This window comes from Sebastes umbrosus, chromosome 11 (assembly GCF_015220745.1).
Source record: "Sebastes umbrosus isolate fSebUmb1 chromosome 11, fSebUmb1.pri, whole genome shotgun sequence".
NCBI classification, from domain to species: domain Eukaryota; kingdom Metazoa; phylum Chordata; class Actinopteri; order Perciformes; family Sebastidae; genus Sebastes; species Sebastes umbrosus.
In genome coordinates this window covers 10,497,673-10,641,851 of record NC_051279.1, presented here as the reverse complement: position 1 = coordinate 10,641,851, position 144,179 = coordinate 10,497,673, and the positions used below count along the sequence as shown (strand labels likewise).

The 144,179-nt window shown below is 39.9% G+C and overlaps 5 protein-coding genes across 20 annotated transcripts; 1 reads left to right on the top strand and 4 right to left on the bottom strand.

Annotated features, from left to right (window-relative positions):
- Positions 1–11,757: 11,757 nt before the first annotated feature.
- Positions 11,758–60,425, bottom strand: map7d1a (MAP7 domain containing 1a). Of its 5 annotated transcripts, none has more exons than XM_037785632.1 (19): positions 60,008–60,425; positions 42,344–42,550; positions 37,423–37,491; positions 36,526–36,546; positions 31,945–32,108; positions 31,533–31,644; positions 28,221–28,325; positions 26,799–26,921; positions 26,555–26,700; positions 26,001–26,131; positions 24,260–24,498; positions 22,258–22,540; positions 21,300–21,480; positions 20,203–20,307; positions 18,702–18,752; positions 18,557–18,611; positions 16,767–16,848; positions 16,159–16,394; positions 11,758–12,746 (listed from the first exon to the last, which is right to left on the bottom strand). In XM_037785632.1, exons 1-19 carry the CDS (start codon positions 60,075–60,077, stop codon positions 12,736–12,738), a joined length of 2,391 nt encoding a protein of 796 aa, XP_037641560.1. In that variant the 5' UTR covers positions 60,078–60,425; the 3' UTR covers positions 11,758–12,735. The 5 variants fall into 5 exon arrangements, with proteins under 5 accessions (XP_037641560.1, XP_037641559.1, XP_037641561.1 ...); XM_037785631.1 differs by having other exon boundaries at positions 16,159–16,397; positions 60,008–60,424; XM_037785633.1 differs by lacking the exon at positions 36,526–36,546 and having other exon boundaries at positions 16,159–16,397.
- A 13,399-nt stretch (positions 60,426–73,824) lies between these two features.
- Positions 73,825–117,355, bottom strand: si:ch211-1i11.3 (mitogen-activated protein kinase kinase kinase 5). 4 transcript variants are annotated; one of them, XM_037785622.1, is made up of 30 exons: positions 117,350–117,355; positions 106,104–106,113; positions 97,104–97,449; positions 96,873–97,012; positions 94,205–94,392; positions 93,886–94,054; positions 92,341–92,447; positions 91,967–92,137; positions 91,744–91,856; positions 90,416–90,575; positions 90,123–90,273; positions 89,791–89,895; positions 89,357–89,406; positions 88,707–88,802; positions 87,268–87,352; positions 86,773–86,906; positions 85,468–85,595; positions 83,834–83,970; positions 83,599–83,704; positions 83,282–83,439; positions 81,978–82,179; positions 81,515–81,683; positions 80,294–80,459; positions 78,258–78,443; positions 77,328–77,433; positions 76,979–77,225; positions 76,626–76,738; positions 74,718–74,815; positions 74,537–74,613; positions 73,825–74,345 (listed from the first exon to the last, which is right to left on the bottom strand). In XM_037785622.1, exons 3-30 carry the CDS (start codon positions 97,435–97,437, stop codon positions 74,249–74,251), a joined length of 3,993 nt encoding a protein of 1,330 aa, XP_037641550.1. In that variant the 5' UTR covers positions 97,438–97,449; positions 106,104–106,113; positions 117,350–117,355; the 3' UTR covers positions 73,825–74,248. The 4 variants fall into 4 exon arrangements, with proteins under 4 accessions (XP_037641550.1, XP_037641549.1, XP_037641552.1 ...); XM_037785621.1 differs by lacking the exons at positions 106,104–106,113; positions 117,350–117,355 and having other exon boundaries at positions 97,104–97,601; XM_037785624.1 differs by lacking the exons at positions 96,873–97,012; positions 97,104–97,449; positions 106,104–106,113; positions 117,350–117,355 and adding an exon at positions 96,105–96,216.
- snip1 (Smad nuclear interacting protein) lies at positions 100,751–107,054 on the bottom strand. 7 transcript variants are annotated; one of them, XM_037785653.1, is made up of 9 exons: positions 106,907–107,054; positions 106,636–106,797; positions 106,374–106,427; positions 105,352–105,405; positions 104,284–104,337; positions 103,999–104,052; positions 103,462–103,603; positions 101,811–102,352; positions 100,751–101,675 (listed from the first exon to the last, which is right to left on the bottom strand). In XM_037785653.1, exons 2-9 carry the CDS (start codon positions 106,794–106,796, stop codon positions 101,417–101,419), a joined length of 1,320 nt encoding a protein of 439 aa, XP_037641581.1. In that variant the 5' UTR covers position 106,797; positions 106,907–107,054; the 3' UTR covers positions 100,751–101,416. The 7 variants fall into 7 exon arrangements, with proteins under 7 accessions (XP_037641581.1, XP_037641580.1, XP_037641585.1 ...); XM_037785652.1 differs by having other exon boundaries at positions 106,636–106,961; XM_037785657.1 differs by lacking the exons at positions 106,636–106,797; positions 106,907–107,054 and adding an exon at positions 104,577–104,832.
- Positions 107,408–113,663, top strand: dnali1 (dynein, axonemal, light intermediate chain 1). 2 transcript variants are annotated; one of them, XM_037785673.1, is made up of 6 exons: positions 109,596–109,802; positions 111,869–112,005; positions 112,199–112,368; positions 112,803–112,981; positions 113,246–113,410; positions 113,530–113,663. In XM_037785673.1, exons 1-6 carry the CDS (start codon positions 109,722–109,724, stop codon positions 113,563–113,565), a joined length of 768 nt encoding a protein of 255 aa, XP_037641601.1. In that variant the 5' UTR covers positions 109,596–109,721; the 3' UTR covers positions 113,566–113,663. The 2 variants fall into 2 exon arrangements, with proteins under 2 accessions (XP_037641603.1, XP_037641601.1); XM_037785675.1 differs by lacking the exons at positions 109,596–109,802; positions 111,869–112,005 and adding an exon at positions 107,408–107,601.
- Positions 113,663–127,640, bottom strand: gnl2 (guanine nucleotide binding protein-like 2 (nucleolar)). Of its 2 annotated transcripts, none has more exons than XM_037785636.1 (16): positions 127,413–127,640; positions 126,634–126,718; positions 126,432–126,526; positions 124,921–125,060; positions 123,081–123,265; positions 122,901–122,967; positions 122,259–122,417; positions 122,029–122,142; positions 120,707–120,835; positions 119,174–119,278; positions 118,644–118,802; positions 117,378–117,485; positions 116,725–117,266; positions 116,393–116,475; positions 116,014–116,093; positions 113,663–114,158 (listed from the first exon to the last, which is right to left on the bottom strand). In XM_037785636.1, exons 1-16 carry the CDS (start codon positions 127,474–127,476, stop codon positions 114,015–114,017), a joined length of 2,259 nt encoding a protein of 752 aa, XP_037641564.1. In that variant the 5' UTR covers positions 127,477–127,640; the 3' UTR covers positions 113,663–114,014. The 2 variants fall into 2 exon arrangements, with proteins under 2 accessions (XP_037641564.1, XP_037641565.1); XM_037785637.1 differs by having other exon boundaries at positions 116,725–117,257; positions 127,413–127,476.
- Positions 127,641–144,179: the final 16,539 nt, after the last annotated feature.

Below are 144,179 nucleotides of genomic sequence, written 5' to 3'. Positions count from 1 at the left end.
GTCGTGTTTACGAGTTGTGACGTGTTTGTTGACGTTGTCAGAAATAGCGGAGGCCATGGAAGTTAATTTTTTGGCACTTAATAAGTTAATATATTGTAATTTCAGTCGTATGTTGTTTTTCTTTGTGATTTCATAATATGTCTGAGGTAAACGTTGATATTCCCGAAGGCCTCTGTTTTTGGCATTATGCCTTTGCATTTCCTGCATTATGTTACCCACTTGCTAGCTTGCTAAATTGTTCGTCTCTGTGGCTTCTAGACACCAGCAGTAACGTCAATATTGCCGTTGCTTAGCAGCGGTGTCTCCCACTGTACAGAAGTGAAGCCAAAATATACCGGATACGGGAGCTGCCGTCTTGAGATTTTGACTTGATTTGGAGCCAGTTTCCTTTTTATAGCACCAAATAACTAATTAAAATAAAACTATAAGAAAAAGGAAAACTTGAACATACGTCGGCGTGATAAAAACTACCTAAAATGACAGAAATCATCTTTGGGAAAAATTTATTTGACATGTACTTTGACTTTTTAGTTTGTCCCATCCGCTAACATGACCTATACTGCAGCCAGCCACCAGGGGGCCATTCGAGATGTTTTAGCTTCACTTTTGTGGAGCTGTCATGTCGTCCAGCCCTTTTCTCCTGGTCCATGCAATTACTACTAAGAACTCTGCCAGCATTCGGCTATTCTTTATTGTTAAATTAAACAGCATATGCAACTTGGCAGGGTGTAAATAACCGAATGGCTGCTTTGTTACTATTCTCACCTGGGTGCAAATAGACACTCCAAAATTCTATTTGTCCAATATTTTGGTTTATGGTCAAATACCTGCAAAAACAATGACACTCCCATCAGCCTCAGCCACTGTACTTTGTTGCTAATTAGCAACTGTTAACAGGCTAATCTAACTTGTCTCACAGAGTTGCTAGCATGACTGTAGACCCCTGTTTTTAAATATCTAGTCTTGTGGTCTAAGTGAAGAGTATATGCAACTGAGATAGTGAATAAAGGGAGAACATCAATGCCTACAGTATATGTCCAAGTATGTCACTCTGAACAGCACCATGTGGTTGTGATTTCCAATATGTCTGGGACCTGGAGCCAGGGTTTTGATATTACTATTGTTTCTCAAAGGTGTTCCTAGGTCAGGCTTCAAACAGCGTAACTTATCCGGATGTCCTCCTTTATTTCCATTCCTAAAGACATACTGTGAGGGGCCTTGTCGAGGGAGGGCAGACAGTGTAAGGGGAATGTATATCACATCTGTTTTAAATTACTATTCAACTGAGGTCCTACTTGAAATGATTACATGGGTTTACTTCTGAAAAATATAATCATACGATTAGTCAAGCATTAGTGTTCACCAAAGGGGAAATTCAAGATGAATAGAGAAAGTAAAACATAAATAATACGGGGTATACAAAATTAAATAAAAATAGAAGTACAAATATAAACTACAGAAGAGAAATTAAAGACAAAATTGCAAGGCAAAAGTGACAGTGGTGTGATGTGATTAGTAGCAGCTAAGTCAGCAATTAGTATATGTAAACAGACTAATATATGATATGATTAAGTAATGATAGTGTTTGTCTGTATTTACATAGAAATATAATACAGTATATGATGTAAAAAAAAAAACAGTATACCACATAATATATATAATATAGTAGACTATAATATACTGTAGTATGGACTATAAGATAATAAGATAAATGTTTAAAAAGCCATTTCCTGATTTGTCCTTCTGAGAGAACCTCATGGCAGACTCCTCCAGAAACCATCAATCATCAGGACAGAAACAGATTTGCTGTAAAAGGCTCAGCCACGTCACACCCAGCATCACCAAATCAAAGACCAAGCCAGTTGATACTGCTGGCCAGCTTGCTTCCTCTCGCATGTGAGAAGGAAAGAGCAAGAAACTGAAAAAAGGGACGAGCACAACGATGCCCAAAAGGGGACTTTCCACTGTTCAGAGTGAGAACCAGCTGTGCCTGACGTCCCCTCTGGGAAAACGGAGAGAAAATGTTCAGTAAATCAGGACTAGTGATTGGTTTCTTCACAGATCAGTGGAATAAAGAGTATGTATTTGGCTATAGCGCAGTAACACACATGATTAGAAGATCATTTAGTGTTTGTTAAAGCGCTGCATATTAGCTGGATCAAACTTGTCATATTACCATTCAATGGCTGCAGTTGAATTATAACCATAGGTACATACACTAGTTTTTTTGTATTAGTCTCACAGCAACACAGCTGTAACCTATTTCCTGCGTTTTGCAGACAGCTTAGTTTGAAGAATGAAGGAAAATGTCAATACCCTTCTTCATTCCCCTAAGGTCCGTATTCCCAGTGAAGTTTATAAATCTCAGAAGTGACAGTTACCTTAAGAGCAAAAGAACAATGAATTACAATGATTACTTACATTGAACTTTACTGTTATTATTTTTTTAGTACTTTACTGTATGTACTTTGATTTGTGTTTCTTATGTACTGGTTGACCTTCTATTACATGTATTTGAGATTTTGTGTGAATTAGGGCTGTCAACGTTAACACGTTAACACAAAATTGTTTTAACGCCACTCATTTCTCTAACACATTAACGCAATACATTTTTCGGAGGTTGTGGCAGGCTCAGTTTTAAAACTAGAGTGAAGATACAGGTATCATATGAAACTAGAATGGCCAACCCTTAATGTCTGATCTCAAGATATGTGAATGAAAATGGGTTCTATGGTTACCCACGAGTCTCCCCTTTACAGACATGACCACTTTATGATAATCACATGCAGTTTTGGGGAAAGTCATAGTCAAGTCAGCAAACTGACACACTGACAGCTGTTGTTGCCTGTTGGGTTTGAGTTTGCCATCTTATGATTTGAGCATATTCGTTATGCTAAATGCAGTACCTGTGAGGGTTTCTGGACAATATTTGTCATTGTTTTGTGTTGTTAATTGATTTCCAATAAATATATAAAAAATAAATATATACATACATTTGCTTAAAGCAAGCATATTTGCCCACTCCCATGTTGATAAGAGTATTAAATAATTGACAAATCTCCCTTTAAGTTACATTTTGAACAGATAAAAAATGTCCAATTAATTTGCGATTAATCATGGACAATCATGCAATTAATCACGATTAATTTAATCGATTAATAGCCCTAGTGTGAATATAACAACTCATTTTAAATCATGGACTATAATAATATTGACCAAGCAAAATATTTACAGAAAACATCCCAAAACACATAATTTGTCAATTTTTATAGTTTATCTGATAATATCTTAAACAATGTTTTTAGGAAAATAGCATGCGCGTATTTCTGGAAAGGTACTATAATTTGAAGAAGTTGTAGTACTCATAATGAAAATAACACATCTGTGCAAGTTCACTCACATGTCTATTCACACTTTCTACAGAAGGCCATCACTATTTTTGTATCACTGTGAGAACAAACTATGGAAACTAACTGATGAAAAGCAAACAGTCACACCATGTTAACACATCAAAGACGAAGACAAATGCATGGAAAGAATTTGGTTGCAGTGGTTCATTAACCAGTGCTTTATTTGAGAGCATTCAATGGTCATATGCAGGTGTGTTTCTTTTTCTCATCTGGTGTTTTATGGCAGTTTATGTAAATTTCTTTGAATTCTCAGTCTCTTTTTTCACTAACGCTCCCATCACTTTGTCTAAGTGAGGCTGATCTCTGACCCAGTGTGGTGTGAAACAGAAACGTATCACTGTTTTTTTTTTTAACCTTTCCTTCCACTCCCCGAATGTTTTCACTCTGACAGCGTTGACAACTCAGGGCCAGTGTCGCCGGGCGGACGGTAGTTTCAGCCCCCCTTTTCTCTGCTCTCCAGGGTCCGGGGCGGCTGCTCTCATGTGCCATGCAAACACACTCACTTGCTACCTCTTTCTCACACACACACACACACACACACACACACACATACACTCACACATACACTCCCACACTTAAAAAACACATTCAGTATGTGCGCATACACATAAATCCACATGCAAATAGAATTGTGGGAATGCAAACACAAACTCACACACATTCTCTCTCTCTTTATTTGTCTCTCTCTCTCTCACACACACACACACAACCACACAGATAGACATCCAGACACCTGCATACAACACCTTGTTAACGCCTTGACAGTAAATGAATGCATTCTTAAAATGACAATCTCTTCCATGTGATTTTGTGTCCTAGCGAGATAAAACAAAGAACAACACGTTTTAGTGCCTTAGCAACATTAACTAAATTGGCCGAAGGGTTGAGTCATTATTTTCGAACAATATTTCATGTTCTTGTTATGCGGTCGTAACTTTTGTAGAGCAGAAAATGTGAGAAAACACGGTCTAATTCCAAAGCTACTTTAAATCTGAGGAAGTTTCCCAGCATTAAATCAGACAGACAAAAATTCCCAATGGAAAAAAAAAAAAATGAGTCAGTGCGGCTTCATCTGATCACTCCTGTGGTTGTGATGTTCCACAGTGTCACAGCAACCAAGATACAACATATTAGTGGAGTGAAGATATACTTCAGAGACACTAGACACTACAGGTGGTGCCAGTCCCAACAGTGAGCGAAATCCTCTATAGGAGTTGTACTTTACTGAGCCAATACTAACACAAACCAACACCAGAGAGGATCCTCTTTCTACTGTACACATATTTGGCTCCTTCTGTTACTCCTAATGAGCCTCCCCCGTTTAAGAGCTTCCCTCCAAATGTAACAAAAAGAAAACGGAGCGATCCAAAAGGCCCTTCCCATAGCTGGTGGCGAGTGTGCCAATGGGGATTAATTCTCAGTTATCCCATGAACTGAAAATAACCAAGCTTGCAAGCTGGCAAAATAGAAGCCGCTTGTCCTCTGTGTGCTGATTGGCGGTGATGCTGTAAAACTGTCAGCTCCAAGATGAAGAGACAATATTTGAAATCGAAACTGAGTCGTGGTCTAAATGTGAAACCTCTGGGGTGTAGTATGTTATTCGTCTTTTTAGCGATGTACGGCAATGTTGGTCGGTTTGGTCCACACTGAAATATCCCAAAGACTATTCGATGGATTGCCCTGACATTTTGTACAGACATTTATGGTACCCAGAGAGGATGTAGCCTACTGACGCTGGAGATCCCCTGATTTTTCCTTTAGCGAAACCATGAAGTTGACATTTTTGTTTTTTTAGTGAAATGCTTTTGGATGGATCGCCATGGAATTTTGTGCAGAAGATGAAGCTTATTTACAATGAACTCCTTGATGTTTTCTTTTGGCTATCTCTTTTGCCATCAGCAGATTATGTTTTTTAATTATCCAGTGAAATATACAAACATGTTCATTCTCCTTCAGGACGAATTCTAACTTTGTTGATCCTCTATCACTATCCTCAACTCAAAATTCCAATTTGGCCAATACTTTGGTTTATGACTAAATACCTTCAAAACGAAGCTACTGCCTGCCTGCCAGGTGTATGTTTAATCATCACTCCCCAATATCTCATGTAATCATATCTGCAGGGAGTGATGAGGTTGGAATCTAGATGCCAAACTCTAACTATGTTCTGCTGTTGCAATAAACATCCATCAGCCTCAACTATAGACTACTGTGTGTTTGGTGCTGATTAGCAAATATTAGTATGCTAAGATTAAGGTGACCAGACATCCCGGCAAAACATTGTGAATCACTTTTTTTTGCTCTGCTTATAACTCCCTCAGGACCGGCCGTTCCTGTCAGTCTTTCACCCATTGTCTCAATCCTGGCCAAAATGTTGTCTGCAGCTCCACATCTTAATTATAATAGCCTACAGGTAATTGTGTGGCGGAGGCGAGCAACATGATCTGATAGAGATTGTTCGGGTCCGAAACTAAAGTTGAAAAGTAATTCCCGTAGTTCCAGACAACAATACGTTTCTTCTGAGGGAGGAAAAATCTCTACAGGATTCCCAAACTGTCATTGCGTCATGAGGGGGAGAGCCCTGTGATTTTGCCATACTTCAGTGTGCACTCAAAATAGTAAGTGTAAGTACAGAAGTACGCGGATTGGAACACACTCAACGTCTTTTCTTTCAAAGTGTGTTTCTATGTGTATAGCCTATCACATGTTTTGGCACCTGATCTGCAAAGAAACCTCATCAATTTCTGGTCATTCTCAACTTTTTCATATTTCTATACCATTTCTTTGTAAAGAGCTGGTGTCTTGCTTTCTTTTTCATTCATATCATATCCATAACACAAGGTGAGTTTGATGACAGGAGGTAGGCAATTAGCATAGACTAGTACATCAATCTTTTTAGTTTATGTCATAGTTACTCAAAATGCGGCCTGCGCGCCAGTGGAGGGCCTCAGAAACATTCTTTATATGTCACTGATATAGAGTGAGGAACCCACAGTTTGCTGTTTAGCAGATTTTTTATGTCAATAATTTTATCTTTTTTTTTCTTCTGGTTTTATTTTCCATCTTAAAGTGGCAGTAGGCAGTATATTTTTGGCATCATTGGGCAAAAATTCCTTTCAGCTTTGTAATTCAAGTGTTCTTAGAGATGACTTGACTTCTGCTCCTTCTCATGGATCTGTTTTCAGGCTTTAAAAAAATCTATGACGGGAGACTTTGACCAATCACAGGTCACTCAGAGAGAGAGCGTTCCTATTGGCTGTGCTCCGGTCATGTGACCGGTAGTTTGGCTTTTTTTTCCGACATAACATACTAAGACTTTTTTTCGACATACTATTCTGACTTTTTTCGACATACTATACTAAGACTTTTTTTCATGAAATATTTCGACATACTATACTCTGACTTTTTTCATGAAATATTTCAACATACTATACTATGACTTTTTTTTTCAACATACTATAGTGTCTTTTTTTTTCGAAATGCTATACTATGACTTTTTTTCGACATACTATACTATGACTTTTTTTCATGAAATGTTTTCGACATACAATACTATGACTTTTTCATGAATTTTTCGAAATTCTATACTATGACTTTTTTTCATAAATATTTTAACATAGAATACTGACTTTTTTCATGAAATTTTTCAACATACCATTCTATGACTTTTTTTGACATACTATACTATGACTTTTTTTCATAAAATTTTTTGACATACTATTCTGACTTTTTTTTCCACATACTATACTATGACTTTTTTTCGACATACTATACTATGACTTTTTTTCGACATACTATACTATGACATTTTTTTCACATACTTGTTGTGTTCATCAACTATGAAAAACAGTTTGCTAGTTTGTAAAAAGTAAATTGCAAAGTACACAAACTTCCAGCCAATTTTATTCATTTTCTTTCATGAAATTTTTTCGACATTATTTACTATGACTTTTTTCATGAAATATTTCGACATACTATACTATGACTTTCTTTTCATGAAAATTTTCGACATACCATACTATGACTTTTTTTTCATGATATTAGACATACTATATTATACATTTTTTTCATGAATTTTTCGACATACCATACTATGATTTTTTTTCGACATAATATACTACGATTTAAAAAAATAATTTGACACTATACGATGACTTTTTTTTCTCGACATATTATACTATAAGTGTATTCGTCCAACTATACTATATATAAAAAAGTCATAGTATAGTATGTGGAAAAATTTCATGAAATAAAAGTCATAGTATAGCATGTCGAAAAAAAATCATAGTATGGTATGTCGAAAAATTTAGAGAAAAAGTCATATTATAATATGTCGATAAATGTCATGAAAAAGTCAGTATAATATGTCGAAAAAAAGTCATAGTATAGTATGTTGAAAAATTTCATGAAAAAAGTCATTGTATAGTATGTCGAAAAATTTCATGAAAAAAAGTCATAGTATTTTATGTCAAAAAATTTCATGAAAAAAAAGTCATAGTACAGTATGTCAAATAATTTAATGAAAAAAGTCATAGTATAGTATTTCATAAAAATAAAAAAAAAATAAAAAGTCATAAAAAGGTCATAGTATAGTATGTCGAAAAAAGTTGTAAAAAGTCATAGAATAGTATGTTGAAAAATTTCATAATATAATGTCAAAAAACATCATTAAGAAGTCATAGTATGGTGTGTCTTAAAAATTTGTAAAAAAAAAAAAGTCATACTATAGCATGTCGAAAAAAACTCATAAAAAGGTCAATATTTTATTCCATTATATTGTAACAATCCACAGTCCATTTCAATACTTCACCAACTTACATTTGATTCGCTACTTGGCTCACTTGCGTCAAAAGTCGCCACCGTATCTTTAACTTGTCGTGGTGCAGATCCAACATCTGTCAATAACACACTTTTTCAAGCCTACATTTTGCCATAGCTGTTAACAAGAGTATCTCAATGCCAATCAACCGTTAAACAGATGCACCAATAAAGTAAACTTGTTCAATAAATCTGTTCCCACTTTCTCTGAGCATGCTTTTATTCACAAGTACCCAAATGAAACGCATTGCATGCCTTCAGCTCTCAATAATGTGAAAGCAGAGTGCACAGCTAAGGTCAGATTTGTTAAATACTTGAGGTTTGGTGGAACATCAAACACTCAGGAAAGACTGAGAGACTGACGCTCTCTGTGCAAACTCTGAGGACAACTCTGTGATATCAAAGCCCTGTCTGACGGGGGTTGCTCTTAAATCTTGCCATCGCCCGTCGGAGTTGCTGAGGGGTTGCCCTGCTCCGACAGCTCAGAGGGGGGATCAAGGAACAGACTTTGCTGTTGGTACCGGCCGTTCTGTGGCCCTGTACTGCCATTTGAGAGCAGCTGAAGAGAGCCTGTTGCTGAGCAGATAAAGACAGGTCAATGTGACACGGGGAGGGGGGCGTGAGAGTAAACACTGAACAGAGGTTGGGGGCCTGGGCTTTGATGGTTGGGATGTATACATAACTGTAGCAGTGGTGGTCTTATCTGGAGTGGGACCCAGTGCTCAAAATGGAGGCGGAGCGGACACACTTGCCATTCTGAAACATTTGCAAGATTCCTCACAGTCCTCAAGTGCAGAGATTTACGTCTGAAACAACAGCGAGCTTGTGTCTAAAAGTAGGCTGGCTGCATACTCGTTACATTACATTAGGTTTGACAACAGGCCCGTTAACCCTAACCCTCACTCACACATGACAGGATGTGGTTGGTTCTTCTTTTTTTATATATGACCCTTAACAAGAAGTTATTCATCCTCACCCAGTGAAGAGGAGAGTAAGAATAGAGTCATGGATAGTGACACCTCCAATGCGCCCATCAGCACACTCCCAGGCTGAGGAGATAATACACCCATCAATCAAATTGTCGTGAACACAGGAGGAGGAGGAGGCCCCCCCTACTCCAGACTCCAGGCTACTCTAGAACTATCCGACTCACCGCCACTAACTTTAACTGGCAGAAAGCACCTTTATTCATTGACCAGTAGTGGCTTTTGCGTCACCCTTCCCATCCATAAGTTTAACTCCTAAAATCTTTTTTTTTTTCAAACCTAATTCTGTGTGAATTTCTTCAGAGACTTGGCACTACTCAGCGTGTAACTGTGCACCGCCTCGCTGACACTTCCCTAAAAATAGTTCCCACTAATCCTCGGGTCCCCTCTGAGAAGTACACATTACCAGGGCTTGGCTAGCAGATGGAGTGCGTCCAGAACTACAGAGATTACAGATTATCATATATACTATATACTATATATTCAGTAGACATATAGATTGCCATGTGAGCAATTTATACAAGCTTGTATCAAACTTAGGAGTAGGCATGAATCCAGAGAGATGTTGCCTATCACCTCTATGATGATGCAGTGCTGCACCCTCTGCTGGGGTTGACGAATACAGCTTGTAACAGCATGTGGACAAGTGTAGTAGCAAAGTACTGAACCAAGTGAGATCATGTTGTCGAAAATTGCGCTTATGTGTCAGCGGGGGATTATATCTTTCTCAAGAAAGCTTGGCAGTTGCCGATTCAAACTGTGAGCTATATGAAGTGACATTTTTGTAAAGCTTTTGGTCATAATGGTGCCCTATTATTTCACATCAGGAGGGGGGAATCATTCAAAGAAGTGAGGAAGTCATAACTGCAAACTGTTTTGCCAGCATTTGGATGATTGAGGGATAATTTGTAGGAATAATCACACTGTACAAATAACATTTTTCCCAATGAAAACCACTTTCATCATGTTAATAGCTTTAAAAAAATACAGTTCTCACTTACTTTAAATCTTCCTCACATAGGTGTTAGGTGTCCTCAATGATGAATCTGATGATAAAGCCTTTTTTGTTGTTTTCCGTCTTCGGGTTTATGTTTCATTTTGATAAAAAACATTTCTAAAAGGTGGTCGGTTAAAATAGAGTTTGTATGCTTTGCCCAGAGCTTTCCATTGCACGGTGACCAAATCTAATGTAGCCCACTGGGAGTTCAGAGGCCGTCTGTGCATCACCAGTTAACAAACCGTAGTTCCTCGTCCCGCTGGGCTCCACTTCAGATACATTTCATGGCTATAAGTCATTTAAATCGCATAACTTCTACATGGCATGTCTCAGTGTTTGATAGAAGGGGACATAAATCTTGTTGGTTATGCACTTCAGCTGCTTAGGAGGCCTGAAACAGTGTGCCAGGCCTCCTGCTGAGCCACCAGTATATAGTGAGAGCGGACAGCAGTTGGGGTGGCATGTACCCCCTGTGGGGATTTTGTAAAAGGAGACCCACACGGATATGGACAGCTAAGCCAACTCACATGCCTTGTACATCAACTGTCCAAGGCCCTCTGGTACCATCTCAAAATGTGTTTTCCTGTGGTTAACGTGTACTACATCCTTTTAGGACTCTCAGTGGGAGCGGGTATTTCCCCTCTGAAAGTCCCAATATTATTGAGCCTCAGGAATAAACATTCCCACACTTTTAAATTAATGACAAATGATCAATTCCTATGCCTGTTTTCGATGAATGAATCTGAGAATGTTTAACAATGAGATTCAACATTGAATTCAGAACATCTGTATTTTTTTTTTTTTCTTCCAACAAATAATCCCTGAATTCATCAAATGCATTTTATAATCAACACAAATAGAGCAAGAGACTTCAGATTGGACAGCTTGTCTTTAATAAAGACTTAAGATGCTCCCACTGACCTTGTAACGCACATCAAATTAATAATAGCATATACACGAGCACCAGCATTTCAGATACAGATGAGTCCGTGGAATCTCGATGCAAATGAGAGAAAACATTGCCGTGCTTGCACATGAGCACACATCTTTAACTGTTTTATAGCAGAGTAAATCCCTGTTAGTAGGGATTTGACCTTAAATGACTTCAGAGGCCTGTACTACGAAGCAAGATTTGGGGGTAAGCGAGGTAACTTCAAACTTCAGTCACTTCTTACCGGGGTAGATCACCATGGCAACTTATGCTGAACACCTAACCTGCTAAGAGATCAACTTGTGTGAAAGCACCGCCTACTGACCAATCAAAGCTTGGAGCGCAGATTGTATGATAATCTATTAAATCATAATCCAGACTAAAAACAACACAGTTTAAACTGACAAATGCAGATTTTAATTATGTTTTTATATATTTTTTTTTTTTTACTTGCTCTCAAGTCCATTTCACACCGCCGGAGTCGGGGACGCAGCTGAAAGAAGGCTGAAATAGTCATACACATCAGCAATTTTTTTCTTTTGCCAGCTGTCCTTCCTGCATTTGGCAGCTTCAATTGTGTTACTTTTAGTCTGGATTATGTGTTTAACTTCTTTGTAGTAGTCTAATATTATAGTTTGCTCTGCTGACAGTAGACTTGTCCATGTTTGTGATCGGTCACATGCTGCATACAACGCCCCTTTCATGTGAACACGCTCATAGCCAGATTGAGAAACCCTGGGGTTACTTGCCAAGTTGATTACCACCGTCGTAGGACCGCTTAGCGGGATCGCAGTTGATAGGGTTAGTTAAGCCAGATAATGAGAAGATACCCTGGGTATGTCGCTTCGTAGTACAGGCCTCTGGTTTCTTAATCGTGAAGGTTGCACACTCAGTTTTTACATCCAGTTCTGCGTACAATCAATCATAGCGGAGGTTTGCACAGATAGTATGTATACACACAGGAAGAAGCTGTTGCATCCAGATTTCTCAATTTAACTTTACAAAAAACTGTTACAGGTAGCTTTATACAGACCAGGAGTATAATACCTGGGTTTCACTTAGACGTAGAGGGTCTACTCAGAGCAGAGCAGCATAAAATGACTCCCTTTCATACAACTTTAATCCACAGACCTCCTTCGTCCGTCACACAAAGTTAATTTACATTATTCACAAAAATGTACCCAGTCTTTTATATTTCTCTTTCAGTTAAATAACTAAAGAACAAAGAAAAACAAACACTTCAGCTTATCGTAATAATTACTCAGCTGTACTGTAATGTACAAAGGATGATACTGTCGAGTTTTAAGGTGCATGGGAATCGGTGCCACAAAGATCTTTTTACAAATGTTAACACTGACGCACCTTTGTTGCATGCAGCAACACCTTTCATCCTTTTTTTTTTTGTCTTTTGCATCCTGTTGCTTGGGTCGACATCTTCTGTGGCCCCGCTTCATCTTCGGAGAGAAAAGCATGTTTGCTTTCAGGGGCTTAGAAAAAGGTTGGCACAGGTCACAGGGCTCCCCATGCGAGCGTTGGCAGGGCTGGGGAAAGGTCAGTGGCCTAAGGCGACGAGCACTTCAACACTGGAACTTGTCACAGGACCTCTGTGTGGGAAGCAAAGGGTTAAAGGTCAGCAGCCGTTGAGGATTAATCAAACACTTGCTAACAGACAAAACAGAGTCACCCTCTTTGATAGGAGCAATGACACGGTCTGTAAACCTTTGACCTGGTGTGAATACTAAATGCAAAAGGATGTCGAACATGTTGCAGAAGGCATGAAGCCATTAACATTTACTGTCTTGTTTACACAATATAATGGAAATGGACAGGCCTCTAGTGAAAGTCATTTTATAGTCAAATACAGCCAAGATGTGAAATAAGTCAATTGAATGTAACACTAATTTATTTGACTGACAACACCACACGTGAGGCCAAGAAGGGCCAGACTCTCAACAAGTATGAACATTCAAATAAACCCTGGAAGTGTGTGTCAAAAATAAATTGACAACCTTGAAACTACATTCAATCAGTCTCGCATATCAATAAACCCTCATCATAGTATATTATGTTGAAAAATGTCATAATATAGTATGTTGAAAAAAGTCATGAAAAGGTCATGGTATAGTATGTCGAAAAAAAATCATAACAAACTCAAACTATAGTCTGTCAAGAAAAAAATCAAAGTATGATATGTCGAAAAATGTTTTAAAAAGTCTTGATGATTAATGACACGGTCTGTAAACCTCTGACCTGGTGTCAATACTAAATGCAAAAGGGGATGTCGAACATGTTGCAGAAGGCATGAACCCCATTAACATTTACTGTCTCGTTTACATAACGTAATGGAAATGGAAAGGCATTTGATAGTCAAATACAGCCAACATGTGAAATAAGTTTTGTAATTGACGTAACACTGTATTATTTAACTGACAACACCACATGTGAGGCCAGGGAAAAGGCCATACGCCCAACAAGTATGAACAATTCAAATAAACCCTGGAAGTATGCCTCGAAATAAATTGACGACCGTGAAACTACATTCAAATCGGTCTCGGAAATGAATGAACCCTCATCGTGGCGCTCATCATAAATGTCTCGCCAGGTCAAAGGCGTCTCGAGTATCCAGATTTACAAGAGTGAAAATGAGAAGAGAGAATGTTCACTCTGGTTATGAGTTATAGGAAAGACGGGGTAGTAAGATGAAGGAACATTGAAATGTGATTTCAGGAAAGACGTTACAGAGCTATTGAAGGTAGTTGTCCCCTGTTTGCTACGTAGTATTTATGATTGCTGGCTTGTCTTCAGACTAACAGGTGAAGGTTAAGATCCAGCAAGAAGGAGAGAGTATGGTGCTGCTGACGTTGCCGCTGAGAGGGGGGTTGAGTGAGGAGTGATATGCTGCTTAATTGCTTCGGGGTCCTGTTTCTGACCCATAGCAGTGAAGCACTTGTGGATAGGGTCTCCTCATCACCTCGACTATTCTAGGAATTCCTCACTGAGTGCAGGCCAGAGTCAGTGGTGCTGCTGAATAAAAGCTGTCATCAGTATAAAGCTACCCCGTTTCTCTTCACCCTTCCCTACACTATTTCCTCCATATCTCATCTCCACTCCTATGCGAGTGTAAATGGAGTCTCCGTGCCACACCATGCTCTCCTCGGGGGGTACTCACTCTCACTGGGGAGACGACTTGCACGTTAGATGAAGTACAAGTTCGGGTTCGTTGTCGCTTCGTGCCAAGGACAACAGCACTACTTCTGGTGCCTTGTGCCGCAGTCTTTATCGGGTAATGTGAACTCGGCCAAGTGTAAAATCGGCTCAGTGCAAATAAGAACACAAGCTTCTTGCAAATGAACCACGGCTCTGCCAGCTGCTACTTTTTATTAGGGGCAGGCGAGAAAACAAATGGGATGAGTATTGGCTTTCTTGGCTTAACCAGATCCTTCAACTCAAAATATGGCTGTTTGGATATTAATATTTAGGATACTGTCTGTAATCGGGTCTTTGCGGGAAACATGTTTTTGTGAATTTCCCCCTCTGTAGATCAATAAAGCCTTATCTCGTGTTTTCTCTAACCTTGGACTATAGCCAAAATTGTCCCTTTATAGGCTGTACAAACCTTGAAAAAGGCATTCCTTTATTTCCTTTGACATTACTGACAGCACTTTTTTCACAGATCAGTAAGAAGCTAATGTTCCTCTTGTTCAGGGTGTTTTTGATATGACGTGCCATTTTAAAAATGTCTTGTTAATCAGTGTGCCATATCAACATTAAGGTTAACATTAAGTTTAATTATGTCAACAAAATTTAAATCTCAAACGGATCTGTAATTTTAATTGGCATATAAAAATAAAAAAAAAAGTCATGGTATACTATGCCATAGAAAATGTCATTTTAAAAAGGTTAAAGGATTGTATGCCTTAGAAACGGTCATAAAAGTTATAGTATGTAGTAGTTTTATTTCATAAAAAATGTCAAAAAAGTCATACAAATGTTGTACGCCAAAAACATTGTTGTAAATAAAGTCATACTATAATATGCCATAATAAATGCCATAAAAATGTCATACAAACGGCAAGTCATAGTATAGTATGTCATTAAAAAAAAAATGTCATGGTATACTAAGCCTTAAAAAAGTCATTAAAAATGTCATAGTATAGTACAAAATAAAAATGGAATATAAAAGACAGCATAGTATATCATAGGAAATGTCAGTATGGCATGTCACAAAAATGTCAAAAAAAAAGTCATAGTATAGTATGACAAAAAAAGTCATAAAAGAGGCATAGTATTGTAGGTCATAAATGTCATTGGAAATGTCAAGAAAAATCAAAGTATATAGTACGCCATAAAAAAAGTCATAAAAAACATCCAGTGTTCCAGTGTTTAGGAGAAGAGAGAGGACAGGAGAGGGGGAAAAACGAGGAGGAGAGGGCTCTGTCGTATCTCTTTACAAACTACCGTTATTTAATTTTCCACTAGAGACGCGTCATAAACCAGCTCAATTCAACCATCTGTGAGTAAAGCGTTTAAACAAGAAACTTTGCGCTTATCTAAAAATGTCAGCAAAACGATAAACGAAATGAGGTAGATGTCAACAATGAAGCAAGCCATGCCGATCACAGATTCAGTATTATCATTCGCCGAAGGGAAAACAGTCCTGCAACTTCACTTGAGTGTCGCAAAGTAACGTTGCAGACGGCAAACTAGGGCGAATATTCGAAGCTCGGAGGTGGCTCAAGCTGCAGCGTGCACGAGACCGCCGTAACCGGAGGAGTGCTTTAAACTCTGACTTTTTTGCCTGCTTGTTAACTAGTAGTGGCGTAGCAGACCGTAGTTGATCTGTATGGATAAATAGATAATAGAGAGAGAATTATGACCTGTTTAACTTCCTAACACTAGCTCTAAGCAGCTTATGATACCTGCCTTTATATTTACATTAGCTTACTTTAGGTCTAAAGTCTTTGACATCATGTTTGGTTTGTATTGTGGCCTCTCTTGTGTGTTGTAATTCTGTACCTGCAACATGCTGAGGCTTCATGGGGCCTGCCTTTTTCATGAATGACTCCTCGCTGTCAAAGGTGAGGATGGGCTCAGTGGCCATGCTGGTCTCGGAGTTATCCCGTGCTCCGTTGGTGGTGTTGCCGTGATTCGTGAGATGGATGATATCTCCAAAGTGGGCAGTGTCTCCTTTAGTGGATAGACCGTTTTCGTGTCTCGTAGGCTGGACCCCATTGACCACTTGGACTGAGGGGCTGCTGGAGAGGGGAGATTACAAAGCAGAATATGGTTTTAGTTATGATGGGTCAGAGTGACTCATGCAACAAATGAGTCATTCCACCGCCGTCCAATTACAGAAGTCTTTTAAAATCTACCCCAAGAAGCGTTGTCAAATACAAAGAGTAAACATTTCAATAAACCAAATCTCTCCCAGTATTATAGTTGTTTACTGTGGGCCTGAATCGTGTGGCTCCTTGTGTTTTCCGCTGAAGTTTATAACAATGCAAACGTCCTGCAGACTTTCCACTTTTTTCTGGCACACAAGTTTTATACGGTTCACGGTGGTCTTTCATCAACATGAGCAAAAAGAAACTTTAAAATCCACAAAAAAGGAGCGATAGATTTACCTTTCTTTGACGTTGGTCTGTCCATTTTCTGTCTTGTTATTGGGCAGGTTGACCTCTGGCTTTGGCTGATATTCAGCAGATGCTAGAGGAAACAAAGCGAAACAGACATTTATCCAGTGTAAACAATGCACACCAACATCCAACCCTACCACGCATGATCAACCACAGGGTGACAAACACCATTAATAATCATCCTGTGTCGGATTAACTTTAAAAGGCAGGAAAGGCAGGACAAATTATCCTAGGGCATCCTTCCTGTGTAGCCCAGATCCCCCCTGACTCAGCTTTGCTGAGGACATGACTGTGGTCGAGACAGATTTCCTCACTCCTGACTAGAATAGAGGCATGCCTGCCAGGCCTCCGACCACATCAGTGGTTGGGCTAATGTTTTCCTGCATTGGGGAACTCTGCCACAAACAGACCAGACCGCATTGATCCCCTTCATCTTACTCATCTACTGTGCGTGACGTGGAAGTTTAGACGAGGACGGTGTGCAAGAATTTATATTCAAGCTATATGCTTCTTAATATAGTTGTGTTAAGAACAGAATTTCTCCATTTCAGGTGTATTGAAGTGGGGTTGTATGAGGTATTTATCCATAGTAGGTGTATTACTTACAGTAGATTAAGGTCGGCGTGCCCCCAGCCTCGAGAAACAGACGGGAGCACAGGGGCAAAGCAATGTACTGATGTGGATTGGGACGGCAGAAACACATATTTTAGCCACCTAAAAGAAAGCCTCACCTAAAAAAATGTATATCCGTTGAAATGAACGCTATATTTAGAATATTTTCCGATGGCGAACTGAATTTGAAACTAAAACGTATCTATACTGTTTTTGTCATCTGAGCCTGCTGGCTTTGGGGAGCATAGATAGGTTTAATTTTAAGTTCAGTTCCCTGTCGTAAACAAGAAGGAAAGGACTGTCTGACAGCGAGATAAAGTGGTGAAAATATTATGAAAATAGCGTACACTTAAACGGATATCGATTCTTTTAGGTGGCTAATATACGTTTTTCTGCCGCCCCCCGTACACAACACTGTATTGCTTCGCTCCAGTGTCTGTACTCCAGTCTGTTTCTCCAGGCTGTGGGGCGTGCCAACCGCCAGCTACTGTAGTTATAAACCTGCTATGGATAAGTACCTCATACAACCCCACTTCAAAACACCCAAACTATCCCTTTAAGTAAATGTCTAAAAAACTGCTGCAGGCTTTTGTCATGAGCCCACTCTTCCTCTCTAACTCCCACAACTTGGACAAAAAAGCAAGCACACATGGGTCCTATTGTACACAGAAGAAGAACCCAAACTGCAGCTGTGCAGGATATGAGGCAGAGATATAATCTAATAACCCTTTTATACAAAATGCCCCGATGTGAGGATGACTCACGTGGGAAATGAGCACAATAAAATACCTGGGACTGTTTATTCTACCATATGGAAGAGGTAAAAGAAGCAGTGGGGAGACGGTGCAGTTAAGGGTCATCAAATATCTGCCTTAAGGTGGGATTAGTAAAAGGAGTTCACCTACAATGTCATGAGTCAGACACCGGCTAAAATCTACTTTGTACTTGATGTGAATTTGCTAATTAAAGCATTGAGTTCCCCTTCTAAGTGGATTCTGGCCACAAAGCACCCACTTTGTTTAAATCCCATCACAGATAACACATTAATGGGAGATCAGTTAGACTAAACGATTACTGCAGATTAAAGGCTTGTAGTGGGTAATGATTTTTCCTCCATTACTTGAGGATGTTTTGTTAAAGGCAAGCTGGTTGATGTTGCTGCTTACCTTTGCTGCTCTCTGCCTCTTTGTCATTTGTGAGAGTGGAGGCCTTTGTCTCTTTCTGTGAAGATGGGAGATAATTTCAGTCATTTGTTTTGGAAAGTCACATGTTGGCTTGATGTTTTGGTAAAAAACTGAACAGTTAATGTACCTTGTCGCCTCCATCTGTCTTGCGTGTCCTCTTCATGATCTCGTCCAGACGCTGAGAGAGGAAAGATGCCACACAGGACAAAATGTCAATAACAGAACCTATTTAGTGTTTGTTTGTAGATTGTCTGTGCATTTTGTGTTGGGGGAACACCAAGGGATCAGGGCAGATGTGCTTATAAAGATTTCAGGTTGTTCAAAATTGGGTTAGGTTTAGCGGGCTAGACTGAGCCCACACACCTTGTCAGACTGAAACGGAGGTTTTTCATTTCGCTGTTCCCCGCTGAAAATGGTTTTCCTGTCTCTTAGGCCATTATGGTTAAAGTGAATGTTAAACTGAGGCTCTTATGTCTCCAGGTGGAAGGCTGTGTCAATAATGATGAAGCAGCACTTGTGTATTCAGCTGGAACAAAAGCGTAGGATGGTCGAACAGTGAACAGTGAACAGTATGATAGAGGAAAAGTCTATACGGTGCTAAAAATTCAAATCACTCTGTGTGGCTGATTTGTATGCACAGACGGCAGAAGTTTGATGCAAGATGCGACCTTCGTCTGAGGACACAGCTAGCCTGGGACGGCACGATCATAACTGCAGCTGCCACTCATAAAAATGAAGCATTTTTAAGATCTAAGATTACTCATGGACAGCTCACATACTCCGTGGCATCTAGTTTGGCTGCAGAACTTCTGCTTCGGGACTAAAGATTCTTCTTTGTCTAATAAGTTGCTGTGTTGCCCCTCGGGATACTTAAAGCCACCTGTGCTTGCTCATCACAGTCGTCTCTTTGTTGAGGCGATAACAAGAGTAGGCCGGTCAGTTTTGGTAGAAGTTAGTCAGTAACGGTGTTTTGCACAGTGTGACTAAGCTGTGAGTCTTTGGGGCAGAGGACATGCTGTTCTTGCGGGCTAATTCCAGCATGCAGCCAGGCTGAGCCAGACCTGGCACGCCTCGATAAGAGCCTTTCTCACATGGAGAGAAGATGAAGGAGAGGGGAAGAAAGGCTTAGCTAGCATACAGACGAGTGGGTGGTATACTTGAGTAGATGGCCATGGTCACAGAACACACCCACGTGTGCAAAGTTCTGCATAAATCCACACACAGAAGACTGGCACGGGGAGGCCTCCATTGTTATTAGTGTTTATATATAGCTTCATGCTCGACACACAGTCTAAGCCCTATTAAATCGTGGCATGCAGACAACCAATCCAGGATAAGCCAAAAACATCATTCATCTTGGTTTGAGGGACTCAACTTTCATGCCTGATTTTGTCATGTCAGAAGGCCGACCACAGAGTGAACATACCCCAGAATATGATACCTCCACTGAGGGAGATCTCTCAAGATTAAAATCAGTTTTTTAAGGCAGTTTTTCCACAAAAATCTAGCCAAGGAAAAAGACTGAGGATTTAAATGTCTAATATTATTATTTTAAAAAATGTGCATTTCCGTTTTGAAATGGGTGACTTTAAAACATGTCTGATGGGAGGACAGCTGCATTGCCCTACCCTTTTCCTCTCCAGCCTCTCCTGCTCCTCCTTCTGGAAGTGTTTCTCCCTCTCCAGACGCTGCTTCTCCGCCTCCTCCCGGGCTTTAGCCTCAGCCTCTTCTTTCTGAAACACACACAGGCGAGAATCCAACCACAATTTTAATGCCGGCAGAAGAGGAGGAAAAAAACTCAGCCAAAATAGCATGCCTTTTACTTAAGGGCGTGGTTGCTGACTGCAATTATTGTTTACAACCACAAAAGGGATATTTTCCTCTACCTTTGAGCCAAAAAGATCTATTTTCAACATTTACAGCCTCATGGGAATCATTCAAAGTGAAATACAATACTCGAACCTATATAATAATTATATTGGATCACGTTTAACCACAAATACCACTTCTGTAAAAGACCACAAGGGGGTGGCAGAGCTTGAGCAGTGGATAACCTACCATATAGAGAGAGATAAGACCTTGCCAGAGCTGATCATGTTACAGGTCCACAGGATAAACAAATACTGTAATGAATAGCAACATTTCCTGTTTCATTGAAAATCTGTTTCTACTAATCAAGCATCATTATTATTCTCCTCTGCTTCTCCCTGGCAACATTCACAAACACAGAGAGTCAATATTGTGTAATGGCTATTTGACAAATTGAAAAGTAAAAAGGGGCTCATTCATTGTAGCTGCCGGCTCACCAGTTTAGATTAATATTTGCCTTTTAGGGACAACAACATCCCACTGACGTAGAGAATACTGGACTACGCTTCTGAACCAACCGGTAATCAAAAAGGTCAGTGCGAGGTGAGCAGCGGAGCTGAGACAGTAAACAAGTGACATTGAAAAACACCACAACCTTTGTTTGCCAAAGATAGGAAAGCGTATAGGTTTGTGGTGTGATGGGCAAAGTGCCTGGGAATGAGGTGAGGAGTGCATGCATGTGTGTCTTGACCTTTACTTGAAAGGCAGGAATAACTGTCGCAGTGGTGTTTAATGGTCCTCGTCACTTGCAAATCCCTTTCACCCTTACCTGACTAACCAGACGTATCCACTGCAACCTCACTAGCAACTTCCATTCCAGCTTTCTCTTCATGCTTGGCAATGACAGTCAATATACCTGTTTTTGTAGGCGCAGGTTCTCCTCCTGCTCGGCTACAGCTCTCTCCTGAGCCTCCTTCTCGTCCAGCAGGCGCTGGGCTTCGTCCCTCTTCCGCTGCTCCTCGGCCATGGCGCGGGCCTCCTCCTCCCTGAGTCGGCTCTCCTCTGCCTCCCTCACTATTCGCTCCTCTCTCAGGACCCTAAAGGAGTTGGGGCATAAGGCTGAGGGGTAAGTATTTTCCACAAAAATCACGTGCCAAACACTTTGATTGCGGTAAACAATTTAAAATGTAAATTATCCTGTTTCCTCTTTAGTTTACACCATCTCTGCTGAGTTGACATTGAAGCACAAGCAACGGCAAACCAAACTATTTAAGGAGATGGAAACAATTGGAAGTATGAGTGCCAACAAGAGGCCACATCAATTCCCAAGCTGTAAATAGTGACTGGCTGTGGTTACGATCAGCCAACAGGCTATCAAATTCTTATTGCTTCCACACATCGCGGCCAGTGTTGAGTGAGGTCTCATTAAGACATACGTGTGCTGTGATAGCGCATGGAGCCTTCCTGTTTAGTTCTACTGATGTCTTTTGTTACATGGGGAAATAGCTTTTTTATTCCATAACAATAACTCGTCACTTTTGAAAAAGTTATAATATACTTCAGCATTAGTTCAAATGCCATATGTGTGTGGGTGATATTGCAAATGTGCATTTTAGTAATGGTTCCCTCTAGTCCCCTATATGACCTTGTGTACAATTCTTGAGATGGCTGACTAACGGGTAGTTAAAAGCCCAAACCCATAAGTGGGAACACAGCTTGGGAATTACTGTAATTCAGCATGGACACGGACGTGTTTAAAAATCCGTTTTTCTCATGCACTGTGAAAGAACTTGACAGATCCTTAACTATGCAAGGTCAACACTGTGTCAACCATCTCTGGTTGTGTTTTGAAGCATATTAAAAACCCCTCTGACCTCTCCTTCTCCTCCTGTTCGCGGCGCTCTTGCTCGTCCCTCTCCCTCTGCTCTCGGGCCTGCCGGCGGTTCTCTGCCAGGATGCGAGCTGCCTCCTCTTGGCTGTTGGTGCCCGCCATGGGCTTGGCTGATGGAGAGGGTGTAGGCGATGATGCAGGGCCAGAAGGAGCTGAATGGACAGGTTCAGGCGAGCGGGAGGCTGTGGTGGTTGGAACTGGCGTTCTCGACGCATGGGGTGAGGCAGCGGCTGAGGCTACTACGATGGCAGGAACCACAGGGGAACCTTAAACAGGGAAAACGAGTGTTACAGAAGAGACAATAACACACAGATCTTGTGCTGTGTAACTTAACAAAAATCTTTTAATGCGATTATTTATGCTTCCCTATAAGTAATGATTTTTAAAGTGGTGCCTATCGATCATTATTAATAACGTTCAAACGCAGCATTTTCTCTTCACATGCACTGTGAGATATTGTCCCCAGCAACTGGAAATTGCAAACAGCCGTAGCTTCAGCCTAAGAACTTGGTAATTACATAATAAAGGCTGATTAGTGCAGCCTCTTAGTGCTGTGTGAGAAGACAGACCACTGAGCTGTGTGTGGCTCACTCAGTATGTTCTCTTTGTTTTCATGGCTAATTAGGCCTGATGGTAATCTTTGCCTATTGCTTCCTGAAAGAAATACAGACTGAGGCTTGTTCACTTTTTCCATTAGATTCATTATTCTGGCCAGTAACAGAAAGAAACCAAGCCAGACAGCGAAGAACTCTTTGGGTTTAACAAAAAAAAAAGAAATAAAATACAGCATGACTCAGCCATGGAGGGAAGCTACCCCAAAATCCAGATATACTGGATCATACGGCCGTGCAAATGGGACAGTTGATCACAAACATCTGTCACTTAAAGGGATAGTTTGGGTGTTTTGAAGCGGGGTGTTATGAGATACTTGTCCAATTGTCCAGTCGGCACGCCTCCAACTTGAGAAGCAGAAAGCAGTTACTGCACAGGAGCACAGCAATGTTCTGCTGTGGACGGGGCAAAACATATTTTAGACACCTAAAAGAAAGGCTCACCTTAAAAAAAAAAATCAATGTCATTTTAAGTGTACGCTATATTTAGAATATTTTCATAGCTTTACCTTGCCGACAGGCAGCCCTTTCCGATGGGCAACTGAAGCCATTGTATCCATCTATGTGTCGCCAAAGCCACCAGACTTCATTGAAAAAACTTGTAATTTTACCGCGCAGGGGTGCCGCTGCCTCGATCGGTTAGTTTGTTTGTGCTATTGCGTGACTTTGGTGAATCTGGAACAATTCAGTCACACAATAACACAAACAAACGAACCGATCGAGGCATTGGTAGACCAGCAACTCCAGTGTTCTGTGATGTAAAATTCATGTTTTCTTTTTTCAATGGAGTCTGGTTGCTTTGGCGAGAGCATAGATAACGGCTTCAGTTCCCTGTTGGAAACATAGACTATATAGCTGTCTCACAGTAAAGTAAATGCTCGTAAATATTCTAAATATAGTGTACACTTAAGCTGATATGGATTTCTTTAGGTGGCTGAAATGCGTTTTGCTGCTCCCGCCCACCGCAGTAGAGCTGTTGAAAGCTTCGGCACAAAGCTAATAACTGAATATTGAATTAAGATTTTTTTTGTCAAACTACTATTCCCAAGGTCAAACATGAATTTTCCAGCTAATGCTCTAGAAGAAATATCTAAATCTAATTTAATGTTATCACTGTTGCTAGGGAAAAGGCTGATCATGAAAAAAGTTAGGAACAAATTTAACTTAATTTTTTGTGTTTCACTTCCCTAAGTATCTGAACCATCTGAGAAGGGGCCTTTTTTAACACATGGAACTATCATACAGGAAATAAATTCAGTCAAAACGCAGATTTAGATCCTGAGTATGAACAACAAGTCTTGACTGATGGTCGTTGAGCTTTTCAATCCAGTCCAGTCAAAAATAATCACCATCAAAACTTTTTTTTGTACTCACTCTTCCTCTGTTCGGGGGTGGCGGGCCTGCGAGGCTCCTTCACTCTTTCGAGAGAGATGGGGGAGGAGGTGCGGTGGTCTATCCTGGCGGGGGTCCTGGCTCTTTTGGGCCGAGCTTTAGGAGTCGACGGGCTTCCACGTGTGGATGGAGGCTTGGGGGAGGCAGCAGGGCTGGGGGACGCAGTTCTGCCCTTAGGCGTGGCTGGGGATGACGGCCGTTGTCTTGATAAAGGACTGGGACTGTAAGAAAGGAAAATACAGGGGTCAAATATAAGACTGATGGGAAATTTGTCTTTTAGACCTGGGCTGAAATGTTTGTTTATAACCCAGACACATGTCCTAAAGAAACCTGACTTCAGCAAACAGACAAAGCACTCAAACATTGCTTCATCGCCCTTAAAGTGCATTATCGGTCAGCATCCCAGCTATACACAGGCAACACAACACTTGGAGGGAAAACATCCATTATGCTGAAGAAGATGTTTTTTTCCCTCTAGGCCTCTGGCACCGACGACACTGACAGCTCTGCCGAGCCCTTTGTTGTCTTTTTGTTTAGTCAAAAGAACTTTTTTCTCCTATTCCATCCCTTCTGTCATGGATGTCATTTATTTCAGTGGCCTGGGGATACGGGAGGAAATGACCTCTCGTCCTGGGATCTTTCATGTCTGGGCTCAAACAGTGCATGAAATATTCAGTCATTATGATGCAGACGTAAACACGGTCTCTCTGGCTAACCCAGCTGTTGACCACAAACAAGCTGTGGGTCAAGGGGACATAAGGTTAATCTTGTTTACAATACGGCTTTAATGACCATGTCTGTATAAATATCAAAGCAGCAGATTGTCATACGTCTGATTATTCAAACTGTTGTTATGGTATGTAAAGTAATTTAATATTTTTTTGAAGTGGAGATGGTAGCTTAAAAATGTATACTTTATATGGTACACCTTTCAGCTGGAGCTTTCACAATGTTTCACACTTACCTCACATATATCCACTGTGTAATAAATGTACTTAATTTTGAAATGTCTATATTCATTTAATTGTTTTTATTTATTTATTAAATTATTAATTTGAACTCTTTATATTGAGAACTTAGAGTTGCATTTGATGTATGACTTGTGCTATATAAATACAGTTTGTTTGATTGATTGATTGATTGATTGATGTTCAACCTAGACCTCTTTGATTTAAGACAGCAACTAACGATTATTTTCATGCTGGATTAATTTGAAATTAAGCAATATGTACTGTATATAAAATGTCAGAAATATGAAAAATGCTATTATAATATTACTTTTTTACACTTTGTACTCTAAACGATAAACTGCTGCATTGACAAAAATAATTGATTATGAAACTAAGTGCAAGTTGCAGGACAAATACATATTGAAAATATCAATCTATGCTTCTACTTAGTATTGAATAGGGTGGGAAATTGAGAGCAACATTAAATCAAAGGTGAGGGAGATGACTGCAGCTCATGTCAGGAGGAAGATGGCTAACTAATGGTAATGGATCATAGGCTTTGTTAAATGTGTGAACAGACTATTTATTATCATAATTAGAGGTGTGGTAGATGAAATCAGTAACCAGGTTGGTGGTAAATATGACACGTAAGGAAAAAGATAAAGCAATTTTTGTTTTCCCCAATTTTTTAATTATGAGTAAAATCTAAATTAAACATATTTTAAACTGAACTGAAGGTGAAAATTAAGATAGAAATAAACTGCATGTTTCACCTTGGATCAGGTCTGTGTCTCATGCTGGGTAGAGACTGTCTCTTCTTAAGCACCTTCTCTTTAGAGAGGGCACTTTTCTCCTTCTCGTTCTCCCGTTCCTTGTCTTTCTTTTCTTTCTTGTTTTTATCCATCTGTATGACAAAAAGATGAAAAAAAGGTTAACAAATTTCAATCTTTTCATGTGCCTTTCAAAAATAACATTCAATTATGATAAAAACAGAAAATAATACAAGATACGTTGTTGGTTGTTATACATTAAGTACAGGAAAAGAGGAAGTCTGTCGGGGACCATGTTTTGCTCTTTTGGCAATAGTTCCTCAATAACAACACAACAATCACACTAGGGGTATATGAAAATATCGATACACATGAGTATTGTGATTATGTTTTGTGATTCTGTATTGATTCTCCAAAACACTGCATTGATTTTTAAATAACCTCTAAAAATCTGACGGTCCGGCTGCTACTCACTTATTCCAGAAAACAGCTTACTTATTATAAGATTCTTGAAAGAGTCTTGCACCACAGGGCAAAAGCTAATCTGGCAGACTTACAGGTGTGGAGCTCCGCCTGTGTTGGCGCTGGGTGATGTCGGGTGTGCTGGACGTCACTCTCCAGCGGTCGGAGCAGCGGTGGTGGGGTTGGTGGGCGCACAAGGTGAGGGGACTGGCAGAGGCCGAACGGGGACAGAGAGGAGAGTCTGTGGAGAAAAGTGACGTATAATTTAAAGCTCGCCAACATTCATATTTAAAGCTTTTATTGTGAGACACATATTAAACTAATGTTTTTTCAACTTACGACCATCTTTGCCATTGGTGAGGACACTGGCAGCACTGCGGCTCCTAGCGAGGAAAGACAGCGTTGGCGTCATCAGCCGGTCGACTATACTGCTCTCCCATGGACTCAGTGCAAGGCTACGGGCTGCAAGTAGGAAAAACACATTGATAAATAAAAAAAAATTCTATTCACTTCAAAGATGTGTCTTGAATTGATTAACCTTCAGTTGAACCAGAACTTTGCTGCGAGTATCACCCCCAAACAGATGTCAAACCTGAAGTTAAAAAGTCATAATAAAGTCTAAAATTTGTCACCAAAGGGAAATGAAAAGAAACGGTTATTCAGGTTATGGCTCATGTAGCAATATGTCTACAAGCCATAAAGACCTGATTAGATACACGACACCCCGATAAAGACACCTCAGCGCCACCCAAAGAGCTTATGAGAGAGAGAAAATGAGCTCCGTAAATCTGTCTACTATAACCCTGGGCTGTAGTGGTACCACCCAAGAGATAGAGGGTTATTTGAAATGCTCGTCTAGACAGTGAGTCAGTTATTTATAACCGCAGCCTTGAGCGTACAAGCAGAGAAGAAGAAGAGTCGAGACTCATTGGTATTTATTTGGGGGGATAAACTTCCTTCTCTGGCTTTCAAGGTGTAGGACGAGAAAGATGCTGCAGTGAGTGTTCACAGACTTGGTGTGTAATTTTGTTCGGGTAGAGAGGGGGAGCTACAAGAGGAATAGAGTAGTTACCTATCTATTTTTCCAGCAGCAGAGAGGAACAGTACCTGCTCCGGGGAGCTTTCAGAATACATTATCTCCTGAAAAAATGCTGACTCACTCTCTAACTTTACTTTTATTCCAAGCCCTGAAGTTTCTCCTTCTTTGCAGCAGTACACCGTGACCTGGTTAGCCCTATACAGAAGAGCTGCTCTCACCCAAATCATGAAGATTGAAAGACACAAAAGTGATTGAAAGAATAATTTGTAATTTACAAAATCACATCCACCTCCTCATCATCAAGCAATCAAGACAACATAAAAGACATCCCTTATCCAATATGTTATGAAAATGAGCACAAAAGGATCCATTTGACTGTGCAAACACATGAAATGACCATTACCACACAATGAACCAACCAAAAGGATAGTAAAAAGACAGCAAAACAAAAATATGATCACGGTACATAACCCATATTAAAATATGAGCATGCAGAACAAAAGCCCGTCCCAAATTCTTGAGAGTAAAAAAAAAAAAGTGGTGGAGAAATGGGTCAGCTGTCAACCATCAAGCACAAGAGAGGGACTGACATCAGAAAGGGGAAGAACTGAAATAATAGAGGACAATGATGGACGGGTTCGGAGGTGTTGGCGGTGGCAGGATGATGGACACAGTTAAACGGGTAGGAGGAGGAAGTGGGGGCATTCCAGATGTTGCCTTACTTCTGCCGGGGGAGTTCCAGAGCGTGGCGGAGGACTTGGACAGTCGCTTGTTTATAACAGAGTCCACGTGTTTGGGCAGGTTGACCGTTGACACAGAGCATCTGCCTAAGAAGCCAAGAGAGCGCCACACAGATGTTCACACAGGTCACATGGTTGAGAGGAAGAGGGGGAACTTCTGTGGCGTCATGCGTTACGCTCGAACGATGCCTCTACAAACATGCACCCACTCACTGGAAAGCCAACGGTACAGAACCGTACTTGTAATGAGAGCAACCCCCATTACAGCAAATTACTGTGTGCTGACTGTGAATATAACCACTTCCACTGTTTTACAGTACATACACGCACACAGGACACCATATAGTTTCACTTCAGCTAGACTTTAGGTTTGTAGTCAGGGCACAAAACTTATTGTTTCTGAATGTATCAAAGGCTCAGTTCACCCAAATCACAAAAACAATTATATTCTCACGTATTACAGTATTTAGATAATAAATTATAATTATACATTATAATATAGAACTTTTAACAATAACAAAGACAAATAAAAAAAATTGTCTCTGACATTTTTGCCAAAATATAAAGGTGTTAAATGCGAGGCTGGGAGCATATCTATTGCCTCCATACGGCTCTCGACATGTTAACAGCTGAGCATATATTTACATGGCAAATGCTGCTATATTAATGCTCTGATTAGCGTATAGAGCAGTGGTTGTCAACCAGGGGTCCGGGGACCCCCAAGGGTCCTTGAGGGAGTTCCAGGGGGTCCCCAGAAAAATGGGGGATAGTTTATTTTCACTATAGAAGTGAGTCCAATGTGAGTCATAAGAGTGACTATTCTGCTCACTTCCTCTACGGTTATCTCTTCAACTGTAGTTGACAACAATATAATTCTGGTCTTAATCATATCTAACAACCAAAATCTTTTCAGATGGAGGTCCCTGAAGAGAAATGTTATCAAAATGGGGGTCCGGGACCTAATGTGTATCAATTTAGGGGTCCTTGACACGAAAAAAGGTTGAGAACCACTGGTATAGAGTACCTTTAAATACATCTGAGGTGAATGTCATTTAGTTTTTGGCACTTCGAAAATAACCTTTAAAATGTTCATCAGCATCATTGTGTCCCTGTTACTCTGGATAATCCACACAACACACTATAAACAGTTTCCATTGGCATCATTTCTTTGCTGTCATTTTTAAAGCTCTGAGCACACCAGACTAAATTCCATTCAACTCCATTGAGGTAAGTGAGAAAATAACTTTTTTTTGTGATTTGAGTGAAATGACCCTTCACGGTTCTTCTCAAAATTACACATTAACATTAACAAAGATTTATACCTACTTCACAACAACACCAATTGCAAAAGGCATGTCACCTCACTAAGGAGGAACCTTTAAAGACCACATTTTTAAGCTACCAACACAAGCAATGAACAAGAAAAGACACCACAAAATAACCACGACAACCAAACAAGCGATGGAAAGAGGCTGCTGGTAAACATGAACTCATTTCACGGTTGATGACGTGCACTGGCACTTCAGAAAAGAGCAAAACATTGAATCCTTGAGACCATCCACGTGCATCTATCCCAATTCTATATCCCTTTAATACGCTGCAATCAAATGAACACTCTTTTCCCCAAATGTCATTGGACATGATTCAGAGAACGTTACGGTAAACAATGAGGCAGTATGCTCTTTTGACAGAAGCCAAGATGGGTACGTTGGAGCATTTCCGAAATAACATCCCAAACTCTCAGCTATTCCACTGCAGCCTGTTTAGGCTTGTTTACTTCCATCATCTGACAGGCGACAGGCTGGTGAGGGAGGCAGGAAGGCAGACATTGAGTAGCGTGTCAATAATTCCCCTGGCATATGGCAGAGGCGATTACATGACATAAGATAGAACTCGGGTCTCTTCAGATTTAGAGCTTCAACTCAGTACGGCACACAGAGACAGAAGCATCCATCAAGCTGCACTGTTAAAACATCATTTCTACAGTATTGCATAGCATCTGCAGTCACTGTATTATTAGACAACCTATTCAATTTGCTTCTGGTCGATAGAACCCTGCGTACAGCAACTGATGCAATAAAGCAGTCGAATACATTTTCACTTTGTGCGATCAATACAGTCTGGTCATGATGAGGGGCTAATGACCCTGAAGTAATGTTTAAGAGGCACCAGCGTGCTACCGTAGGACAGAGCTGTGGCCAACACATCAGAGGAAATGGTGTGTTAAGGTGGAGGAGTGTGACTGTTGCAGCAAAGGCACATCAGATTAAAATATAACAAAACCAAACCTCCGGCGCTATCCAAATCTGTTTGGGCAGCATTCCTGACTGTGCACCTGCCAACGCCAGCAGTGAGCATAAAACACTGAATAAGTAACTAAGCCATTTATTTTGCTGTTGGGATTTAAAAAAAATATATTTTGGTATAATTCAGCAATGCACTCATTTAAGGTTGCAATGCTTCAGATCTACCTATACGGTTCAGTTGTAAAACAAAAAGATCAGAACATTAATCAACAAATATTTTGACTATTGATTGATTGTTTAAGACATTTATCAAGCAAAAATGCCAAACAACAAATATTTGCTGGTGTCAGCTTCTCAAATGTGTGAATTTTTTACTTTTCTCAGCTTTATATGATTGTAGATTAAAGATCTGGGGATTTTGGTCTGTGGGTTGGACAGAACAAGCAATTTGAACACATCACCTTAAATGTTAACATTTTCATGTGGACAAATATTTAATTAAAAAAAAAAAAAATACAATATCAATTGCACCTTTAAGCTTTAGGAAATTGACATGAATAATTTTTCACTATTTTCCAACTTTATTTTTACATTTTATAGACTAAATTATTAATTAAAAAAGAAAAAGTTGTATCAATAATTCATTCTTAACAAATCTGTGACAGCACAGCTGACAGACAAGCCTAATTTCCCTTCAAAGAAAAAAGAAACTTCTGCAAGGACATTAGACAGCTGTAGCAGGTCAATCACTGGAAGAGACATTAGTGAAAAACTGAGCTGCATTACAGCAGATTGATGCTAAAATAATTTTCCTTTAATGGATTGAAGGAGGTTCATGGCACTGAAACTCAAGAGCCAACAATGATGAATAAACAGAATCAACAGACAGAATCTATAGCCGGTAAAAGTTGCACCAATTTCAACAGGATATCTTCCATCAACTGCCTCATGTTAGCTTTATGAGCGAGTTATTCTTCAATGATTACAGGTGAGCCCTTTGGTTAATATTTAATAAGGATGTGTATCCGGATTGGATCCGTGTACTCACCTTCTTTCTGGCTGGAGTTTTGGCTTAGCGCGCCAGCCCAGGACCATCTTTGCTGGCGGATTTCTGCCCACGTCTTCTTTGTTGACCTGTGGATGGCTGCCTCGTAGCGTTCCTGGAAAGGAACAGATATCAGTTATTGGATTGTCTAATGCATCAAAGGCAATATGCAGAAGTGGGTGGCGTCCTTCAGATGAAAAGCCTGGATTCAAGCACCCAGCCTGGCTTTAGGTGTCCTTAAACAAAATCCTAAATCTCCCCATCTGCAGCTGACCCTGTTGAGCTCTCAATCCAGTGAAGGAGGACATAAACATTTCACCTCTGGATATGTATAACTGCCACCACTACTATAACACCATCACATATTGAATGGATTATTACAGATAACACATTCAGTGTTCTTATCCAAACGTACTTTATTCTTCTCCAGTTTCTGTTTCTGCCTCTCCTCCAGGGCGGCTCGCCGTTTTTCCGCCTTGATCCGCTGTTGCTCGAGCTTCCTGCGGCGCTCCTCCAGCTGCTGCTCTCTCAGCTGCCGTGCCTTCTCCTCCTTCTCCAGCCACTGGGACTTTTTAGCAGCTAAGATGGAGCAGAAAACATGGTCAAGAGAGTAAAGACTTTACCAAATGAGCGCTGGACAAAGGAGCCCTCTCTTTCTTCCCTGTCTTTTCAGAATACTGTACGTATAGTACACGTTCTCTTTCAAAGGTCTTTATCAGTTTGGATTTAAAAGAGTAGTGTGATATGTTGAAAGCATCTTTTCATAGGTTGGGGGGTTTTCAAGAAACCATACAGTTCGAAGCTTTCAGAAAACATCCAAAACGTCGAGCCTCTCTGATGTTTACTTCACATCTAAAGCCGTCTTTGTATATATAAATATGTTGCCCTTCACCTCAATCCCACTTTGTGTTTGGAAAAATCAATTCAATTACTTGACTTTTCCACAGAATATTGCACAAAGCGGAGTTGGACAGATACAGTACTTCTGAAGTGACACTTTTATACCGCACTAATCGCATCAAGCCTCCACGTCAGCTTCAATAAACCGCACACTTTGATATGGAAATCGTCTTGTTGTCCCTGAGCCATTCAAAGAAGGCGTAAAGAAGCCTTTTGCAGCTGCCTCTCTGTGTACACAACTCACCATATTTCTTCAAACTACAAAGTAAAACCTCCATGAAGAATCAGCCTCTGCAAGGAGGCGAGGTTTAGTTCTCTAAAGCACTTGATGCAACAAAAGCAACTGGTTGTGGATTTTAGATTATGGTGACGGATCATTGCCGAGATGCTGGAGGCTAGAGGGGTTCAAATTTATGGAGGCACACAGTTCGGCTTTCATCTGAGAAGGGAACAAAGAGCCGAGTTATACCGAGGCACCGCTTGGTAGCACCTTGCGGCAAGGAAAATAGCTGCTGCAGTGCGTATATCAGCTCATTGCTGCCCGATGGCCTCGATTTGAGAGAAGCCACATCTTAACCTTCCAGTGATACAAATCTTTAGAGGTGGTGCTGCAAGTAAAGCGCAGTGGAAGCTGCTTCATAATTCACTCGTTGTGCTGTGATGAGAACAGAGGGAGGAGTAAACTGCTTCAAAAGCGCACAAATGCAATGATAAAGGCTTGCTGAGATAGATGGCTGTTGTCAACATCCATAACATTTCCTCCCTCCTCATCTAACTATAAAGCAAGGAATCTCAGTCTGCCTGTCTGTGTGTCCTTCGCATATCTCGAGAATCGCTCATCCGATCTACTTCATACTTGTCGCGTGTATTGCTTGGGACCCAAGGGTGTGCAGGGTCGAATTGGGTGCAATTTGGACCCGCGACACATAAACAAGAGAACAGCGCTCTGTGCAGCAGTGGGGGCGGGGCTTCAGATCTCTACAGATTGAGTCCAGCCTGTTGTCCGCAGCGAGCAGACTGTGGCACATTACCTGCAGTTCACTTTACAACCAAACCCTTCTTCGCTTCTCTGGAGTCAACACGAGCGGACCTCGAACTGGAAGCACAATCGAATCGGAGTGTATTTCACCGATGTGACCGTGAGTAAGCCGCGACCTGGGTGTGTTTTTCCCCCTTGAGTTAAGACTGTATTTCCCCAGTGTCAGACTTGATACTAACTTATAACACTAAATACTTTACCACCAGCAAAATACATCCACAAATTAAAACTATGCTGCTCTACTTTATAACGGCAGTGGTTATGTCAAAGCAAACGACTAATACGCCTATTTAGAAATTACCTACGCTAAATATATTTCACCGGTGTTTCAGACCGCGAGTAACCGAGACTTGGGTTTGTTTTTCAGAAGCGATCTTGCTTTACTTTTCACCCTTTCTCTAACTGGGAATGTTGTTATACGCAGTAGTGGAAGAAGTAACTATTAACTATTAATCGTAAAACCATTAATTCCGTAATTGTAAAACTATTAATACCGTAATAGTACAACTATAGAGTGCTACAGGAATGAGTCCTAAAACCGAAAATGAGTTAGCATTTTAGCACTTCCAGTTCCCTCGTCTTGAAGTCAGTGGGTTTTTAGTTTGATGCCTGAAATAAGGCCCGTGCCTAACACAAGCTTAAGAGATATTAACGATTGTTCTACAATATAAAATATGTCAGTAAATATCCCACTCATGAATTTTGAAGCTTTTATATGTCTTTAAAAAGGAGGTTGCTTACAAGTGGCTAAATGACACTACTAAACGTCACCCCGCCGACACGTCTGCCTTCACAGCCTCGTTGTGTATACTCGCGCTCATGCGACTGTGGTATAGTTCGTTTATAGCCTAACAATAGCTTTTTACTTCGATTACATTCACACTTCAAAAATCATAAAAGTGGTGTTCATTTGTGAAGATTATCTTGCTGAACAAAACGTGTAGGTATCATAAACGTTTGTTTGCTACAGAGCCCATTTTCTGCAAAAAAATCCAAAATCAAATGGAAAAAATCCCATTGGCTTTTTGTCGAGGGAACCCGTGTGTTTCTAACTTACGGGTTGGTCTACAAAAATATGTCATTCCTGTAGCACTATATTAATACCTCACAGTAAAAGTGCACTCAAATTTTTACTTCAAGTGACGAGTGAAAGATAGACATTATCAGCACAATGTACTTACATATACTTAACGTCTGTTCTGTACTAATATGATGAATTTGGCTCATTCAACAGAAGTGTTTGGTAATGGTTTTCCAGACTATAGGTGTTGATTGATGGAAGTAAAATAACTTGGAAATTGGCCGGGGGCTTAAGAGAGTTAGTCTGATTTCAGCTCGTGATTTACACAATTTTCAATTTTGTCAGAGTGCCATTCATCCTCAGTGATGTATGCATCTATACCAGGGCATTAAGTGATTAACAGATGTCCAATTCTAAATATCTTAAGATGACATTGCTTTAAAATGCATTCCTCAACTCTCTCCTGACAGTGATCAGTGCTGACAAGCAGCATCGGGACCTACTAGACCATTAAATAATCATGAGCAGAGTGCTGCTCTAACCGTGGTACATAAAGTATTTATACCATCCCACCAAAGACAGACAAGGCAGAAGAGTAGCTTCTGTGCAGTCGCAGCCAATTCCCTGATGCAAGCCCTTCAAAGCTTCACTTAAACATAACAAGGAACCAGTAAGATACAAGCTAGGATTTTCTAATTGTGCCCCTTTTACTACTAAACTAGTAACACTACTTGGTTGTGTGATTGATAAGCCAAGTCTTCCTGGCCAGGATCTCTTTCAAGCTGATATTGTAAACACAAGCTTTGGCAGGATCTCATCTTATATCTGATTGAGAGTATTAGATCAGGCCCGTACCATCTGGCACGCCCCGGTGATCGCCCAATTAGACTGATCCACGCGTGATCCAAGTGTGTCAAACGCATCTTACTGCTGTCGAGCACACAGTTGGATTAGACAACATGGCATTACTGAATGAGGAGTATGATAGTTTAAGAAATCAGTGTCATGTGAGGATACACAGTTGCAAAGTTGTGAAAATGCATCACCATTCAGCTATGTATCTAAACAAGAAATTTACATATTTTCCCATTTCAGACCATTTTGAAGTTTGTGATTTTGTGTTTCGAAATATAACGTTGCCTAGATGTAAATTTGCTGCCAAGATAAATCTGGCTGCAAGTGTGTCTCTAAAACCTTCAATTTCTTTAGTAAGATGGTAATCATAGTAGGTTTGCGGCATGCGGTTCAAACGTGTTATCTTTAAATACAAAATCCCAAGAGTTCTGTGGTGTCTGCAGCTGGAGCATGTGGATGAACAAAGTTCAAACTCGGGGCACGCTTCAGCTTCTTATATGTGAACTGACATTAAGACCACACAACCAATAACAACAATTGTTTACAGATAAATGATTGGTTAAGTGACCAGTCTATGCCTATATGATTTTTTGTGAAACACACATTGATTATGCTAACAGAGAGAAAAGGTTGGAATTAGTTGACTTTTCTATTATAAAGAAAAAATAAAACAACCATGATTTTACAACAAGGAACACCATGGGGATTAAAAGAATGAAACCACTCTAGAGCTGGGCAATATGACCAAAACTCAATATTATAACTCTTTTTATGTACAGTCTTTACCTTGATAATGATAAAACTGACAAAGTTTTCCTGTGTTCAGTAGGAAGAGAATAATTGAGGCCGTCTTCTTGTCGGTCTTGGATCATGGTGACATTAACTATAGACACGCCTCTGCCTCCACTCTTAAAGTGTTAGATTCAGTTTATCACTCACAACTTGCCATCAGACGTATATCACATCCTTATTAAATTGGTCCTATAGTCATTATTTGAGGTTATTCAGTGACTCTAATGTCTGTATATTCTTGTGTTTTTGGTTTATTGCCCAACTCTGGTTAAATCTACTGAACTTCTTTAAATTGAGACATCCAAACATGACAGAATGATCGAAATGGGTCACCATCACCACCACCACCACCACCACCATCACCACATACTCAAAGGTGAGTGGCTTACCTTGTAACATGCTGAGCTCTTCTGCAGGGGGAAAGGAGTGAGAGAGAAGACAGAGGCAACTGTCAGTCATGCAAAGCAGTGCATAACCAGCGTGTAGCCAGGTGACAAAGTAACAGCCTTGTGTTAAACAGAAAATAAGGACTTGGGGCAAAGAGATGCAATATCAGCTGACAAGAAAAAAGTACAGCCATGTCAATTGTAATGACGCCCAAAGGAAATTTTGCCCCAATTGATCAGACTACATCGATTCAAGTTGGGATAAAATGCAGGACGTCTGTGCTTTGCTGACTCAGTGCTGTGTTGCAAACAGATTTCAAATAACATTAAGTCATAAGAGATATTCATCACACAGCAAAAAGCTGCAAAACTGCCAAAATAATTAACCGTATTAACACATATGGATACAATCTCCTACATTTTTGTCAATGTGAGGAATATCTCTGTTTAATTCAAATTGTATTAACATATATTTTATAGTGCAAAGGTGAGCTAAAGCGCTAATGTGTCAAACAAACATACAAGAGCAAACATTTTGACACATCTTAATTCAGCATGCATGTAGAAAATGAAAGCTCGCTCGTCTTTTGGTAAAATGGTGGCTTGGCTTGTGCTGATTTCAGTCTCGTTGCCTGATCAGACAGGATTGTCAACTAAGCAGTCGACTGGGTGGAGTGGGCAGATTCAAAAGGTCTGGACACAGGAAATCACCTTCGTGCAGAAGCCCCAAACTACCCTTTCATCCTCTCTGTGCTACATGTGCATGCCATCTGCAGCCAGGAGTCATCCCAGTAGCAACCCAGCTGCAAATGTAAAACAACAACCTCTTTCGCCCCAACACTAGGGGGAGCTCTCTTCCTATGGAAAGGGATTATCCTCCCACCCCTTGTTTCCACTTACCAAGATATTTGGCCTTTTCCTCTCTCCGCTCCTTGGCAAGCTTCTGCCTCTCCCCTGACTTTATGCTGTCTGGGATGGGAATGGAGAAAGGAGAAAACAGGGAGAGGATGTGTTAATAATAGGTGTCATATTGCAAACTCATTATCAATTCCAATCCATTCAGCCCCATCACAATTCAGTCACACAGCATTTATTCAAAAACATTCAGAAATCTTGACATTGCTTTATGTTTCCTTGTAGATGATCAAAACTAACACAATATCATTTGATCTGCAACACAACCTGAGAGGAATTCAATATTTAATATGTGTTGGCATCTAACATCTAAGAGAGTGAGATTCATGACATACTTCCATATAAATGAGCAATTAAAAAGCGTAGTAGCTCAATTAGAGCTAGTTAGTCGAGCTCTCCTTAATTGGAATCATTCCTTGAGGAGGACTTGTGTTATGAAGAGAATATATAATTTAGTCAATTTCCACCGTGCTACACATCCACTATGAGCTGAAAAGAGCATGGTACGTCTTGATATTATTCAGTATTTCTAAAATTGTATTTTGTTAACAAAGCCGTTCAAGTTGAGGACAAAACAAGACATTTGAGAACACCATCTTGGGCTTTGGGAAACTCTGATTGACATTTTTCCCCATTTTCTGACATATTATAGACCAAACTAATCTCCTATACTAACTAATCGATTAATAGAGAAAATAATCAACAAATTAATCAACAATGAAAATAATCATTAGTTGCAGCCCTAGACTTGAGACATGGACTTGACCACTGTGAGACTTCAACCTCTTAAGACTTAAAACTTTTAAACAAAAACATTAAATTCTTGAATTTTTATCTTTTGAAATCCCAGAACAAAATAAAGTACAAGCTGTTAAAAGAACCCATTTCATTAAACTTTTGTTCGAGTAGATCGTTAAATGTTTGAGTGCATATAACACATGGCATTGGTCATATACAGTATAGGTCAATGCAGAGACTATTGCATTACACCACCAAGCCCTGTTAACCTCTGAATTAAAGCAACATGCCCTCTGTGGTGTAGTCATAATGTATGTGGTACCACAATTTGCTTGCAAGTTAGCAGTAATATCTTAAGTTCCAGTGCTCTGTAAATGTACTATTATTTGGACAATATTATGTTTTGTGCCATTGATCATCATAACAGTTGCCTTACCAACCTCCATCAACCCAAAACTGACCTGAGGCAACAATGATGCACCCACCCTCTGATAAACAGAAATATAGTCGTAAATGTTTTCTTCACTGCAGCAAAATCAAGGCTTTTCTTTTACATGTCACCACAAGGATATGCATGCCACAAGACAATGACAGGAAACTGTCAACGTCAACATTTCACCACTGATGCTCAACAAAGGGCCGAAGCTGATGCGTGCTATATTTTCTGGATCAAGAAAAAAAACACAAAGAGCAAATGTTTGGAGAAAAAGAATCGTCATGGAAGCCAATCTTCTCTGAATAAAAGCTGCAGCGTGTGGCAGCCTCACTAAATCTCCTATGTGGGTGTATGTGATATGGTATGACTACAGGGGGGGCACTTACATATATCTCTTCTCTCTCTGTGACATCTCTGATGTCTGCTCACACATAACATTCCTTCCAAATTCCCCAGAGGAACCACTTAGTGGAAAAATATGCCGAGGGGAACAGCAACACGCAAGCAAACACTGAACTCAACTGAGCCGTTTCAAGAATTCAAACTGAATCCTTTCATTATAGCTGGTTCTTCCTCCTGGGGAAAATACTGTCATTCCATTACTGTCAAACAATTAGATTTATCAATTAGTCGATGTGTAGAAAATTTCTCTTCAACTATTTTGATAATCAATTAATCGATAAAGTCATTTTTTAAGCAGAAAGGGCAACAATTCACTGGTTGCAGCTTTTCAAATGTGAATAGTTGCTCTAAACTGAACTATTTGGTTGGTTGAACAAAACAAGACATTTGAAGACGTCACCATGGGCTCTGGTACCTTGTGATGGACATGTTTAGCTTTTTGCTGATATGCTATAGACCAAATTAATCAATTAATTAAGAAAATAATGGATAGATCAATCGATAATGAATATAATCATCAGTTGCAGCCCTATTTACAACACAAATATGATTACAGCAAATGAATGCATGCCTTCTCATTACTGAGCAATAGCTTATTTCATCATACAAAATTGCAGCTGGACAAAATAATCCTGATGTTTTTTATGACAGTGTTTCCCTACATACTGCAGCCCACAAAAATAAATGAGCTTGAAATGTCATCTACCACATCTACCATGTGCAGTGTGCGTATACACACACCAACACATACACATCTGTAGTGTGTGTACTACCACAAATAACTCGTCCACCACTGGCACAGGCTGCAGTCTTGAGCTTTCTTGAGTCTTCATGCTACATCATCCCCCCTCAATCTTCATAGACCAGATGTTCACCATCAAACACAAAGGAACTCATCCTTCAGCAATGTCTAATAGGAGGAGGCGTGAATCACAAACAGGAAAACAATCTGCCATGCAGCCTCCCCTATGAACCACCTCTGACCCACTTTGGTATTTATAGGACTGTGGCCCATGTGCACGGTGTTGGTCGGTGTGATGCGCTCCTGTTTGCAACTCACCACCGCCGTGTTAATCATAACGTTGCATGCACAAAAAACAGACTGGTCCGGAAAATACTGCGAGGTACAATGTTTGGCCTCCAGATTGTGCACACACACACTCAAAATGTCAACTCTGTATTATTCTGTCCGCCTCTAAATTGGAATACAATAAGTGCAGTGCCGGGTATACTGTATAGTGTGACGTGCAACTCTTATTGTGAACTCAATAGACACACATAAGATCCAATAAAGGACGTGTTTACAGATTAGGGCTGTCCTCGACCAAAGAAATTCTTAGTCGACTAACACTACTATGATTTTGTCAACTAATGGATCAGTGGATTTAATCAACAGATCTGTAAAACTGAGTTCCTCCACAAAGAATCACACAAAAGCACCACTTAAATATTTTGTTTACCAAAGATGTGCTCATAACTTTCTTAGAAATTAGTCATTCAGCTGACATGGACTTCTGCAGAAGTCTGATGTTTTCTTGACATCTGGGCCGAAGACAACATACAGGATATGTTAAATAACGCCCATAAAAATAGTGACGTCATTCGAGATAAACTGGAGGAGAAGGGATTCCCAATAGATCAGTGCCAAGTCAAAGTGAAAACACTTCGACAGCAATATTTAAAAGTCTGCAATTCCCTGCATAGAATTGGCAGCTCTCGAGATGAAAGCGATACAGACAGACTCAACCCTTGACACCCCCTACATGAGGAGGCTCTCGTGGACAGAAGCAAATCGCTGCTTTCACTGAAAACATTTGAGATGTCACAAAATACAACTGAGTAGACCATTACCAGAAGCAGCTCCCAACTGAACTGCAAACCTCACCATTTAATTTTACTAATTAAAAGGCCACAGAGTGCTTTTCATCTTCATTATACTCCTCTGGGTGGTGCAAAACCTCACAAGTAATCAGCTTTACAAAACCAGCAGAAAAGGAACTTGGAAGGACAAAAAGGAGAAGTGTGGCTCACTTTTGGGAATCAGCAGACTAAGACTCAACTGCATAATTCTCTAAAATAGACCAGACTGGCAAATAAACAAAAAATATCATATAGGTTTTGATATAACTGATGTGGCTAAGGTCATAAGGCATCCAAACTGGAAGTATTGTTATAGTTTTTGGGAGCAGTTTGGGGCTTTGGGGGGTTTATCCCTGTCACCTCATGCAAAGGGAATAAAGACCATGACCACAGTGAATGGATTAATGGATAAAGAATAAAGGAGAGAGAGAAAAGAGGCTTAGACTCCCAAAACCCTCAAACATGTTCCTTAGAGTTTGCATGTGCTGTTAGCCATTGGCTGCACAGACTTCAAGAGGTGGCACTGTGGAAATGGTGCAGCCGCCAGGTCAAACTAAATGCTCCCTTGGCATCGCTCACTGAAATGGGATTCCTAGTCAGGTTGGCCACCTTTCATTAGGGACCAGTGCATGGCGGTGATCAGAATTAGCCATCCACTTACCAAGAAAGCTCATTTGTCCATATTTCACTGAGCTATTTACTTTACTAATTTAATTCTGCCTAAAATCTCTGAGCCCAAAGCTGAGATGTTCTCACATAGCAGCTTCTGTTCCAACAACTGCAGCAGCTCTATTGGATTTAGCTTCACGTCTGAAAGCATGTGGTCACCATTACTCAGATACTGAAGCATTACCTCGCCTCAAGAGAGCTGACCTAACTCCAGCAGACTGCAGAGGCAATTGCAATGCATTATAAGAGCACTCCATCGTGTCTGACCAAATTTAGCTGCTAAATACGAGACTGGGAGCATTTCTATTGCATCTGCGTGGCTCTCAACATGGCGACGGCTGAGCTGGCGGCCCGCAGCTAACGGTGCTAACAACGCCAACAGTGAAATCAACAGCAACACTGCTAAACAGAGCTAAAAGTGTTAACCTGAGGATTGGTGCTACGCTTCCGCAACAGCGTCGTCGGTCGGGGCAGCGCTATCACCTCTAACTGCCGTATGAGCGCAGTGCAGAGTGGCGGCCATGAGCTAGCCAGTGGGGCACACTCACATGCACTAAAAGGCATGCACGGCCAGCCTAGCTATGTCAACAAAGCACGGAGAAACTCAGATTGCAACACACACAGTGGGCGAGCGACTTCATTCTCTGCTCTGGTAGACATTACTCCTTTATATCTTTACATAGCAAATAGTTGTTTGCTGCTATATTAATGCTCTGAATATTGTATAGAGAACCTTTAACCTTTAAGCAACTGAACTATATACAAGTAAAATAGTACTTTACAGGTGAAGTTTCTTTTTACCTTTACCACTTTTCGACCTGGGGACAGGTGATGCCGGTGACCCAGGTGATCGCTGGATAACGTCAGATTTCGTGGGGGTATTCAGTCTCCGGTCTGCATCTTTCTTCGCTGGAGAATCCATTCTCTCTGTGTTGTCCGTCTTCGGGGGGCTGCTCTCCCCCTCCGGGTCCGGCCTCGTAGGGTTTGCGTTCAGAGCCGAGAGGGGAGCTGGCCGAAGACAAAGAATGAAAACAAGTGAGTGAGGTAAAAGGCAAGACAAGCACAGAGATGGAACTCAACCAGTTGGTCTTCATTCCTTTCACTACTGGGCCTATGAGGTAGTTTAGTGTGGATGACGTTAACTTCCTCAAAAGCTGCAGGTGTCAGGTGTGAGGGGTGGAGTCCATGGCTATGAAGAGAAGACTGTTTTCTTTGAGAAATTGTTCAATTTGATGACTCAAATATCAGCAGTGTAACACCTCCAAAGAAACAATCTAAGCTCCTCTGTTTCTGTACAATGTTTCTTTCAGCTGTCGGGCAACATTATCTGCTGCAGAGATTACACCGTTTGCTCAGAAGCACAACATAATAGGTCTTGTGTCTGCTCCTCGAACTCGACGCCTAATTCCATTTTCTACTGTGCACGACTGATTTATCGACAGACCGGCCTGAGCAAATGGCCAGACTCCCTGGGAGGACTAAACACAGTAATTGCTTTTTGGCATCCTGATGATTCTAATTGAGGTAAAATAAATTGCTTAGGAAAACAGAATCAGAGTGATCATCTTCCCAGAAGTAGACAAAGTTCGTTTTGATGAGAACCACTCGATAGGAGTCAGTTCAGGCCCATGAGTCATCTGTACTGTCTGGGATTTTAAAATTTGTTTGATAAAAGAATAGCTGGGCCGATCTGTTTGGGACAGCGGCTTCACTCGCAGAACCATGACTCACATTTGGCACGCTTCTGAACTTGAATCTCCGACTCAAACATTAGTTTGCCCAGGCTTTGACGGCCAGACAAAGACCCTCATGGGAGGGACTCTTGGCTTTGTCCACTCAGCACTGTACCCCTGCGCTCCCTATGTGGAACCGTGTTGGAGCACAGTTTCTTCTGCATAGTCTCTGAAGGTAAACACTGGGGCAACATGCTGTAAATTATTCAGACTTTGGCTAAAAACAACACAGACAGCAGGGGGCTGTCACACCGAGGCCGTGGACGCACTGAAGATTTACTCTGCAAATGCTGCGCTATTCAACAGTTTGCATAGAAGAGCCCCAAATGAGCAGCGAGACCAACTTAAAAGAGAATTGATTATAGCTTTCTATAGAGTGTGTAACTGTACAGTGTGCCTCTTAAGCCATAAACATCTCTTTCGAAAACAAGCCATAAAACTTTTTTTTTTTTTTTCCAAACACACTGCTCCTTTGAGAATTAAACTTATTAAACCTAAGAAGCACAAAGCTGGACAAAGGTCTGCACAAATAGGCCAAATAAACAGGTCAACTTCTCACTTCTGCAGCTCCAATGCTTAGTAGCATTCAGTGACATATCAGGCTGTGTGGATCAGCTCAGCACATGGAAAGGCTATGTCATCGGTCTGGGAAAGGGGAGGCAGTTACTGATGACCCTGAGCTGGGCAAAACCCGAAGACCTGAGAGACTAGCAGTACGAGTCTATGAAAGAGTTCAGCTGTGCGACAAGACATTGTGTTTCCCCTGTCGAAGCATGCCACTATTAAACAAGCATTTCTCGGGCGGCGATGTGCTCTGACAGAGAGGGGCCATTGTTGTGGTCTCTTCATGGTAACGGGCCAGCGGCCAAAACACTGCAATGCCAGTGAGAGGAGGGGGGGGGAGGAAGGAGGGGGAATGGTAGTGAGATAAACTGAAAGTAGAAGAGGTGTAATTTTGTAACAAAATGCAACTTTGTGAGGAAAAATACTGAGAGCAGGATCCAGTAATGTATTCAGGGATTCAATTTAAATTGTTTACTACAGAAAAAAAAATGCCACATAACAACACAGCACCCGGGGCTTTGCAACCAACTTCATTTAAACCTGATTAAATCCAGTAAAACTGCCTGCTCTTGGCTTTTCCTCCTCCGTTCATCTATGTTACTGTACTGAGGGTAAATCCTTACACAGAAAAATCTATACAACATTTTTTGCAAACAAACAACCCCAGGCATGTGACTGTTCAGGTGATGACTGACTCATACAACCCTGTTACCTTACGAATCCCTAAGGGCAGATATGACAACTACAAAAGGTGATAGGAGCAAGTGCAGTTCTGACGGACGGGTATTGTGTTGCCTCACATCCTGTGAAAGTTACCCCCGTACAACCTGAGAACTGGAGTCACAAAGAATTGGCTGTGTGACAGCGCTGTGGGCGGCCGGTGAGACAATCACTGGGATCTATACAGTCAATGATGGAGAGAATGAGAATGTAACATACTCTGGTATGTTGGTGGCACTGACAATGAATACCAATGAAACCTGAAGCTCTCTGGAGGAAAATGGGATGGGAGCTGAGGGAGAGGATCGCTGCTGCGTAGCAAGGGAGTGAAACAAGGGCTGATTGATGCAGCGCTCTGACCGTCTGGGCTACGAGACCACGGGGAGAACAGAGTGTACGATAGATGACCGAAAGTTAACGGGGAAAAACATCTTAAACGTTCTAACTTTTGCTGCATTGATTAATCTGATTAGCAATTTGAAGAAGTCATATTGGGCTCTGGAAACATAATACAGTCCAAGACCTTAAAGAAAATGTAATCTACTATGATAAAAAAAAAACAGCAAATCACCTTTTAAAGGCTGGATCCTGTAAATATTTGGCCTTTTTGCTTGATAAATGACTTAAATCTGCTGTACCTAATCAACTGGGAATTATATATTTTGTATTTTTAAAGAGAGAGAGAGAGAGAGAGAGAACGTGCGTGTTTGTGACAGATAGCAAGTGAAGTAAACAGTAATGTTATAGCTGTGAACGTAGCAGTGCAGTGTGTGCAGATAAGACTGTCAAAGAATAAATGACACAACTCTCAGGCCAAGTTCCTGTGTCGTGCTTGTCCCCTGCAGATTAAACTGAAGGAGTTAGCCCTGAAGTTAGCGACAACAACGGCTGAGGCTTGCTCGCTTAAGGTGGGCTGACCTTTACACGCTATGGACCAGCTACTCTCATCTCAGTGACAAGCCGCTCCTCTGAGTTTCGCTCAGCAACCCCCCCGCCAACACTTGGCCGCCGTCCCGAAAAGTAATTGAATATCAAAATAGCTGGTGCTTGATTTTATTTCGATTCAAATAATAAACTGACTAATCATTTCAGAAGTAGTGACAACTGCAATTAATACTTGAAGCTACCCAAATTTGACCACAAGTGGCGCTATGGAGGAGTGTTTTTTACAGGCACCAACAAAAGGTAGTGAAGAAGACAACTGCAAGCCAGCAAACATAGGCGTAAACAAAGCACAATTTGAAATATATAAAAACTGTTTTGAAAATGTTTTCTGGGAGAGGAAATACATTCAACACATTTGTCAGGCCTTTAAGATACACACAATGCATTTTGATGAAGAACACTGAATGTAACTGCCTAGGTCTCCCTCGGATAAGGGCTTCTATCTCAAGGGATTTCCTGGTTAAATAAAGTTTAAAAAAATAATAATAAAGTAAACATAAGTTTGTTAACAAACCTCCACAGGTTTAACATGAAAAGAACAAAGAAGTCTGCTAAATGTAATGGCTCCGAATCAGGGACTGGGCTGACATAGTGATGGGTACAAGTGTATTTGGAAACTGTCTACACAGTGACCCCTTACAGCAAACAAGATTGGGACATACGGTATGCAGCGGGGCTTTGACGAGAATGCTTAAGTAATATTTGCACAGATGTACTGAATGCACAAAATGACAAAATCTGTTCAGCAATCCATGAACTCTGTGTCCTGGATGTTGTCACGGACAAAAAAAATGACTTGAGCCAAGCTAATAAAATTACCCAGTTTTTATGTAACACAGCGGTCTCATGCGGTGTGTTTATGCATGAAATAATCATAGCAGAAACAGGAATATCAGCCTAATTCTATTACTATATTTAGAAAACCCCATACAGCAGAGGGGGTCTATCAGTGGTAGAACACTTGTATCATCTGAGTAACTGCCTCCTTAGCATATTTACACTCCAGCGTCCCAGAGGCACTGCACCCAGGGGGGAGGACTCCAGCCAAAAGCCATTAGACCACCCTCTGGTGACATCACTTACATTATTCATATTAATAAAAATCAATGCACGCTGACTTCCTCTAAGACGCTCGAGTCAAGCCTGAACATGGAAAAACACTTTGGTGGAGGTTATTGTTGGAAGGCGAGGGAGAAAAATAGACAGGACAAACATTTGGTCAGTGTGTGAAGAAAAGCTTGATAACATCTCAGGCATGTTGAAGGTTTTGGTTTGCACCATCAGTCCTTCTTTAAAATCCTGAAAAGCTACATTTTAAAATATGCTTCTTATTATATGCAATGGGGTCCAACATGTTTCTTTCACATCCAAGATTTCTGCATTTGTAGACACAAAAATCAGAAGAGAACTCCAAGGCACTCTCTTTTTAAATAATTAAAATGCCTTTATTGTAATGGCTATTTATGGTATCCAGCTATTTGAGTCAGTATTGGCCCAATATCTGACATCGGTGCATCCCTAGAGAAGACATGATATTCCAAAAGCCTTTTTAAGTATTACTGCCACTATAATTTGCATATTATTTATATTATTAGCATAATCTCTTACTAATCTGGTGGTAGTAAGTAAATCAATCTTTAGAGCATCTAAAAGCAGTTATGTCATTGCATGGTTGCTTTTGTCTTATCCTCCTACTGAATATCAAATGGGTATTCGACAGATATGAGACTCTACAAAGTGGGTCAGAGGAGGTTCAGGAATCTTCAGCATGCTGTGCGTGATCATTGGTGGAACATCACACCGTCACCTTGCACCACGGCTCAGTTGGCCACATAATGTCTCACTATGGGGCCTCCCTAGCGTCAAACAAAGCCTGAGGCACTCAGCTGAGCCCATTTACATGCAAAAGTGATACAATGGAATGAGATATCTGTAAAAGTCAGCAGAAATAGTAAAAGGAACCCCCTTCCGAAGTGAGTGTATGCACGCATGCATGAGCACAGTGTGCGGGCAGAATGGCAGGTTGAGAATCAGCAGGTAATTAGCACACACTCTGTGCCATTTCCCAGTTAGAGGAAAAGGAGTTAGGTTGGAAATATAAGTATGTGCAATTTCAAATGTTGGTGTGGAAAAATGTAGCACAGAGGCTCTGCAAAGCTCAGTCATTGTACTTTCACTCCCAAAGTGCAAACCACAAAGGGATTTAGTGCTTTACAGTTCGGCTGATGACATTGTGAGTAAAGAGCCACGTTAAAACTGGGACAGCTGGTAATTCTGACACACAAAATGTGATTTAGCAGAAATCCAATTTCACAGCATATTATTTTGTTAGAGCAGGTTATAAATACCCCTCACTGCTGCTGCCCCAGTGCCACTTAAATAGACTTAGTCACCTCCAAAACTGCAGGGCACAAGAAGAAGAAGAGCCTTTCCAGTTTAATTATCACAGTATTTATGTCCAGGCAATAAGAATTCCATATGGAAGCAGAGGCACAAGAGTCCTTGGGATAACATGTTCCCACATTATAATGAAAGCAAATATATTGACACAGCTATACAGGCTGTAGGATCTGAAAGGCAACTGTACCAAGCAGAGGGTTCAGACAATAAACCAACCACACTGCTATTTTTCTACCTGTTCATCAACCTCACATGATGTGACCCGTGAATCAGGGTAAGAAAAACGTGTGTCTGCCAAGGCACAGAAAAACACATGACTCACTGTATGACAGACTCAGCAAACTATGACAGCACATTCTTATGACAGTGTTTGCTCATTAACAGCTTTGGGAGGATACTTTCGGTTGAGAGGAGCTCTAAAAAAGCAATAGCAATGTGAAACTGCTTGGCACAAAAACAAGCGGACATTCTCAGTGTGAAGTGAATACAAAGTACTGGTAAGCTTTAAAATGATTACAAGATAGTGAGTGACCGGTCATAATGAATGCAACTCACAGCTGCTGCTCTTTCCCACTGCAACATCCAGAGCACTGGCAATGTCTCGCCAAGATACAGTGCAGAGTAAAAATATAGGGCAAGACATAGAATATTTATGAAGCTAAGATCTTCACTCTTAAGCACAACCTTCTCTGTCTCCTGCCAAGCAGATAAAACGAGGCGAGGAGGTGAACTCAACGCCCTGTCAGACCACCAACAGGAATAACTAAAGGTTTATAATAGGGCTGTCAATCGATACAAATATTCAATCGCAATTAATCAAACATTTTTTATCTGTCCAAAATGTAACTTAAAAGGGAGATGTGTCAAGTATTTAATTACAACATGGGAGTGGGCAAATATGCTTGCTTTATGCAAATGTATATATCTATTTATTATTGGAAATCAAGTAACAACACAAAAAAATTACAAATATTATCTAGAAACCCTCACAGGTACTGCATTTAGCATATAAAGTATGCCCAAATCATAACATGGCAAACTCAAGCCCAACAGGCAACAACAGCTGTCAGCTGTTGACTATGACTTGCCCCAAACTGTGTGTGATTATCATAAAATGGGAATGTCTGTGAAAGGGAGACTCGTGGATACCCATAGAGCCATTGTCATCCACATATCTTGAGGTCTCTTTGGGCTTGTATCTTGAGGCTCTTAGAAAATGGTCATGCCAGTTTTTCCTCACTAAACTTTTGTCTAAGTTTGGAGCGTTATTGAGCCTCCTCCTCAACAAGCTAGTATGACATGGTTGGTACCAATGGCTTCTTTAGGTTTTTCTATTTTCATATGATACCAGTGTCTTCACTCTAACTTTAAAACTGAGCCCGCTACAACCTAAAAATCGCATGTTGCGTTAATGCGTTCAAGAAATTAGTGGCATTCAAACACATTTGCGTTAACTTGTTATTCTCATGTTAACTTTGACAGTCCTAGTTTATAATATAATGACACAGAATAGTTCTGCAAAATCTAAATAAGTCTAATCTTGCAAAAAGTTCTTGGTAAACAGGGTGGAAATGCAGCACATTCTCTAGAAAAATGGAAATGAGGCAAACAAGAGGCGAGGAAACAGTACTGAGACCCGGAGTGTGGAATCAAAAGACTGGAAAGGGAAAAGGGCGGCAACCCCGTAAAAAGAAAAGAGGAACTCGGGGAAACACACAGAGAATGGATCTGCATCTCATTTGGGATGGGCCAGAGGACTAATGAACTACCTCATCGCTAACCCGTCACCCCCTCACCCTGTTGTGTCCCTCCTGCACCCAATAGGGTGATGTAAGAGGGCAAGGGGGCCCAGACACACAGGAAGCGCAGTGTAAACAACAAGCACTGACTCCGGGCCAAACCAGGCCCTGCGTGTGTGTGTTTAGAGACCAAAGTTTTCATTAGATGTGCTTACAACTGAGGACTGGAACGGAGATAAACATCATTACATTCTGCACACAAACGGGCCTTTAACAACACCAGGCTACTTTTAACTATAGGCTGCAATTAGTGATATTTTTAATGATCGATTATTCTAATGATTATGTTTAAAATTCATATTTTAGTGTACAAAATGTAAAAAAAAAAGAAAAGTAAAACAATGCCCATCAAACATTAGACTGATCAACAGTCTAATACCCTAAGATATTAAATTAACAATGATATGAAAAAGGGAACAGTGGGAAATCCTCACATTTGCGGAGGCTGATACCAAAGAATGTTTGGTATTTTTGCCTGATGAACAACTCAATAATAATATCGAAGATTTTAATTTAAGTAAATGTCTGTTAAGTCACTATCTATCGCTGAATGAGGTAACACAATGGTGATTGAGCCTATGGCCCACCGACTGAAAGTACTGCAATATTCAAATATTTGTAGCATTATGAACTGGGTGTCCGTGGCGACATTCTCGGAAAAAAATGCTGTAATAAGTTACTGCTAATGCAAACCGAACATTTCCTACTTCACATTAAAAGCATTTAACTTGCGAGACACAAGTTGACTTTTATTATGTAGTAGTCACAGGAAATGCGATGTGTTGGTCAGTGAGTTTGACAAAAATGTGTCTACAAAACAAGACAACTGTCATTTTCTGCATTGTTTGACTGCGGATTAGTCTGAAATATTGCAAGGACTGATGGGAAAAAGAAGGAGCGGACACAGTGAGCTGTTGGATGAAGAGCTGCAGGCGACAGATGGCACATCTACAACTTCTCAGCGAGGTAACCAACCACTTTCCCTTTTGCTGTTCGCAGACTCATGCCGTGTGCAGCATAAAATCAGATCACGGTTGTTCACAAAAAGGACAATTATTTCCTTATTATAACAACAACTGTATGTTTTGCTGTCCCCAGTATTCTGGGACCTGTAATGTTAAACCAGAATTTGCTGTTACCATCAGTAGGGTGTCGCCAAATCAACCAGAACTGAAATCTTACGGCTTGCCACTTTGAATGTTTAATCTCTAATCAAAATGCTTGATTGATTTTATGTTGACTGTGGTCATAATACAACTGAGAAAGCACAGACTGCAACTAACAACTACTTTCATTTTCAATCTATCTGTCTACTTATTTAGTTGATTGATCAATAATCATTTAAGATTAAGACTTAAGATGACATCTTCAAACATCTTTTTTTATTCAACAGTCCAAAACCCGAAAGTATTTCAGTTAACTATCACATAAACATCAAATGCTAACAACTGGGAAGCTGGAACTAGGGAATGTTTGGCACTGTTGCCTGGAAAAAATGAGTTGAACAACTATTAATTTATCAAAATAGCTGCAGATTAATGTTCAAATGTAATCAATTCAGCTGTAGACTGAATTAATTAAGAACGGGTCAAAGATATCTGCCCACTCATCAGGCTACAGCTGATGTCTGCCTCATAATGTCTGAAGTGGTTCTGCATACCAACCAACACAGTTGAAGACACTTAAAAGGACTGCATTCCTTCGCTGCATGCCGATCAGCCAGTGAATACTGATGTCTCTGTCAGTAACTACAACAGCTTTCATCCCATCACCTGGCCCAGACTGAGAACAACGCCTGGCATTCAGCTGCTGCTGCTGCTGCTGCTGCTGCTGCTGCTGCTCTCTCCTTCGCCGGCGTATGCGCCGAACCCACCGCGCTGATGAAAGGCTCCGCTTATCTGACCTAGCAGCAGCTCCCTGGAGACCCTGCATCTGCTGCTGCTACCAACATGCTCCAACATAAATGGATAAGTAACCTAGACAGCCTGACCAGTGGTGGGGGAGAATGTCAAGAACCGCCAAACTCGAGCCTTTCCTTTCTCAATGACATCAGAGGACGAGGAGGGATGTCTGGGCCGCACAAGCTGCCATTCATAACTGGAAGCGGTGTGTCGGCATGCCAGCCAGTCGCTCCTGGCAACCTGCTCCACGTCCCTTTTGGGGGTTGGGAAGTGACAGTGTGATCTAATTCTCACTGGTCTCAATGGTGGCGTTTTCTGGTCCCCTGTCACCAATGGACCAATTTTAGTCAGAACAGGATGTAAACCATTTGAACTAGTTTTGGAAGAGTTTAATCTTTTGCAATTTAGTTTGCCCCCCAAAACATGTCAAAATCCTATAGACAGAACAATGCTTCACAGACACTTCAAGAGCAACATTGTCAGAATTTATAATTAATGTCCAATGGGAAGCTGAAATATTCAGATTAGGTTAATACATAGTAGGGGTGTGAATCACTAGAGGCCCTACGATACGATATTATCACGATACTTCCGTCACAATACGATCTTATTGCAATTTCAAACATTTTGCGATATGCTGATATTGCGATATGATACGCTGCGATTTTCTTACCTTTTTTCAACTGCAACTTATGCAGTTTCTCAACATCTGTTTTATCTACTAGGATACAGTTTTCACTCTGTTCATCTCAGAGTTTTCATTCACATATCTTGAGGTGAGAGGTCAAGGGACCCCTTTGAAAATGGCCATGCCAGCTTTTCCTCGCCAAAACTTAGCATACATTTGAAGCGTTATTTAGCGTTCTAACATAACATGGTTGGTACCAATCCATTCCTTAGGTTTTCTAGTTTCATATGATACCAGTACTTCAAGTGAAGTACAATACTTCACTCTAGCTTTAAGACTGAGTCCGCTACAACCTGTGAAAAACAGAACACCAGCCGAGCCCGCTGACAGGTCGTCGGATTGTTAAGAGGTTAATGGTTTATAATAACATACAGCATAATAAAAGATCTATACTTGACCTCAGTGTATCCATACAATATTGACACACAAAATACCGCGATACTATGCTGTATCTATTTTTTTCCCCCACCCTTAACACATACAATGGGTTTCATTGGCCTGTGGTAAGCCACTTAAGCGCTCACAAAGTTTTGTCTGAGTGGTCATCAATGCCCCTGCAAATATCTCAGGTATCTGTAATACCCTGTAAGAATTTTCCATCTGTGTGACAGTCTAATTTCCCTTTTTGTGCAGAACTACAGAACTTAACATTATGTTGCAAATATCATGACCAATGAGCCGGTGCAAGTGGAGTGGGGAGTTTGGAACAACCCTTCTCTGCATCATGAATCACAGGTAATATAACTGGTGAAATGTTTGAAAGAGCTTTGTCTGTATGTGTGTGTGTGTGTGTGTGTGTGTGTGTGTGTGTGTGTGCGTGTGCGTGTGCGTGTGCGTGTGCGTGTGCGTGTGCGTGTCCTTGAGGTGGTGGCTTACAGAGCCGTTGTTTGTCGTTTTGTTCCAATATGGTTATTTTCACAGACATTACCTAAAGCAAAAATCAGGCCCAGGCAATAATCTTGTGCCTGTTCAACATACAATTAAACCCAACACTTATCATTAACTGGATTTTTGTCTCCCCACACACAAAAGCTGAGAACCTTTCTGCTGGCAACAGGGTCCAATCATGTGTTTCATAATCACAGGTAACTATCACGATGCCAAATGTTCACTCCTACTCCCTCGGCGACGAGGTTCAAATACATCAACAAAAACCTGATACTGCAACAATCTTAATATTTTACACCTGCCAAGGAATGTGTAGAGAGATCAAGATGTGTCTACAGTGTAAGAAGCGTGCCCTTTAGCTGAACGGCGACTGGTCTAATATTAGCAGATAGGTCTGGTGACTGGAACTTTCAGACGACCAAAGAGCAGAGCAGCCCGTCTGGGATATTTTCAGACTTGGTGGAGGTGGAAGGAACAAGCGACACAGTCCAAATCAAGACTTCCCTCCGCTTGTCCTTCCTCTAGTGTCCCAGGGAGATGGGCTGTGCAGCTGACTGATAATAAATTTAGGCCACATCACTGCCTCATCATCGGCCTTCTTTCTGTATGTCACAGTCGCAACTAAAAGACAGAATGGGGTTGGGAAAAGCAGATGCCTTCCAAATAGCACATGTGTAAGAATGGCATGTTTCTTTGGCATTCAGTCACTTTCTTGTTACCCAGCTGCTGCAGCTGTGCAGCATCTTGGACCAGAGGCCTAGATTCTAGCCTGTTAATTTTTGTCTTGTTGTCTTAAACTATTTTTTATTGCACAGTTTTAATGGATTACGTAAAGCACTTTCATTTGCCTTTGTGCACTGAGTGTGCTAAATAAGCTTGTTTTGCCTCTCCATGGTCTAATAATTTGAACAACCCTCTGCATCGTAGTTTTTTCTGGTTTCATTATGCTCCTGGTGCAATAACTTTATTGGTCTGTGTCTTTGAAGCAATCTGCCCATTTTAATTACTGAAGGAATAGTTTGTCATTTAGGAAATAATATGCTTATTCACTTGCTTGCTGGGAGTTTAGATGAGAAGCCAGTTAGCTTAGCTTGGCTCTGTCTAAAGGTAACAAAGTCTGCCAACCGGCACCTGGAACGCTCACTAACCTTTTATCTCATATCCATATAAAAAGAGAAGTGTCCCAAAATATCCCACAATCCTTTTAATCACCCTTTTGCAGTTTTACCTAACTGGGGAGCTAATATGTTTTGCACCAAACTATTCTCCTGCATACTATAAAGCCTCTTTCCCCCTGGACAAAAAACCCATTAACACCCACTAACATCTGGCTTTTGTCTTTAGTGGGAAAGGTCACAATTGGCATTCATTCCTGGGACAAATGACTGTGCAGTTGTCACAAGTATGTATCAGCACCAGCTCTGATTGGCAGTGATGGAAACATGACAAGTGGGTGGACAAGCTAATTTTCGCACCTTTTCCGGCACAATGCTATGATGCACGTTGAAGTTTTGGACGTCGACGTGTAAATAGAGAGGAACAACATGCAACGACTATTTTGTGTGTATCGTGCAAGATGCGACACTGGCAAGACAGCAAGGTGAGAAAGAAGTAACCACCGTAACATTTGCCACACTGCTTTCTACTGTTTACTGTTTCTTGCTTTCCGGAGCGTTTTTGACGTCGAACATGACACCCCAGAAGAAAAACAAAAAGGAATACTCGTCTACTGGCAAAGGGAAAGGAGTCTATCGCCTATTTTTAGTGGGTTTTCCCGTATTTAAAAACCCTGCATATATGTGCTAATTTCAGTAGAAAAAGGGTATAACTTTCTTAACACAACTACTAATCGCCAAATAATTCTGCGCTCTGCTACCAGCCTGAAGTCCTTCAGTTCAAAGTAATCACAGGTGGTCCTTGACAAGTCATAGCTCTCTGAATGATCAACTGTATTATATATCAAATGGTCTTGGTGTAGGGAAAAGACCAAAGGAGCTGAAGAGGTGAAGAAAGGTCATACATCATAGAGTAAACCTTCAAACGCATTCTCTAAAAGCCAGACACGTTCTTGGGGCAAAATGTGATGTTACAAGTGTCTTTGGCCCATTTTAGAGGCTAATACTAAACTGTAGCCTCCAGTTATTTTAAGTGTGACTAATAACACGTGTAATGGGGTTGTGGAAAGTGAGTGAATGACTATGTTCATCATCACAATGCATAATGCACAAGGCATAGAAAACAGGAGCTTGTAGCAATTCATTGTCATTTATCAGCATTTGAGTGACGGCATCCAGAATGTACAATTGGACTAATTATTTACAGGGCGAGACCACACATACATTCTTTGTTGTACTTGAGCTACCATGTGGTTTTAGTTGGTTAGGGGTGGTTGAAGGGTAGGAGAGTTCAACTCAAATCCTACCTTAATCCATGTTTTCTTAGTAAACACTCATGTTTTTTTCTTAATACAGATCCAAAATTAAAGGACCCCACACACTTAATTTCAGCAGGTTGTGTCTGTCATTCACGTTCACAAAAAACAAACATGAACTGTGCCTGCATGCACGTATTGACCGCTTTCAGTAGCCATTTCCTGGTAGAACACTGCAGAGGCTGAGAGTTTGCACACTTTGAGTGCTGGTTAATGGGAAGGCTTTCGACATTATTTGCCTGCCCAGAGTGCTGGGTTAGAGATCTACCTCTGTATTACCTCATGAGAGGTCAGTGTCTGGGCAGTGTGATTTACAACATCTGGGTGCAACAGAGTGGACCGGCACTGACGTAATGCCTCCTCTATGTGGGGAGTTGAACTCTGGAGAAGGCAATTTAATGAGTTTGTTTCACCTTTTTCACATTACAGCATGTCTTGTCTTCTTCTGGTCTTTGTCTGTCTTCACTTTATAGCTTTAGTCTTGTCTCGGTTGGAATCTTATTTCTTGGGACTGGACTATTGGGCACTAACAGGAAAGCAGGATTCTGACTTAAGGAATTCTATTGTTATACCTAAACACAAACACATACTGTACGTACAAAAGATGGAAAATATAGGGATAACTATTTGGACAGTGACGTGATTTTTTGGCTCCATACTCCAAGATATTGGATTTGAAAAGAAACAGTGACTATGCAGTTTAAGTGCCAACTTTCAGCTTGAAACTGAAGGGGTTTACATTCATACTGAGTGAATGTGTGATTGGCTCACTACTGCAGCAACTACAAGTGCGGTGTATTTGATGGAGTTCCAAATGTTGGAAAGTATGTGGCGTCTGATTAAAATAAATGCGGTGGCGGTGGCATTTTACGCAATTGAATGCTTTCATTCACATGAAGGGTATTGAATTAAGTACTCTACTGGTATTGGTATCACTTTAAGAGTACTGGTATTGGTATTGTCATTTTTTAAACTATACCTAACCCTAGTGAACAATATAGGAATTGAAGTCCCATCACTGTCATGCTGATCTGTTCAAAATGTAGGGGTTATGTCTAAAAAAAAAAAAAAAAAGAATATGATGAACACCCTCAAACACTCTTAAAGCTGCAACTCATCTCTTGAACCCCAGTCGGTGTTTCATTTTAAATCTAATGAGCTAGAGTACAGCGGTGCCAAAACAACTGAAAATGTGTCACTGTCTAAAAACCGCACTGTAGTTAAAGCAGACCTCAACGCCACAGTGCTGGCATGACTTCAGTCAGATCTTTGCGACTCAGATGTTCCTGTTCTTTTCCCTTCTCTCTTCAAACTTCATAGGGACGAGGCCAAGTCCCTTCTATAAAATGTGCTGAGTATGGGCTTTGAACATATCTGAACTTGTACTGGGAAGCTCCCAGTCCCTTCCACCAATAACACTGCCTGAAGTAGCTTTAGAGGAATAATCAATTAATGTAAACACCAAAAGAAAAGTTCTGTCTTGTGAAAGGGTGTGGTAATGTATGATGATTCTCAGTTTTGCTACTTTAATCCTTTTAGCCATGCATGCCTGGAAAAAGCCATTTGATTGACAAAGTAATCTGTGATTGCAGCTACATACTCTGAATTAAATGGGATTATGCAGGAGGGAGCCCACACATAGGTTGGTCCCCTTTATGTGCACCAAATATGAATGAGATTAAAAAACAGCAGGATAAACGTAATGTGCCATTATTTCCTCCCTCTGATACAGAATTATTCATTTAATTTCACTGCAAAAATGACATGAAGTTTAATTTTTTCTGGGTTCAAAAATTATGGTATCGTATTGGTGCATAGACTGGCCTACTCGCTGATACCAGCGATCACAACTTTTGGGCAGCATCGGACGCATTTCCTATACTGGTATCGGTATCAGAACAACTCTAATCTTAGTCGACTAAGACCAAAACAACTGATTAGTCGACTAATCGACTAAGAGGGGGCAGCCTTAGTGGTTTCACATGTTGCTAAGAGTCAAATATATCTCCTGCAGAGCACGAAAACATCTCATTATAACACACACTTCACCATCGCATTGCTCACAATTAATCCTGCGCAAAAACAATGTGGGTTCCTGCTGTTATCAGGCTCCGTTTATTAGTAGCTGTGAATCTAGGAGGACCCATGGGATTCTGCCCACTGCTAATTTACAAAGACAATAACGCAGCTCTCTCTCCAAAAATGGGACACGGTCGCACGTATCCCCCTCCTGATTACATAACAACTCCTGCAGCTGAAGATGTGTAGCTGGCTGATCCTGTTCATTACAGCACGGACTTGACAGCCAAAGCTGGTAGATTCTCCCATATTACACGATAGACTAGGACTTACACTACGATCCCTGTCAGATTGCTGAGGCTCTCTATCTTCAGTATGACTGCAGTGAAGCTTTGCTTAAAACAAAGTTTGCATAACGGCTCATTAACAATTTAAAGCATCGCCTCAGTCTCTTCCACATCATACATCCTGCTCCTCCTGTAAGAATTTCAGATATGAGAGGTGTAATTCCCCTATGGGGTGTCGGTGACTTTGCTACAAAAGGCAAATCTTAAAAAGGAAAATAAAAGTTTCCATTCATCTCAGCTTGTCACAGCTTAGCTGCTCAGGTACGGAGATTAGAGGGGACGACCGTACAGAGTCGTCTGTCAGAGAGTGGCAGAATGGAGAGCACAAGGAGAAGAAAGCCTGCATAAAGAAAAGAGGGATTAGAAGATCCTCTCCATAAATCCTGACAGCAGATTTTCACAATGCCGGGCCAGGCTTTCAACAGCTCCAGTCCAAGGGCTGGTTTTCAAGATCTAGTGAGCTTTCTTTAGTGCCTGAATTTCAACCGAAGGAGAAAACTTTTCCAATTGTCCTACGGCTTCCAGATGCTATCTTGAACAAGGATGTTGTACAAGGGCGACACACATTCTTGAGAGCCGATGTGGCAAGAAAACATGTCTTTTATCAGAGATTTTTAGTGATGACGTACTCTTCCTTCCCCTTTGTCAGAGAGCGTCGTGTCCTAGTATCATAAAAGGTAAAATCTTCCTCAAGAGCTACATGAAATTTATTCAGAATGTATCCTTATCTGATACAGCTGTGCATATGGGGAAAAACACACGATCACAGCAGGAGACAAATGTTGCTATTTGAGAGCTTTGAATTATGCGTGAGGAGTGTTGGAGCTCTGATGACTTATTAGAGAAAGAAAAACAACTTTTGATCATTCTCAGTAAGCATGGGAAGCGTAACGTTCTCGCTGACACACTGTACATACATCAAATGAAACAAGACGCTTGATGTCAGTGCTTCTGCCAATGATGTCAGCCCCACCCAGCTTTATAGCCATATATACATTATGTTATTCAGAACATGGCTGTTTAAGGAGTCGACTGGTCAAGATTCCCACGAAAAGGGTGGACCACATCTCTCCTCCTGCTTGACGCAGAGCCAAAACAAGCCAACCTCCCTCCATGAAGCCCTCTGTTAGCAGGAAGGAAGTTTTTCTGTTGTCAGAAAGAGGAGGAGGAGGTCACATTGTGTGTCCCCTATTTCCAGAAGCAGGCAACATGTCAATACACAATGGGATTCAAACTTTGAACCAATGCTGGATGTCTTGCAAAGAACAACGTCACATTGGCAGGGAATTGAGACATTTGTCCTTGCTGAGTGGAGCTGCAGACATGACATTGGACTTAAAACTGCATGATCACAGGATTTGTAATTGCACCATATAAAGCAGTAACTAGGCAGCACTCTTTATCATGCACTTTGTTCCCTGAGCTGAGCCTCTCGTTGAAATTGTCTTGGTGAGTTTGTTGGTGGTGCATCTCTGCACCAGCAGAAATGGCTGCACCTGTGCATACAGGCAGCAACTGCATTTTGGAAAACGTCCTCTGATAGAGCAGCAGCAAAAAGAGGAGATAGGAAGAGGATGCCCATGACTGCATCATGTTAGTAGTGAGCTAAACATAACATACAGAGGGGGATGGGGTGCTTACTAGTCAGAATACCTCATCTAGCAGCAAATTGTGTTGTTATAATAACCCTGATGACTGTGCAAAAGAAATGGCAACATCTTTTTTTTAAGAGATCAGCAGTGAGCTTATAATCATACCTCATCAAAAAATGCATACTGGCCATTTCATCTCTTAATATCACTCAGTTTAAAATCTAGATTGAGGTTTAAGTGTTAAGCTTTGTGGACAACAACAACAATGTTGCATTATGATTCGTCTGGATCCGCACCTCCTAATGGATTATAATCCACCACACTCTCTATAACCTTTACTGCAACAATGTCTCTCAACCTGTAACAAATGAGCCAGGTCTTAAAATAAGACACATTCAACTACAAGGTAAGACAGTGGGAGAAAAAAAAAAGACTTACATGTTGATCCTGGGAGAGTATTTTCCTCCATTTCGGCGGCAATAGCGTCGCTTTCTGCCCTTTTGTTCATTCAAACATGCGAGTTTTTGTCGGCTCTTCCTCTCATTCCTCAGGCAGAATGAAAGGGGGGGAAACTTGGTGGAGTCACTCACAGTTTGCACCCCGATGTGTCCTGAACCTGAACGCACCGCAGCAAGGAAAACCCTCCTGGAGAAGCGTCCGGATAGAGCAGAGAAACAGGACAGAAAACACACAAAACCCAGCCAGTAACCAGCCTGTTGATGGAGGCTCCTCCTGAGAGAAGTTACAGAAAAATATGTATTTGGGAAAGCAGGAGGAGGAGTGCTGGAAGGAAGTTTCTCCGACACACCACAGCTGATGCTCTCTGCTAGTGAGTGGGTTTCTCACTGGCGTCCGGATCGAGCCATACCATTACCAAGAGGAGGGGTGTGTGGTTGCTACCTATAGTATTTATCATTAAATACTATAGGTAGATTTGACTTTATGGGAGACAGATACTGTAACTGCTATTGGTGTTAATACGTCTATATTAAAATATTAATTAAACAGTAGGGATAAACACTATTTTTTATGTGAAGTAAATTAGTTGTCCCCCCTTCTGTTCTGCTTTGGTTCCTCCACCCACAAAACTACTCTCACAGCCAGTTCACAGTTCACACTCAATATAAATCTTTCCCTTGGAAAACATGCCTTGCTATATTGTCTGCAGTGTTTTGTCATTGCCTAGCTGCTTAAAGTACTCTTCAACATCTAATTAAGATGAGTAGTAAAGTCCATCAATATGACAAAATGAAATAACATGAGATTGCTGTATCCTTTCACTGCAGTGCAGTCAATAAAATACACCAGCATACCATGATTTTGCTTATTTTTGTTGGGGGGAAAATAATGTAATAAAAACATTTAATTTGCTCTGCATAATTCCTGTGCATTTTTTTTTTTGTATTTCAAATCACTATACATTTATGTTCATCCAACTGGACGTCCAAATCCATGTGGGGTATATCAGCAGGACAAAGCAGCATAAAAAGGAAAGGAAGAAGTAGTCCACACAGTGGATATTGCCACCTCCCAAAACATTTTGATGCAATAGTTCAGCCTCTAAAACAGGCTTCAGGTTTTGCTTCAAAAAGTTTTTGGGAGCATGTTATATTCAGTGTGCAGACGACCTCTCCTTTTCCTTTACATAGATACAGAAACCAGAAAACATCACTCTTTTTTTAGGTCATTTAATGACAATCCTTCTGAATCATTTTGAAAGAAACACAGTGTTTTCCTGCTTGTACAAAAGTGATCTGGAAAAGCGGATGCACTATGTCAAGAGAAGAATTACTAAAGGTACCCTCATTTTAAGGGTGTATGTCAGCATGCTTTCAGATTAAGTGAGAGCAGCTTTCTCACTGTTTACAACTGAGACTCAACCATATTGTTATGGATTTGTACATGTATGTAATTTCAGTGTAAAGAGAACACTAGCTTTTCCTGTCAGCCAGGTTTTTGTTTTGGATGATGGATGTTTGGATGTGTAAAACAAGTTACTCCACCCAAGATAGAGCTACCTGTAGAGTCATATATTTAGATTTTTTGACAACACAACCCAGTTCAAAACATAAGGATCTTTGTTACATAACAGTTTTAAATACTGCAGAGTGTCTTCTCGTCTACCACCTGTGGATCTCTGAGAGCATCTGCCGAGGTGGGGGCTGGGCCAGGGGCTGATCGGCACGCTTGAGAGGGGACACCCCGTCAAAAGGACCCCAGTGGGGCTCTTTTGTGCAGCTGTTGAGTCGTGTTCCCCCAAAACCCCCAAGAGCCACCTGTCACTGCAACTGGAAAGTGGGGGATGTTGAAGGAGGTGGGGGTTGGGTGTGTGCATGCTGTAGAAGAGTGTGTGGTTGGTAGGTTTTGCAGACTTATAGCCAAAAGCGTGACTTTTTGATGTGCATTACTCAACTTGTACTTGTTATCATATTCTTCTTAATTGTTCTTGATGAATTTACACTAAGAAATGGTTTTGTCAAAGATCCCAGTCCCCCTAAAGTCATTACAGCCTGTTCATTCAAGAACTATCTGTAATTGAATCACAGATAAGTATGGCATTTCAGTTACTGAAAAAAATAGCACTGAAGAGTTCATTTCCACTCCTTTCAAGTCAAGGAAACATTGAAGAAGAGCAGGAAGCGTCTTTGAGTGCTAATGAAAGATCAGGGGCTTCATATCTTATCCAAAACTCAAGAATACAAAAATGTTTTGTTTATTTAAAATCAAAACCATACTTCTTTCTTACACTGCCTTTGTATTCAGTTATCAAGAGCCTTGTGGCCTGGAGAGATTATGTATAGCCTTTATTAATCTCGTTCATGTCATAGAAAATCAGCAAATGCAACAATTCAACAATCTGTGTCATTAGAGGGAAATACCAGAAGAAATTGGAGCATTTTGGACAAATAAATTCATCTTTTGTGGTAGTGTACTCAGTATAAACTCTGTAACATCCTTGATTTATTCTGTTGTATTGAGAAAAAGAAAAGAAAAGAAAGACAGACAGAAGGACTGAAGACAATGGAGCTGATTATAAGAGGGTTAAAATGTGGAGAGCATGAGTATTTGTCTCATTTGAGTTCAGTTCTGAGCATTTAGTACAGTACAGCAAAACCCATAGGAAACAAAACTGTAATTACGTTCAATTAAACTTCATTATCCCCTCTTTATAGTGTAATCTGTTATACTGTGTAAATATGAACCAAATGCTGAAATCGTTCATTTTTGGAAATAAAAATGCTTTCATTGCTTCCTTTTATGGATTTTGCACTTTAAATCTTATGGAAAATAAACCAAATGCATCAGAAGTCATATATATTAACTCTCCTTCTCAAGTGCTCTGCAGATGCATGTTTTTAGATCTTTTATGCTGCCTCTTTAGCCAACAAATTGAAAATGCTTTCATCCTTTCATCTCTATATCCAGCTCTTGAGCCATCACTTGCACACAGACACCTGTGCACATGCACACAAAAGTATTTTGAATCAACAGCATATGTCATACTGTTAGTGAGCTTGCAGTCTTATATTTTTGCAGGAACGAGACATACTGAGTTATTATGCTAAGTTTTGAGCTTCTTTGCAAAAATAAGAGTTTGACTATTTCTTAAAAACAGATAAACTAACCTCCAAAATTGAATGAGCCACAAACAAATCCATGTTACTCTCTGCAAAATATAAAAGATGCAACACAAAAAAAGCAATATTAATGTTTAATGCAAAATATCAACATGGTTTATTTATATTATTTCTGAGCAGTCATACTGACCTAACACAGGATAGCTACTTGCCACAGTTTATTTATAAACTGTAATATGAAAAATGAATGGATTTAACATGACTGAGCGGATATGACAAATACCAAACTGGGCACATTTTTTAATGTAACATTTTCTAGAAAACTACAACATTTATGATTCAAATGGGTTTCCTGATACTTTATATCCTACCAAAAAGAAGGTAACCTGGCCTTTTTCAAGGACGTGACATTGTTACAAATACTATTCAACCTCGCACACTAGACAGTAGACCAGGTACTTGAGTCAGCAGTCTGACAGGAAAATTAAAGGGCTCTGGATAAAAGCATACCTCAAAGTCAGGAGGCGTGTGCGTCACTGTACCGTGTTGTGCTAATGAGCCATTCAAAGTAAGGTGGATGCAAATTGGAGAAAGTACAGTATTCAAAGTTCTGCCGATTGAAACGGTGACTGATAAAGATACACGGGTGAAATCTATAGTGCCGTTATCTGTCTTCTCACATCCCTCTCTCCTGTGAACCTGTGTCATCTCCGTTTATGAAACCACTTGTGTGACCTCATTGCGCCACAGGAAGTGGAGGACCCCCCTCCTCCTCTATCCATCCCTCAGTGCTCAAGAAAGGACTTGATTTTGGAGCTGCAGCTGCACACAGAGACCCCCATACACACACACACACACACTACACACACACACACACACATCTAATTTAACTGCCACTGATTGCCGTAAGCAGTTCATGCCTTAAAAAAAAGGCAGTTAACAGAGAACATTGGGAATAAGAAAGTAAACAAAAACCGTTACTTCTAAAAGGACATGATTGCGTCAGTAAGTACACATCCACAAAAACAAGGGGAACCATCTGGAGAGATAAGAAAGCAGAGGAAGAAAGCTCAAAGTGAAGAGTTTGGATCCAGTAACTGACTCAATGGGACAACTGATACGGTAGAAGAACAGAGAATGGCCGATGAGGGCTTATCTGTGTAAAGAAGATAGTATTCTGAAGCCTGATGTCTCTCTTTCTTTAGTCCTCTTTGACTCTCTTTTACTGTACTGTTTGAGCAGGAACCGAGTACAGGAAGAAGGTACAGTCCAACACTATCGAACACTATGAACTAAACAAAAAACCTGTGTGAATCCCAGGTGTTCAGGAGTGGAAAGAGCACTGCAGGTTCCTGCTACCAAATGCAAACATCAGCATGCTCACCACACACACGCACAATGTGAATGCTAACATGCTGGTGTTTAAGAGGCTAATGTTAACCATCATAGTTTAGATTTATTGCAATTCATCGTGAGGTTGACATGAATGGCTTTACCAAATGTTATGGCGATCCATCCAATAGTTGTTGAGATATTTTACTTAAAATCACAAATATCAACCTCATGATGGTGCTACAGGAAAGTCAGGGGATCATCATAGTCAGTAGGCTTCATCCTCCGAGGACTATATGTTGGACAAAATCTCATGACAATCCATCCGATAGTTAGAATAAACGTCTACATATTGTAAGAAAGTAGAATTATGGAGCCCCCGAAAGGTCACGGTGGGATTTCTTTTCAGAAATTCTTTTGCATTATCGCACAATAAGTTTTGCGTTCCCTCATGTCCATTGAGAATAATGCTTTCTTGGCTAATGTTAATAGCCACCGTAGCCATATCCATAGCATCACAGATTCAACCACAAAGGCAGCCGTTTAACCACAGCTTCACCCGCCACAGCCAGGAAGAGCATCTGCAATTGTGCTCACAGCCAGTGGCTGTATAATGTCGGAGCTCGGCTATCTATATTGCACTAACAAGAGTTCTAGCCATTCTAGCACCTACCAAAACATTTCTGCACCATCACTTTTCCAAAGAGAGAGCTCCTATTGTTATATTCCAAGGAACATGGTCACCACCAGCGGTACCGCCAGTGAGTCTAGAGGTCAGCCAGTGTGAATGGCAAGGGTAACCCTCAGTATGGTAATGAAACAACAATAGCAGGAATGTTCAGAATGTCCCCAGAGAACATAGACCCAGCCTATGTTATAGACTACTGAATACACTATCTCTGCCTTCAGCAAATGGTTGAAGCAGGAGGAGTGGTGTAGCGTTGGAGAAGGGTGGATACGAGGCTAATTAGCTATGATGGATTTACTGTTGAAATATGTTTGTTTGCACTTGCGAAATGTATTCTCGCTAAGACGTTTGGCAAAGACAGTTTTGCACACATTTCAATGATGTCGTCAGTCGAGTTTGGGTTACTTGTACAGCTGCTGGTTCAGTTTGCTGTCAGGTTTCTGAAAGCAACACTATGTTGGTTACCACACCAGTGTCTCGACTCAGCCGGGCCAAAGGTCACCTGCACCTGTAGGGGGGCCTGTAGATTCATATAATTTACGATCGTGTTGTCTTTTGTTTCCTGTAGTGTGATTTAATCACATGTCACACTGGAAAAATGTGTGTGTGAGCACAGACAGAGAGGTAGGGAGAGATAGAGTGTGGGAGCGATCGCTGTTTCTTTGTGTTTCTCTCTAGGGTGCTGGGAAAAAGAGCACTGTTTGGTCTGAATCATATGAATTTAGACTGTCTCTCCTTGTGGACTGGGATTTTTGACTTGAGGGGGAGGTTTTGATGTAAGTCTAACATCCAAGATTCTTGTACTTTTCATGTTTTAGCGTAGATAAAGCACTGAATGTTGAGACTACCGGCTACATTGTATTAAGGCCAGAGTAAGCTAAATTTCAATAAGAAGTCCTATATTTGAATCTGATTTAGTGTCTCTCATCCCACTTCTGTTCCTCTTTGTTGTATTTATCAAAATACATGAGTAAAAAACACCCCGAAAAAGCTGGGGGACTCAGAGACAAAAACATAATGGTCAAAACTGAAGCAGCAGTGGTTAAGATATCCTGACTTTTAATCCTTAGTAGGGTCAAGCCCCCAATCAACTGGATCCTATCTGTGCGTTCCAATATCTAAACTACCCTACTATTTAGTATGACAAAAAAAGATTTAGTATGTCCCAATATATACAGTAGTATGTCAAAAATACCAGGATGGCCTACTGCCTCCGGTTGTAAGTATGCAAGCCAGCGTGCTTTTCTGGCTATTCTGATCCACAATCCTCTGTGCAGCAGATTTGATCTGAGCAAGGGGCTCAAAGTTCAAGGTGCAATTGTATGAAGAAGTAGTATGTTCTAATTGTATGCATACTGCATGCAACACTACTTGTTAAGGCAGGAAAAGGTATGCAATTTGGAATGCAGCCTGTTTTACATAATGCAACCACAATGACATCATCATGATTATTTTTCAAACAGCTCCTACCAGAGCCAAAGGAGCCATTATACAATTGTTTTCATTAGCCAAATAGTACTCCCAGTAACACTTAAACTGACCTTTATGTGTAAAAATGATGGAGTCTCATCAGGGTTAAAGCAATAAGAAAATGAGCTGAGAAAAGGTTTAGTGTTGTAAATCACCTAATTAAGATCCTTTGAATTTTTCCTGTTAACCCAAATTAAATTCTGGCATCATCACTTTTCTATCCAGGGGAAATGACAAATCCAATACTGCCAACTAAGCAGCGAGCATTTGTTGTGTCCAAGGTCAACCAATAAATAACATAACTCAGTCTTTGTTCGTGGATTTGTCAAGTCTATTTTAAAGGTAAATTACTTTAAACTGTTCTTCACATGGCGTAAGATACAGACGGTAATTAACACAGCCCACCGCTGCTCCTAAACGCCTCTTGCACTTCCTTGAACAATTTTTCCCCCAACAACAGGTGGCATTACCAGGGGCTTATTTCGCCGTCTTGCATGAGGAATGTGATTCCGCAGCAGTATGTCTCAAACAGCAGAGACCATGACGTAATGGCCTAAAAACGTGCTATCAGTTAGAAGCGGGGCCAAAACACGTGGAGTTGGCTCCTCTCTCCGCTCACCCCCGGGGCCCCTCTCTATTCTCCTTTTCCTCGTCTCTCTCTCTCTCTCTCTCTCCATCACCCCCAGCCCCTCCACCTCCCTTCTGCTCCACCGCACTCTCTGTTTATGAGTGCATGAATCGCTCCATTTCACTATACCCAACTCCCAGCCCACTACCAATCCCACAACCGCCTCAATAATAGAAGTCCCCCCTCCCAGTGCTTTCATTTCCATGACAACCCACAATGAGGAGGGAGAGAGAGAGGGAGAGACGGAGGAAAATAGCAGAGGCAGGAAAAAACGTGAATGAGAGGGTGGGAGTGCCTTCCCTTGACCTCTGGATTCATTTGTATAGAGGGAAACCTTCACTACAACAGCCTGAGTTCCAGTGAGGTTAAACTGGCCAATCAAGAGAGCACCAGCAGCACCACTGCTCAGGCATCATGCAAGGTGCAAGAAAGTTAACTTAATGTAAAGTGCTTTTCAAGTAGAAGTTACAAAGTGCTTAACAGGAGGAATAAAGGGAAAAGAAAAGAAAACAACATCAAGACAAAGTCTACAGCCATGCCAGCAGCTGATAAAGGCTGTATTAAGGCAGCTAAATGGTAACATCAGCATGCTAACATGCTCACAATGACAATGCCAACATGCTCATATTTAGCAGGTATAATGTTAACCATGTTCCCCGTCTTAGTTTGGTATGTTAACATTTGATAATTAGCACTAAACACAAAGTACATCTGAAGCTTATGGTAATGCCACATTGTTGACCTGGTGATGGTGCTGGATGAAAAATTAAGAGATCACCAAAAAATCATCAGGGATCACTAAAGTAATTCATCTGAGAACCATGAATGTCTGTTGCCTATCCAATTTTGAGCCAATCCCTCAAGTAGATGTTGAGATATACCACTGGATAAGTGAAAACTTTGACCTGCTGTTGGCGCTAGATGAAGAGTCAGGGGATCACCGCAACACATTCTCGTTCCGACTCGTCACATACCGCGTATTTGTCACGACCCTTCGCCTCACTTCGGCATCAAAACCACTATGGTTCCCCTTGACATCACTTTAGGATTAGGCAACAAAACCACTATAGTTAGGTTTAAGAAAGAAATACATGGTTGGGCTTAAAACTACTACGTTTATACAGTTAAAATGACACTGAATGTTGTGAACACAGGACTCGAACGAACAGCTGATAGTAACATGACGCACGGGAGACACGAACAGCGGTCTCCTGGATGAAAGCCTTGTGTTTGTTGGACCCATCCACTACTCTGCCCGCCCGACGGCCGTGACAAAGCCTCTGTATTTAACACCCTTGGAAGGAGAAAGGGCTGATCACCGAAGTCAGGAGTCATCACTGGGGCACCATAGACCTAATTTCATGGCAATCCATCCAATAGTTGTTGAGCTTTTTCCATGTGGACCAAACGGCAAACTTTTAGCGGCTAGTGTGGCTACTAACAAGGAGACAAAGATGAATCACAGAATTTAAAGATATACAGCACTTTCTACTTTCAAAACATGGGTGGCAAAAATCATTAATTTCCTTTGTTACCTTTGAAAAGGTCTCATTAATACTAAAAGGTCACAAGTTCAAACCTCTGTGATAGAAATCATTGGTTCGGTGTCATATGGATGGGTGATCTGCATGGTGACACACATAAACAATGGGTGAAAGGTCTTGAGGTCAAGCACAAGTGAAGCTTTGTCACACACACACACGTATACACACACACATGCTCTTACACATGCACAGACACATAAGATTAGTTGTTTTAATTCAACTCCCTGGATTACAGCCAGGATTAAGTCTATAGGCCTCTGTAGTGGTGAGGTGATATTTCTGTCCAACTGTAACCATCATAGCTGTTCACCAATTGTGTCAGCGCTGTGTTCTAATACTAGCTGCTACTTATAGACTATTCTTTACCTGAATGAGCGGAACACAAGAGATAACATGACACTGTTGGCGTCCAGTTGTTTGCTTGTGAGATTATTCCTTTCGCCTCTTGAGGGCCATGAAGATAACAAAATCCCTTTCAAACGCTCCCAAAGGGAGACAAATACCGCAGCAGCAATTAACACTAGCATGCCGTGTTATGTGGCAAAAACACTTCCTAAAACATAACTGTAAATGACAATTACAGGATGTAAACAAATACTGACCCGTCTCAAGTTTCTGTGAGGTAATCCAAGACTGCAAGTCCAAATTCCAGACAAGTGTCATCATCAACACTCAGGGGAGTGACAGCAATGCAAAGAATGTGCTCGTTATATTGCTGTCAAGTGATCATGTTGCATAGTTCTACACTGTAAAAAAAACAACAACTGCAGAGGGTGGAGAGATGCGTACCAATTTAGTAAGGAAATAATGAGGAGAATGGCCCTGATCTGATCTGGGTGAGCATGTAGTAAATGTATACGATCACCTGCAGGCATGTAAGCATGTGCGCTTTATTCAGACGTTAGTAATAGAAGCACAGCAGCCAGCTTGTTAGTGAGCTCTGTTGTTAATGATTAAAAAAACAAATAGTTAATTAATTAACAAGCTCTGAAAATGGTGGATGGTGCACTCAAGACCAGAGACACGATTTACTCCTCAGAGCAGAAGTAAGAGTCTGATTCATGCTGCAACCTCGCTGCTGCATTTTTAATCAAATCGTGCACGAAACGCTCAAATTTAGCTTTCACCGTGCGCGTTGGCACAAGTTGAGTCCGGGACAGCGGGGTGACCTGTCCTATGGGAGCTGGCAAGGAAGAGGGTGAGCTAAGTAATCCCTGAGGTTCTGGGCCTCCCAGTGTGGCGTCCTCAATCCCCCCCAAGACCCTGCCAAAATCCCCCCGACAGCAGTCCTCATTATTTGCCTATCAGTGGCTTAGCCTCACCCCCAGACAGAGAGATAGAGGGATTTACTGTGGACTAGAGAAGGAGGAACAGAGAACCACTAAAGACAATACAAACACAATTTCCTAATACCCCCCAGACACATTAGGATAACTAGAGGACGCGACTACAAATGAAAAACGTATCATGATCTTGAAAAGAGGACAAAACCTCCAACGAGAAGGCAGTGTAACCTTGACTGTGTACTCTCTCCATTGTAAACAGATCAATTTTCCTACATGAACCAGTTGACACTGACTCTGTGCACCATTACGTCTGATCAAAGCAAACAGTTTGCATCCTATTAGCCGGACAATCATAATGCTGTTGTGTTGGAAAGCGTATTAGAATAAAGGGAGACTCAGGGGGTTGCACTCACATACATTACATTCAATTATCTGTAATAGGAAAGGAGTTTGAAGTGACAGCTGCTGCCTGCGTTGTGGCTGGAAGGCACTGTGACTCACAGTTAACGTAGCACATTAGCATGCTAAACATGACAAAAAATTGAAATATTGATTTCATGTTAATAATACACGGTAATCCATCATTTATAAATGGTAAATTGATAGTTAATTAAACTTGGTTAATAGTTATTTTACCATTGACAAACAATTAAATGACAATTAATGTTTACTAATTATTAGCAATGCAATAATTTGTGTTATTTTATCATTAGTTTGTGTAATATGAAATAATTAGCTTATAAATTATGTATTCTATCATAGCTGATAAGAGACGATAACAATTATTTTTCTGATTTCATTTGTATTTATTATCAGTGTATTGTTTTACACATTATAACATTTTATATAATATATGAAGTCTTTGTTAATGATTACCAAATTATTTGTAAACCTTTAAGAAATCCTCTGTAAAACATCATATAACATCAATATAAACATTACATAGATAGATGGACCAGAAACCAATTATTAACCATTGACGAAATATTAACTATCTATCTAAATAATGTTTATAGATTCTTTACAAATGATTTATTAATCATTTAACAATGTATTATAATGTTTATAAGTGTTCTTTATAATATAATAATATTTTATAATAGCCATCCAAAAAATGTTTATAGACGATTTACAAATCAATTATTAAGCATTAACAAAGTGTTACAAATATCTGTGTAATATTTATAGATGTTTTACAAACTATTTCTTTATGGTTTACAAATAATATCTTAATCATTAACTGATATTATAAAGAGAGGTAAAAAGAGACTAAATGTACAATAATCAATGTTAAGGATGAATTTGACTGATTGCTGATTTTTTTTTCTATAGATATTGCGATAATATCGTTATTAATTCTTTTGGCCATGATAATTATGCCGTGAAAATCTGATATTGTGACAGCCCTACCGAAAACTGTCAAGAAGAGAGTTTTTCTTTATTTTGTAGCTGAAGATATTTTTAGAGATACGTTCAAGAAGTGCATCTGTGAGCTCCAATTAACCATCATGTGCAATAGTACACTCGAGCAGTATTACAGTTGATCTGATTTGTTAACTGTTTTTAATTAGAGAGGAGGAAATAATCAGTAACATTATTTGCTTTAGGTTTGACAGAAACCTGCATGCATGTAGCTGTCAGTGACACGTGGGTAGAGAGCACAGCTTTGTATATATTTTGGGGAAAACAATTTAATGAGCACATTACTTTGAGTATTTATCACAAGATTAATTTATTACATAAAAAACAGCGAGGCAGGGGAGTGGAGTGAGGACACGGGATGATGCCAAATTGAATTTAGTTGATAAAATCTGAGTATTAATTTCCTTTCTGACACCATCCAAGGACGGAGGAGACAGATGCCTGGCTTGATTTATTGACCCTGTAGCTTCGGATTTGTTCGGCGATCTGGATTATTGCAGGGCTAAATCAAAGGTTGTCATCTTCACTGTGAGAGGCCGGATCAGTAGTTTGGCCGAAGAGTTTTTTTTGGACCTCATGATGCTGAATGAATAAATAATGTTATAAATCTATTAAGACAGGGAATGGAAATGTCAGTTTTAAATTATAGTAGGAGTTGCTGTTGTATACGGGCTGGTTTTAATTGCTTGCTTGACAGCACCAAGGGCGAGGGAGGTTGAACATACTGTATAACATACATATAATAAAAAATATTTTAAATTATCACTCAGATAGGCACACCAGGTAACGCAAGGCCATGTAAAAGGAATACGGACGCACCCTTTAAAGTGACAGTTACAGCCAATTGTTCAAAACAAAATAATGAATAAGACATTACTAATATCTTTAGTGAGTGCCGTGGTCATTAGGAGCCAAGCCCAGTCTCTCAGTGAAGTCATATCCCTATTGACAGAGCACTAGAGTTGACACGCATATGTCATTTAACAAGCCTCTGTTGAGTTTATCAAAATAATGAACATCCTCTGATCTCATACAGGACCACTGAGATTACTTCAGGCAATAATGACACACTGGAAAACACAAATCAGTGCACAAATGTCTTTGTATATGTGTGAAATGCTTTCGCCTACTCCTCTATCCCCTAATGTTATGATCTGACCTTTCCCTCCCCCTTTTTGATTTCCATTCCTAATAAAATTCAAGCCCAACTTCGAAAGTCTACACACGTAACTTATGATTTTGATTCTACAACTCAAACAGCAGACATACACAGAAGCACGGCTAAATAATAAATAAAACACACACATGCCATAGACATGCAGACAAGCAAGCAAAGCCCATGTCGCTGTTTCTAAGGAGATGTCAACATCGTGAAAACAGATGAGGGAACACGTGTGGAATTTTAAGACTGTTCACCACTTCATCACTTCTTCCAGCCGATACGTCACTCGCTCTCTGTGACTGACAAACAGCTGCATGCAGATAACAAACCAGTCTGAGAGATTTAAGGTTCCTGTTTATTATCTGAATGAGTAGTAACAGCATGTACAGTACAAATGATCTGCGTTTTTCCCAAGAATGCAGAGACATCCATCTTAAATACAATATGTGCTTAATAACCTAGGTCCTGCTAAGTTTTTCATTAAAACAGCTTCATCAGAAGGCACCATATATACATATATTAGGGCTGTGTCAATAAAACTATTTAATTGCGATTAATCGCATGATTGTCCATGATTAATGGCGATTACTCGCAAATTAATTGCAAATTTGTTATCTGTTCAAAATGTACCTTAAAGGGAGATTTGTCAATTATTAAATACTCTTATCAACATGGGAGTGGGCAAATACGCTGCTTTATGCAAATGTGTGTGTATAATTATTATTGGAAATCAATTAACACCAAAAAATGACAAATTGTGTCCAGAAACCCTCACAGGTACTGCATTTAGCATAAAAAAAAATGTGCTCAAATCATAATATGGCAAACTGAAGCCCAACAGGCAACAACGGCTGTCAGTGTGTCAGTGTCCTTACTTGACTATGACTTGTCCCAAACTGCATGTGATTATCATAAAGTGATAAAGTGATAAATCTATAAAGGGAAGACTCGTGGGTACCCATAGAACCCATTTTCATTCACATATCTTGAGGTCATAGGTCAAGGGACCCCTTTGAAAATGGCCATGCCAGTTATTCCTCACCAAAATTTAGCACAGGTTTGGAGCTTTATTTAGCCTCCTTTGCAACAAGCTAGTACGACATGGTTGGTACCAACAGATTCCTTAGTTTTTTTGTAGTTTCATATGATGCCATCTTCACTCTAGCTTTAAAACTGCGCCCGCTACAACCTCCAAAAGAAATTAGTGGCGTTAAAACGAATTTGTGTTAACATGTTAATATCGCGTTAACTTTGACAGCCCTAATATATATCATGTTTGTTTGCAGACAAATCAATACTCTATAAGCAGTTTTTTAATGAAGGCATAACTGTTATCCCACTTGCCAAAGCCCTGAGAAAATGTAACAAAAATGTTCTTTTTGCATTCTGCCTTCCATGCGCTACAACTGGAAGAAATGGTCAGTAACTTTATAGAAAAATACATTCACAGTCCAACTACAATCCATCCTGCTTTACATCAGTTCTGTTCAGCACTGGCTCTCTTCCTCCAGACGACACAGGACCAGCCTGTCAATAAATCTGTCCTTCGATGCACAACATCAGCAGCCATTAAAGAAGAGTGTCCTCGCTGTCCTCGTTGTGTGTGCTGAGCTGGGTCTTCCTGCGAGCTGTGATGGCTGCCCAGACTCTACATAGCATGCCCCCTCTGAAACAGCAATTTTGGGACAGATTGAAATACAGTTTTACAACAAGCCATCTCAAACACCACCGGGGCTTTTTTTGATGAAACTCAAACTAACGATGTCTTTTCTAAGGTCTTTTCCTCTGAGGGCGATCTCCCCTCTCATGTTTCTGCATGGACAGATGGTGTGAGGGTGATGTGTGGAGGCAGCTCACCTTATTCCAGAGTACATCAAGTCATCCCTAGAGGCCATGTAGAAGAGGCAGTCCAAGGTGAACTCATGAGAGAGCAACTAGAAAACAGGATCACACAGGTTTGGATTAACGGCGGATAGATGAGTAATACCAAAAAAGCCTGCGGCAGGAGTAGCAAAACAAAGAAAAAGGCAGAGTTTACCTTGTTGATAGTGTCTTGATCTACAGGGACAGACTTGAGCCAGTGCACCAAAGCCTTCACTTCTGGATTAGAGTCTTTCTGTGTAGCCACTTCACCATCTATAATACAACAGCGATTACAAGCATTCAGACTGGCTCGTGCAAATTGCGCGCATACTGTATCTCGTGGTGTTAACGTTACACACAACAAAAGCACTTATCGTGTTTCTGCAGGCAAACTGAATAATCATTATCCAAACTGAAAAGTCAAGTTGGAGCACATTAGCTGAGGATCTACGCCTGTGACAAGAACCAGTCAGGCAGAAATCCAAAGCCTGAAGCTGAGGCGTGGTGGGGATTGACTGGTTTCAAGTGTTAGGAAACGTTGATGAGAATCACTGAGTGTATTGATAATCCAAAAAAGGGCTTGGTCCCTTGATGCAATACTAGTCATGCTGCAGCTTGTGCGGTTAATCATCGGACTATCGGCTGAGCTTTTACCAACTCTTAGATGATGGCTCACTCCGCACGTGATTCTACTTTCGATGCATGAAGTTGCAATACTATCTATCAACTTGTATTGAATATCCTCCATTTTAATTTGGTATATTTTCTTTACCAGATATTACAAAACGGGAGAATCATAAACAGACTTCACCTGGATTAGCTATTACATTACACATTCAATATTTATTCCAGCACTCTTTTCACTTTTACAGAAACACTTGACTTGTATATAGACATTGTATTTTGTTGTTCATTGCTTTTTATATATATTTATATACTCATCTATTTCACAGATTTGAACAATAGTTAAAGGCTTATGTTTACCTATCTTTGTTCAGCTATTTATCAGCAGTGACAGCGACGCTGGTATTGTTTTCACCTTGTGAGTCTTTGTGTGTGTCATCATGGTAAAATGTGGTCCTGGAGACACCTACTGTAGCGGGAACTACCACAGAAGAGGTTTTGAATATTTTGTCTGGTGTTTATAGGACTGTCTGGACAGATGTCACCGCTATAGCGTCGCAACCGTAAGTAGGGGGTATAGAAAGTGGGGCCTCTGACCCGATTAGGCGTTGCGACTGGTGTGATCCCATCGCAAGATGGTCTCTAGTTTGTTCGTCTTTTAAGCTTTATGTCTATTCTATCTATCTTCTGGGAAATTGTTCTTGGAACTGTGTGGGTATGTACACATACTTGGCCAATAAAACTGATTCTGATTCAAGATATGAGATATTGAGTGGACATATTCCCAATTGCAGTCTTTTTAGTATAAAATTCCCTATCAGTGTTTCCCTGGGCAGTGTTCCCTTCATAGATATATAGATGTTTTATATCCTTGCTGAACCACAGTGGAGGGATACATCCTATTTATACATTTCCAGGACAAAACACTGGCAACTAAAGACCATCTTGTGATGGGATCACATCAGCTGCAACGCCAAATCAGGCCAGAAGTGTAAAGTGTGTGTGTGTGGGGGGGTAGTGGTGGTTCCCACTACAGTAGGTGTCTCCAGGACCACATTTTGCCATGATGACTCACACACAGACTCACAAGGTGGAAACAATACCAGTATCGCTGTCACGGCTGGTAATTACGGTCTATTACCACACGCGACAGCGACGCTTGTATTATTACATGTGACTATCAAATCAAAGATGCCGACTTGTTTTGGCTACCTCAGGCTGCTCCAGCCTCATATTAGATTTGGCTAAACTTAAGAATGCGTTTTTGGTCAGAACGAGGAGGACTGTGGATTTTTCCTACAATGTAGTTGCACTACCTCCTCTCCTTGACCCGTAACTCTCTCAACAGACATAATGACACACGAATCTTATGTGAAGTTAAACCTGCAAATTTGTTACACAATCAAACTCAAAATCAAACTTGTGCCATCTACATGGATGGAAAAAACTGTGAGGTTACCTTCAGTGACTGTTGCTTTCCTCAGTGCATCTATCTGCTCCTGTTTCCTCTGGACAGAGTTCCTCAGTAGCTGCTGATACTCTCTCTCCTTATCATTTAGCTGACTCAGCAGTCTGAAACACAAACATCCATCATTACTCAGCAGAAAGCGGGCAACTCAAAAATCGTATTAATCACTGTGTAGTGCCTAACAGAGATGCCAGTGTTGGAGGTGGTTGAATTATGTCAGTTTATGTATCCTTGGACAATAAACACTTCACAGACATGACAATAATGCAAACGGCTGTTCTCTAAAATGTAGCACTCATCCTGAACATGAAAGCTTCACGATACAGAAAACAACTAAATGCTACCTGCTGGTCTCTAGTCGTAGGTCTCTCAGATTCTCACTGAGGGGACAGTTGCTTTTGAGGATGAGCTCTGTAGGGGAGTCTGGGCTCGCTGTAGGCGGGATCCCATTTATGGATGCTGTCTGCTGCCCGTCCGCTGTCGCAAACGGATGGTCAGGGACGAAAACTACAGGGGTGTCTGGGTCAGCAAACTGCTCCTCAGCAGTGCTGTCCTCTGTCTCAAATGAGGACTGGAGCTGGAGCTTCAGCTCTGAGAGGAGGGTGGTGGGGTAGAATGGAAGAAGCATAGATAATAAATAAACAACAGGAATCCCAAACTACTGAATGTATACAGTATAAAATGACACTCTACCTGGTAGGAGCACAGTGATGGCGTCTTGTACTGCCTGTCTCAGCAGATTGTCCAGAGCAAACATCCAGTGAGGTTTCACTTGCTGTTGCCTCAACACCTTCTTCACCTGCACACGCAGTAGATAGTTTAGCATGATTGAAATCTCACTAAGCCTGTAGCTGACAGCAGCGTAAACATAGATATAAAACATCACTTGTTGTCAGCTTACCTCCAGTCTTTACACAATTTCCTTTCTTAAAAGCAAATAAAAATAATCTATGTCTGTATCTATGGTATTAACCATTTAACAAAACTATCAATTAAAACAACTCCTCATTTACAGTTAGCAAGGCTCTTCAACCTCTCCTCTCAGCATCAAAACAAACCTCATTCCGGTTCACCGGGAAAAACAACAAAACAGGAAGTGACTAATTGTAACAGCCTGCCTTTAATATAGCCTGTAATAGGCCATAAGACTCTATCTATTTAGGATAAAAGATATTGCTTAATGTAGTATATTAGCCATTCAGAATACCAAAGACAGTTCTTACATATTAAGTTCAGGCAGAATTGAAAAAAATAAAATTATTGGCTGCAATATAAATGCCCAATTATGACATTATCTTCATGATTGAAAGCATGATTAGCTATAGTAATCAAAATTTGACCAAAATCTTTGTTATTTGGTTCATTTTAGACAGACACAGCTGTCTTACACTCAGTACTTGGAATAAAAAACAGTATTGGTGTATTGGTAGACAAATACAAGGATTATAAGGACAACATTTTCACCATAGTTTCCAATTACCACAAGTTTAAAACTGGACCCAGGTAAGATGGTCGACATATGGTTTCATCCCCGGCAAGTCATTGGAACAACGTCACATTTACTGGTTTATATCTGAGTGTAATCACCAGGAGAGTCTGTGTGTAGACTCTGAAGTCACTTACTGCATCTTGGAAGCTGAACAGCACTGCCTGCAGGCTGTTGAGTGATACTGCGGCAGTGAGCAGTGTGGCTCGGAGTTGCTGCAGGCTGCTGGTCAGCTGCTTCCTGTCCGGGGAGCGGATGTTGTCTCGCAGGCAGCTAATGAGCTCAGTGATGTGGTCTGCAGTTATCGATGATCCCTCACCATGCTTTTAAGAGAGAAAAAAAGAGTGGATACATGTGGATACAGTACTTCTACATGCCCCTTAATAACTTATGTCCTGCAAAAGAGTCTTTTTAACATTTTAACATTTTAAATAATGTTTTATTTTTAAGTTTAATGTTGTGCTGTTGGCACAACTGACAGCCGTAACCATCATGAAATAACTGCAGTTCCTGTTTTTTGAGCCAGAGAGCAGCAAAACGCGTTTTTAAATTCCAGTTGAAGTTATTTTTTATTTAATTTTTTTTTTTTTTCTGTTTTCCATTTTTATTTTATTTCCTTTTTTTTTTTTTCTATTTTCCATTTTTTCTATATTTTTATTTTTTATTTATTTTTATTTATTATTTTTTTTATTTTAACATTTTTAATGTTTTATTTTGAATTTTTAAGTTTAATGTTGTGCTGTTGGCACAACTGACAGCCGTAACCATCATGAAATAACTGCAGTTCCTGTCTTTTGAGCCAGAGAACAGCAAAACGCGTTTTTAAATTCAACTTGAAGTTATTTTTTATTTCATTTATTTATTTTTTTCTATTTTCAATTATTTATTTTTTTTCAATTTTCAATTTATTTATTTATTTATTTTTCTGTTTTCCATTTTAATTTTTTTTAAATTTTAAATTTTCACATTTTTAATAATGTTTTATTTTGAATTTTTAAGTTTAATGATGTGTTGTTGGCACAACTGACAGCCGTAACCATCATGAAATAACTGCAGTTCCTGTCTTTTGTGCCAGAGAGCAGTAAAACACGTTTTTAAATTCCAGTTGAAGTTATTTTTTATTTAAAAAATTTTTTCTACTTTTTTTTTCTATTTTCCTTTTTTTAAATTTTCTATTTTTTATTTATTTTTATTTTTTTAGATTTTCCTTTTTTAAATTTTTTAAATTTTTCATTTTTTTTTACATTTTTAATAATGTTTTATTTTAAATTTTTAAGTTTAATGATGTGTTGTTGGCACAACTGACAGTAGTTTTTTTTTTATATACACTATACTTTTTTACTTAAACCTGCTTTATAACAAAAAACATGAAAATCTCACTTTTTACAATATGGGTCCTGTAAAGACTTACCTATTATCTCCTACATTTTTGTAAAATCTTGCATCACACAAAGAAAAAATCTATAATTCTAGGCTACTGTTTGACATGAAATAAATTGGGGAGAAACCGCCAAAGGTTACATTTTTTTGGCTGTACTTGTTCTGGGGGAAATGCCTCCATGCATAAAACATAAAAGCTTTTAAGTGGGTAAACAAATGCCAAACCCAGTGTAAAATTAAATGGAAAAGCCCTTAGGCTCTAGATTATTAACTTGCAAGCCAACTTTAATATTAACTTTGCACTCACTGCAGACAGTCATGCCATGCCGCTTTTGGATCACACGGAGGTTCATATTTTTGGGTTTTGGCAATGCCAACAGCGCAACAACATGTCTGGACAATTTGTGAAATATCTAACTAGGAGGAGATCCAGACATTCAGGGCTTATTATGTAGACACAATGTCTTTGCCTATTAGTTAGGGCTTTGCTGATACTGATAAACAGCATATGTGGAATGTAAAAACAATAGTCAATAGTCAATACTTATTGGTGAACCTGTTTAACTCAAGAATTATTCTGCTATTTGTCTTCTGAATCTGTCTGGAAATTGTTTATTTAATTGTTTATACCTGAATTTAAAAGCGTAACCAGAGACAGAGGCTGCAAATTAGCTTTAGTTAGATGCTTTATGTTTGAGAGACAATTCTACACAGTGTATATGTTATGTAGGAAGCCATGCAGTTACTATATTTCACAATGTTTTGACCTGTGTTGTGACTTTTCTTCACCCACCTGAGGCACAGACTCCTGTATGTTAGAGACGACGAGGTGGATGTAGTCGGTGAGGACTCGATGCAGTGTGGCTCTCCTTTCACTGTCCTTTCTCAGCATAAAAAGACCAACGCTCTCATCTGTTAAGGCTGGACTGCTCATGCCTGATGCAGAGTCCTCTGGTATTCTGGACAGTAGGGGGCAATAAAGAGATCAATCACACCAGATCAACAGACAAAGATAAAAAACAAGTAATGTAGAGAAAGTCATTCCATCTCCCCTCTGAGAGGCGTTACAGAGCACTGAACGCTAAAACAACCAGACACAAGAACAGTTTCCTCTCTCAGGCCGTCACTGTGATGAACACTTAATCAGTCATAACCCCCATGTATATCCGTTCGGTATTTATTTCTTTACACTATTTGTATGGTTTACACTTAAAGACCGCTTGACTTGTATATAGACATTTTAAATGTATTGTTATTTTATTGTTGGTCATTGGTGCTTTATATATATATATATATATATATATATATATATATATTTATAAAATATTTATATTAGGTCTGTCAAAGTTAACGTGATAATGCGTTAATGCAAATTTGTTTTAACACCACTAATTTCTTTAACGCATTAACGCAACTTGCAGGTTTAGTTTTAAAGCTGAGAGTGAAGATACTGGCATCACATGAAACTAAAAAACCGAAGGAATCCATTGGTACCAACTTTGTCATACTAGCTTGACGCAAAGGAGGTTAATAACGCTCCAAACACTACATTTTGGCGAAGAAAAACTGGCATGGCCATTTTCAAAGGGGTTCCTTGACCTCTGACCTCAAGATATGTGAATGAAAATGGGTTCTATGGGTACCCACGAGTCTCCCCTTTACAGACATGCCCACTTTATGATAATCACATGCAGTTTTACAAGTCAGCACACTGACACACTGACACACTGACAGCTGTTGTTGGATCTCCCTCTGAGATACATTTCCCAACGAAAAAGATGTAAGGATTTGGATACCTATAATTCATTGTGTAAGTAAAACATGGTTGTCTGTAGACTGTGGCATTTGGTACAGTAGCATGATACCCGTTTTATGCCAAAACAGGATGTAACCTCAAAAGACTATCTGACTGAAACCTCAGTGTGGTTTGCCACTGATGTAAGATCCTGTAGAACCATTACTGAAGCAGAAATTAAAAGGTTTTTATTCTCTGTTGAGCAATAATCTAACTCACGGCAGGAAGCTTCCGGTGTTCGGTGGGCTGTCTGAGATTTCATCCTCTATGATGGTTTTCTGGTGCCTCCTGAGGTCCAGGGAACAGGACAGGTCGATCGAACCCTCGAACGAATCAGTGTCCTCCACAAGGATGGAGATGGGCACAGACAAGCTGCGTTGGTAGTCAGCTGCAAAACCCGGCAAGATTGTGGTTAGATAAGAGTGAGTGTTCAAAACCTCTGACATTTACCCGGTTTCATAACAACGCTTACCACACGAGTGTCATGACAGGTGCAATAACAACAAAAGAAATGTGACAGCAGAAGAAGAAAGAATACAAGAGAAATGTGATGCAACTAAATCATAGAGGATGTTGTGATGGAAACAGAACGCTATTTACAAAGACTCGCTGATGAAAAACTGACAACATATGTGTGAGAAAGGAGAGCAGTGTGTGAATTTGAAGTGTACTGAAGCCTCACCAGAAGAAAGGTAGTCTTTGGTTTCTGATTCCTGCGGAACCCTGATCTTCTTCCTGGGGGACGACCTGAGGAAGGTGTCCTTCAGCAGGTCTGTGGCTGTGGCTCTGTCGTCGGGGTCCGGCACGAAACAGTTCATGATGAAGACCTTTGCCGTGTCCGACATGCACTCTGGAACCTTGGGGTGGATCTTAAACATCCCCACCTTGATGGGATTGTTTAAAGGAAAATGTTTATGTTAATTTAAAACAACTTTACTTTGAGATTGTGTGTTTTAAAAAAGAGAAAAGCCAGAAGGTGTTCAACAAGATACAGCCATGCCAGTGGCTCTGTGAGGCTGTACTGATGTTGTGTTCATGTTATATGGTAACATCTGACTTGTAAACAGCACTGACGTTAACATCCAAGTCAATCTATGTCCCTGCGGTCTAGGACAAACCAAACGACCCCTTAAACAACAAAAATCTGAGCACAAAACTGCAATCCCCACAGGCAATATGGATTATGCAATTGCAAAACATTATGCTGAAGCAAACCACGGTTCACCCTCTTCATTAAAATTCTGTGGGATTGAAAGAGTCATGATGCCCACTGGAGGAGGTGATATGTTAAAGAAACTGGCCCAGAGGGAAATGTTTTGGATATACACACTGAACACTATGACACCAAATGGACTGAATGATGATTTCAGCTTAAAATGCTTTTTAGATTAGAACTATTTGTAGTCTTCTGCAACCTACAGACTACGGAGGTGACCACTGACCACTTTGTGATACTGGATCATCCGTAAGACTAGCCTGTAACTAAAAATGAATGAGGTTTATTCAAGTGTCCCCCTATTGCCATCTAGTGTACGGTCTTAATAGTAAACCAATAATGGCCAGGAACAGTGTTTTGTGGAGCTCAACACATTGTACCTAATGGGGGTTCGATCAGATTTAACTATAGGCTATGCCTGTGATTGGTCCCTGTATCTAGAGCCATGTGATAAGAGAAGTGATTGGTTCCCAAATAATTGGATCCAACTCCTAGCTGTGTGTTAACTGTGTGTTAATGTCTATTGTGATGTAAGCCAATTAAACAAGTGTAATGTTAGTATTTTATCCTCCTTGATCTTGAAATCTGGGATGTGCTACCCTCTGTCATTTTTACCATTAAATAGTTATTAAGCTATTTCAGTCCAAACCCATAAAGAGTGACTTTTATGATTTTTACTCACTAAAATGTAGAACTTTCTTTTTATGAAAACACCACAATTTGCATGTATCAACATCCATCGACCTAAAATACAGCTTTCCCTTATTTACCTTGAACATGGCTGCCTGAGGACTTCCCAGCTCATGGAAGGGTGTTTTGCCTGTTGCCATTTCTATAATAGTGCACCCGAGGGACCAGATATCAGCCGGCTTCCCATAACCCCGAGGCCCTTGGTCTATAATCTCTGGGGCCATGTACTGGAGAGTCCCTATTGGAAAAATAATCATAAAAGTGATTAAAATGCAACTACTACAATCGGTTCACAGATAAAACAAAACAAAACAGTATATTCTTATAATGTGGTCTGTAAATGTATCAACGTGTGAAACAAGACAGTCATAAATGTCATAAATAAACAGTATCTTACCAGCAAACGTCTCAGTACAGGGGTTGATCCCTGCTAATCGTTTGGAGGTTCCGAAGTCCGAGATCTTTAACACTCCACTGTAAGTGTTGATCAATACGTTGTCACCCTGCAGCAAAGACAGATTACCCACATTAAGATGTTTCACAAACACTACAAACGTATACCATAAAGCTAGGATGAAAGTAGAATAATTATTTGCCATTTGTCCCCCAGAGTCCCAGTTCGCTCCGCTCACCTTAATGTCTCTGTGGACTATCTGGTTGTCATGAAGGTACTTGAGCCCCTCGAGGATCTGCTTGGTGTAGAAGATGATGGTGGCCTCGTTGTCTTTCAGGGGACCCCATTTGGAGCGCAGGAGAGATGACAAACTTCCTATATGCAGTAAATGTCAAATTATAAAATTGTATTTTTCATTTCAAATTCTCATTTTTAAAAAAAGGTGCGGTTTGCAGGATTTGGCGCCATCTAGCGCTGAGGTTGCAGATTGCAACCCACTGAAACTTCTCCAGTGTATCAAGCGTGTAGGAAAACTACGGTGGCTATCTAGAGCCAGTGTTTGGTTTGTCTTATATTACATTTCTGCCAATAGATCCCCCGAAATGCTACACACTGCTCCTTTAAGAACAGAATCCTGCTGTGCAAATGTAATTTCTCACATATTCATGAAGACAGAGATGACAACAAAACACAATTTCTACTGTTTTAGTCAAACTGTAAAATGCAATTCTCTGTTTTTTTGTTGAAACTAAGTAATTTCTCAGCTACCTGTGTCAATATCAAACCAAGCTATGGATTGGAATTGTTCCCATATCTTCAGATGTTTTTCTAATCGCCATTGTCTCAAGAGATTTTTTTTCAATGAACAGGATGTTGCAACCACCCAGTTTCTTGAAACTAACTTCCAGTATATGTTACACAATCACACATCCACTGTCAAATCTGAGCACAAGACAGACGGTCACTTCCTTGATGCTTAGTAAAGGCATCATCCTGTAACAATGCCAAACAACAACTAAGGAAATGCTGACTTGAAAAGCCGCCAGAGGCAAGGCTTCCTCGTGTCGGCACTCCCAAGGAGGTCAGGCATGACTTCTTCTGAAGTTTGTTTTTATTGCAGTGAAAGTTCCAAAGAACATTTTTTTATTGTGACCTAATACTAATTTGCCAATGTATAACTGTTAGTTTGTAGATTACAGGAAAACAGGGTGCAACACTGAAGTACGGGCGTAAAATAAAAGTGAAAAGGCGTCAGTAATTGCATAAGCAGATATGACTGCATAAAAATAAAACAGAATTGAAACTATCAGACTGTGTAAAGTTGGTCTACAAGATTTAATCTAATTTGCACACCCTCAGACAATTCTAGACACGTTCCTGTTTTTGAACGAAATGTTTTTAAGTCTTATACAGCATATTATTTTGAAAAGTTAAACAATGTTTAATAACTTATTTTATGTATTTTATAGCCAGTTCACGAGAAAAGAGTCCATATGAACGCGACCCTCTCTGTGGTATTCACAACCTCCTAAGTGGAAAGTTTTCTGAAAGCTCCGAGTTCACGAGTTGGGACGTGTTTGTTGACGTTTTCAGAAATGGCGGGGGCCATGGAAGTTAATTTTTTGGTGCATAATAAGTGAATATATCCTAACTAGCCGTAGATTGTTTTTCTTCATAATTTTATAATATGTCTGAGGAAAATGTTGATATTCCCAACACCCTCATCATCTTGTGTACACGACTTCCAGTGTTGTAAACACAAGCTCACGAGTTTCATTTGAAGTCACAATATGTCCGCCAACTAATGGACAGTTGCCCTCTACTGCTCTTTGAAGCTAAAAGTATTTGAAGTTTGAGTTTTAAGATTCATACCTCCAGGTACTTCCTCCATGAAGATCTTGATGAATCCATCCTGACTGACGGAGCCCAGGTACTGGACAATATTTCTGTGTTTTAGCCTCTTGTGCAGACCTATCTCCTCATGGAGGGGCTGGGAGTACCTGAGAGAGACAGAGGAATACAAAAGTGTGACAGTGAGGTTTTCCTAACTACACAATGTCAACAACGCAACATCCCATATGATAGTTAATTGTTTTAAAACATGCAGAAATCATGTTGGATGGAGAAAGAAACACAGACACTCAGTGTGGCGGACTAAAGAAATAATAGGGGCACCAGCACGCAGAAAGTTTTCAAGCATGTAGGCTGGTCAACCTATATGTCACTGCATCACGTTTTCTCCATTTAAGGCACCCATTAGTGCACTGCATCTCCTTTTCTCTACTGGAAGGGCATCTTAGAGGACAATTTATCATGTTTTCTCCACTGGAAGGGCACCCTAGAGGGCACTTTATCACATTTTCTCCACTGGAAGGGCACCCTAAAGGGCAATTTTTCATGTCCACCAGTGTATATATACTGTATATACTGTACAAACAAAATCTACACACTGTAATTGCAGGATAAAACACTAAATATGCCAAACTGGGTGTCTCCAAACCTCAGAATTCCAAATAAACCAGTTTATTATTGGTCAGAAAGAACATGAAAAAGTATGTGAGACAACTAAAAGTCAAATAATGTTTTTCACAAAACCTCCATTAGTGATTGGCTGGTATAAAACAATGTAGCGGGGTCGAACAATGATCAGGTTTGCATTTTAAGTAAATAAATGGTCATGGGGAGTTTAAAGCTTTACACGTTATGTCTCATGACAGCTGTTATTGCACCACACTAAAGTGTTTTTTCTCTCTCTCTCTTTGACACTTCAGTTAACAGGATCTTCCCTATTTTGTTGGATCTGGATCATCCCAAATACAAGCATAAATACTGTGCAGTGTCTTGGACACAACAAATGCTTAAAAAGTGATTTATACATCACATTTCCTTTGATGGAGTCCATTATTTCCACATGACACTGCCGTGCAGGCTGAAGCTCTTTGTGCAGATTATAGAGTAACAAACAAAGAATGAAAAGTCTAACCACTCATCAATCTCACTCAAGATTCCTAAAGAGCACTGGGGATCCAGAGCATGCCAGTAAGTAGTATCTCTGCCAAATTATTTCCCATTAAGGTTATCATGAGAGAAGCTATTCTTGTGAGAAACAGTGCAGCCTAGTGTTTCCCAGAAAGGGATGACTCTGAAGGAAAAACAGTGGGTGTTGGTTTCTCATACGTTCTGTCCTTCTCGGGAATTTCCTTGATGGCGATGCGTACTTGGTTGCTCAGGTCCCTCCCAGCATACACCACGCCATACGTCCCTTTACCCAGAATCACCTTGTCGCGATTCTCATTGGTCTCATAGATGTACTGTGGAGAGAAATGAAGACAGCATGAATCAGAACTTATGAGCGTCAGAGGAATTGTGAGGAATTTCACAAGCAGAAGAGAGGAACATGAAGAGAACAGATGTTTCATTCAGAGACTTCTCAGTCAACAACGTGTAGGATTGTGAGAACAAAAACAAAATTAAAAATGAATATTTCTTTATATAAAGAGATACTACACAGAATGCCAAATTACATGGAAAACATGACACTATGTTAAGGGAATGTTTTTCTTGTTGAAAATTATTATTTCCACCCAGCAACCGCAGTTGTTTTCCACTTGTTGAGGCAAGTGAGACCTAAAATAGAGCACTGCGTCAGAGGAATGGAGGATTGTGACTGACCTCTAGTATTCCCTCAGCTAGATGGTTCAGGTCCTGGGTAGGGTGTTCGGCCTGCTGAAGCAGAGAGTTTACCAGCTCGCAGAAACTAGTGAGAGAACAGTGTGAGGAGACATTAATGTAGATGAGAATATGGGCTTAATGGGGCATGGTATCACCAGAAGTAAAAAGCTAACGTTAAGCTATAAACAAACTACAAAACGGTCGCGTGAGAGCTAGTAAACACAACGAGGCTGTAAAGGAGGACGAGTCGGCGTGATGACGTTTAGTATTCTCATTTAGCCACTTGTTAGCAATCGACTTTTTTAAGACACGTAAAGGCTTCAAAACTCACAAGTGGCATATCTATTGATGTATTTTATGTTGTAGAATGAAACGTTAAACTCTCTTCAGCTTGTGTTAAACACAGACCTTATTTTTGGGGCACAAGAGGTTAGAAGGAAATGTCATTTATTGTGATTTGGGTCAACTGACTATTTAAGTCAGAGTGAAAAAAATATGTCCTAGGGCAATTTCACAGAGGGCAATACAGGAAATATGACTCATACAATGTGATAACATGACACTCATTTCTTCATGCCACCGACTAGACAGTCTGAAAAGCTAGTTTGCCTACTTGCCTAACATCTGATATCTTCCTGCACCCTGTAATGATGCTCTGTTTAGCTGGGTTTCCACCAAAAGTTTCAAGGACTTTTTAGTCCCTGGAACTACTTTTCAAGGATCTAAACGGTTCCTTCAGCACCACTGTTGTCTGCGTTTCCAGCACGGTCTAAAGACCTGCGAAGATTACGCAAATTAGTCCGCTGACGTATGAAAAAGCAACATGACATGGGGCGAGGGCTGCTGGTGATCGCAGCAGTAAACACTCTGCAGCATTCAGTTCAGAGGGCCTGCCCATTTCATGTATTAAACATGCTGTAAAAAAAGATCTCTCACTCTTTTTCTTTCTGTCTTTTTTTTTTAAATAACTCAGGTAGCCGACAGCAGAAATTTACTTATTAACATTTCAAACAAAGAGAAATGCTCTTCCCTCGTCCTAAAATACTCCTAAATCGATACTAGACTACTTCCTTGTTTTCTGAATGAAGCAGCGCAGTTGAAGCAGCACTGCGGTGTGTGTGGGTTTGACCAGTCAGCAACGGTCATCCCTGCAAACTCCACCAACGAAAGTTTGCGGTACTTTCAGAAAGTACTACCCTCTGACCAAGGCCTTTTTTGGGGGTTAAAAGGCCCCGTAAAATGTCCCCAGAAATTAATCTAGACCCTGCTCCCTGCAGTAAAAACGCAATGAGTTCCTCAGTTCCTTTAGTTTCTTAGTTCCTGGGGAAAGTTTCTATGGTGGAAACAGGGTTTTTGTCTCTATCTAGCCAGTCAGTTGGTCAATGTGCATGTCATTCCAACTGCCCCGCTGTATCTTTGCCAATGTATTAGTCACTCACCCTTTACAGTGAGGCTCAGAGGGGAAGCAGAGCTGGAAGTCATCTGAGTTGTAGTGGACATACAGGAAGCAGCTCCGCTCATCAATCTTTGAAGCACTTCAGAGGGAAAAACAACTGTAACTGTACGGTATACAGAATTCTGCTGAACATAACGATCCAAAACAGGCTGTATCTACCAACCCCTTCTCTGTTCCAGGGAACCAATGGCTAATATTTGCATTACAAAGGGTATCAGCTTTAAGTAAACAAACAGGGGGAATTGATTAATTCAGTAAATGCTGATGAGCAAGGCCGTGCACCAAAGAGAAAAGGTGTCGTCTTTTTCCAAACACAATACAATCTGATAAAGTGATAAAGCTGAGTGTTTTGGGTCTTTGCTGAAAATTGCTCAAGTGGCAAATCGGCAAACAGGACAAGGCTAAAGTACACAGAAACACTGATCAGTAGCAAGGGAATCAACAAACAGATCACAAACAACAAAGAAGCAAAACCTGAAAACATATTGACGGAATAAAATCAGAACGACAGCCAAGGTTTCCCGGACAACCTTTGTATTTTGGGTCCTCTGGCTCTGCTGCAGGCTTGAACACACCCAGAGATCAGAGCAGATATTTGAGAGATGTTAGCACATGCTGTGTACTCCATTTTACCTCACTCCCCGAATTGCAGAGGCTGGGAAAGTCCACTGGTGTAATCCTTTCTGTGGAATGAAGGACGAAGTTAAAGCACGGGATAGAGGCAGTTTGACTAATACACAGTGTGTTACACATGACAGAGCAGCTTTTATTTGCATGCAAGGATGTGCTAGAGAGAGAAAGAAAACAGTCCTGAGGTATGAAGTAAGTCATTTTTTTTCCTCACACAAACAACACACCCACACCCTCGCTCAATTAAACATTCACTGAACCATAATCAGTCTGAGAAAAGTTGGTTCTTTCTTTTATTATGCCATTTATTCTGCATTCTGCATTCTGTATGTATGGCAGGTACTCAGAAATACGTATTACATAATAAGAATACTATTAATACTTCTATTTTATAAGAAGGTAGCTCTGGGGGTGGGGGAGGCAGAGGGTCTACATACCTTTAAGGGTGTGACGTGTTTCAACTGGACAGTGCGACTTTCGTCCTCCTCGCTCACACACACAATAGCTGGTTGGAGGACTTTACTGGGCTCCAGAATGAGCACCTGAAAAGCAAAAAAATGATTTATGTGGAATGGGAGGGCAAAATTGTCTCGCTCTCTCTATTATTTCCTGACCAGATCCCTCCGTATTACAGCAGTACATGTTAACCTTAAGATTGAAATGGACAGAGCAGGGTCCCACAATTAACAGATACTAATTTCCAGAGAAGATTCATGTTTTTCTGATTATTGTTATAGGGTTAGTGTCATGTTCATCTGTGTCATCTTACTGGGCAGCGGCCTGAGGAGGTAGTTGGTTTACAGGTCTGCGAAAGCAGCTCCATCCAGAAGTCCATTGTGTCCTGTTTAAGAGACTTCACCTCAGGTAGCTTGGCAAATTGACGGTACAGGATGTACGTCTCCATAATGGATGCCACATACCTGAAAGAAACACTAAACTTATTAAATCTACATCAAATGAACATGGAAATAAGAACGAAATCAAACCAAATGAATCATCCTGATGACGATGGTTTCGATCTGCCTGATTACTACTAATCAAGAACTGATGCTTGTGCCTCACCAGACAGGGGCGTTGAGTCTGTAGAGTTTATCAGAGGCCAGGATGACTTTCCGGCTCTCATCAGCGAGGATGTTTGCTCCGAGGTAGAAGCCGACATCCCAGTAGTCCTTCATCTTCTCCAAACTGCCCTTTCTACCGAGCAGGGTGCTCAGAGTCACACCTGAGAACCAACATAACATAAAAAAATCACATATATAGTTCCAATCTAATAGGCTCATATGTGCATCAACAGATGATGGCTGCTTATTCATCTTCCAAGGTGCTGAGCCGGAACAATGTAGCAATATAAGGCTGTTATGTGCATACATACTATGTGCATTACTGCCACAGAATAAGCCAACAGGGATGTAACACTACATTGACTCTTATCTATAAGACTATTACGTACTAATTATGTGTATTGTTAAATGCAGCTCAAGTATTGCATGTAGAATTAAACTCTCCTACATGTACTAGTTTGCACTTAAAGCTGATCAACATGAAACTAGCTGTAAAACGATTGGTTTTCTGCATATTGTATCTTAAAAACATTTAAAATTGAACCACATCCGTGGCCATAAAAATTTAAATTAGGGGTTGCATCATAGCAAAGCCTAAGGTTCATACTAGGGCTGTCAAAGTTAATGCGATAATATCACTTTAATGCAAATTTGTTTTGACGCCACTAATTTCTTTAGGCTCTAACAGGCTCAGTTTTAAAGCGAGAATGGCATCATATGAAACCAGAAAACCTTAAGGAATCCATTGGTACAAACCAGGTCATATCTGGTTTATCTCCCCTTTACAGACATGCCCACTTTATGATAATCACATGCTGTTTTGGGCAAGTCATACTCAAGTCAGCACACTGACAGCTGTTGTTGCCTGTTGGGCTTCAGTTTGCCATGTTATGATTAGAGTATATTTTTTATGCTAAATGCAGTACCTGTGAGGGTTTCTGGACAATATTTGTCATTGTTTTGTGTTGTTAATTTCCAATGATAAATATATACATATATTTGCATAGAAGCAAGCATATCCCATGTTGATAAGAGTATTAAATACTTGACAAATCTCCCTTTAAAAGGTACATTTTGAACAGATAAAAAATGTGCAATTAATTTGCAAGTAAGTGTGATTAGCTATGTGCAATTATGCAATTAAATATTTTAATCAATTGACAGCCCTAGTTAACACCCCTACAACATAAAAGTTGCAATGCATAAGTAGTATAAACTTTATGACACACTCAATCTGTAGACCATAAACTTGTATTCTCGCCAAAATACTCAAAGCAGGCATTTGTCACTGATTCTCTCCGATACAGAAAGCAGAAAGCATTTAAGCACCTATTTTGCGCAGCTCGATAGAAGTGTCAAATTCATGTCCGGCTGCCATCAGGAGGACCACGTTGTTGATGCCCGAGTGAAGAGTCGGCTCCGTCTCAAAAGCTTTTCCATACCTGACAAATAATATAAAAAGAGCACTGATGGATAAAACCAGAGCGATGACAGACAGGGGACATCAGTAACATCAGAAACTAGATTGTAAGACCAGAAAAAGGGGTTGTACCAGTAGCAGGCCTGGTCTCTGCTGCGGTGATCCTTAAACCCAGAGCTCATAAACATGTCTTTGTAGATCCGTCCACACAGGCAGTAGACGTCTGACGCCACCTTAACACCCGACTCCACTATAGGCAGAATTGCATCCAAAGCTTTAGCACGATCTCCGGGGTGATTCCTCCTGATACGGGGAGATTTGATAATATAAGCAGTGTTGAGCTTTAACAAAAAGCCTTTATATCTTGTATACACACAATGCAAATAAAGGCTACGGCTGAGACAATGACACACAAAGACACTGAAGTGAAACCAGAGATGAGATTACAATAATTGTGATGACTTGTAAAACAAAAATATGAATTCAAGTTGGAGCCGTCTGTCTACCTGTTTAGAGCAAATATGTAGTGAAACTTGATATTCTGATGTCTTGCCACCACACACATGGGCAGGTCGTTCAGAGTCTCCACCAGTTGGATCATGGCATCATAGTCCTGGGAAAAGAGGGTGTAGAATTACAATGTATTATTTACCATCCTCGCATCTGATTACATTTAACAATTACCAGCCGTGACAGCGTGTGACTGGTATTGTTTTCAGCTTGTCAGTCTGTGTTTTTGTTTGTGTGTGCGTCATCCTGGCAAAATGTGGTTAATCTGGATACACCTACTGTAGCGGGAGCTACCACAGAGGAGGTTTGGTGTGTATATTTCTGTCTGTTGACAGTATTTGTGACTACGATAGTGTCACAACCGTGCACAATGCAGTCAGGAAAATTTACAGGTGTATAGTTGAGATCAAAATGAATGCAGCTGGTGTGATCCCATCACAAGATGGGATCACACCAGTCTGTAGTTTATATTATTACAACAATTAACGATCTTTTAAACCTTAATGGTCATTTTTGTTACTATCTACACTATCTGCTTTTGGTTCATCGTGACTCTTGCAGGCTCCCACATGTTTCCTTAATGTCGTCCACAGTAATACTTTCTAGGGCTGCTCCCTCTTAGTCCATTAGTTGACTAACCGGTTGTTTTTTTGTCCAATCGACTGAACAAATCTTAGTCGATTGGTAATTTGTTATGCTTTTTCATGCTGAATGACTCATTTCCAAGAAACTTATGATCACATCTCTGGTAAACACAAGATTTAAAGTGGTGCTTTTGTGTGATTCTTTGTGGAGAAACTCAGTTTTACAGATCTGTCGATGAAATCAACTTATTGATTAATCGACCATATCGTATGAGTGTTGGTCGACTGAGAATCTTTTTTTGTCGAGGACAGCCCCAATACCATCGTAATGAAACGCAGGGTTTTTCATGTTTGATGTCAAGCAAAAAATGCACATGTTGTGTTTAAAAGTTTAGTCAAATAATCAATTAGTTGATCCACAGACACATTTTTATAAATCTAATAAAAAGACAAACATTTTTAGGTTCCATCAAAGTGAAGATCTGCAGCTGTTTTCTATAAACTGAATCACTTTTTTTGCTGAAACAATACAAGCAATGATAAAATGGCATGTTGGGCTCTGCAAAAAATTTCTTGACCTTAAAAATAATTGAAAGATTAATAAACAAAACTAGAGATGGGACCACACCAGTTGGGGTGGGGTGTGTGTGTGTGTGGGGTGTGTGTGTGTGCGTGTGTGTGTGTGTGTGTGTGTGTGTGTGTGTGTGTGTGTGTGTGTGTGTGTGTGTGTGTGTGACGCTATCATGGTGACACCTGGAAAAGTACTAAAAATCTCCTCTGTGGTAGTTCCCACTACAGTAGGTGTCATGTGCCATGGTGACACACTAACTGACTCACAAGGTGAAAACAATACCATCCACACGCTGTCGCAGCTGGTAATACCTATTAGTCGTAGCTCCTGACTTTTTACTCACTCCATGTCTAGGCACTCATTCACAGGCACACGTAAACACTCACTTGGATGTCCCTGTAGGACAACAGCAGGTTCATGACTATATCGGGAGTGAGCAGCTCTACACTGTCCAGACGTTTCTGGATGCGGCTCAACTCCTCGCTCAGGGCTTTGCCGCTGAACCGCTCCCGCGCCATACGAATCTCATGCCTGACTGACTCCCGGAAGTACTCGCTGTCAGCACAAAGAGCAGAGAAGTCATTACATTCCAGATACGCAGGAAGCTGCGAAAGACATCATAAGCAAATGCATGTGTAATCTGAGATGATAATGTTTTTGGTAAAGCACACGATGGCAAACAAAGCACTGCAGTTTATGCCTGACCTGGACTGAATGTGCACGTTGTTCAGCAGATGCACCAGTGTCTCCACCAGCGGGGTCAGCAGGGGCTCCAGCTGGAAACTGGGCTTCATCAGCTCTTTGAGACCGGTCATCATTCCAGCATCGCAGGCAAACACTTTGCCCTGAGGCGACACTACGTACGGGATGAACGTGTAACTTCCACACTGCTCCTGAAGGAAGATAACGCACACATCATACACAAATACATACTGGGAGACTTTACATGGCCTCATGGAGCTGAGGCATCTTTTGCCAGTTGCCTGTGTTTTTGCTATTAATGCTTAATGTTTCTTCTCCTGCATATATATAATTGATTTGCTCCTGATTGCAAATGATTTGTTTTTAACATAGACATAATACCAACTTCATCAAATCTCTCTTACATAATTTTGATTTGATTTGTATTATTATTGTTATGTCATGCATAAATAAAAAGCCCAGCCCTGCAGGCTTACACGACACAATTATTTCGAAAATAACAAAAACAGAGTAGCAGCATAAATTACAAAGAATACTAAACAAATAAACTGTCCTGACATTTGGGGGCAAAAATCAATTGTGGGCCTCTACTGGCTCCATCATCTCACTCCCATTAACTACAGTGCAAACAGTGGAACACACAGGGCATCTTAATGGTATTTTACATGGTGCCCCAGAGAACAGCCAGTACCGCTATGCTGACAAAACTTGGTCCTAAGTGCTGCATGTCATCGTCTGTTTATTGTCAATACTGTATATACTTCTCCTTTTTTATACTTCCTTCCATTTAAATGGTTCATATTTTGCTACACTTTGTTTAGCTCTTTTTTACTGTGTTAGCTGATGCATCTTGTTTTTTGCACTTTATCCCCCGTGCTGCTGTACACTGCACATTTCCCCACTGCGGGACTAATAAAGGAATATCTTATCTCATCTTTATATCAGTTCTCATTGAAGTTAAGTGGTGCATATTCTGCCACAATTGTTAAATTATTCCAATTATCACAAACTATTTTTACACAGTGTGTATCTGACTTTTTTGGGGCCCAGGGGGTTGTTTGTAATCCATGGCTGCAGCAATAGTTTAATTATCACATTTTAATTCATAAGAATAAACTTAAATTTAAGTTACATTGACAGCCTGCAGATCACTGTCTTGCTTATAACAGTACAAGATGATGTTATTGTTCATGCTGAAACTTTCTCTCACTCCCAGGTGATAGAAAAGCTAAGGCTGGCAGTAAATGCTGCATGTCATCCCCTCGCTCCCCTCTTTTCATATCTATCACTGTCTCTATCAATTAAAGGCTAAAAAAGCCCCAAAAAATAATCTTTAAAAAAAAAACTTGGTCATAGGTTTGCTGTGAAATAAAAACATATTAATTAAAAATATTTTAAAAAAATAATAATTCTGGCCCTTCTTCAAGATAGGGGCCCCTGATTATTTAATAATGCAGGACCTGTCTCAAGGTCTTCTTTATATCAGTTCTCATTGAAGTTAAGTGGTGCATATTCTACAGATTTCAGTAGTCCTACATGGCAGCCTGAGTGTCAGCAACTTTATTTTATTTTGGTTTATGTATTATAGTTTTATTATTATTTATATGTGTATGTATACATATGTACAGTATATGGGTATGTATAGGTATGTGTAGGTATATATACTCCTTTCCGATCTATTTGCTATTATTATTATTATTTCTTTTATCCATATATTTATTTATTTATTTAATTTTTGTTTCCCCTTCTCTGGGATTATTCAACGTAATCCCATGTGTATATTACCACACTTTCCGTGTGTACCACAGTGTATCTGACTTTTGGGGAAGTTTGTAATCTATGGCTGCAGCAATAAGTTTAATTATCACATTAATTCATAACAATAAACTAAATGTTAAGTTACCTTGACAGCCTGTAGATCACTGGCTTGCTTATAACAGTACAAGATGATGTTATTGTTCATGCTGAAACTTTCTCTCACTCCCAGGTGATAGAAAAGCTAAGGCTGGCAGTAAATGCTGCATGTCATCCCCTCGCTCCCCTCTTTTCATATCTATCACTGTCTCTATCAATTAAAGGCTAAAAAAGCCCCAAAAAATAATCTTTAAAAAAAAAACTTGGTCATAGGTTTGCTGTGAAATAAAAACATATTAATTAAAAATATTTAAAAAAAATAATAATTCTGGCCCTTCTTCAAGATAGGGGCCCCTGATTATTTAATAATGCAGGACCTGTCTCAAGGTCTTCTTTATATCAGTTCTCATTGAAGTTAAGTGGTGCATATTCTACAGACTTCAATAGTCCTACATGGCAGCCTGAGTGTCAGCAACTTTATTTTATTTTGGTTTATGTATTATAGTTTTATTATTATTTCTGTGTATGTATACATATGTACAGTATATGGGTATGTATAGGTATGTGTAGGTATATATACTCCTTTCCGATCTATTTACTATAGTACTATCTTATTATTAGTATTTCTTTTATCCATATATTTATTTATTTATTTAATTTTTGTTTCTCCTTCTCTGGGATTATTCAACGTAATCCCATGTGTATATTATCACACTTTCAGTGTATCTAACTTTTGGGGTTGTTTGTAATCCATGGCTGCAGCAATAAGTTTAATTATCACATTAATTCATAACAATAAACTAAAATGTTAAGTTACCTTGACAGCCTGTAGATCACTGTCTTGCTTATAACAGTACAGGATGATGTTATTGTTCATGCTGAAACTTTCTCTCACTCCCAGGTGATAGAAAAGGGAAGGCTGGCAGAAAGAGTCGCTCATCTCCACCACTGCTACATCTGCAGAGAGAGAGATTGAACAGGTTAGTTTACTGAGAGTGTGTGTTGTTGTTAACCTAAATATCCCTCCAGCATGCATGCCTGCACTTGCCTGCGTTGTAGAAACTATCCAGTATATCAGTGGTGCCCAGGGAGATCCTCTCAAAGGGGATAGTTTTGAAGGCAGCGCGTGCGTCCGAGCAGGCTTCCTTCAGACACTTCAGCGTCAAGTTCTCCTCGCTCTGCGGCACCGACGCGTCCTCGTTCACGATGTACGCCACGGACACGGCTCTGGTGCGGCTCCGTGGAGAGACTATCTGTTTACCGAAGCCGCTGGCGCCCAGCTCCATGGCCAGGGAGTCCTGCCACAAACTCCCAGCTGACACCCGAACCGGATCTCTCCTCTTGTCGTGCAGACTCATCCGCCTGCGCTCCGTCGTGTACATGGTCGGGCACCTCTTTTTAAACTCAATGCATGTGGGAGAAAAGTTCCATTAAAAACAGCACGGTAGCTTGTCCTTGTAATTCCCCAGGTGTGGTGTCACCGCCCATGCTCACAGCACGTATCCACTTATCATTCCCGGTACTCCTCTCTCCACTGGACCCCGCCCTCTGACATCAATAACAGACTGGAACCTGAACGCAACACCAGCCTCGACTCGCGCGTGACCTCTGCTGTGAAAAAACTATCATGAAACTTAGATTATATCTCTGAGGAAAGGGTGGTGAAGTGGTGGTTGTAGTGTCTCACTCTCAACCTCAATGCCACCTTATAGAGAGTGAAGTTGCTATTTCTAAACTTGGATGTTGTGTTATGCATCTGTTGTCACTTGTGTGTTTGGAACATTTTAATTGCCTTTAATTGTGTGTTTTTGACATGCTTTATTTTATAATTTTTATAACATTGTAATGGTTTATTATCTTGGCCAGGTCCTCAAGGGACTTCCTGGTTAAATAAAATAATAAAATAAAAATTAGATTTAATTAATAATGATTTAATTAATTAATTAAATTGTTTTTTTCTAATCATGTCTTCTTGCATATAATATAAATAAAATTGGAATCAGTCTTTGTATCTGTTTCTCAAAACTAAAATGAATGTAAGAGCTGTAGAACGACAGGTGGACAGGCTAGGGTGTCTCTTGCTTTGCTTCACCTATTGCCATGCCTATTTTTTATTTTTTTCATGTAATGCCCTATAAATGAAAAACAATTAATTAATCTATTAATTGTCAACTATTAAATGAATCGCAGACTATTTTTATAATCTTTTATTCGGTTTTATTTATTTGTGTCTGGAGCTGCAGTGATTAATGGATTAATCAATTAGTTGTCAAATATTAAGTTAATTGCCAACTATTTTGATTATCAATTAATGAGTTAAAATAACCTGAACGCAACACAGCTTGGACTCGCATGACCTCTGCTGTGAAAAACTATTATTCAACTAGATTATATTTCTGAGGAAAAGGTGGTGAGGTGGTTGCTATAGTGTCCCAACCTCAATGCCACCTTATAAAGAGTGAAGTTGCTATTTCTAAACTGGATTTTGTGTTATGCAAGGCAAGGCAAGGCAGCTTTATTTGTACAGCACATTTCAGCAACAGGGCAATTCAAAGTGCTTTACATAAACATTCAAGAACATTGCGACAAAGTGCAAAAGAACATTAAGACATAATTAAAACAGTTATAAAAACATTAAAGATTACAAAAATAAAAACAAGCTAAAAATAAAAGCTAGGATAGAAGCTAAAATAGAATATAACACACAAGAGTAAATGTTCTAGTGCAGTATAAGATCATTATCTGGTTTAATAAAAGGCAGCAGCAAACAGGAAAGTTTTAAGCTTTGATTTAAAACAACTCAGAGTTGGAGTTGGTCCTGCAGGTTTCTGGGAGCTTGTTCCAGATATTTGGTGAATCAAAACTGAACGCTGCTTCTTCTGCATGTTTAGTTGTGACTCTGGGGACACTAAGCAGACCTGATCCAGAAGAACCTGAGAGGTCTGGATGGTTCAGAACATAACAGAAGATCAGAAATGTATTTTGGCCCTAAACCATTAAGTGCTTTGTAAACCAGCAGTATTTTGAAATCAATTCTCTGAGAGACAGGGAGCCAGTAGAGACCTCAGAACTGGACTGATGTGATCCACTTTCTTGGTCTTAGTGAGGACTCTATTAGCAGCAGGTTCTGAATCAGCTGCATCTGTCTGATCCATGTTTTAGGAAGACCAGTAAAGACGCCGTTACAGTAGTCAAGTCGGCTGTAGATAAATGCATGGACTAGTTATGCATCTGTTGTCCCTTGTGTGTTTGTAACTTTTCAAATTGCCCTTATGAATGAACTTATAAGCATTAAACATTAGTGCACCAAAACATAACTGGATTTTGAACAGGCATTTCATTTAAAATAGATATTAATTTATCAAAGAATGAATACAAAAAAAAAAATTTCAACTTCTCCTAATTCACATAATTCACACATTGTGTGTTGTCCTCCTGGATGTTTATAAATCTGACAACTTTAAGGGCCGGAGGAAGGATTCATGCTCTCATCTGTGCAATTAAAAGCCTTTGACTCCTTGATAAATGTGCTAGAACATAAGTTTCAGTGCCATATTTGTGCTTGATTTGAATATATGTTCGTATTTTTAGTTTTAACAATATATCTTTCAACCATTTCTCTTCTAGCCAATAACTTTCTTCTAATTGTGTTCATGTTACATGATAAATTATTACTAGACATACATATATTGTAATTCAGCTTCCTCAAAAGTTCTGTAGCCCATGAGGAATTGTGTGATTTACTCCAAAGAAAAACCTTCTTATTAAGCAAACGATTCCAGTCTTATCATTTCACATTATCACCTTATTGATCCAGGATCCAACTCATATATCATCTTGAACAGAGTAGGAGCAAACTTATGAACACCTAAGAAATATCATCTTTGGATTGTCCAATTGTTTATGTTTTTGACATGCTTTATTTTATCATTTTATAACATTGTAATGGTTTATTATCTTGGCCAGGGCTCAAGGGACTTCCTGGTTGAATAAAATAATAAAATACAAATAAGATAAATAAGACATTTAATTAATTAATTTAATATTTTTTAATGAGTGCACTCAGTGAACACCTAGTAATTTAGCTCAATATGGATCTAAACCTGTGGGACATATTATGTACATTTAAGGCCGAATTCTTATGATAGTCCCTTGAAGCATGAGGAAAGCTTCCCGTTCCAAGTCCAGACCCAGCTAAACCAAATAAACAATAAGCAGATGTGCAGAAAATGAGATTTATAAATGCATGTGTCCGGTAAATATTTACTTTCAATGCACAAATACTTAATTTAAATCACAAAAGGAGGAAAGTTCAAGACAATCTTCTAGCAAAAAGTTAAAAAGCCTTTAATCAGACAGCTATTTCATTGTGAAATACTGAAGACAGACAGTGTTGGCTCATGTTAAGATGAGTTACGTACCCATGCGTATTGGCACAACATTGGCACAAACAGTCTGCCGGTAAGTATGGGTTTTAAACTTTAAGCTAGAAGAGTGCCTTGGACCCTCCTTCTTTTGTGAACCCTTGTGTTCCCTATCAAAGAGCACCGTCATTACACTTGTTTGAACTTCTGAACCCTCCAGACCTTTTCTCTTTCTTGCTTAATTTAAATGTTTGATAATCTGTAATAGAATAAAATAATCAAAAATGTACACAGCTCTGATGAAGCGTCTAACATTAAAACTCGAGTCCACTCCAAATTTCCCAGTCTTTATTTACAGTACATAAATGGAAATTTACTATGACTGCTGTCGGCTTCAGAACAAACTAAAATAAAAAGGGGAAGTCTGTAAATACACACAGCATTGGTGCAAGGAAACACACAACAGCATCAACTACTTTTTTTCCCTGCACTACAAAAGCAAAAAAAGGCAATATCATTACAAGTTATAGATCTGTAATGTTTTACTCTGACAATAAGCAATGCTTATTAAACATGAATCTAGAGTTCACATTCCACGTATCGTACATCGACATATACAGCCTGGACATAGACGAGAGACTAAGTCTTCTGCTTAACTTTGTACTGAGTGCTGCTGTGATCCAAAAATATATAAATTGTATTTTAGCGAGACATCTTTATCTGGCACCGAGCACTTTGTATTGTGAGCACTGTCAGATGTGAGATCAGTCATGCATCACATTGACATTACACAATCAACCTGAGAATAGGAAGTCTTCTTAGAGACGGTTGTGGCAGGTTTAAGCAACAGTTCGGTAATTACAGAATATACAAACCAGCCTTGTTCCACTATTGTAACAAAGTCCCACATTTACCGGTTCCATTCCCTGCAGACAAACAGTGATGGTGATGTCATCTAACCTGAATGAACTTGGGCAATACAGCCTATGGGACCTATTTACTCGTCGAGGCCCTCGTCATCGTCTTCCACCTCGCCCTTCATGTCCACCTCGCTCGTGTCTGAGAACTCGTGCAGCAGGACGTACTCGCGGCTGCTGAAGCCAAACTTGATAACGTCTTTTTCTTTGAGCTCGTAATAGCGCTGGGACTCGATGCGCTGGTTGTTCAGGTAGGTGCCATTGCCGGAACCCAGGTCGATGATGTAAGGCCGTACCCTGCGGCCACTGGTGCCGTCTGCACGTGTAAACGGCATCAGTCTACAGAGACACAGACAGAAAGGTAGAGAGTAATGCAACATGGAATGGAGTTTTGTCTAAATCATACAGATTGAAGTTGAGGATTTCTGAAGCATAGCAAAGTAAAACACCTTCGCTGATGACTGTTGTTCTTACCTGTACTGGAATACTGCATGTTGCTTGGAGCAAGATGGGTGGTCAATGGGGATGTCAGCGATTTTTCTCTGCCGCCCCAACAAATAGGCACTCTGTCTGTGAATGTACATGACTGGAAGAGGTTCATCATTCTTGAAAGGGTACAGTCGCCATCTGCGCTTGGGGATGCGAGCCTCGGGTGGCTCGTTGTACTTGATCACCACGCCCCGGAATGTGTTCGTATCTTCTGTCAGCGCCCCCGACAGTCCAAAGTTGGGCTTCTCTTTCTCAACGGGCGGCTCATTTGGGTCGTCACTCCCTCCCTCGGACTGTCCAAAATCTTGCTCTTGGTTTTCTTCACGCCGCTGGCGGTTTTCTCTGCGCCGCTCGTCGTGCTGCTGTCTCTCAGCTTGTTGAGAGCCGAGCGCTTCTCGCTCTCTGTGTCTGTCTCTGCCGCGCTCTCTCTCCCGCGGTCTGTCTGACTCCCACCTGCTCCGCCTCTCCTCCGGCTGGTCGTTTCTTCTCCTCCGCTCATCGCCGCTAGCCCGATGCTCCTCCCGCTCCTGTGAGATTTTTTGGAAAGAAGACAGTTAAAGAATGAAGATTATTAGTCAAGGACAAACTTGCACAGTTAGTTTTTTTACAGGCATTATCATTACAGAAGTTATATCGATAGCTGGCTAGCTAGATAGATAGATAGCTAGATAGATACTTTATTAAGCTTAGCACAAAAGATAAAGATTAACTGTATAATACTTAGCAATACAATAACTTATCAATATACAAAGCTCAGCAAAACTTGTATTACATTCAGTCGGACTGACAAGATGGAAACAGGGCCATTGTTTTGCCACTGTTGTATCTGGCATATGACACTGATGACTCTGTTGTTCTACGTACATATGACACATATATGGTACTTTACTGTAATAGCTACAACATTCCATGGAAATACACCAAATAACACTGGTAGTCATGAGACTATTATACTTGCAGATCATTACCTCTCATAGGCAGTTGTCATGTGCTAATACCTTTGTGGTAGCTGTCTGGCCCACTGTTGCCAAATATATACTCTGCACATGGCAATCAGAGCTCTGTACATGGTCACACTCAGACCAAGTTTGAATGACAAAACCATTAATATTTTCTATTTTTATAAAGTTGCGAATTGGCATGTTAGGGTACCGGTCCAGAAGTTTTTAAATGCACAACACGTTAGTGGCATGTAATGCCAATAGAATTTGTAATACCAGAGTCCAAATGGGTGTATGCCAATGAGAAGTGATATCCGTCAGTGGATCAGGGGGGCGGCTGTAGCTCAGTGGGTAGAGTGGTCATCCTTTAACCGCAAGATTGGTGATTCAATTCGATTTAAAGCAGTCCACTGCTCCTAATGCTTAGGATGGGTTAAATGCAGAGGTCAAATTTAATGTATGTACCTGTATGTATATGATGAATATAATAAAGTTTAAAGGTACAGTGTGTAGGATTTGGCAGCATCTAGTGGTGGCCTCTAGTGGCCTGTCAGAACCAGTGTGCTGTTGGGAAGAGGTGGCCTCCACTGGTATAACAACTGCCACTCAAACAGTGAATTACTGCTATAGCCACGTTTCGGTCTTTATTAAAGCTGTATGGGAACTTTTTTTTTAATAATTTAGAACCTAATCACCCGCTTTATTTTGACATCAGCAGCACCACGTTGGGGCGGAGTGCGACTTCTTCTGTTTCTGGGTGATCTGCTGCCTCGTCTGACGGGAGATGATGTCTCTCTTCTAGCTGGTGAACGGTCCCTCGTCGTCCTGGCAGGTGACCTAAATGAAAAATACAGAAAAGGAAGAGGCCCTTAAAATACTTTCAAGAAGAACAAGACGGACTGTTAATGTATGATTGATTTACAAGGCAGTATCTGAAAAGGTATCAGCTATTAAAAAAAAAAAAAAAAAAAGTACATGCAGTATACAATGTGTAATATAAAATCCTTTTCACTACAGGGGCAGCCTTTGAGAGTGAGCCCTCAGCTGCCTGCCAGCTCTAACCCTGTTCCACCACCTCCTAAACCAAAATCAGCCTCTACTGATGGCCCTAAGCAGGAAATTGAGGAGATCCAGAACGCCATCCTGTCTTGAGCTGTGATTTGAAAGACTCCGTAGAGAAAACCCCCACGAAAAACAAGCAACAAAAGCAAAGTGATATGATGAGTATTTACCTGCTCGTTCTTCTCCTCTGTGGACTTGAGTTGCCGCTGGATCTGGCAGGTGACCTACATGAAAAAACAAAAAAAGAAGAGGCCCCTTAAATTACTTCCAAGAAGACAAACTGTCAACATATTGTCGTGTAGATGAAGCTAATATGGGCTGTAGCTGCGTTTGTAAAAGACTAGCAGGCAAAACCAGCTAATACTGACTTACTGGCGTTTGTTGTGTCTGTCAAAGTGAGAAACCCCCCCCCCCCCACTAAAAACACATTTTTGATGACTATTTATCTAACATACCTGCTCGTTCTTCTCTTTTGTGGACTTGAGGGGCCGCTGGATCTGGCAGGTGACCTACATGAAAAAACAGAATAAGAAGAGGCCCTTAAATTACTTTCAAGAAGACAAACTGTCAACATATTACATCTTGTGTAGATGGAGCTAATATGGGCTGTAGCTGCGTTTGTTAAAGGCTAGTTTTAGCTAATAATGACTTACTGGCATTTGTTGTGTCTGTCAAAGTAAAAAAACACAAACCACTAAAAACAAGCAACAAAAGCGAATTGATATAATGACTATTTATCGGAAAATACCTGCTCATTCTGTCTGCCAACTCCAGCCCTGTTCCTCCACCTCCTAAACCAAAATCAGCCTCTACTGATTGCTCCAAGCAGGAAAATGAGGATATCCTGAACGCCATCCTTCCACCCAGGTAAAGCTCTTGCCATCAGAAATATGGGATCGCACTGTAAAGGCCAGAGGGTGTCGTATCCTGTACAGCCCCCTGAGGCGAACTTGTAATTTTGGGCTATATGAATAAAATTGACTTGCCTCGTCCTGGCAGGTGACCTACATACTCAAGTGTGAAACAAACTTCCAGATGAGATCAAAGATGCACCAACAGTGGCCACTTTCAAATCTAAATTCAAGACCAAACTGTTCTCAGACGCTTTTCTTAATTGATCAAATGCTGTCTTTTTTTATTGTTCTTATTATCCTTTTAATTTTTTTCTTTTAACTTATACTTTTATTCATTTTTATCTTATGCACTTTGTGCTCTTTTATCTTGCTTTTATATATATATATATGTAAAGCACTTTGAATTGCCTTTGTGTATGAAATGTGCTATATAAATAAACGTGCCTTGCCTACGTGAAGAAAAAAACAGACAAAGAAATTACTTTCAAGAAGACAAACTGTCAAAACATTGACGTGTAGATGGAGCTAGTATGGGCTGTAGCTGCGTTTGTAAAAGACTAGCGGGCAAAACCAGCTAATAATGACGTACTGGTGTTTGTTGTGTTTGTCAAAGTAATAAAAACACAAACCACTAAAAACACGTTTTTGATGACTATTTATCTAACATACCTGCTCGTTCTTCTCTTCTGTGGACTTGAGGGGCCGCTGGATCTGGCAGGTGACCTACATGACAAAACAGAAAAAGAAGAAGCCCTTAAATTACTTCCAAGAAGACAAACTGTCAACATATTACATCTTGTGTAGATGGAGCTAATATGGGCTGTAGCTGCGTTTGTTAAAGGCTAGTTTTAGCTAATAATGACTTACTGCCGTTTGTTGTGTGTGTCAAAGTAAAAAAACACAAACCACTAAAAACAAGCAACAAAAGCGAAGTGATATAATGACTATTTATCGGAAAATACCTGCTCATTCTGTCTGCCAGCTCTAGCCCTGTTCCTCCACCTCCTAAACCAAAATCAGCCTCTACTGATTGCTCCAAGGAGGAAAATGAGGATATCCTGAACGCCATACTTCCACCCAGGTATAGCTCTTCCCATCAAAAATATGGGGTCGCACTGTAAAGGCCAGAGGGTGTCGTACCCTGTACAGATTGTAAAGCCCCCTGAGGCGAACTTGTGATTTTGGGCTATATGAATAAAATTGACTTGCCTCGTCCTGGCAGGTGACCTACATACTCAAGTGTGAAACAAACTTCCAGATGAGATCAAAGATGCACCAACAGTGGCCACTTTCAAATCTAAATTCAAGACCAAACTGTTCTCAGACGCTTTTCTTAATTGATCAAATTATGTATTTTTTATTGTTTTTATTATCTTATGCACTTTGTGCTCTTTTATCTTGCTTTTATATATGTAAAGCACTTTGAATTGCCTTTGTGTATGAAACATGCTATATAAATAAACGTGCATTGCCTACATGAAGAAAAAAACAGACAAAGAAATTACTTTCAAGAAGACAAACTGTCAAAACATTGACGTGTAGATGGAGCTAGTATGGGCTGTAGCTGCATTTGTTAAAGACTAGCGGGCAAAACCAGCTGATAATGACGTACTGGTGTTTGTTGTGTTTGTCAAAGTGAATAAAAACAAACCACTAAAAACACCTTTTTGATGACTATGTATCTAACATACCTGCTCGTTCTTCTCTTCTGTGGACTTGAGGGGCCGCTGGATCTGACAGGTGACCTACATGATAAAAACAGAATAAGAAGAAGCCCTTAATTTACTTCCAAGAAGACAAACTGTCAACACATTGTCGTGTAGCTGTAGCTGTAGCTGCGTGTGTTAAAAAGCTAGCTTCAGCTAATAATGACTTACTGGCGTTTGTTGTGTGTGTCAAAGTAAAAAAACAAAGCACTAAAAACACGTTTTTGTGAGTATTTGTGGGACATACTTGCTGGTTCTCCTCCTCGGTGGACTCGCGGTGCCGCTGGATCTGGACCTGGAGCGGCCTGATGTCTGTGGCCTAACGGGACTCAGCTCCTCCTGCTTCACCGTCACTTTGGCCTCCCGCTCCGGAGACTCCCGCCTCCTGTGTCGCTTCTCTTTGGTCATTCTAAATATATATATATATATATTGTAGAGTATAATCCAACCGTTCTGTGACTAAACACACATCGCTGTTCGCCTTAAAGCATTTATAAAAACACAAAAGCAAAACTCACAGAAAACCGTCGTGGTGACAAACTTCCGTCTGTTGTGCTCGAATTTACTCACTTCCGTTTCCGGTGGTGCTCCCGAGAGTTTATGTCGATATGATATGGTCGCTACCAGCTTTTTTGTTTTGGTTCCGTATGACTGCTTATCATAAAAGGCACAGGTTTTCATATGGGTTCCTGCTCATGTTGGTGTGGAAGGAAATGAGCAGGTAGACATTCTGGCCAAACAAACACTAAGAATTAAGAATATAGAATTACAAATTCCATTAAGTAAAGCTGAGGCTAAACCATTCATCAAGAACTATGCACAAAAAGTATGGCAAGAGTACTGGGATGAGCAGGAAACTGTGAAGGCATATGTACAATATACAGAAAGACTGAACTACTGCTGTTATTATAACCTAATGTCCTTTCTTCTACATGATGGCACAGCTTGGGTGTGAAACCGGTCTGTTAATGTATGATTGAGTTACAAGGCAGTATGTAAAATCAGCTATTTAAAAAAAAAAAAAAAAAAAGTACATGCAGTATACAGTGTGTAACATAAAATCCTTTTCACTACAGGGGCGGCCTTTGAGAGTGAGCCCTCAGCTGCCTGCCACCTCTAGCCCTGTTCCACCACCTCCTAAACCAAAATCAGCCTCTACTGATGGCCCCAAGCAGGAAAATAAGGAGATCCTGAATGCCATCCTTCCACCCAGGTATAGCTCTTTCCATCAACAATATGGGTCGCACTGTAAAGCACAGAGGGTGTCGTATTCTGTACAGATTGTAAAGCTCCCTGTGGTGAATGTGTGATTTTGGGCTAGGTAGACATTCTGGCCAAACAAACACTAAGAATTAAGAATATAGAATTACAAATTCCATTAACCCTCCTGTTGTCCTCTGGTCAAATTTGACCCGTTTTCAAACTTCATTAAATCATAAATATGGATTTCTTTAATCTAATTGCCCCAAAATAACATGGATGGTTGCCTACTCAAAACAATATTCTGACTAAAAGTTTACATATACCAGTATGTGATAATACATCAACATTATGTTCCTCTGATAATAACTTTAGTCAAAATAATTCACAATATCTGTTTTTTTTTACTAAAAAACTAGGTATAATTTCACGGAAATTAGGTTTATTAACATTAATTTCTCCCAATAAAGTGTAAAACTTAATAATTAGGAAGGACGTTGGCCAAAAAGGTGTAACACATAATTGGGTGATAGTTTTATACTGTATGCTTTATAAAAAGTCAAACCAGACTGGGTTAATTTTGACCCGGGAAGACAAAAGTTGCATGGTCGACGGACGGGAAGACAACAGGAGGGTTAAGTAAAGCTGAGGCTAAACCATTCATCAAGAACTATGCACAAAAAGTATGGCAGGAGTACTGGGATGATCAGGAAACTGGAAGGCATAATATGTACAATATACAGAAACATGTTGGAGCAGGGAGAAAGATGGGCTGGAAAAGAAGGGAAGAAAATATCATCACTCGACTAAGAATTGGACATACAGGTCTTAATCAAACATTATATCGAATAGGCAAGCACCCAACTGGGAAATGTACACACTGTAACCAGCCAGAAACTGTTGAACACGTACTGATACACTGCAGTAATTACACTATCCAGAGGAATCACCTTTTTCAGACACTAAGGAAGGCAAAACATCCCGACTTTTCAGTGTCAGGTCTATTGGGGAATAAAGCAGATAATATATACAGTGAAATTATTCAGTTTTTGAGAAAAACTGATTTAGTTAAAAAAATCTAGAGTTTTCATTATCATTTTTTTAATTTTTTTTTTTATTTATTTTTTTTAGTTCTATTTTGTTTCTGCACAATCTTCTGTTCCACACTCCAGTCCAGATGGTGGCGGTAATACACCTCTAAGATGGTTTGCCAACCGCCAATAAACACCAAAGAAGAAGAAGAAGACTGCTTATCATATGTGACCTGCTCCATCATTATGAGTCACATTGACCCCGAAACACATTTTGAGTTATCTGTCTGACTGTAAAGAGGAAAGTCTCAGCTTTATGGCAATACCAAGATTATCTTTCTACGCCAAATATTCAATGAGATATGCTCTTTCAAAGTTCGACTGTCATGAAACATTACTTTTGAGAAAAAGGGCATTAAAGATAATAATTCATATTCAGCCATTTTTTGCATTGATTAAAACACATTTATTGAGACTCAAGTCTAAATGAACACAATATGTTTTGGTCAAAAGTGACACCCAACATTTCATAATGTAGCCTACACATACCTTCATGCATACATGTGCACATAGTCACGAGCATGTGACGTGCACGTGGCCAAAATAAAATGTTGTTTAAAACGATGAAAAACGATGAAAAACAACATTTTATTTTTTTAAAACATAAAAAGGCACATTGTGACATTGGGACATAACATTAAACTCACACACCAAGGAGGAAGGAAAACCCAGCAGCACTTTAGCAATCTTCTTTTTTTGTTGTTGTGCTGATTTTAATATATTTTAATATATTTTTTTTATATATATATTTTATTTTAAAAATGAAAAATGAACAGTGCATTTGTGTGAAACAAACTGCTGATTCAAGTCGGAAACTAAAAACTAAAAAAACTAAACTAAAATGGAACACCGGCACGCTGTTGCCATGACACCGGCACGCTGTTGCCATGACACCGGCACGCTGTTGCCATGACAACGAAGTCCAAACCTTTTGTCAGCAACAACACAGATACATTCCTGTAAACTGAAGCACAACAAGAAGAAGAAGCTTCTGGATTTAAGTGTGTATAGCTTTATTATTATCTATCATAGTGAACACACAATGATTCCACCCGCAGAGTCGCTCCTGAGATACGACAATCCAGTTTTGATCACCAAAAGCACAGACAGGAAATCACCAAAGGTGAGTTTTGCCAGGTAACAAACGCCACCAGAGTTTATAGTTTAACGTTAAAGTTACCATACTAAAGTAACGTTTGATTAGGGATTGAAGTGGTGGCAGGCAGGGAGGAGAAATACAGAATAGAATATATTATTTACAAACTATTTGCAATTAGTTGTAGTCAGATATGCTGATGTGTTACAACCAGGGAATGAAATTAGCACCTGCCACCTGCCAAATAACTAATAACAGGTAAATGTTGGCTGTGGCAATTCCTAAATTAAAAATAGTCAGGGATTAAGGTTACATGATCCATATTCCTACTGTCTGTTACCACTGACTCAGTGTTTACTAGGGGTAAATATTGAGTATTGCAATATTATGTTTTGTGATACTGTATCTATCAATTCTCAAAAACTCTGTATTTAATTCTAATTAATAGTTTACATGCAAAGATTAACTCAGTCAATACTTTATTTTTATTTGCAAAGATATCTGCCGTCTGTGATAAATGCAAATGAAGATCCTACAATTCTGATTGCTTAAAAAAGTAAACTTTCTTTTGCTCAGATGTGATGCACATGGCGGTGTGTTTTTTTTATACTATGACAGTTTTCCTGAAATTAGATTTTTTTTAAAATCCCGATATATTGTCTTGCTTACAGTACCGCAATATATCGTTGAATCGTAACCCTTGTATCATGATACGTATGTTATCGCCAGACTCTTGCCAATACACAGTCCTAGTGTTTACAATTCTAAAGCGTTCTACATATATTTCAGAAGTGGCAGACAAAACAGTTGTGTGGCTAGTAGAAATATTCAGTGACCTGCCACAGTGGCACGTGAGGAAAAAACTTAATTTTAGACCCTGGTTACAACTATGAAAAGAAAGAACAGCTTATTGGCTCTTGTGCTGTGACGCTGGTAACACTGGGGCTCACTTGTCTGAATGACAAGTGCCTGAAAAAGCTTAATGTTAAACCTGAGTCATGTTTATTAAATTAGATGTATTAATTTTAAGGCTGTCAATCGATTAAAATATTTAATTGCGATTAATTGCATGATTGTCCATAGTTAATCACGCTTAATTACAGATTACTCACACATTTTTTTATCTGTTCAAAAAGTACCTTAAGGGGAGATTTGTAAAGTATTTAATACTCTTATCAACATGGGAGTGGGCAAATATGCTTGCTTTATGCAGATGTATGTATATATTTATTATTGGAAATCAATTAACAACACAAAACAATGACAAATATTGTCCAGAAACCTTCACAGGTACTGCATTTAGCATAAAAGATATGCTCAAATCATAACATGGCAAACTGCAGCCCAACAGGCAACAACAGCTATCAGTGTGTCAGTGTGCTGACTTGGCTATGACTTGCCCAAAACTGCATGTGATTATCATAAAGTGGCATGTCTGTAAAGGGGAGACTCGTGGGTACCCATAGAACCCATTTTCATTCACATATCTTGAGGTCAGAGGTCAAAGGACCCCTTTGAAAATGGCCATGCCCGTTTTTCCTCACCAAAATTGAGGGTAAGTTGGGAGGGTTATTTAACTTCCTTTGCGACAAGCTAGTATGACATGGTTGGTACCAATGGGTTTTCTAGTGTCATATGATGACAGTATCTTCGCTTTAGCTTTAAAACTAAGCCTGCTACAACCTAAAAATGGCAAGTTGTGTTAACGCATTAAATAAATTAGTGGAGTTAAAAATTGTATTCATATTTGATTATTCTATTTGATCTAAAAGCCAATAGAAGTCTGTAAACTCTGCTTGACTGTAGCACTCACTGCCTGGAGATGGAGCAAGCATTGACATTGCAGCAGCTACATTCTTTGTCTGTGTGGCAACATCAGCATGACAACATCTGCAAGACTGAACTACTGCTGTTATTATAGCCTAATGTCCTTTCTTCTACATGATGGCACATCTTGGGTGTGAAACCGGTCTGTTAATGTATGATTGAGTTACAAGGCAGTATGTAAAAAAAACTTTCAGCTATTTAAAAAAAAAAAAAAAAAAAAGTACATGCAGTATACAGTGTGTAACATAAAATCCTTTTCACTACAGGGGCGGCCTTTGAGAGTGAGCCCTCAGCTGCCTGCCACCTCTAACCCTGTTCCACCACCTCCTAAACCAAAATCAGCCTCTACTGATGGCCCTATGCAGGAACATGAGGAGATCCTGAATGCCATCCTTCCACCCAGGTATAGCTCTTTCCATCAACAATATGGGGTCGCACTATAAAGCACAGAGGGTGTCGTATTCTGTACAGATTGTAAAGCTCCCTGTGGTGAATTTGTGATTTTGGGCTATACAAATAAAATTGACTTGACAATATATTGTTCAGCAAGTTCAAACAATACTGTCTCTCATTTATCTCAACTTCTGCTATTGCAGGGAATGGCTGGAGGGGAACCAACTGTGGGTGCAGCAAGTGTCCAGTACACCTTGTACAAGAGCAGATGTTATTCGCCTGGAGGAACAGCAGGACATAAAGCTGCAGCAAAGGCAGGCTAGAGAGACAGGGATCTGCCCTGTCCGCAGGGAACTCTATTCCCAGTGCTTTGGTAAGGAGGAGGCTGAGATGCTGGTGGTCACTGAGGTCCATCAATGATGGATTAACACACTATGTATTTATTTGTTACGTTTTGTTTTTAAGTCAGGTCTGATGTTACCGTACATATAAAATAATGATCTCAGTCACTTCCACACAGTGACAAATACAGTTTATTAATTAAACACTGCAATCAGATTGGAACTCTGTATCAGCTGATACCCAAAGGCCAAATATCGCCATCAGTATCAGGACTAAAAAAGTCGGCTCGGTGCATCCTTACAAACAACTAATCGAGTAAAAAAAATCTACAGAACAATCGACAATGAAAATATTCATTAGTTGCAGCCCTAGATGGAACCACCTATATTCCAATAAAGGCACATTTTCACTCACATCAACATAAACTTAATTGTCTGATCCTCCTAATTTTTCTATTTCTTTAAGATGAGCTGATCAGACAGGTGACCATCAACTGTGCTGAGAGGGGTCTGCTGCTGTTGAGGGTCAGAGATGAGATTCAGATGACCATTGCTGCGTACCAGACGCTGTACGAAAGCAGCGTGGCATTTGGGATGAGGAAAGCACTGCAGGCTGAGCAGGGCAAAGCTGACATGGAGAAAACAGTAAGGACATTTAGTTATTTATTTTGACTTACACTAACCAATGGCATACAGGGCACGAGGACCCAAATATCTGATTTTTTGCCATGCTTCATTTCACTCATCTAAAGCCATAGGAACAGTTATAAACTGTTTTTCAGCAAGGTATCCAGCAGAGAGCACCATTTCACTTTGAGAGTTCTTGTAAAATAAGAATGGTGGAAGTCCTCTACATAATTGATCCTGCGTCTGGAACAAACTTACAAGTGTGTCTCATTACATACCTAGATTTCGGACCTGGAGGATGAGAAACAAGATCTGAGGAAGCAACTGAACGAGCAGATAGCTAAATGCGATGCAATTGAAAAGAGAGAAACTGAAAGGCGACAGATGGAGGAAAAGAAGCACACTGAAGAGATCCAGTTCCTGAAGAGAACCAACCAGCAGCTCAAGGTGATGTTATAATGATAATGATAATTACACACCAAAGAAACAAATCTTCTTTTAGATTTAGCAACAATAGTAGCTGTGTTGCCTTGTCTTAATATTTTAATATTTGTCTTCCTATTCAGACCCAACTGGAAGGGATCATTACACCCAAGAAGTAACTTCGCCAAACTGAGAACAAGAACTGAGTGGCCATTTCCCAGTACAGGATGTTAACTAAATGTCTAAATGATATAAATTAAAGTAAACTTAACTGAGTGTAATTAGCACATATTTTATTACAGCATGTTATGACAAGTACAGTTCAATCAGTAAACTGTACATTTCTCTTGAACATCAAAAGAGCATTTCACCTGTAAATGATGAATGAAATGTCATTCAAAAACAGTTCTGGGTTGAAGGGAAAAAGAAAGTTGAGATACAAACAAGTCGTTTCCCCAGAAGGACAGTCAAGGTCAAGATAAGGCATCAAGTGGCCACTTGATAAAGACCATTTAACACTTAGTCAGCACTCCACCTTCTATCAACTCTACACTTTCGATAAAAACATGGCCTTTTTGGCTAGTTTAAATAAAGATTTATTACAAACGTTGTGTTTTACGAGTCCGGTCTAGTGCTTTGGTCTTTTAGCCTTTTTGCCCTCTGTGGCTGCTGCTGGGGCCTTCCTGTTCTTGTTCTTGTTCTTCACATTGTGTGTTTCATAATAGCGCACGCCAACTTTCTTCACCCTCGTAGCGCGGTCCATCGCTCTTCTCTGTAGAGATAAATAAAGAGAACAGAGAAAAAATGAGCTTTTCAGTAAGGGGCCGTTCACATACCGGATATCGGTGAGAATGGGGCCGATCTATTCAATTCAATTTTACAGTATGTTTATATATATATACAGACGTAGGCAAAGTTGTTGGTAACGTTCCGTTAAAGAGAGAAAAACCCACAATGGTCACTGAAATAACTTGAAACTGACAAAAGTAATAATAAATAAAAATTCACTGAAAATTAACTAATGAAAATCAGATATTGTTTTTGAATTATGGTTCAGCAGAATCATTTAAAAAAACAAACTAATGAAACTGGCCTAGACAAAAATGATGGTAACATTAACTTAATATTTTGTTGCACAACCTTTTGAGGCAATCACTGCAAACAAGTGATTTCTGTAACTCTCAATGAGACTTCTGCACCTGTCGACAGGTATGTTGGCCCACTCCTCGTGAGCAAACTGCTCCAGCTGTCTCAGATTTGAAGGGTGCCTTCTCCAGACAGCATGTTTCAGCTCCTTCCACAGATGTTCAATAGGATTTAGATCCGGGCTCATAGAAGGCCACTTCAGAATAGTCCAATGTTTTGTTCTTAGCCATTCTTGGGTGTTTTTAGATGTGTTTTGGGTCATTATCCTGTTTGAGGACCCATGACCTGCAACTGAGACCAAGCTTTCTGACACTGGGCAGCACATTTCGCTCCAGAATGCCTTGATAGTCTTGAGATTTCATTGCACCCTGCACAGATTCAAGACACCCTGTGCCAGATGCAACAAAGCAGCCCCATAACATAACCGAGCCTCCTCCATGTTTCACATTAGGTACAGTGTTCTTTTCTTTGGATGCTTCATCTCTTCGTCTGTGAACATAGAGCTGATGTGACTTGCCAAAAAGCTCCAGTTTTGTCTCATCTGTCCAAAGGACATTCTCCCAGAAGCTTTGTGGCTTGTCAATATGCATTTTGGAAAATTCCAGTCTCGCTTTTTTATGATTTGGTGTCCTCCTCGGTCGTCTTCCATTAAGTCCACTTTGGCTCAAACAGTGACGGATGGTGCGATCTGACACTGATGTACCTTGACCTTGGAGTTCACCTCTAATCTCTTTGGAAGTTGTTCTGGGCTCTTTGGTTACCATTCGTATTATCCGTCTCTTCAATATGTCATCAATTTTCCTCTTGCGGCCACGTCCAGGGAGGTTGGCTACAGTCCCATGGACCTTAAACTTCTGAATAATATGTGCAGCTGAAGTCACAGGAACATCAAGCTGCTTGGAGATGGTCTTATAGCCTTTACCTTTAACATGAAGGTCTATAATGTTCTTTCTGATCTCCTGAGACAACTCTCTCCTTAGCTTTCTGTGATCCATGTTCAGTGTGGTACACACCATGACACCAAACAGCACAGTGACTACTTTTCACCCTTTAAATAGGCAGACTGACTGATTACAAGTTTGAAGATACCTGTGATGCTAATTACAGGACACACCTTAGTTTAACATGTCCCTATGGTCAAATTATTTTCAATCTTTTCTAGGGCTACCATCATTTTTGTCTAGGCCAGTTTCATTAGTTTGTTTTTTAAAATGATTCTGTTGAACCACAATTCAAAAGCAACAGCTGATTTTCATTAGTTAATTTTCAGTAAATTTTTATTTATTATTACTTTTGTCAGTTTCAAGTTATTTCAGTGACCATTGTGGGTTTTTCTCTCTTTAACGGAACGTTACCAACAACTTTGCCTACGTCTGTACATATTATATTATATACAGACCCAACATTCCTTATTCGTCAGAGGAATAGACATTCGACCAAGAGAGATCTGTTTGACGTCAGAGAGAACAAACACTGCATACCTGTTTAGACGTCAGTCTGTGGGCTGGGGCGGACTCCTCGTCCTCCTCAGCTTTCCTCTTCTTGCTCCTCTGGGTTGCATCTGAATTCAAACGAAGATTGACAACGCTGATGTTAGTGCCTGGCTGGATCTCAAGGTCGGCCTGACCTACCCAGTTTGCATGACTACAGGCAAATACCGAATTAATCAGTATTTATGTGTTTCTGTGTTGGGGGAAAATACATCATCATACCAGTATGATGGCACGCTTGTGTGCTTTTTATTTTGTTCTGAGGAACTGTGAAAGTTTTTTTGGACCCTAACCAAATCTGATCCATCTTCCAAAAAAGTTCTACATTCAGCACCATACAAAGTCATGACAAAACATGGTGATTGACTACCTTTCTGCTGTGCTTGCTTTGCTGCTGCCGCTTGTTTAGTCTTGATGTCCGTGAACGCTTTGTCAGAAAGAGCCTTAGGTATCCTGTCCAAAGAAGAAAAGCAAAAAAGTAAATCATTACCCAACAAAGCAGGCGGTTTACTCCTGTTGGGATCTGTTGAAATGAACTGATTAAATTAGGTCTCAGAGTGTCTATACAACAAGAGATTAAAGAACATGACATGCAAAAGTTATGGAAACACCTAAAATGTTACATTACTGAATAAAAGAAATTCGGACAATACACAAAACAAAGACAACATGTGAGTGAGGTTTGTGTGAGAGCAGACTGACCGGATTGCAGAGAAGCGTTTGGATTTGGCCCGGTCCAGGAAATGCTTGTACTTAGAGATCTTGTCATCCAATTCACGAATCACCTCGCGTGAACTCTTGCTGCTGTTTGCTTTGCCAGTCTGAGCGGTTGCTGGCTCGGAGCCCTCCGGCTCTCCATCGGCTGGTTCAACATTGGACCCGTCTTCCTCCCCGTCTTCCTCCCCGTCTTCCTCCCTACCTTCCTCCCCACCTTCCTCCCCACCCTCCTCCTCTTCTCCTTCTTCACCGTCTCCCTCGCCATCGGAGCCAGATAAGTCAGACAGCCCCAGGTCAGGCATCTCCACAGGAACCATGTCTTGCTCGCTGAACTCAGGCGCCACGTTGATCTTGCCGAAGTTCTGTCGCACGTTAGACAGAATCTTCTGGACCTGCTCCTTCTGTCTCTGCTGCCGCTGCTGCTGTTGCTCATGTTCCTCCGAGATGGCGTCCGGATTGTCTGGCTGTTCCTCCTGCACCTTCTCCACGACCTCTGCGGGTCCTTTAACTGGCAACAGCTGCTTGCCCAAGAAAAATGACAGAAACAAAACACAGGTTGTCAACATAAAGCACGGGTTGGTGTAGAGAAAAAGTAATTTACCTGAAAAACACAGGTTTAAAATTCAGTAAAGTCTTACCTCTTGATCTCCCTCAGGTCCAGGGGGTTTCACAAAGAAGGGGATGCGTCCTCTCTGCCAATCATTCAACACCATTTTGGAGACGGTGGAGATATCTGGCTCACCGCCCTGTTCAATACCAACAATACATTGCTCAAGTTTAGGATTTAAAACTAGCGGTTCATATACACATTGCTATTTAACAGAAGGCCAAAAATAGGCCAGATGTATTACTTATGGATTTACAGTTGCACTTCATAAAATGGACAATTAAAATACTTAAAAATGTTGGGTTTGTAAATATAAAAATCAAATGCTATGACAAAAAAAAAGTTATCTGTGGCTATCACAGGACTGTAATAAACCCGCCCAATCATTTCAGTCGGCCCGAATGTTTATGTTCGTAATGATAATTTTGAGACGAGCTGTCAGTGTTGCCGACTTGGCGACTTTCTTTATTAGATTTAGGGACTTTTGGAGTTAGTGCTGCTCGCTGCTTTCATTGGAAAAGTGTTGGCAACACTCGGCTCGATTTTTCCATTGGATCATTTTTTTTTAAATCTAGTGTACTCTTGCTAGTTTCTCAATATTACCGACCCTGCCTTTAACATGCTGCGTGTGAAGCATTTGTAGAATACCCACGATTACTTTAACTGAAGTTATTACTCATACTGACAATGATTACGTTTTGTTGGGTAACCATATTCTCTGCTTGTTAGATTGTTGTTACATTTTTATGAAATAAATTAATAGAATAACAACTTGAGGCAAGGCAGTTTTAAGTCACCCTTTAAAGGCACAGTAGGCAAGATGATGATGATTAAAAAAAGTTATTTTTATAAATTGGTTGCTATATCCTGACAGTAGTGCATGAGACAGGTAATCTGTAAAAAAATCGTGTGGCTCTATGTCCTCCGGTGCTCCTAATGGCATCTGTAAGATTTCACAGACCGGAGGACAACAACCAATCAGAGCCATTGTGACCTTAGTTTGACCGTTTGATCGGAGTTTGTGAGTGATTGACAGCTGCCTCCGTTGAATGAACAGTCAATAGGAACGCTCTCTGTCCGAAATGACCTGTGATTGGCCAAAGTCTCCTGTCACAGGCTAGATTTTTGAAAACAGAGCCATGAGGAGGTGAAGAAGACTAGTTATCTCTCAAAGCACTTGAATTATAGTATGCTGAAAGATTATAATGGAATTTTTAGCCCAATGATACCAAAATCATTCTGCGTACCCCTGCTTTAAGGTCCTACAAGAAAGAAAATGAAAGAGGACCATTCAGACCTTCATAAGTTTCCCAGTGCGAAATGCAAGCTTCTCCAGGAAGTCTTCAGCAGAGGTCCAGGTGGGGATGCGGTAGGTCTTCTGGATGTACTCTGGCTTGGCCCGCTCCAGTACGGCCCCAATGTGCTCCTCTGGGTTCTTGATCTTCTCCACTTGAACCTTTGGGAGGAAGGGGAATAAAAAGGCGTGCAGTTTAAGATATGAACGTGCAACCTTTCAGTTATGGGGACTGCGTGGTCTAAATGTTAAACCCAGGATCTGGAAAAAGGATCTGGAGGATCAGAATCGGAGCTGATTAGGACATTTTTTTAACAGCCGGGTATTAGCAAGAGGAATCCACTTCCAATTCTTTGGTCACATTCCAGGTACAGAGTTGTTAAATACGCCACATTAACAGTTACTGGGACATTGTGTCCACTGTTTTCCAGTGCTATGAGGAGCACAAATGAAATTTAATTCACCTCCATTGTATTGGAGTGGTAGCAGGTATCACAAAACCTTGGTACATAGGAGAAAAAAGACAGACTTACCACTCCTTTCAGGACAATATCAGATTCACTGTCATCTGAAGGGTAGACAACACCGGGACAGTCAATGAGGAAGATGCGCCTCATCAAAGTGATGTACTGCCACACCTATAAAAGGGAGGACATTAATGGTTGTCTATATGGTCAAATCATTCATAAACTTGACTTTGTTAGTACTTAATGATATAAAAAGATGCATCAACTTAGGGCTGGGCAATATATCGATATTATATCAATATTGTGATATGAGACTAGATATCGTTTTAGGTTTTGGATATCGAAATATGACATAAGTGCCACGCATTACAGTAAAGTGATGTAATTTTCTGAACTTCTGAACTGAATGCAGCATCAGTCAACCCTACAATATTGTCGCAATATCGATATCGAGGTATTTGGTCAAAAATATTGTGATATTCTCCATATAGCCGAGACCTACGTCAACTATGAAGAGTGGGGAAGCAAAATATTTAAAAAAATGATCTTTTGCCAGAGCAAAACAAAGACCGTTTTGAATCTGGGCAAGAACACTGATAACTGAAACTTCCTTCGTTTTTTCCTTATGCTACAAACAATCTCCCCTCCACAATTGGTTCAGGGATTGTATTGTAACTTTTCACATAAACACACATCCATTTTAACAAAATTGAGGGTTACAGCAGTGCTGCAGATCGTGAGCTTGTTTGGCTGTCACATAGCGTTGAGTGAGAATCAAAGACGAGGTGTGAAATAAAGGAGTGCTGGCCACACGCCCATCAGATTCACTGGCTGGGCGTGCTTCTTTCCCGCTGACCCTGCTGTGGACATTGGGGTTTTCAGACCCTTCTTCGTTTCCAAACAGGATAAGCGGCCCCAGAAAGAGGAAATTAAGGATAAAAACGGTTGTTGCTCTTTCTCTTGGCCCAGTCTCCCCTTAGATTTTCAGCTATATAGTTAAGAACTCGGAGCCAGCTACTTCTGTTGTTGCAGCTATAAACAATTACCAAGTTAAGAGGCGTAACATGCATCTTTTCACCTCACATCACCTTCCCGCTTAATCTGAGCTCTGCTCTCCTTTTCACGCTACACACAAAAATACCATTCCCTTCTTTGCTCCTATCCTTATTTTATTAGTAATGTTTATGTACTACTGGGGAGCGCTTCGTCCACAGTGACGCCCCATCGCCTTTAATGAAAAGTTCAGAGGTTTTTAAATAGACGTGCTCGGAGAGGCTGCACAAAAAAAGTCAGAGCGCTCTGAAAAGAGACGCTGTGATTTTCTCTAGGCGGCCAGATACATTCTCTCCTCATTGAGAACAATTGAAAAAAGACGCTGGCACTCAGAAAAATGCGCTATATTGACCAACAGCCTAAAACTTCCTTCAGATTCATCATTTTCATTAAATAAGAATAAAATACGTTAGTTTCCTGTCATCCTTTTTACAGGAATGTCCACTGCAGTGCTTACTAGACAGACTTTTCATCAGTCATGTTGCTCTGTTGCATACCACAGGTTTACATTTAGTTTGCACGGCTGAGACGACACTCGAAGCGTACCTTTGTTTCTCCGGCGAGGGGCGCCACATTGCAGACCTTCTTAGACCGCAGTGTGTTGATGACTGAGCTCTTACCCACATTAGGGTAGCCAATGAAACCCACACTGATCTGCTTCTTGTCTGTGTGGAGCTGTGGGAGGCAAAACAAAAAAAAGTCAAACTGTTGTGTTTCCTAAACAACAACCTCAATCTGTCCTCGGTTCATGGAGGTAACTTTAGATGGGTCTCTGTTGCCATTAGCAATGAGTGAACCTGTCATCACTCCAGAACTACAATTTAGTTTACCAAAGGATATCTTTAAAAGGATTTGATATGTAAATAAAACAATCGCAAAGCCTTTTAAAACAAGAGATATAGCCATCTTGTATAATTGTCCCAGGAGGTGAACTATGAAGGCTGTTTTGGAACACTTGTTTCACCTCGTTATCTCACTAATTTTTGGTGGATATGGTCCAACAAGGAAAACAAATTATACATGTTTTTCTGTGTCTTTCTCATAACAGTCTCTTTAAATCATAATATTAAATCTAACAAGAACATTCCCTTCGAATATCAAACCCTTTCAGATCTTTTAAGTCCACAGCCGTCACATAGCATGTTCAGGTCTAAGGGTGGGTGATACAGACAAAACCTTTCTTGGCGGTAGCGGTCATTTTATGTCAGGTCAGCAATATAATGTAGTTTTTAGTAGGGTTTGGAAATTTCATTAAGGAACTATTCTTAGATAAAATATCTAAAGGAATGCCTTTTGACTACTCCATTGAATTATATATGTGACAAATCAAGGCAAATTGAGTTTCAGCATTGCCCACAATGGCCTAATACAGCAACAGATATAAAATGATAGCTATAAAAAAGCATCTTTGATATATACATATTCTTTACTGAGGAGCTGTGATTGCTCTTATCTTGCAATTTCTATACAGTATTAAGAACTAAATTGTGATTATAATAAAATCTAAATAATGAATAATATTCCATTTCCCTCCATACACTATATGGCATACTTTTGGATTGGGTATTTAAACTGAACCCCAAGCACTAACATCATGAATTATAGATAGTATTGGTTTTCATAAGTAAATCTATAAATAAATAGTACACTCATAAATCAGAGAGGGTGCAATTTCAATATCCAAGACCTTATATTAAAAAGCAAATAAATAGTTATGTTGCAGATAAAAATGATTTCACTAACCGGACAATACGCTGAAGGATATAAAGGCAAAAAGTTTATGGTTTCTGTGATGGTTACTGACGCAGTAAATGTTTTTCCTGCTCATGATAAATCAAAGATATTTTGAATTTAAAGCATGTGCTTACCTTGCCAAACTGTCTGAGCAGCTGGATGAGGGAGCCCTTACCAAACGAGTTGGTGAGGCTGGCATGGAAAGCCAGAGTCGGGCACTCTTGGGATAAAACAGCTACCCACCGTTTCTGGTTTCGAAATTGAGACAAAGAGACAGTCACACGATTTAATATTATGAATAAACAGACACAATCACTCCTAAATGAAATAGGAACCAAAGATGAACATGTTGTAGATGTCTTACCGTGACCCAGGCGGGGATGAGGTCACACTTGTTTAGAACAAAGATCAGATGTTTCCAAGATTTCTCTTTCTTCATGTATGACTCTATGCTCTTGGAGCGCGTTCCCATGGGATCACGGGCGTCCAGCACTTGGATGATGACATCTGATGAGTCGATCACCTTTTGAAAGAAAACAGTCAGGAATGCAGAATGACCCCGCAACACTTCAGTGTACCAACTAGGGGTGGGAAAAAAAAATTCACCTACACATCGCGTTTAAAAAAAAGAAAGAAAAGATTTTGATATTGATTTTTTAATGCCAGAATAAATACATTTGCTTCATTTGAGTCTATGCGGACGTAGGAGGAAGTTACTGCTTTTATTGTGCAACGTGACGCCATATCCGTTCAGTATGTTTTCAGTATTTTTGCTATATCAATTTAAAGATTTTCCAAGGTAAAATCCCTAGAAGTTTTTCCCATGGTCTAGGGTAAAAAAGTTAACAAATTTTAATAAATCGTAATATCGAATCACAAAACATATCGAATCGGTACTCAAATATTGTGATAGTATGGATTCGGGAGATAGGTGTATCGTCCCAGCCCTAGACCCAACTCTACATTAACACAAAGCACTGCGCTGAGAGGAGGATGGAAATAATACCTTGTAAAGTTCTCCCCAGATCCTCTTGGACTGACCCTTTTTGAAGATTTCCTCACGTACCTCCACCCTGATGCAAAATGAGAATAAAAAAAGCATTACTACATGTAAATATGAAAATTCTTCAACCATGCGTCTGGTCAGTTAGAGTGGATTGATTATAATATCTTCTGAAGGTCTTACCGGACCCCTGTGTCCTCAGTCACCAGGTCTTTGTCGTTGTCTGCATTGTAGGTCTGGCCCGAGGCCTCAGCCTGTTCCAAGAGGTCCTTCATGTCCCCTACCATGAGACTGGGCCTCTTCCTCTGAGCTTTGGGCCCAAATGTGGTCTCAAAACCCTCCGTGTCTAGAATGTGACACTTGGAGTTCTGCATGTGTAGAAACAAAGAAAAAGGATCAGACATTGCGGTCTTTGAGAGGCTGTAGCGGGCTCAGTCTTGAAGCTAGAAATATTGGTATCCTATGAAACTAGACGACTTAAGGAACTGGCATCAACCATGTCATAAAGACCCCCTGTACCCCCCTAAAAAAGACAAAAACAGGTCTATGTGGGTTAAAGATGAGGACAAGGGATTCCTAGAGATCTTTCATTCAGATTTTTACTTTTTTATTCAGAACTTTTACCTACATAACACAGCTGCACATGGCCTATTCAGCCCAGAGTAGGCCTACATCCAAAAGAATAAAACTTGGTATGCTTGAAAAGCTAAATAGCTCTGCCATTACGAATATATAGACTGCATCACAGAGGAAAGGTTTCTGTCAGTGTTTTTTTGTTTTTTTTGCGATTTTTGATACAGTCAAAGTGATGCAGTTGTTCCAAAAGGTTTCAGACAGAATCATAGAACAAATGCATACAGTAAACAGAGCAACCAAATATGCAACAACTAAGCCAGTGAAAGAGCCACGCCTGTGCCAGGACTGATTAACTGTTCCAATGATTTCAATCACAAATCATGCCTCTATTGCAGCACTGCCATGAGGGCTGGGGGGTTGTCAGAAACAATGATGCTTAAGGCTTCAGGTTGTCTGACTATCTGCCAAGATCTTCTACTGGGTTCTTTGAAAAAGCATTTCACCTACCAAACCACAAACTCTGGTTTAACTCATCTGCCTTCTTAGAATAAGATCTTTATGTCGATTTATCCTAGAATCGCCCCTCCTGACAATCAGAGGGGAAATCCGGTCCCAGATTATCTAGTAAAGTGAGGGGTTTAAAGATCCAGTATTAAACCTCCCGAACTGTTCACAGATTCCTCGGGGCCGCCCGAACACGTTCGATATTTAGAAGTTAAAATCAGAATGCATGGCACGGCTGCTTACATAGACAATGAATGGGAAGCGTGGAAAGGACGGAGGCTGTGGACATGTACCATAAGAGTGGAAAAATAATGCTCTGCATGAGCATTAATGCTACACCGACCTGAGACGCTGCTGGTCACATTGATCATAACGTACACAAGTGAATGTAATGAATGATAAGATGATGATTGCAATATAACAGGTGCTATTATGACAACTTGTGAATCTCTTTTACATTTCAATTGTCAATTAGATAAAATTTAAAGTAAATAAATCAGTATCTTTAACAGCTTCAAACTCAGATAAAACTAAAAAAAGACTATCAGACCCAATATGATGGAAAACAACACGGAGAACTGGATGTTATTCAGAACCGTGTTGTTTATGGGGTGCAAAATTTAAAGCCAAGTACAGTGCCAATACATTCTGGGTCGTGGTGCGGCAGAGTGAGAATTGAATGAGGATTAAAGTGAGGCCTCGTGTTCATCTCACCTCATAAAAACCCAAGAAACAAGCAACTGAGGACAACATGACTCTCTACTGCACCGAATAATAGAAGCCAGGTAAAAACGTCAATAGCTTTATATGCCAGTATACGCATAATAAAAATTAGAAAAGGTGTTAATTCACACAAACAATGCAAATCTACTCTGGAGAGCCTTCCTGGGACCCAAGAACCGTTATACAGACCGCAAAGGATAAAACACTCCTTTATACTCACATGGGCTTTGACTCTGTCATGCAAGAGGGACATGGGGAGTTTGCTTTGTCTCATCACAACACGATATGGATCCTTCTGTACGGCTCCCATCTCTTCTTGGAACTTCTGTAGGGACGACTGCTTGATCACACGCGTATTTGCTGAAATACACAATATCGAGATGCAAAGTGTGAACAGTTTAGTTCAGATTTCCCATTTTTTTTAAATCACATTTATAACCACTCGTCTTATTCATTTCCCAATTTTCCATCACACTAGGGCTGGGCGATATGGTCAAAATCTTCTATCACAATACAGGTCATTTCATATCTCGATAACGTTACATAACATCATTAGGATATGCTTATATAGCAACATCATACTTGACTTAAACATTACTTTCTTAGGTTTGTAAAACAAAATATAACAAATAAATACACAGATATAGATTTAGTGAATTGTTATTTATTATTAAAATAATAAATCGTATACCAGCAACTTGGTAAAAAAATCTTCAAAATTAACAGGAATTACAAGTCAAGTAGAAAACGTTTTTTAATGCAGCAACTAATTGGTCAAAACGTAAACATATATAGATTTATACATACAATATATAATGTATATAAACATAAAACTGAATTGAGTAGATCGGCCCCATTGTTACCGATACCCGATCCAACTATTTGAGTCAGTATCGGCCCGATATGCGATATTGGTGAATCCCTAAATATATTTAGTGATTAGGCTACATGCATTGATTGCATTTGAATTAATGAAAACTAATTTTGTGTTAGTTCTCATTTTTCAAACTTGATTTTTTAAAAAAGTGACAGCCGATGTCCATCACCAGATAAATCTACAGAACTCTTTGTAGTGATGCAGTAATGATAACATCGTTTTAAGCTTTAATGGCCAGTGCTAATTATCTATTGTTTATTGTTTCATATGTAGAACCATTTCATTTATTTTCTGATCCTTACATTTGGCTTGCTCCGTCATTTCTTGATTTATTGATACAGTTCGATTTTAAATAGTTTTTTATTGTTAATATTTTTGTGTGGAATCCTGGAAGACTAGTTTTGTGTAAGCAAATGGGGATCCAAATAAAGAATATTGTATCATCTTACTAACGTCACCTAATAGTGGTAGTTGGCAGGGGTGCATTTAACACAAACTCTCTTGAAATAGATTTTAATATTGCCAACATGGTCAGGTTTTAAAAAAGGTGGCACCTTGTTAATAACCCAGACACTTTGAAATTCTTTATGCAGGAAAAATCAATGTATTGTCTTCCTTACCACCAAACACTTTAATCTATAATCCACGAAGTAGTAAGTATTTTGAGATTTAGCAACCTGCAGAGCCGGAGAGCACGGCCCCAGCCCAGCAGACCCACAGTTTTAGACGTACGCATGCACGACTTCTGCATGAGACCTGCATCACCCTGTCGGGGTTCATTTTGACAGGCTCACTGTACATAATCCCTTACATAACGTACTCAACATATACAAAAGGTAAGGGAGGGCACTTACTAAACCATTTGATGTTGGGTTCCACTCTGGCTTGAGTCCCTGGAGCCACTGTGGACTGGAACTGTAGAGGTCTGATGACTTTCCCACGGTCATTACTAGGAACAGAAGATCAGTGTGAATATAACACTTCATGTTTTTTTTGTTTTTTTTTTCAGCCAATTAGTGGCTCAGAAGAATAATGCAAATATGTATCATCAATTACCATCTCAGCTTCTGTCTGTACATATTCAGACGCTTGATGGTGGTTCTGTCCCTCATGTTGTTCCCTCCAGCACCCTTGGCTCGATCTGTGAAAATACACATGTACAGTTACTATAACAATCCATTTGCTTATCAAAGAACATCAGAGCTGCTTCAGTTAGACATCTTATGGCCAATTAATAATAGCTCTGTTTCCAGACTTTAAGGACAGGTCTGCAGGACAGATAATAATGCACTATACTCATTTCTAACAGTCTCTTCTGCACTATATTCACTTATTTTAATAGTCCTGTATCACAGCTGTTACCCTGCACTATATTCACTTTTAACAGTTTTCTTCATCTCCTTGTATTTTTATATCTGGGATATTTTTTTTGTACTTTGCACTACTAACTTTTTTACTAACATGTTTTTGCACTATGGAACTGTGATGCTGGAAACTTGAATTTCCCTCAGGATCAATACAGTTACTATCCATCTATCTATATCTATTAAACACTTCCACTTGACACAAGCCCCTTCCTTTAGAGTTGTGTCAGTGTCACATTTAAAAGGCCTAAAGCTAATGTGTTATAGCAGTAAAGTTGAGTTTTAGTTCATTTAACCCGTGTTATGAGGTTCATTTTGACACATTGCACACTAAATTTCAGTGCCTAGTTTAATCTAACAGAGGTAAATGATCCATAAATGTCTTTTCCAGAGTGTACAATCAGCAGTCTAGCAACAGTTCGCATTAGCTGTAAACAAACACGGTGCATGGAGGATGGAGGTTTATCTCACCAGGGTTGCTGCTGGAGGTGGAGGGGTTTATCGAGCTTTTCCCCTTGAATAGAGGCTTCACCATCTTGGCTGTTTAGTCGGCAAAAGCCTTCCACAAACAAAAAAATGAACAGACCACGCGACGGTGTCTGAAAGCTGAAGTTTAGCTGCTGTTATTCCCTTCAGCGCGACACTGTACACCCGCACACGTGTTGTTACGGTGGAACCGGAAGGACGTCATCAAGGAGCGACAGCGACAAGAGAGCTTCTCCAGCATGGATGTGCTGTACTGTAATACACACATGTGTACTGTATATACATACTATATATACGTACTGTATAAAATACCTTGTGTACAATTTTTAGTAGTTGTGTAAAATGACTTCATCTAAATTTTAAGCATTTTTTTTTTTTTTTTATTGAAGATAATTCATTTACAAACATTAAGGCATTGTATTCTAAACTCTACTTCTAACATACAAGGCACAATTGGATAAGAAAGATAACTTAAATTATAAAAAAATAATATAATAAAAATAAAAGGGGGTAGAAAATAATTCAAGGAACAAAAATAAATGCATAAATAAATAAATAAATAATAAGACTGCACTCTTCCATAGTAGCTCTAGGGGTCATCATCATATATGTTCAGTTACATACTGTATAAAATACTTTGTGTACAATTTTTAGTAGTTGTGTAAAATGACTTCATCTAAATTTTAAGCATTTTTTTTTTTAATTTTTTTTTTTTTATTGAAGATAATTCATTTACAAACATTAAGGCATTGTATTCTAAACTCAATACTTCTAACATACGAGGCACAATTGGATAAGAAAGATAACTTAAATTATAAAAAAAATAATATAATAAAAATAAAAGGGGGTTGAAAATAATTCAAGGAACAAAAATAAATGCATAAATAAATGCATAAATAAATAATAAGACTGCACTCTTCCATAGTAGCTCTAGGGGTCATCATCATATATGTTCAGTTACATACTGTATAAAATACTTTGTGTACAATTTTTAGTAGTTGTGTAAAATGGCTTAATCTAAATTTTAAGCAATTATTTTTTTAAATTTTTTTTTATTGAAGATAATTAATTTACAAACATTAAGGCATTGTATTCTAAACTCAATACTTCTAACATAAAAGGCACAGTTGGATAAGAAAGATAACTTAAATTATAAAAAAATAATATAATAAAAATAAAAGGGGGTAGAAAATAATTCAAGGAACAAAAATAAATGCATAAATAAATAAATAAATAATAAGACTGCACTCTTCCATAGTAGCTCTAGGGATCATCATCATATATGTTCAGTTACATACTGTATAAAATACTTTGTGTACAATTTTTAGTAGTTGTGTAAAATGGCTTAATCTAAATTTTAAGCAATTTTTTTTTTTTTTTAATTTTTTTTATTGAAGATAATTAATTTACAAACATTAAGGCATTGTATTCTAAACTCAATACTTCTAACATAAAAGGCACAGTTGGATAAGAAAGATAACTTAAATTATAAAAAAATAATATAATAAAAATAAAAGGGGGTAGAAAATAATTCAAGGAACAAAAATAAATGCATAAATAAATGCATAAATAAATAAATAAATAATAAGACTGCACTCTTCCATAGTAGCTCTAGGGGTCATCATCATATATGTTCAGTTACATACTGTATACAATACCTTGTGTAAATTTATTAGCAGTTATGTAAAAATGGCTTCATCTAAACTTTAAGCAATTTTAGGATGTATTCTGAAAAATTAACTATCTACAGTGGTGCAATTTTTTTTTATACATACTTTATTTTTTCCCTTTTTTCAAGGTTGTTTTCATATATACAATTTACAGTTCGTAATTACAATAGTTTATAAAGCAATTTTAAGTAGATGAGCTTATAGACAAACTCATTAAGTACACTAGAGAAAACAACTTCAACATTCAAAATTTAAATAAAATTAAGAAAATAAATAATGATAATAATAATAATAAAAAGAAAAAATAGAGTTAAAAAAAACAAAACAAACCAAAAAAAACACACATAACAAAACAAACAATTATTATTATATTTTTTATTGAAGATAATTCATTTACAAACATTAAGGCATTGTAATCTAAACTTAATACTTCTAACATAAAAGGCACAATTGGATAGGAAAGATAACTTAAATTATAAAAAATTATATAATAACAATAATAAAAGAGGGTAGAAAATAATTCAAGGAACAAAAAAAGAAATGCATAAATAAATAAATAATAATAAGACTGCACTCTTCCATAGTAGCTCTAGGGGTCATCATCATATATAGGATAGGAAAGATAACTTAAATTATAAAAAATAATATAATAACAAAAACAAAAGAGGGTAGAAAATAATTAAAGGAACAAAAAAAAAAAAAAAAATAAATAAATAAAAAATAAATAAATAAATAAATAAATAAATAAATAAATAATAAGACTGCACTCTTCCATAGTAGCTCTAGGGTTCATCATCATATATCTTCAGTTCTTCATAAACTCTGAGGAGACACTTTGCATGTTGTCCTTTCATTAGTCTTAAAGCACTGAGATGATTGTCCACAATGTCCCTTTTGAAAACGGAAAATAGGGGTTTAATTTTCCTCCATTTGGATGCATGGATGAAAAATAGATAGATAGATAGATAGATAGATAGATAGATAGATAGTAACTTTATTGATCCCGAGGGAAATTCAAGTTTCCAGCATCACAGTTCCATAGTGCAACACATGTTAGTAAAAAGGCAGTAAAAAAGTTAGTAGTGCAAAATACAAAGTACAAAAAAATATACCAGATATAAAAATACAAGGAGATGAAGAAAACTGTTAAAACTGAATATAGTGCAGGGTGACAGCTGTGATACAAAACTATTAGTGAATGTACATACATACTGTATAAAATACCTTGTGTAAAATTCTTAGCAGTTATGTAAAATGGCTTCATCTAAACCTTAAGCAATTTTAGGATGTATTCTGAAAAATATACTGTATCTACAGTTGTGCAAATTTAGATATAAAAGATAGCCTATATGTAAAAGTAGGTAATTCAATAAAAATTGCATTAATTAGAAAAGCAAGAAGGAAATAGAATAATACAACATAATATAGAGCTAAATTACTGCTCTTCATGTTGTCTAAAAGTTGCATTGCTATACTCTTTTTATTCCAGTAGAGGGTGCAATACAATTTCTATTAGGATATTGTCATATGCCAGCATGCCCAGCTGAATATCTGTGCTCTGCTATGCTGACTGGGGGCCCTTCAGTACCTGAGTGGCTGCTGTCTGCAATTTAAAATGAATGATAATGGAGGCATAAGTCTTGAAAGGAAAATGTGTTTCACATGATATGAAAGAGGCAAGGTGGTTGAATAAATGTGTTTTGAGAAGAAAAAGAATTCATGATCAAGGCTGTGGCAGCGATTTTAGAAATACTGAGGGCATGAGTCCAAGTTTCCCCGTGCAGTTCACCAAAAGGATTTTTCATATTTTATTTGTTCAGTTTGCTGTTCAATTGTATGTTTTCTGTTTTTTTTTCCCCAACATGAAGATGTAAATTCAAGGTCTTCTCTATACTTTAATTAAATACACTTCTGGTGGGGAAATACTGAATCTTTTATTTTGTTGTTGTTTTAAAAGCACCAAAGTGTCCTCAATATAGGCTGCCCTGCTTATGCAAATGCAAAAAATCGTCAAATCAAAGATATTGCCAATATTAAACAGGCACAGATAGTTTCATTTTGTTGCTTTATATTCATTTTAAATCATTTTGAAAGAGTCACTCTGGCTGGGAGGCGATCTGCAAAAGATATGCAATATGCAATATGATTTTCATTAACACAGAACTGATGCAGGCCTTCAGCCGGCCTATTTGACACCAGAATATACGAAAGGCCAAGTTTGTCTGGTTGTGATGATGCTGACTTCACAGTGTGTACGATATGTTACACAAGTGCGGCTCAGAGCCAAGGTAGGCAAGTTCATAGAGACTCCGGTCTGGAGAGGCGCCATCCAGTATTCAGTTTATACAGCAGGGAGACCAAGGAATGCTCTCTGTTCATTTTCATACAGATGAAATTGGAACTGACTGCATCAGCAATCCACTGCAATAAATGATTATTTAAATCAGAAAGCAGATTTCTTTCTTCATCTTTAAACTGAAATCTAAGCAGAAAAAAAGAAGCTATTTAGATAGAATCTATAAACATTTCTTCCTTTTTAAAAATCTACATTTACAATAGAAAAGTCCATCTAACTTATAGAGGAGGGGGGAGAAACAAATACTGTCAAATCCCTTTTATTTCAAGCCAACTTTATTTAAACCCAAACTGTTAACGGTTGTAGTTATGGACAGAGATTGTGAACACTTCCAGATTCTTACCATCTTTACTGTTAAATGTAATTATTCTCTATCTTCTCCGGGTTTGGCAAGCCATTCGCAGCACTTAAGTGTTAGGATCCCTTGCTTTGCCTTGAAGAGCGTTGCATTAACATGTACAAATGTCTTCTTGCACCTGATGCACCCTGTTGAACGCCTTTAACACTCAATAAATTATCAGCCTTACATGAATCCAACACATTGTTATGAGAGCATGTTTGAAACCCTCAGCACTGGTTGAGTCATTTGTAGCAAAAGACTGAAATGAAAATGATTTTTTTGTTGCCCTACATTTAGTTTCCCCTCATAAAAAAACGCCACCTCTTAGACGTACTAAACACAGTAGTATCAGTCATTCTGTCATCAGAATGAACGGAGGGTATTATTTTGTCTGTCCTCACTGTTGGTTGTGTATTTTACAGCTGCTGAACCAACAGGTTGGCTGAACTTCATGTGACCTGGATTTGCGTGAAAACGTGTAGTTAGGCCACCACCAAGACAACAACAAGCAATAATCCGAATTTGCATGCAGGAATGCAACATGACAAGGATGGAGCATCCGCGCCATCTATGACAGAGTGACCGCAATTCATGATTGATGCCCTCAGTTGTAGGGAAAACACAAGGCGAGCAATTTTAAACCAATGCAATGCATACATTTGCTGCTTAAAGAAAAAGAAAAACTAACCAATTTACCTGCTAGGAAGTAGAAAACAACATTGAACATAGTAAAAAATATGTACAACTCAAGCGGCTTTATTTGGTGCATCAACAGTCGTCTCGACAGAACAGAAAAAAACAAATACATAAAAAGCAGCTCTAAATCAAATCCTTACAATAAATAGCATATGAGCAGTTTTGTATCACAACACACAATTCTATTACAGATTTTATAGACCAACATAACAAGGAAAATGTTGAAACCAGAGAGCGCCTTGTTCTTTGGCTTCCCATCAGGGCGCTGGAGTGAGAACATTTGACAGATGATGTGAAAATTTCCCCCATTGACTGCCTCTGATCTTTGGTCCTCTAGCCGCGGAGCATGGCAGGTAGAGCTTGTTTGTTTCTGTCCAACTGTATGGACAGCCGACCTCTGAAGTCACAGTGTTCATCTTTCAGTCTGATATTCATTCGGCTAATCAGTCTCAGTAGTTTGTGAGTGACAGCTCGGGAGTTGGCGGGAGTGGGGCGTCAATAGCTGTTTGATAAAGTCATGACAGATGCTTGCACAGATTGATACTTCAGTCTCAGCATGTGTCCTACAGATTTGATGTATTCAGCTAAAGAGGTTTGTTCCAAAATGAAATAACTGAGGAGATGTCCAATGTTTCTTTCAAAGTGATGAACGGTATGAAAGGCATCAAACGGAGATATGTTTTAACTTTAAAATATTACAATAACACCTGCTTGCACAGGGTGTTATTATGTAACAAAAAGTTGCATAAAATTCCATAAGTATGAGGAATTAATACCAAAAATAATAAACTGTATTAAAAAAGGATTTATTTAATGGAAAATCTAACAAGCTTACAATAGCAACATAAACTGTGTTGTAAAAACCACAGCAACTATAAAGTAGGCTGCCCTGTATCAGGATAAACAACACAATTAAACTACTTCCCCACTGTTTTTGCTGTCTTTGCTTGGCGAGGCTATAATATGCTGTGGCAGGAATTATGAACATTTGTTTTAGAAACTTTTGCGCACCCCCACGTCCCTAATTCACTTGGTGAGAAACACCAGATGCAGAGGATTTCAGTGGTAAAGATACTCAAGTTTTTTTTAAATTTTAATTTTGTATCTACAGTATGCAGAGACGGGAATAAGTAAAATGGGTTTAGTGTGACGGATGCTGCTTCACAAGTCAGTGGCTGCGTGTTGAAGCTCTCCATAACTGTTCGTGTGCATGTGTGCATTTGTGTGTGTGAGCATAATATTTCAGCCTGGCTCACTTGCCGAGTATCTGCTTTGAATCAAAATTGGAACACCAGCTAGATGATGGAGCGCAGCCTGCAGCCGCCGGCTTGACTGAAGAAAAAGAGAAAAATTGACAAAGGCCTGAAGGTCGCTCCTCCTTATGGCCTCGCTGTCGAGAGGGTTCGCAATAGAAAGCTTACATTTCTGCTGAGAGTGCTTCACGGCTTAACTGATGGGCTACTGAAGTGCTGAAGGCTGATGGTCACTGTTGTGTCATGACCTATTTCATCAAGTTCTTCTGTACTTAGACAGGGGTCACTGTTGCAACAAGGGGGTGATAATGCAGAAACACATTAGAGCTCTATTTTAGGTGGAAACAAGACTAACAGTCTACAGCCATAGCAGCTCAGTCCTTAGGCACAACGGTGCTTTGAGATAAATGCTAATGACGCTTCTCCACTTCCTCCCACTGTACAAAAGTGAAGCCACAATATTTCGGATACCGGAGCTGCCATCTTGAGCCAATCATGAGCCGAGCACGGCCGCAGCTTGCTAGTATGAGTCACCTGGCTTCTACGTTAGCACCACGGTAGCTGTTTGGCTAGAAAGTCACAACAATACCCGTAATACCTCTATAAATACATTTATGGTCAAATTGACACATGTTCTATTACACAGACTCGTGACGGTCATGGGAAGTTAAAGTTACATCTCCTCTCTCGTACAATTCTTGTCAATCATGTCGTCTCACCCCTTTCTTATAGCATCAAATAACTAATTCAAACCAAAGTTATCAGAAAAATTAACACTTGAATATTCATCAGCGTGATAAGATACCAAAAATTATAGAAACCATCTTTGGGAAAAATGTATTTGACGCATAGTTTGATTTTTTAGTTTGGCCCATGTCCCATCCACTAACATGGAGGGGGCGGGATTTATGACCTATACTGCAGCCAGCCACCAGGGGGCAATCGAGATGTTTTGGCTTCGCTTTTGGGGAGCTGTCGTGTCATCCATCTTTACATACTGCAGTCTATGTGCTCGATATGACAGTGTTAACATGCAGCTGTTAAGCATGTATAATGTTTACCATGTTCACCATCTTAGTTTTGTGTGTTAGCGTGCTAACATTTGCTAATTAGCACTAAACACAAAGTACAGTAGAGGCTGATGACATGTCATCAGTTTTGCAAGTATTTTGTCATAAACCAAAGCAATGACAAGCTGAAATTGGTGCTAGATGTAAGGTGTAAGGGATCACCAAAGTGATTACAATTCTTCCTGAAGGGGGGCATGAATGTCTGTGTAAAGTTTCATGGTAGTCCATCCAGTGGTTGTCTAGACATCTTCGCTAAAACCCCAAAATGTCAACCTCATGGTGGCGTTAGGAGACCATGAGAGCATGAATGTTTGTACAAACTTTAATGGCAATTCATCTAATAGTTGTGTAAACATTTCAGTCTGGACCAAAGTGGTGAACTGACTTTTAGAGACTATTAGTAGACTAAATTAGTTGACATCTTTGTTGCAGCATCCGAGTGTAATTTCCCAGTCATTGGATGTGCACGTCTCTAAATTTAGGCTCTGAAGACATTTGGAAATACAAAGGTCTTTATTACAAATATTGGACCACTACTTTCTCCCATCTCAAAGCAATGAAGAGAGCAAAGCACTCTTGCCAGGAGCCCCTGTCTTCAGATAGCCCCCACACCTCATTTATATATAGTAATACTATTGCCAGATTCAAGAGGGGATTAAACATTTGAAATTACATAGAGGCAAAAGAGGGAATGATGGGAAGTGAGAACCATGAATCATTAAAACAAATGAAAGCCAATCCTGGAAAATCCCAGCTGGAGATGAAATGATGGAATATGTTGTTTTTCAACAGAATATGTTTCACGAATGCGCAATATCCTCTGTTTATTTTTACCAAACCGTAATCTTCCACTTATTTAGTTCACGGCTTGTCGTGACCACAAGTTTCACACCACATAAATCACAGCATAATCTGTTGGCAAGGACTTTTGGAAGGCGTTCTCCGAGCCCTCTAATGAATGGTGTTTATGTGTGCTAATCTGTGGCATGTAAACCACCATTTTGGGTTGAGATAAGCCACAATAAGGTGAGAATGTACTTCAAAGTGTGTTCAATGCCTGCTGCACTCACTGAACTTGGCTCACAGGTCAGGTTAACTTTCAGTTTGAGCTGTAATATCAATGTGAAGCCAAAATATTTACTATTATCTATGTCATCATAGAAAAATGTAAGAATACATTTACAATTTTTGACATGGACATTTCTCACTTAGTGGAAATTAATCCCTTCATAATCATTAACACACAACTGTGAGTCACCTCTGATGTACAAAACAAAATGGCCTTGCCAATCCCACTGCCAAGCCTCCAGGTGAAGGTAATAACTTAATGTGTGTTTTGGAAATATGTGGTTTTACAAGAAGTTGTTTGGTTACCTGAAACATTTTCCCTTCACTTTTGGTTAGTATTTTGCCTGATAAGATTGATATCTTTTGAGAAACATGTGGGAACTATTACAGGGAAATAGGCCTGAAAAGTCTAAATAACCACGATTTGAAGGGGGTTTAATGGAACAAAGTTAAGGGCCTCTATAACGGTAAACCACAGTGCATGACAGACCTAACAGAGACAGGCTTGTGTCTTACAGTTTCCATGGCAACAGAGCATCAACGAAGAGTTCTCCCACACGCTTAAAGACAGAGACAAGCAAAGTTGAAGCTCTTCCTGGTGCCTAAAACAATCCTGTGGCCTGAAATGTCAAATAAAATGCACCAAGAAAGCCAAGAATACAAGTGATCCCATGGTGTTTAACGGAACAATAAAATAATTACCATCCGATAAGAGAAATATGTGTTGTCAAGCGTTTCTCCGAAATTTAACACTAATCTTAAGTGAAATGCAAGAATGCTTCCCCCCGCCCGCAATCTTGATGTACCAAACCCGCTCGGTTGCTGCTCGAACACTTGCTCAAAGAAGCTGGCAGCACGTCCGTCTCTACTTCATCCAAGACAAACACACTCCTCTCGCTCCAAAGGCCAAAGATGAGCTGCCATGGAGTTCAGGCCCCTCTTTGCACTTTGTCTGTGCATCTGGTCCGCAGCACCAGCTCCTCCTTGCCAACGCGGTGTGTTCGTGCAAACACGGTTTGGACCTCTACTACACTTTGAGTGTCAGTAACTGGACCGTGGTTCGGCCGTGATGTAAACTTGAAGGGTCGGCTAAAAATAAGTGTTGCATGGCAAGTTTCAGGCGGGCTGTGTGCCACAGTGCTCCTCGCCAACAATCTTCTCCACTTGAATCGAAATAGTGTTCACCGGAGGTGGGCACCGCCACCCCTCTCTCCTCTCTCTGCTTGTTTTTCTGTGCCTCACCAAGGCAGCTTGTCTCTAGCGTTTATCTGCTGCCCTTTCAATTAGATAGGGACAACAGAGAAGCCTATTTGGACAGAGGTCTGTGTCACCTCAAGGCTATGGTTGCCACTGCTGAGGTCATGCCATGAAAAGGAAATGGAGCAGTACTGTTTCCCCTGAGCACTCTGAAACACAAGTGATTACACTGACTGATCTGTCCAAGGGACCCCGGTTGGTGAGGATCAAAGGCGGCATGGAGACCACCTGGAACTTCTCTTGGCAGTGGACTTGGCCTGTAGAGGGATGAGAGGCTCTGGGAAAAGGCGCAGAAGCCCTGCGCCTCTCTTTCCCATCCTGATCTTCGTGAGAACACAGGCTCTTTGAGTGAGGAACCTCCTTTTTTTTTTCTCCAAGCATTCACTGTCACATTCAAATATAATATATCCTTGGCTTTAATTTGGTACAATCTAAGTAGACACTGAATGAGGTGGGTCGTCACAGTTAAACAATTGGTCTCTGTGGCCTTAACATCCTGGTAGGTCTTCCTGGACCCCCATGAAAGTCAGCCCGTTCTCATTCCCAGGGCATCAAATACCGACGTTTGTCACAACCGTCAGCGTTCGATACCGCCGCACAAGGTACCCTTTAGTGATGGTGTGAAACGCACTGGGTTTTTCATTAACTAGAATGTAAACCCATCCGTGGCACCAGTAAACGCTCAGGGAAAGTGCTATGGTGACGTAGTTTAAAGAGCGAAAGAGACACACCAGGCGGGCGGGAGGGGTGGTTGTTGGGTCCAATGAACACGAGGCTTTCATCCAGGTGACCGCCGTTCGTGTCCCGTGTTTTACGTTTCACTTTCACTTTACAATCAGCTATTGGTTCGTGCCCCGTGTTCACAAAGTCAAGTCACTTTTCACTGTACAAACATAGTATTTTTAAGCCCAACCATGTTGGTAGTCCTAAACCTAACTAAGTGGTTTTGTTACCTGAACATAAGCAAATGTTTTTGTTTCATTCAAAACATTAACCACGGAGTGAAAAGTGATGCTGAGGGGTCAGACAAAGCGCTAGTGTGACGAGGTGGGATGAGAACGTGTTGTAAATAAGGACCAGTCACAGAAAGAGCACAAGATCGTCAGAGAAATTGCACCCACATATCAAACCAACGTCGCAAAGCTCACAAATGTCATAATTATAGTAAATAATAAATATTTCACGCTTTATGCCAATATTTAATTTTTGGGATTTTTCCAAATGTTAGGCAACACATTTTAGTACATAATCCTGACACACATAACAACAATATTACAAATTACCTACATTTAATCACATTTCATAAAGAATAATTGTATTTTTCAATATCTCTGCACTCAGCAGTAAAAGCTATTTCATCTAAGTGCATTAAATGCTGCAAAAGTGAAGAAATATGGAAAAATACTGCAAATCACAGTGGGACGTAACAAGAGTGAGTAAAATGTTGGACCATTTAGCTCCTAAATTCCTATCTATGGGCCAGTAGTGTGGTTTGGCAGACACATGACCCCTTTTTTCTACCTTATGACAAGCATACCCAAATGTGCACTCAGTGCAAGAGAAAAGACAGGATACGTTTGGTGCTGAATCGCAGGGTGGGACTGTCTGAATGGCCGAGAACTGTACAAGTTGCACATTGGGAAAAAAAGGAATGGGATACAGAAGGTGTTCCTAGCGGTCTGAAAATATGTCTACACACAAATTGATTTAGCATACATACAGGGAATATTTTATACACATGGCAATGGTATACATAGTCTTTACATGACCATTAAAAATCCATTTTGTGAGCTTTATTACAGCCTGGCCTCCGAAAAATTACGTTCCCATACAACGAAACTGCATTTTTCAATTACGTTTCGAGGGAAACACATTTTCTCTCTGATTACGTTTGTTTTTGACATATCACATACACGTTTCTAATCACAGTCCCCGGACATCTGCGTATTGGAAGAACATTGGGGTGGATCATGGATGTATAAAGAGAACGGGATACAGCGATGGAGGCGGGGCCCCGTTCATTCCTATGAAAGTTGTTCAGTGGCGCATGAAGCAAAAAAAGTTTGACTTCCGAGTATAAAATTACCTGAACCATCCGGCAATCTTCCGCATGCACTGGGCCCATAGAACAGGCGCAATAGCGTTTCCTTTAACCCCGCCTCCCAGCCCTCGATCTGAGGAAGGAAATTACTCTGAATTCGGCTATTAGAGTATTTTACAACTATTAGGACCTAATATTATAAATAAGGACTATTCAAGTGTTCATACTGGGAAGTTGATTCATATCAAAAAAAAATTATCCGCTGATTTTCAGGCGTCTCTTTCCCGATGCAAGTCTAAAAGAAAAAGTATTTCTGGGCCCAATAGCATCACATGATGGATATGGAAGTTATAATTCCATGGTTTGAATACTATGCAAAAATTTGCTCCAAAGCACGGCGCTTTTCCTGGGGGACTTTGTGTGGATGGGGTGGACAAACATAACAAATATGGTGATTTTAAAGGACAAATATGTTTTATATTTACTGTAATAAATCATAAAATAACTATGATATGTCATGAGAGATTAAGGAAATATGCTGAATTGAAATACTGGCTTCTCGGACAACAATGCTAGAGGCCAGTATGTTCTCCGTTTTTGGTGTGATCCCGTCCACTGCCCATTTCAACACCCTGTTGCCACATAGAAAACAAATCGGCACACAAACACAGCCTTCTGTGGCCATGGAAGCAAGCAAATAGACTAGATCAACAGAGATGACGTTAACGTTAGAGTTTACCCGACCTGAAAAGCCTCGGCATCATCTCTCTGTGATCCGTGTGCAGCTGAGTTATCAAAGCAGTGAGTATTTGAGACACACAGCCGGTGAAGTGATTCTGACTACTGGCCAGAGGCTAACGAGGTCATGTCTAGAAGGTAACCCTCAAATTGCGAAAACGTGCACTAACTGTTATCGGTCACACCGGAGGAGCGGACGGACGATGTTCAATGTGGTAACCACGTGTTTAAAACTGCGACCGTAATCCGGGAGAAAATACATTTCCCTCGAATCGTAATTGAGAATGCAGTTTAGTTGTATAAGAGCATAATTTTATAGGAGACAGGGTTGTTTATTTAGGCCATACCAAACCGTTAAACAACATATTGATTGGATCTTATTGTGGTTTGATGTTTTTTTTTGGCCTGTTGCTATGCATGCAGGACAATTGTGCTCAGCATTTTCTGAGGGAAGACAATAAAAGAGTCGTGGCAAGTTAATCTATAAATGTTACACACTATCCAGGAAAAGGTCAGTCTATACAAACTCTAAAAGTGAGATTTCCCAGACCTAATGGTCTTGTTTGTTTCTGTTTCCATTGCGTTCGAATCTGTGGTAGATTGCAAACTAGGTTTGTGTTACTGAACACCAGCGGAAGTAAATGCTTAATAACCTCACGAGTTACCAATGGAAACAGACATGGGATGTTTGTTTCCACCAGCTCAGGTTTTTAATGATCTGCGTCCCACATTATCACTAGATGTGATTATTTCCCAACCATGTGTCCTTGGCAAACAATACAGTGTCACTGTGTTACCTTTAAAGGAGACAGCAGCTTAGAATGAACATCAGGGTAAGTTTCCACACTACCTCTCCGGTATCTAACCTGCAACAACCAGACAATTGGCACCCTTTTACATAGCTCTCAGACATGTTTACCAAAGAGCTGTCCTGGTCCTGCTAACCATGATGATGCTGTTGTTCTGGCTTCAAAGGTGATCATAAAACACAAGATCATCCACTCAACTTGCACCATGTTTGTGAGAAGTGCTTCCTTTTTTCTGTGATTTCACTGAAGTGACCCTCTCTCTAGTGGCTCCTCTTCCAGCTCCAGCTCCTGGTCCACTTAGCCACATGTCTGCTGAGCGCGTACTACTTCATGGGAGGCTGGATTACAAATAGAAGACCACATTTGGACTGAATAAAAAGTCTAAAAGATACAAAATGCCTTTAAATAAAAAGACAAATGCGTTTGCCTTTCAGTATAATCATCATGGCGTCGCATGCTGGGCGAGGAAATGCTGACAAGGCTTTCTAAGTAGAGAGATAACTGTGTGTTCCTTTCTGAATCCACTGCAGTCAAAAGAACCATTGTTGTAAATTCAATTTACATTTTGCCGCAGTGGAATTTGAATGTACGCATGCTGAGTGGCACTAGAAGTGCTAGGGGTTGTTTGAGTTTACTTTTCAGTCCAGACTTCAGTGGCCACAATTTCACAGAATAAGTCGAGAATGACATGCAATCTAAAACATCATAAACACTTTCTTGGCATGCTTGGCTGGAGCTTTAGAGTATTGTCCACAAATATGCAAAACAATGATTCATACAGCCAAGGCCTCCATACCCAACCCTGTCTCCTACAAAACTACATTCCAATACAACCAAACTGCATCTTAATTATGTTTTGTGGGAAACACATTGACTCCTGGATTACGGTCACATTGTAAATTGAAACAAAACAAAAACGCAACAAAACTACTTAGTTGTGTTTAGGCAACAAAACTACTTGTTTAGGTTTAGTAAAACATTATTATTTGGCTTAAAATAAGTATGTTTGTTATGTTATTTAAAGGAACTGTGTGCAGCATTTAGGGGATCTACTGGCAGAAATGGAATATAATATTAAAAAGTATGTTTGCTTTAGCGTATAATCACCTGAAAATAAGAATTGTGTTTTCGTTACCTTAGAATAAGTTTATATCTATGTAAAGTATAGTTTATAAAATAATATATCTACTCACGGATCAGGTTTTCTTCACGGAGCCGGCCGCCATGTTTCAGAACGGACAAACCAAACACTGGCTCTAGATAGGGCCATTTGCATTTTCACATTTCCGTGTAGGCCACCGTAGTTCTCCTAAACGCTTGGCACATGGGAAGTTTCAGTTGGTTGCAATCTGTAACCTCACCGTTAGATGCCGCAAGATTGTACCCACTGCATCTTTAAGGTACTGATGTAAATTAAAATATATCAATGATGACTTTTGGTTTCACACGGGACACAAACAGCGGTCTCCTGGGTGGAAGACCTGTGTTTGTTTGACCCACCTATCCACCCGAGATTCCTCCCAAAATGGACTTCCGCAAACTATGATAAGAAACGTATTTGATACGTCAAAAACAAACGTTATCTGGGAGAAAATACATTTCCCTCAAAATAATTGACGATGCAGTTTCGTTGTATGGGAACGTAATTTTTAGGAGACCAGGCTACCATACCTGCAACCAGAAAGAATATTTGGCACCAAGACAGATTAGCAAGACAGTCTTTTAAGAGAATGCCCTTAAGGGAAGCTTAAATTCTTGCCTTATATGGCGAGAAAACTTCACTTGAATTTTAATGGACTGCTTTGGTCACCTTATTGAACTCCTTATAATAGTGGTCTAAAATTGTTCTGCAAATGATGACTGCCGCCCCCCTGCCACGAGCTATATGAGATCTGAAATATTGGCTTCGACAGGGGAGTTTGGATAAAGAGCCAACCTGCGTCTGTCTCCAGGAGGAACTAAACCTGAGTCTGAAGGAATGTTCCAGACCATAGAGAGTTTCTGTGGTGCAGATCAGAACCCAGACGCGCAGACTATTGTGAAGGGATTATTAGTTCCCATGTAGTCCTTATGCCCTCTAACCCCCCTTTTCCTTCTCCACACTCGTCTTTGTGCCTGACTCTACTCCCTGGGTCCATTGAGCTGAGAAAATTAGGTTCTGCTCTTAAAAGATTCATGTCCATTAACTACATGACTCAGCGTTTGTAGTGTTGGTTTGATGTGTCGGTGAAAAAAACCTGTTTCCATGACGTTGGCCCGCTGATGCTCGTTAGTGCCATATTTCTCAAGAACACTTTTGACCTCAGTTCTTTTACGGCCTTGCCCTCTCTCTCTAATGGTTCCAGTTTGACCTGAAGAGAAAGGAACACTCTGCCATTGGCTGCAGTTTTGGCGCTGAGGCATCCCCAGCCAACCACAACACTCTCTCCATGGTGGGCCTGAGGACCTGTAAATTAGACAAGCTCCCCCAAATCCCCTGTTTTTTGATGAATTGACTGAAGCAATCTAATGATGTTTTCTAACTGGGCACGCAAAAACGGCAGATTTGGCATCGCCCCGACTGTCTCGCTGTGCAGGGTCCCATAAATTTTGCGCTAAGTTTTGGTGTTACTGAGGTCGATCTGCCTTTCCCCGCACTCTGTCTGTCTGGAGGATGAGGAGAGACGAAGACACTCAGCTCGCTCCTGTGTTGTTTTGCACTGGGGTAATGTTGCATTGAACCTCTCCCAAACCCTGGGCCTGGTAGCCTATTTATGGGCTCTTTCATGCCTCACCTGCTTTCAAAAACATTCCATCATTTGTGCACCATTAAGTTTGGTGTAGATGGATGTGAGATTCCTTAGATCACTCTTTCCAGTCTCCCAATCTTGGATGCAATTTTGACACGTTTGTGACAGCATTTCTTCTTTGTGGTCATACAGTATGTTCGCAGGCAAACATAAGATCAACAAAAACCTTTAAAAGACGTTTATAGGCAGTATCTGGCCAATATAGCTGTCCATCGTCTACTGCGTTTATAGAACATATTGGGGGAATACCAGGACAAAGATGATGGTGTTCTCACGAGAGAGGTAGTTGAACTGGATACTGGACTGGATTATTACATACACATCCCATACTCTACCCATTATAGTACATCATACTTTCCAAGTATCTGTCTCTCTTCTGGGAGCTTTACAAACAGGCTTTAAAACCCTCTGCATACATTGACAAATTTGTACCAACTATTTCCTTTTACCATCTTTTGACATAAGGAAACGCTAAAATGTCATGATGTTAACATTATGCAGTTGATTACTAGTTCAGTGAAGTTTTTAAGCACAAACTTTGGGGTTTTAGAATTATGATTACAGCACCTAAGGGGATTTTAAATGACTATATTGTTGGTTTATTTAAGCCCATTCTAACAAATGACGAACACTGGACTCGAATACGCCAAAATATCTTTCATGGT

What these genes read in the sequence shown, in the direction of transcription:
- map7d1a (XM_037785631.1), bottom strand. Translation starts at nt 60,077, where the DNA reads ATGAACAAAAGGGCAGAAAGCGACGCTATTGCCGCCGAAATGGAGGAA. An exon ending in AGAGCTCAGCATGTTACAAG is followed by an intron (nt 32,109 to 36,525) that starts GTAAGCCACTCA and finishes GCTCCATCTTAG; the next exon opens with CTGCTAAAAAGTCCCAGTGG. An exon ending in AAACTCCAGCCAGAAAGAAG is followed by an intron (nt 28,326 to 31,532) that starts GTGAGTACACGG and finishes TTGGCTTCTTAG; the next exon opens with GCAGATGCTCTGTGTCAACG.
- si:ch211-1i11.3 (XM_037785622.1), bottom strand. Translation starts at nt 97,437, where the DNA reads ATGTACACGACGGAGCGCAGGCGGATGAGTCTGCACGACAAGAGGAGA. An exon ending in AACGTGCACATTCAGTCCAG is followed by an intron (nt 94,055 to 94,204) that starts GTCAGGCATAAA and finishes TTGTGCTGACAG; the next exon opens with CGAGTACTTCCGGGAGTCAG. An exon ending in TGTCCTACAGGGACATCCAA is followed by an intron (nt 92,448 to 93,885) that starts GTGAGTGTTTAC and finishes CTCTTTTCCCAG; the next exon opens with GACTATGATGCCATGATCCA.
- dnali1 (XM_037785673.1), top strand. Translation starts at nt 109,722, where the DNA reads ATGATTCCACCCGCAGAGTCGCTCCTGAGATACGACAATCCAGTTTTG. An exon ending in CAGACAGGAAATCACCAAAG is followed by an intron (nt 109,803 to 111,868) that starts GTGAGTTTTGCC and finishes TTTTCACTACAG; the next exon opens with GGGCGGCCTTTGAGAGTGAG. An exon ending in AAGCTGACATGGAGAAAACA is followed by an intron (nt 112,982 to 113,245) that starts GTAAGGACATTT and finishes TTACATACCTAG; the next exon opens with ATTTCGGACCTGGAGGATGA.
- snip1 (XM_037785653.1), bottom strand. Translation starts at nt 106,796, where the DNA reads ATGACCAAAGAGAAGCGACACAGGAGGCGGGAGTCTCCGGAGCGGGAG. An exon ending in CCGAGGAGGAGAACCAGCAA is followed by an intron (nt 106,428 to 106,635) that starts GTATGTCCCACA and finishes TTTATCATGTAG; the next exon opens with GTCACCTGTCAGATCCAGCG. An exon ending in CAGAGGAGAAGAACGAGCAG is followed by an intron (nt 103,604 to 103,998) that starts GTAAATACTCAT and finishes TTTTTCATTTAG; the next exon opens with GTCACCTGCCAGGACGACGA.
- gnl2 (XM_037785636.1), bottom strand. Translation starts at nt 127,476, where the DNA reads ATGGTGAAGCCTCTATTCAAGGGGAAAAGCTCGATAAACCCCTCCACC. An exon ending in ACCCAACATCAAATGGTTTA is followed by an intron (nt 125,061 to 126,431) that starts GTAAGTGCCCTC and finishes TGTGTATTTCAG; the next exon opens with CAAATACGCGTGTGATCAAG. An exon ending in TCTGGGGAGAACTTTACAAG is followed by an intron (nt 122,418 to 122,900) that starts GTATTATTTCCA and finishes TTCTTTCAAAAG; the next exon opens with GTGATCGACTCATCAGATGT.